Source organism: Schistocerca serialis, chromosome 3 (assembly GCF_023864345.2).
Source record: "Schistocerca serialis cubense isolate TAMUIC-IGC-003099 chromosome 3, iqSchSeri2.2, whole genome shotgun sequence".
In the NCBI taxonomy this organism is placed as follows: domain Eukaryota; kingdom Metazoa; phylum Arthropoda; class Insecta; order Orthoptera; family Acrididae; genus Schistocerca; species Schistocerca serialis.
In genome coordinates, this window is record NC_064640.1 from 75,587,071 (window position 1) to 75,731,249 (window position 144,179).

The following is a 144,179-nucleotide window of genomic DNA, read 5'->3' on the forward strand; positions in this document are numbered from 1 at the left end:
TCAGCGACAACTTTATTTTGAAATCTTATATGGAAAATGTTGACTCTCTCACATGTGGAAGACCATTACCAAATGACACTGTTCATCGTTCGATGAGCTGAGATGTATCTTATGAACAAAGAGTTCAGTGTTACATGTACATAACTTTTAGTTTCAACAAGACGATGAGCTGATTCTGTGTGTGTATATGGAAACAAAGCTGATCGAAGTGCAGTGAGTCAGATGGGTCATTTAATATATGACATCTGCAATGGACTACAGAAATAATTATTCTATATATTTTCCTAGGTTAAACTGACTGGGCCACAGTGGGTGCACATTTCCAACTGCTTGCCATTTGTACTACATTTTACAGAAATTCATTTGGTACATTATGAAAATATGCCCCACTGTCAATCATCAACAACATATGACAGTGAAGTTGATATAATCACATATTTCTTCAGCATTTGCAATTATTGCATAATGGTCACAGAAATTTATGTTATCTCACTGCAGCAAATAAGTTTCTGTGAGAGCACATTTCATCTTAAATGGGAGAGCAGTCAGTGGCTAACATCCCATTCACCTCATATTAACATCATTTGAGACGGATGATTATCTCAGATGACAAGGTCAGGGAGGGAAATTTGCTGAAGATTTTCTGCCTGGTCTAAAGCGTTTACGCTACTGCTTAACAAACAACAGTAAAAGGTCCACAACATCCGATCAAAGTGTGCTCAACATTAGTGCACAGAAGGAATGAATAAAATTGGAACACAGCATCAAATTCAGTATGCAATAACAATTTCAATTTGTTTATTAATGCATTTTAACTTTCAATTATATCCACAACTGATGTAATACAAAATCTGCTAGTTCCAAATAATAATGGCATATCAAGCTTTTTAGGAAAAACTTGACAGAACTAAACATACTCTTAATTAATATTCTTTAAGCTCTAAACTGCCAGGCAAACAATTAAGTACGATGTTTTTAACTGAACTGAAAATTGACAGTAATTCACTTTTTGCAGTGAATACAATTGTGATAAACTACAAATAAGACAGGTCAAACAATTAACTCAAAATGAATGTTATTGCATAAGTTCTTGTATCACCACATTAATGTGTCTGAATTGGCATCTCTTTCTATACACGCAGTTCAGTGTAATATAGATTTAAACATCTCAAAATGCTTTTCGTTTTAAAGGCATGAAAGGAGAACTGTTGTCTCCACAAAGATCACAAAACAACACATGATTATCAATTATTGACAGTGCAGTATAAAACAAATGTTCATGAATTTTTTTTCTTCCAAATATTTGGTCCAGTTGAACATCATATATACAGTAAACTTTCTGTATTTTAAACTTAACTGAGCTATACAAAAAAATCGAACACTTCACAGAGGCAATGATGTTATTATTAACACCTACAAACTATGTGATTACATACAGTTATTAACAAATGTCAAGATTTTTAAAATTTAAATAACAAGCTTATTTTTTGCGTAAACGTAGTAATACAAAGATTAATTACATACACGAAGTTTACGAGTCATCTGCAAACGTCTGAATCAGGTACACAAGGAACCATGAATAACACACATACTTCGAAAATTGTGAATTTCACCATTTAATAATGATTGCTACATTCTATGTTGTGTAAAAAATGCAAACGGATGTATCATTCAAATAAATAACAATAAACACAATTAAAACAGATTTGCATTCAAACCCAGTCATCTACATGGTCACAAATGTGCTATACATTCCATGTATCTGAATTAAACTACTGGCAAACTGCGATTTTTCTGGAAACTCGCAATCAATTGTTTCCAGTCACTATTAAGTCTTCACCACACATGGGTTTCACGTATCTCACTAATAATGCTACTTGCATTTTGCAGAGCCTGGAAAAAAAAGAAAGTTTTATTGCAACAAGTATCATTACTGCTAGCATAAGATACTACACAGTTAATCACAGCAGTGAAGTCCCCTTCCTCAGCATCCTCTAATCACGAATTTTGAAGATAAAGTGTTGAGGGAGGAGCTGAGTGGGCAAGGCTTAAACGCACCTGTTCTGTGCGTAAACAGGTTACCTCTGGAATCCAGTGACGTTTGTACAATATGTGATGACATGAGTGGAGAGAAAGAGAATGGGATGTAACTAACCTACGTGTAAAAATCTTAATTCCTTACTGCTGGTATAATTTCCTCCACCCAATGTGTCAGCATCAAATTATTATTCTTTTCCCACTGCTTATGTAAATGCTGTTCCATTTCTCCTTATTTCCATGTGCCAATAGCAACAGTGACATACACAGTTGCTACAGTAACTACACATGTACTAAAAGAAGAAAGATCAGTGTTTAGTGGCCTGACAACAACAATGCCTTTTGAGAGTGGACATAAGCTCAGATAGAACAATGACAGGAAACAAAACTGGCCGTATCTGTTTTAAGGGAACTATGCTGGCATTCACCTTAAGCTAGATGAGAAAATAGGGATTTGAACTCTACTCTTCCCAAATGTGAGTCGAGTGCATTAAGTACTTTGCAACCTAACTCAGCACCTTTCAGTGATTATATAATATGCTAGACGTATTCCTTTTACCTATCCAGACCACTTGCAGGTAGTAAATGGCAAAAACAAATAAGCTCCATGTTCTTTAACTCTGTCGTCGTCATCATTACATGAGATGTACACTGGATAAATTGTGATTTCTTCAATTTGTTTTGAACTGAAAGCTGTCACAAAATTAATGGTAAAGTCTACAATGCACAATGCCTTTCTCGTATCACACTCAGGTGTCTTTAATGTTTCTGTGATACTCTCACAGCCCCCTCCCCCCCCCCCCCCCCAAATTAATAGAATACCCTACACATACAACCTTATGTATGGTAATGGAACAATTTCTTAAACCCCCTCCAACTGATAGCATCAACAAAAAAAATTGTTTACATATTGAACTTTCAAACACTCAATACCCACAAACTAGCTGTTAGTATGAGCACTGGGTCTGTACAATGATTTGTAGCTAATCTTATACTGCCACATCAATAATGTGTAATAACAGCTATGTAGCAATTCACAATGAATCACTGCAAAATCCTTTAGCACATTGTGACAGAAATAGCCCATTAGTAAGAAATTATTGTTCGAGCTGGGCAACTGAACAACAGGATACACTGAGGTTTGATAAAGGACACTGATTGCTATATTACAACCACTTGAAAACGTGTACTCATCATCATACCATGTGAAATTTATAATTAATCATAACACAAGGTAACAGCAATCATCACCCTGTAGGTAGTAAAACAAAGTGACGAGAACGTGAAAAAACAATATTTTATGAAACTGGATAGTTCATACAATGCCTCCATAAACTGCTGAACTTCAATGACACTATAAATGAAAAGAAGTTTTACTCAATTTAACTGACATGTTTGCGTATATTTGGCATTGACTATATCATACCATGAATTTCACGTACACGATCCAAATTGTTACACAGTTGTAGAGGTTTATTTTTTGTGGGGTTTTAGGGCGCTCAATTACTGAGGTCATTAGCGCCCAGTCACAAATGTAAGTGCACATATAATCTGGTAAAACTCAAGGGGGGGGGGGGGGGGGGGGACACCAGAAAGTTCTGACAAAGATGCAGATAAAATACTTAAAAGAGTTAGGTGTCTTTTGACAAGTCCGTCAAAGCTTATTAAGAAAACAAAGAACACGAGTAGCTGCTCGAGCATCATCAGCTAAAATTTCCAGTAAAGTAGGTGGCAGAGACAGGACAACACGAGATTAATTAAAACGGGGACACGACAATAAAACATGGCGCACTGTCAATGCATGACCACAAGGGCACTGCGGGGCGGGGTCACCGGATAGCAGGTAGCAGTGGCTAAACCGGCAATGCCCAATCCGCAACCTGGGCAAAAGGACCTCCTCTCACCGAGATGGTCAGGAGGAGGTTGTCCAAGCTGTTGGGAACGGTTTTATGGCCCAGAGCTTATTGTCTTGAAGTGACGACCAAGTATCCCAGGATAATGACACAAGCCTCTTACGAACAACCCCACTAATGTCAGACGATGGGACACAAAGGGAGGCTGGCCGAGGCAGGAGGACTGCAGCCTTGGCTGCAGCATCAGCAGCCTCATTCTCAGGCACTCCTACATGGCCTGGCACCCACATAAAGCTAACATGAGAGCCAGCATCTGCAAAGGAATGGAGGGATTGCTGGATCCGTTGCACCAAGGGATGGGCCGGATATGGAGCTCCAAGGCTCTGAAGAGCACTGAGTGAATCAGAGCAGAGAACATACGGAGAATGGCGGTGGCGGCGGACATACTGAACGGCCTGATTGAGAGTAAAAAGCTCGGCTGTAAAGCTGGAACACTGGTCGAGGAGCCGGCATTTAAAGGTGGCGTCCCCGACGACAAAGGCACAGCCGACACCATAGTCAGTTTTGGAGCCATCAGTGTAAATAAAGGTGTTACTGGCAAGTTGCACACGAAGTTCAACAAACCGTGAGCAATACACTGCATCACACAGTTGTAGAGGTTATATGCTGCAAATCCTTTTTATATATTAAAAACTTTCTGCCTTTGGTGTTATTAGTGAAAAGTACAAGTTGTCTCATGTATCACAACCTCTGCCACATCAAACCATGTTGCACTTTCTCCTTAGACGGTGATTTATCTATTGAGATGAAAATGCATCTTTACATTACATACAACCTGTACAGAAATATTTCATTTAAGAACCAGTGGATTTTCACTCTATATTGATCCCATACCTCAACTACATTTAACACATTACTTAATGATACTTCTGGTAACCCAGTATCCTTCAGCATCACACAGATTCAGTCATTTATTCAAACAATGAGTCGTTCATCCCATCATGAAGGATCAGGGGTGTGTAACGGGTCACGTTTTACATTAATGTGCAGAAGCATCCAATTACAGTTAACAATAATCTACTCACATTAACAATTACACTCTGAAGTAAATCACTGCTTTTCCTCTACACTACTGAACTGCTGTTTTTACCTACTACAATCAAAACCTTTTCCACACTTTTCACGTAACTTTAAAAAATTACAAAACCCCAACTAGCAATGTAATTGCTGCCTACTGACCAATTCCAGACCTTTGCTCTTATGTAAGTTTTATTTTTCTGGAACACATTGCTAGGTCTCTTTTTTATTATAGTTTCTTTCAATATCTTTTGGTGAATTTATCCCTCTAATTCGTAAACAGCTTTTACACTTTTGCTGTGTACATAAAAAATTTAACAGAAGTTCGAAGGTGGTTACAAGACACGGACATATGTTACATACGTATACATGACACCAAAGTGTAGACAAGACATAAATCTAATGACAGATCATGAAATTAGTTACATTGTGCACTACACTTCTGTACGACATAATACATAGTTGCATGTGTAGTTAAATTTAAGATGTACTGTCAGGTCCTAACCTAGCCACCACTCCGAAATCACTACATATTCAAGAAGAGGCAGGGGGAGGGTGGGCAATGGAGAGGGAAGGAGAGGGGGAGGGGGAGATGGAGGCAGAGGCGTGAGGGGGAAGGGGAGAGGGAGGCAGGGGCGTGAGGGGGAAGGGGAGAGGGAGGCAGGGGCGTGAGGGGGAAGGGGAGAGGGAGGCAGGGGTGTGAGGGGGAGGGGGAGATGGAGTCAGAGGCCTGATGGGAGGGGGATATGGAGGGCAGCTGGAGGCGCGAGGGCGAGCCGGAGGTGCGAGGGCGAGCCGCGAGGGGGAGGGGGAGGCGGAGCCGCGAGGGGGAGGGGGAGGCGGAGCCGCGAGGGGGAGGGGGAGGCAGAGCCGCGAGGGGGAGGGGGAGGCAGAGGCGCGAGGGGGAGGGGCGAGGGGGAGGGGCGAGGGGGAGGCGCGAGGGGGAGGGGGAGGCGCGAGGGGGAGGCGCGAGGGGGAGGGAGAGGCGCGAGGGGGAGGGGGAGGCGCGAGGGGGAGGGGGAGGCGCGAGGGGGAGGGGGAGGCGCGAGGGGGAGGGGGAGGCGCGAGGGGGAGGGGGAGGCGCGAGGGGGAGGGGGAGGCGCGAGGGGGAGGGGGTGGCGCGAGGGGGAGGGGGTGGCGCGAGGGGGAGGGGGTGGCGCGAGGGGGAGGGGGTGGCGCGAGGGGGAGGGGGAGGGGGAGGGGGAGGCGCGAGGGGGAGGCGCGAGGGGGAGGCGCGAGGGGGAGGCGCGAGGGGGAGGCGCGAGGGGGAGGCGCGAGGGGGAGGGGGAGGCGCGAGGGGGAGGCGTGAGGGGGAGGGGGAGGCCCGAGGGGGAGGGGGAGGCGCGAGGGGGAGGGGGAGGCGCGAGGGGGAGGGGGAGGCGCGAGGGCGAGGGGCGAGGGGGAGGGGCGAGGGGGAGGGGCGAGGGCGAGGGGGAGGCAGAGGCGCGAGGGGGAGGGGCGAGGGGGAGGCAGAGGCGCGAGGGGGAGGGGGGGCAGAGGCGCGAGGGGGAGGGGGAGGCAGAGGCGCGAGAGGGTGGGGGAGGCAGAGGCGCGAGAGGGTGGGGGAGGCAGAGGCGCGAGAGGGTGGGGGAGGCAGAGGCGCGGCGGGGTGGGGGAGGCAGAGGCGCGGCGGGGAGGGGGAGGCAGAGGCGCGGCGGGGAGGGGGAGGCAGAGGCGCGGCGGGGAGGGGGAGGCAGAGGCGCGGCGGGGAGGGGGAGGAAGAGGCGCGGCGGGGAGGGGGAGGAAGAGGCGCGGCGGGGAGGGGGAGGCAGAGGCGCGGCGGGGAGGGGGAGGCAGAGGCGCGGCGGGGAGGGGGAGGCAGAGGCGCGGCGGGGAGGGGGAGGCAGAGGCGCGGCGGGGAGGGGGAGGCAGAGGCGCGGCGGGGAGGGGGAGGCAGAGGCGCGGCGGGGAGGGGGAGGCAGAGGCGCGGCGGGGAGGGGGAGGCAGAGGCGCGGCGGGGAGGGGGAGGCAGAGGCGCGGCGGGGAGGGGGAGGCAGAGGCGCGGCGGGGAGGGGGAGGCAGAGGCGCGGCGGGGAGGGGGAGGCAGAGGCGCGGCGGGGAGGGGGAGGCAGAGGCGCGGCGGGGAGGGGGAGGCAGAGGCGCGGCGGGGAGGGGGAGGCAGAGGCGCGGCGGGGAGGGGGAGGCAGAGGCGCGGCGGGGAGGGGGAGGCAGAGGCGCGGCGGGGAGGGGGAGGCAGAGGCGCGGCGGGGAGGGGGAGGCAGAGGCGCGGCGGGGAGGGGGAGGCAGAGGCGCGGCGGGGAGGGGGAGGCAGAGGGGCGGCGGGGAGGGGGAGGCAGAGGGGCGGCGGGGAGGGGGAGGCAGAGGCGCGGCGGGGAGGGTGAGGCAGAGGCGCGGCGGGGAGGGGGAGGCAGAGGCGCGGCGGGGAGGGGGAGGCAGAGGCGCGGCGGGGAGGGGGAGGCAGAGGCGCGGCGGGGAGGGGGAGGCAGAGGCGCGGCGGGGAGGGGGAGGCAGAGGCGCGGCGGGGAGGGGGAGGCAGAGGCGCGGCGGGGAGGGGGAGGCAGAGGCGCGGCGGGGAGGGGGAGGCAGAGGCGCGGCGGGGAGGGGGAGGCAGAGGCGCGGCGGGGAGGGGGAGGCAGAGGCGCGGCGGGGAGGGGGTGGCAGAGGCGCGGCGGGGAGGGGGAGGCAGAGGCGCGGCGGGGAGGGGGAGGCAGAGGCGCGGCGGGGAGGGGGAGGCAGAGGCGTGGTGGGGGGGCAGAGGCGTGGCGGGGAGGCAGAGGCGTGGCGGGGAGGCAGAGGCGTGGCGGGGGGGCAGAGGCGTGATTGGGAGATACTGCAATAGACCACTTGAGGATGTTTCCCTGCAAATCAAAATTTATGTATTTTTTTATGAAATAATGTGCCAATAATTCCCATGCAGTTCCTACATTTTTCACAAGAGTTGCCACATCTGTGACAGTTTGGGACAATATTTTGTATAATTCAGAAGAGACACTGCCATTGTTCATCTTTATTGCTGCCAACTTCCCACCACTCTGACTAATACTGAAGTTTGGCTCAATCTGACATTTTGTTCAATATTGTAACTAAGGACAATGCTACACACAATATAGCAGTCGTTAGGAGACCAAGCACTGGAGGTACTTCCAACTTTTAATGAACTTAATCACTTCATAACTATGGTGTCCAAGGCTCAAAGGAAGTTAACTGTGTAATGTTTGTAAACACTACTAGAAATCCAATGTCTTGCCAGTGACATTTTAGTAATTACACCATTTTTTGTTTATCTCCATGAACATCATTTCATTAAGTGTAAATAGCAATAAATTTATAATCATAATGCCACAAAAGTGGGTGAAAATTAATGACTAGAACATTGAAAATTTTAAGGGACTGAACAAAAAATGTTGTAAAAGTTGGGAAAAATGTCAGTTTTGGGATAGTGAAAGTGGGGTTACACTGTACTGCATATAAAGCATTTAAGTGACTTCAATCATTTCAGAGAACACTTTCAAGTCTCTATATAAAGACTGGTTATAATGAAACTTATGCTACTTGAGAGCACCCTCAAGACAAATGAGTGATCATACGAGAATGAAACTTTGTGGCAAAATTTGTAAGGACATGCGGAAGAGAAATAATGAATAAACCATTGAAAGAAACCTATTTTAATTTCTACATGTGAAATTAACACTTGTCAACTATGTAAAATGTTTATGTCTCATGTTACAAATGTTGCTCAACGTGATGACCATCTGTATTCACAACAGCCTGGAACTACAATAGAGACTGCTCTATCTGTGCCCAAAACAATGGTAGACTATGCAACGTTCAACCGTCAAGACACAGCTTGTGCACTGCTCAAAGACTGGAAATTACATATAGCATTCTCGGCCAAGGCAACAGTAACTTCTTCAATAATTTGTGATACGATTGGCTGTCAGCCTAAAGGAGAAATTCCCTAATCGCTAGTTAATTCGAACTTCCAAATTAAGTTCCACAACCCCACTGCTGAAAAAGGACCTCTCCATGTTTCTTTAATGATCAATATTCGCTACCAGCAGTAGCACTATTATTATTGTTCTGAGATTTACGAGTAAAGTCCTGCTCACTCTTTCCAGACCCCATGTTGACTGTCTGCAACTGTAATGCAGACTGATTTTTGTGTTTTAACCCTATGTTGCCATACCAGTATTGGCACCTAACAACAAGTCATGACACACACTACTAACAACACAAATTCTGCAGTGGACAGTCTGAACATCATTCCTATAAAGTTGAGTACACAGTTTTCCTTCTACACTGGCTCAAGAAGCGAAAGTTTAATTATAAGGACTCTGTCAATTTCAGAGTTAATCGTAAGGTCACTCTTTCTTGTTTTATACAACTGAGGTTTAAACTGTTGGCTGTGAACCAATTATCAGTGTGTTCCATTAAGCTCTAGGCTATGCCTGATGTGAATGTGTGAATCCTTTCAGAAGTCTCCTCATGTGTCAATACACATTCCAGTTTTTGAAGAGTCCTCCATGTCCCTAGTAGATCATTTACACAGGTCAAAAACAGGAGTGGGCCAGCACTGAATCTTGTAGGACTCCATATTTAATGTTTCTCCACTGTGAGTTTTGATTTATACCTGTGGCATAATTTGTTAACATGACCGTTTTCTGACAAGATTTGACTACCCATGCAACACTGGTGCCATTAATGCAATTACATATTCATTTCCAAAACAGAATCTTATGATCCACGCAACTGAAGCCCTTAGCAAGTTCACAGAAAGTACCAACACTGTAATTTTTCTTGTTTAGTACTATCGAACTAGGTTGGTGAGTTCATATATTGCTTTCTTTGTAGAGAATCCTTTATAAAAGCAAACCGTGCAGTTGCTAAAATTTTACTCTTGGGTAGGAGGTTCAATATTCTGTTGTAAGACATGTTTTCAAACATTTTTATGAATACACAGAGGAGGAAGCAGAATCCATAACTAAAGGTCATTTGCTTATCTCTACTTTTATAAATGGGAATTACTACTGCACATATCAGTCTTTCAAGAGATACCACTTGACTTATATTGACTGAATGAAAGAGGTAAATCTAGCAGGGCCATTATCAAATTCGACAGATGGTTTCAACACTTTGGTGAAATACCATCCCCTAGCAACAAGAGTTGCTGCTTTTCAGTAACCTAAGGAATTTTGAGATCTATTTAATAGTTGACTTGGCAAAACTTTGATTTGCTGGTGGAGTATACAATGCTTGTCTAAGTACATCTAAAACCTCCACTTCCAATGGCCCATTTTTTCTCCGATTTACGAAGTACTGATCGAATCTAGTGGCCAATGAACTAAATTTATCATCTGTTCACTGCTACTGCCATCAATGATTGGATATAGTTTTCCTTACTGAGTTAATTAGTATCATGCCTACAAATGTTCCCAACTGCCTTCTCTTTGTTCTTGGGTTTTATTTTTATGCATAATGCATGGTTTATGTCTTCTGATGACACGGTGAGGAATTTGACAAGACTGCTTGTAGTGCAGTGTGCCCATTCCTCGAACAGTATATTTTGGTTTCCAATTTTCTGTGGTTCACCTAGTCATTCTCTGAACAATTGGACTTATTTTTCTATCCATCCGAAAAAATTAGACTAATATATCAAACAATGTAAAGTTCAGGATAGAACAACAACAGTACTATGAAAGGACAGATTGCTACTCACTGTATAGAGGACACACTGAGTCACAGACAGGCCCAATGGAAAAGACTGCTACACATTTTAGCTTTCAACAAATGGCCTTCTTCCAGAGTCTGACCACAGCTGCCAGAGACAGAGGTCATGTGTGTAGCAGTCTTTTCATTGTGCCTGTCTGTCACTCTTTGTCTGCTCTACAGGGATTGTAGTAATCTGAAGAATAATATATCACTTAAATTTTGTTTTTACTAGAAGAAACCTATGGCATCTCTTGTACAGTGTCAAGAGGCACAAGCTATAAAGGTAACCATTATACAGATAGACAGAAATTTAGACAATCACCATCGCAAAGTACATAACCACCACAAAGTACATACTTTTAACATATCGGCTGCATCTTTTCTACGCTGTGCGACATGTTCCGCTTCACTCAACAGCTCCTCAGCCTGTGCCGATTTGTAAAGATGTGCAACCAGCTCAGACTGGAGGTTATCTTTCACATAATTTACAAGAAAATGCATTACAGCCTTTGGTACAGTATCCTGAATTGATTTACGTACTATATAGAAATATACTTTTATGAGGCGTTCTGAAACAAAACAAGAAGTCAGACATCGGAAAACGCATAATTAAGAATAAGAATGACTTAAAAGCCTGAATTATACACCAACCTATTACATCACAATCCCTTTTCTCTTTTTCTGAAAGTTTCCTGTTCGTCTGTACAGGAACTTCAGGTAGCAAATTTACTGGCTTTTGAGGCGAAAGCACACCTTTTGCTTCAAAAACATGGTTTGGTACAGCAGAAGAATTAAGTTCTATAGATTTATCTCTAATACTTTGGTTTTCTTTATTGTCCATTCGACCAGCAGGAAACAAGTTTGATAGCCACCCGCTGGCATCAGCATTTGACTTGGCACCAAAGGAGTTCTGCAAAACACACGAATCTTTAGCTGTACCACAATATACACGTATCTATTTACAACTAAATTAATGAAAGTACTATATTACCTTGGCCCCTTCCAGTTCTACTGGTGTGTAAGGAAAATTATTTTCAGGATATTTTAGATTTGTAGGCTTTGGTGTTGGTGTATCTTCTTCAGCTGGTGGCGTTGAGAACAAGCATGACGCAAGTGCTGCATCTTTATTAAAATCTGGGTGCCTCGTATTAATATACGCAAGTTCAATTGCTACCAGGTTTTCTACCTGAAAAAAGACAAGTCGCATCTAAATAAAAAAATTAAACTAAGAAAACTGTATACTGAGTTGGTTATCATATACAAAGAGCACTGGGTCTGTCACATGAGCTAGCTGACAAATTCACTTCACAAAATGTTAGAAATTTGCAGGCATCACATGAAATACTACATTCACAGAATTCATCCTGTTTGTAAAAGGATGAAATAAAGTGTCTGACTTGCAAGTGTAACATATTTCTCTTTTCATTAAGATGGGATTTTCAGGTGGCTAGCAATGTGTAAGACCTTTTTTTCCCATTTGTCACAAAAGTTTATTTAATTTTCTCTCTTACATTTTGGGATACTATTCATTATTCTGCCTTGCTCATCATCACAATGCCCTACCACCAGTTTGGTTATGTCTTACAGCTTTGAGGGTCATTCCATATCAAATCACCCAATAAAAAATAAATTTTACACCCACCTCCTTAGATTTTCATGAAATTTGGCTCAAATGGTTCTAATACCATCCTGACAACACCTGCAATTTTTTTTTGCTGTATCTTTTATATTTTTTTTTTAATAAATTTTTAAAGTTTTTATGTTTTGCGTTTTCCGAACCTTCGGAAATGGTAAATTTAATTTGTATTCAAAACTTTAAAATTGCTAATCTTAGAAACTCTTTTAGATATATATATATTTTAAACAGATGTTTTGTTTTATAAGAATTGCAATATCTAGAGTCTCAGACCTGATAGAATGCTCAAATTTGTTTTAATTTACTCTTAAACATATAGGCTACATGATAAAAGAAAAATAATGATGGATTTTTTACATGTTTATTAATTATAGTAGATTACATTAGAATTATGTACAAAGATAGTGTACTTACGACACTTATGTATAACCCAACTGACTGCTTGAAACATTGAATTTTTTGAGTAATTTTGTCTTTTTAATAAACATTAATGCTGATTCAAACTGTTTTTCCACTTCATCCAAGAGCTTTCAGTTCTTTTGATACAGTCTTTTTTGAAGTAATACGTTCTTCCAGTGCCGCTTGACTGAGGTGCGTCTACTACACAGACACTGTGCTCCAAAGGCATTATGCGATAATTTTCTCTTTCAGGCCAATAAAATGATGCAGCTGGTCCTGAAGGATGTAGAAATAGAATTTCTGCATCTTCTTCATCATTGAATATTGTTTTTACCAGTCCAAAATACCAGTTACCATCATAATTTGCAGCCACATAGCTATTTATGGATGGTCCAGCACGAACCCAATCAGAAGAAGAATCCCAATCAGAAGAAGAATGGAAAGAAAAGACTAAGGAGGGTTTTACACTATTTGTAGTCCTTCTAATTTCAAGGTTGATTGTTGGAAGTGGTTTGAAGTTATGAAAACTTCTTGTTCCAGGAATGGTTCGAGTTGCTGAAAAACGTTTTTCTAGTTTTAACCGTAGCAAATCAGCTTCTTTGTCAATAAAGTAAAAATGGATGTTTTCAATATTTTTTTCACAAAACTTGTACACATCGATTGCTGTCATCATCTGTTCTTCGTCTGAAAGCTGTAGACTGGCTTTCCTTAAAATTCTTTTAATAGTTCCTCCTAGGCCATCACAAATTGACTTCCCATGACTTGTTGCAAAAAAAGAGTGTTGGGCCTTCAAATTAAAGTCTCTCAAGTGTTCAGTCATATTTTTAAAACTGTTTCTATTTTTGTACTGCCCAGCACAACTATCTGTAAAGTACTGAACTGAGTCAATTGCAGTATGATGTAATGACAGCCACATTGTAATTTCTTTTTGTACAAAGTTAACAAAACCAGTGTCATGTTCTTGATCATCACTAATAAAACAGTGGTTGGAAACAAAAACATTGTTTTCCTCATTTCTTAGAAAAACTCCAACTGGGTGTAGAGTACAACCACCTCTATTCCAGTGGTAACTTTGGATCTCATATTGTATAGCAAAGGAATAATTTTCACTGAAATCCATCACAATAATTGCTGTTTTGGGTGGTGGGTCTTCTTTAAATCTTGAAAAGGCTGCTGACTGGGATTTTGCTATAAACGAGTGTGGCGTGAACTTTTCCAATGACCTAACCAATAAAGAAATGTAGTCTTCAACACTGATAGACTGTTTGATCATTTCTGCTCTGTCTGTGTTAACCCACTGACTGATTACAATTTCTTCTTCTAAATCATAATCGTCACTTAGTTTTTCAGTTAAGTACTCAGTTAGTGCAGTATTTGCAGGACAGCTTTCGCAATGATGTAGCATGCAGTTTTGGTTTTCCGTGTTGCACACAAGCATCTTAATTAGATCTTTATAAGATTCTTCAATTTTCACAGCATCCAGTAATAGTTTAACATTCTGGCGGATACTGCATACACATACAGTGTGTGTGCCTGCAGCACCAGCAAGGATACACCATTTAGGTCTCAAGAAACAAAATTTTGAAAATCCTACTTCTACCTCAGGATTCTCCCGTTTGAAAGAATAATAGAGTTCTCTCAAGTTACACAAAATGAGTCTTTTTTGCATGTAAACATTTTTTTGTTTTTTGAACACTTACTTTGTCTTTTATTCCAGGTAGCACTCTGGAACTTTCATCCTCTTCATAAAAATCTGTTACAAGTCTTACTGTCTTTTCAGAAAGAGTTTTACCTTTTTTTGGACCAGGAGTTTCCAAAATACCCTTTGCAGATTTTAGCTTTCTAGCTTGTCGCACCATGTACTCACTTACATTAAATTCTTTTATCACTTTATTTCGACTCCAAGAATCTGGGGCCAAGGTCAGAATCTGGATTTTTCTGGACCTCCCAACAGATGAAACTTCTCTTTCATAAGAGACATCATTACATCAAAATCCTTTGCTTTCTCAACCACACTTTTATCTTCTTCGTCATCATCAGAACTTGGTACATCACATTTTAATGCTTTTGAAACCGCCTTTTTTGCAGTCTTTTCAATACTGCTAACCTTCCTTTTAAAATAAGACCCTTTACTTTGTTCTGACAAGCCATGAAGCTTTATCAGTGTTAAACCTAAATTATCAAGAGCAATGTTTGTTTGTACAAGGGATTCATTTCTGAATTCCAATGATTCTAATTCAACCATGACTTCATCATCTGTTTCACTTTCATTGACTTCAACTCTTAATTTTTCCTCACAAAAGTTACTGCATGTTGAGCAAAGCCTTTGTCCAGGTTTTATGCTAATATTTTTTGTCAGAAATTGTTTAGAAAGATCCAAGCCTACACTTCTCAATGATTTTTTGATGGGCTTTTTGTGTCTTTTTAGTGGGTCTGCACATGTTGTTTGATACTTTTCACAAACAATTAAAAAGTAGTAGCTGTGGTGTGAACATATATTCTTAAATTCACACAGATTAATTCCAGATCGTAAGTGGATCAAATCTTTTTCTTCCTCACTCAATTCAGATACCAGCTGTAACTTTTTTGAAGGTGTGTAGGTTGTTTGGAAACAGTCAGATTTTTTAAACAACCCTACGCTACAAGTTTGAATATCTGACATACTGATTTCACTTTTGGTCTGATTACTGTTCTGGTTACTTTTATAGGATATTGGAAAAGAATCTCTGTAAACTAAGTAACAGTACTTACTGAAAGTTCGAATAAACTTAATAAAATACTATGCAAGCACTATTTAACACTGTAATAATTTTTTACTTCAAAACACAGGAGTAACAAAACAAAATCCAAGCATACATTCTTACTCCAAGAAGACAAAAACTTATTTTCGGTGTCTAAGTCACTTGGTACTTCTTATTTTTAAAATATAATTAATATTATTTTAAAAATTAGGTAACTATTAAACAGGTTAAAAAGCCAACATAATCTTTCTTTTATCTAATAGCCTATACAATTAAGAGTATTTTAAAACATATTTGAGCTTTCTATCAGGTCTGAGACTCTAGATATTGCAGTTTTTGTAAAACTGAACATCCATTAGCTAAAAAAAAAAAAATAAAAAAAAATAAATAAATAAATAAAAAATAAAATAAAATAAAAAAAACTAGTAAATTTTTTTCATTTGAAAGATTTTAATATATCTTTATGGTAATTTTTTTTAACATTTAGATATAATACACAAACTTATTCCAAAATTTCATACTGATATCTTTAGTATTCTTTAATATACAAATTTTTTTAGTTGTGAGGACATGTTTAAGTTACGATTTCCGACTGCTGAAACAACGCCAAATCTAAAAACTTTAAAAATTTATAAAAAAAAACTATAAGAGATAGAGCAAAAAAATTTTACAAGTGCTTTCATGATGATAAAAGAAGTAATTGTACCAAGTTTCATCAAAATCTGACATGGTTGGTGTCAAGGCCTGGGTGACTTGACATGGAATGACCCTCGAAAGTTTCATACAAACATAACATTCTCATATCTCACTGAGCCGCACTGCAATCTAGAGTAAATTACAGGGTGAAAATCATATAAGTATATGAAATAAAATCATCGTAACTTATGAACAGTTTGCATTAGGACGTTCAAACTGCACAGTTGGCCACGAGGTATGATGGGAATTCATATGTGCATGTATGGTTTAGTTTAGCGAGAAAGCCCACTTTCATCTGGATAGGTTCGTCAGTAAGCAAAATTGGCATGTTTGGGGGACTGAGAGTCTGCATTTCGTGATTGAGAAGTCTCTTCATCTTCAACTGGTGACTGTGGGGCGTACAACGTCCAGTCACCGAATAATCGGTGTGATATCCCTTGATGGCACAATAACTACTGAACGGTACATGAAGGTTTCGGAAGATGATTTCATCCCCATTATCCAAAGTGAAACTGATTTCAAGAAGATGTGGTTCATCCATGACAGAGCTAGACCACATCAAAGCAGGAGAGTATTTGATATCACTGAGGAGCACTTCGGGGATCGCATTCTGGTCTGGGGTACCCAGAGGCCACTGGCACGGGCCTCAATTGGCCATCATATTCTCCAAATCTGAATACATGCGACTCCTTTTTGTTGGGCTACATTAAAGACAAGGTATACCATTGCTGAGCTGAAAACAGCCATTCGGGAGGTCATCGACAGCATCGATGTTCCAACACTTCAGCAGGTCATGCAGAATTTCGATATTTGCCTGCGCCAAATCATCGCCAATGATGGCAGGCATATCTAACATGTCATAACCTAAATCCGAATACCTGTAGTGATGTTTACATGTTGAATGAAGTGTGCGCATGCTGTAGCTTGTAACTAACTTACGTTTCTTTTCATATAGTTCAGTAATTGTCACCCTTCACTTCTGTCACATGGAATAGCCCTTTAGTTGTACAAAACGTCTGAACATGCTGACTGAAAAAATATTGTAATTCAACATGTTTCTCTTTTTCTATATACATTTTGCAGACTTTAAGAGATTCAGTTAAAAATTCTACACTTTCATGATTTAAATGCATATTAAAAGTACTGTCGGTGTATCTTATCCTCTGTAAGGATTTGTGTATGTTATAGTTTATGAGAATTTTCAGTTTTAGGAATATTATGCACTGGTTCATCCTTACAAAATCAACAATTGTGACCTATACCTGTGTATTCTACAAACATTTCAGAGATTAATTCTGTATGTTCCTTACCACAGGAACTCAAGATATGGAAACTTTCAGACATATCCTCAATCACTTCACTCGCCATTAGCATAGCACCCCCCACCCCCTATTCCTCTTCTTTGGTGTTTTTATATTTTTTTAATCGTTTACTCATTTCACTTTCGTTCTCTCAGCATTCTTTCTGTTAGTTATTTTATTCTTTCACACAATCCAGGATGGAACAACAACAATATTCTGAAAAGCACAGATTGCTACTCAGCATACAGAAGAGACACTGAGTTGCAGACAGGCACAATGAAAAGTTTGCTATACATTTTGCTTTCGGCCAAAAGGTCCTCTTCTATATAGCAATTGCCTGCAGGGGAAGTGGCTGTTAAAACTAAGTTCTTGAAAGCAGCACTTTGTATTTTTTATCTACCGGTTTTGATCTTCAAATGAGCAAGATCATTATCAGAATATACACCGTAAAAAGATACAAATCAAGATAATACAGAAAACTTGCACTGGTGTTATGTAAAATACGAGGGCAGTTCAATAAGTAATGCAACACATTTTTTTTCTGAAACAGGGGTTGTTTTATTCAGCATTGAAATACACCAGGTTATTCCCCAATCTTCTAGCTACACAACACTATTTTTCAACGTAATCTCCATTCAATGCTACGGCCTTACGCAACCTTGAAATGAGGGCCTGTATGCCTGCACGGTACCATTCCACTGGTCGATGTCGGAGCCAACGTCGTACTGCATCAATAACTTCTTCATCATCCGCGTAGTGCCTCCCACGGATTGCGTCCTTCATTGGGCCAAACATATGGAAATCCGACGGTGCGAGATCGGAGCTATAGGGTGCATGAGGAAGAACAGTCCACTGAAGTTTTGTGAGCTCCTCTCGGGTGCGAAGACTTGTGTGAGGTCTTGCTTTGTCATGAAGAAGGAGAAGTTCGTTCAGATTTTTGTGCCTACGAACACACTGAAGTCGTTTCTTCAATTTCTGAAGAGTAGCACAATACACTTCAGAGTTGATCGTTTGACCATGGGGAAGGACATCGAACAGAATAACCCCTTCAGCGTCCCAGAAGACTGTAACCATGACTTTACCGGCTGAGGGTAGGGCTTTAAACATTTTCTTTGTAGGGGAGTGGGTGTGATGCCACTCCATTGATTGCCGTTTTGTTTCAGGTTCGAAGTGATGAACCCATGTTTCATCGCCTGTAACAATCTTTGACAACAAATTGTCACCCTCAGCCACATGACGAGCAAGCAATTCCGCACAGATGGTTCTCCTTTGCTCTTTATGGTGTTCGGTTAGACAACGAGGGACCCAGCGGGAACAAACCGTTGAATATCCCAACTGGTGAACAATTGTGACAGCACTACCAACAGAGATGTCAAGTTGAGCACTGAGTTGTTTGATGGTGATCCGTCGATCATCTCGAACGAGTATGTTCACACGCTCCGCCATTGCAGGAGTCACAGCTGTGCACGGCCGGCCCGCACGCGGGAGATCAGACAGTCTTGCTTGACCTTGCGGCGATGATGACACACGCTTTACCCAATGACTCACCGTGCTTTTGTCCACTGCCAGATCACCGTAGACATTCTGCAAGCGCCTATGAATATCTGAGATGCACTGGTTTTCCGCCAAAAGAAACTCGATCACTGCCCGTTGTGTGCAATGCACATCCATTACAGACGCCATTTTAACAGCTCCGTACAGCGCTGCCACCTGTCGGAAGTCAATGAAACTATACGAGACGAAGCGGGAATGTTTGAAAATATTCCACAAGAAATTTCCGGTTTTTTCAACCAAAATTGGCCGAGAAAAAAAATGTGTTGCATTACTTATTGAACTGCCCTCGTACATTTTTCCAGCTGGTTACTTATGTTGAAACTTGGCTGACAGCATTAATGATTGCATTTAAAGTACGCTGATAGCTATAAATATTTAACTGGCTTTACTGTAGTTTTAAGCTTATGTTTAAAGTACACTTACGGTATACTTACAGATGTCAGACGTCTATATGCAAGCCCATAAAAAGAGGAGACTAAAAAGTAAATTTCGTTTTCTGTAGTTGTAAATTATCTTTGGATACACTATACCATGGACGTTACAAGTACTGTTGTACAGTCAATTTCATCTTTGGCTCTGTCATTTTTTTTTTTTTTTTTTTTTTTTGTGGTTTTAGGGCGCACAACTACAATGGTCATTAGCGCCCAGACTAAGTTAGGAATGCACCGCGAGGCACAAGGTTAAAACAGCAACTAAAAGGGACAATACTATAAAAGACATAGACAGGCAGAGGATTTAAAAAAAAAAAAAAAAAAAAAAAGCATGATCAAATGTCCTTAGACAGGTTTGTCAAGTTGATAAAACGAAGAATGCGAGCAGCTGCTCCTGGGTCATCCGCTAAAATGGCATCCAAGAGTACATGGCAGGCCAAGATCAAGACGCAGTGTATTAAAATCCGGACAGGACGTAAAAATGTGGCGAACCGTCAGCAATTGCCCACATGGGCAGAACGGCGCCGGCGCAGCCGTCAGCAGATGGCGATGGCTGAACCGGCAGTGTCCAATTCATAACCGGGCCAAAACGACCTCCTCCCGCCGCGAAGGGCGTGAGGACGACGTCCAAGCCGCGGGAAGAGGTTTCAAGGCCCGAAGCTTGTTGTACGTAAACGCAGCCCAATCGGCATGCCACAGCGATAAAATGTGCCAACAAATGACCCTGCTACAATCTGATGATGGGACACAACAAGAAGCTGTCCGAGGCTGGAGGACCGCAGCCGTGGCCGCGGCACCTGCAGCTTCGTTCCCAGGGATACCGACATGGCCAGGAACCCACATAAAGCTAACCAGAGAACCGTCGTCCACCAGCTGCTGAAGAGAGCGTTGGATCCGGTGCACGAAAGGATGAACCGGATACAGATCACTGAGGCTCTAGATGGTGCTCAGGGAATCGGAGCAGATGACATAAGCAGAATGTCGGTGGCGGCAGATGTAAAGAACAGCCTGGTAGAGGGCAAAGAGCTCAGCTGTGAAAACCGAACAATGGCCACAGAGCCGGTATTTGAAACTTTGTGCCCCGACAATAAAAGAACACCCGACCCCGTCATTGGTCTTAGAGCCATCTGTATAAATGAAGGTCATATTAATGAACTTCGAACGAAGTTCGACAAAACGGGAGTGGTATACCGAACCGGGGGTAAACTCCTTTGGGAGCGAGCTGAGGTCAAGGTGAACGCGAACCTGAGCCTGGAGCCAAGGTGGCATGTGGCTCTCGCCCATTCTAAAGGTTGCAGGGAGTGAAAAATCAAGGTGTTGAAGGAGGCGACGAAAGCGAACTCCAGGGGGTAGCAGGGCAGAGACATACAACCCGTATTGCCGGTCGAGAGAGTCGTCAAAAAAGGAACGATACGACGGGTGGTCGGGCATTGACAGTAGCCGACAGGCATACCGACAAAGCAGTATATCGTGCCGGTAGGTGAGTGGCAATTCACCGGCTTCAGCATGAAGACTCTCGACGGGACTAGTATAAAACGCTCCTATCGCAAGACGTAAACCCCGATGTTGTATGGAGTTGAGGCGGCGTAAGATGGACGGACGTGCAGAGGAGTATACGAAGCTCCCATAATCCAGCTTGGAGCGGACGATCGACCGATATAGGCGAAGTAGGATGGTTCAATCCGCTCCCCACGACATACCACTGAGAACACTGAGGACATTTAGAGAACGGGTACAACGGGCAGCCAAATATGACACATGTGGAGACCAGCTAAGTATCCTGTCAAATGTAAGACCCAAAACTATTGTTGTCTCCACGAATGGGAGAGCAACGGGACCGAGTCATAAGGATGGTGGGAGAAACTCTTTGTAGCGCCAGAAGTTAATACAGACTGTCTTCTCGGCAGAAAAATGGAAGCCATTGGAGACACTCCAGGAGAAAAGACGGTCAAGAGAACACTGAAGACAGCGCTCCAGGAAACATGTACGCTGCGCACTGCAATAGATGGTAAAATCGTCCACGAAAAGGGAGCCTGATACATCAGCTGGGAGGCAATCCATTATTGGATTGATCGCTATGGCGAAGAGAGCGACGCTCAAAACTGAGCCCTGTGGCACCCCATTCTCCTGGCGAAAGGTGTCTGACAGGACAGAACCCACACGTACCCTGAACTGTCAATCCATTAAAAAGGAACGAATAAGAAGAGGGAGGCGACCGCGAAGGCCCCATGTATGCATGGTGCGGAGAATGCCCGCCCTCCAACAGGTGTCGTAAGCCTTCTCCAAACCAAAGAACACAGCCGCGGTCGGGTGCTTCTGCAAGAAGTTATTCATTATGAAGGTCAACAAGGTAACCAGATGGTCAACAGCAGAGCGGCGCCTACGAAATCCACATTGTACATTGGTAAGTAGGTGTCGAGATTCGAGCAGCCAAACCAAACGAGAGGTAACCATTCGCTCCATCACCTTACAGGCAGCTGGTAAGCGAGATGGATCAATAACTGGAAGGCAAGTGCTTGTCCTTCCCCGGCTTAGGAATCGGTACAACAATAGACTCGCGCCAGCATGCGGCAACATGTCCCTCAATCCAGATGCGATTATAAGTACGAAAAAGGAAACCTTTACCCGCAGGAGAAAGGTTCTTCAGCATCTGAATATGAATAGAATCAGGCCCTGGAGCGGAGGACCATGACTGGGCAAGTGCATTTTCGAGGTCCCGCATGGTGAATGGGGCGGAAGTTAGGTGGCCTAGCCTCCTCTGCCTGTTTTCGGGGGAGGAAGGCAGGGTGGTAATGAGCGGAGCTCGAAACCTCTGCGAAAAAGCGGCCGAAGGCATTGGAGACATCCTCAGGGGCCACAAGGACGTCATTCGCGACTGTCAAGCCAGAAACTGGTGAGTGGACCTTAGTGCCAGATAGCCAGTGCAGGCTACCCATGACAACAGAAGAAGGAGTAAAACTGTTGAAGGTGCTTGTGAAAGCAGCCCAGCTGGCTTTCTTGCTTTCTTTAATAATACGACGACACTGCGCACGTAATCGTTTATAATTGATACAATTCGCCACTGTAGGGTGGCATTTAAAGGTGCATAAAGCACGTCGACGAGCATGTAAAGCGTCTCTACATGCTGCGGTCTACCAGGGGACCGGTACGCGACGTGGAGGAGAAGTAGTGTGAGAGATGGAATATTCAACAGCAGTGAGAATGACTTCCATGAGGTGTGCGACCTGACTATCGCAGCTTGTGAAGGTTTGATCCTGAAAGGTCGCCCTGGAAGAGAAGAGCCCCCAGTCTGCTTTGGAGATGTTCCAACTAGTTGAGCACAGAGAGGGGGTATGATGCAGGAGATGGATAACACACGGGAAGTGGTTGCTCGAATATGTATCAGAAAGTGCATACCACTCAAACCGGCGTGCAAGTTGGGTAGTACATATAGAGAGGTCTAAATGGGAATGGGTGTGAGATGTGTCCGAAAGAAAAGTAGGGGCCCCAGTATTGAGGCAGACAAGACTGAGCTGGTTGAAAAGGTCTGCTAACAGGGAGCCCCTTGGGCAGGCTGCTGGTGAGCCCCAAAGGGGACGGTGGGCATTGAAGTCTCCAGTTAACATAAATGGTGCAGGTAGCTGAGCAATAATTTGCATCATGTCTGCCCTGGTAACGGCATACGACGATGGAGTGTAAACGGTACAAATGGAAAATGTAAAAGTGGGGAGAGTAATTCGGACGGCAACTGCCTGCAGGCCGGTGTGCAATGTGATGGGATCGTAGTAAATATCAACCCGGACCAGCAACATAACCCCTCCACGAGCCGGAATACCTGCCACAGGGTGTAGGTCAAAATGCACAGAGGTGTAGTGGGCCAAGGCAATTTGATCGCATGGGCGTAGCTTCGTTTCCTGGAGGGCTACGACGAGCGGACAGTGCAAGTGGAGCAGCAACTTTAAGTCCTCTCGGTTGGAGCGAATGCTGCGAATATTCCAGTGAATAAGTGCCATCGTGAGAAGAAAAAGAAAATGCAAGAAGGGGCCACCTCGAAGGCCGCTGAGGGCCTGGCTTCGAGCGAGTACTGCCGCCGCTATCAGTAGGCGGACAGTCATCGTCCATTGGTTCTATAGGTTCATCGGCCATCTTGTTAAGATGGCCAGGAGGGGGAGCTTCCTCCGCTGGTGAACAGCCAGATGTTCGGCTACCAGCGGTGCGGTCAGGCGAAACGGATGATGGCCAGGGCAGCAACTGCTGGGTGGCGCAGGAGAAGAAACGCACCGTGGCGGAGAAGGAGAACTGTGCTTCCTATGAGCCTTCTTGGAAGGTCGTTTAGTGGAAGTACTGGTCGATGGCTGGGAGTTCAAGGTACGTAGGAAGTCTGCACGGGACGGTTCCTTCTTGAAGGCCTGTGCATCTGACTTCTGGGTCTTCGTCTTGGCAGAAGCTGATGAAGGTGCTTGTGTCTGAGGGGTGACGGGAGGAAGAGGAGACGTCGACCAAGCGATCTTAGCACTGGCCGAACATACGACCGTAGTGCTGAAGGTCAGATCGCATGTCTGCGTCGCCACCTCCCTGGTAGTCCGAGGAGAGGCAAGGACAGTACTGTATTTCCCCGCTGGGAGCAGCGTGGGCTTCCTACTAGCAAATAGCTTGCGAGCAGCCGAAGTGGACACTTTCTCTTTGACCCGAATTTCCTGTATACAGCGTTCTTCCTTGTAGATGGGACAGTCGTGGGAGGACGCTGCATGGTCACTCTGACAGTTCACACAACGAGGAGACGGAGGTGGACAGTCACCCTCATGGGCATCCCTGCCACAAGTGACACATTTAGCCACATTGTAACAAGGCTGGCGAGTGTGATTAAAACGCTGACACTGGTAGCAGCGCGTAGGTGTCGGGACATAGGGGCGAACAGAAATAACCTCGTAGCCCGCTTTGATGCGTGACAGCAGCTGAACCCTATCAAAGGTCAAGAAAAGTGTCCGGGTCGGTACAAGGTCATTGTTGACCTTTTTCATGACCCTATGGACAGCCGTCACGCCCTGCTCAGTGAGGAAAGACTGAATCTCCTCGTCAGTCAATCCGTCGAGTGATCTAGTATATTCCACACCACGAGACGAATTCAAAGTGCGGTGAGCCTCCACCCGGGCAGGGAACGTGTACAGGAGTGTGGCCCGAAGCAGTTTTTGTGCCTGAAAGGCGCTCTCAGTCTCTAGTAACAAGGTACCGTTACGCAACCTGGTACAAGACTTGACAGATCCGGCTATGGCATCTACGCCGTTCTGGATAACGAAAAGGTTGACAGAGGAAAAATCCTTTCCGTCCTCAGATCGAGAAACTACGAGAAACTGTGGGGCAGACGGTAGTACTTTTGTCACTTTTGGCTGGTCAAGTTTCCGTTTTTGGGCAGAAGTGAAGAGAGAAGAAGAAGAGAAATCCATTGCGGAGGAATCCCCCATGATTGCCAGCGTCTCTGATGGCACGCTCCTTCCTTGTGGGGACCCTCTCAGAGGGCACTCCCACCTTAGGTGAATGTTTACACCTCTGGTCACACCTCCCGAGAAACGGATGGAGGGACCACAATCGGCATGGACAGAAGGTGTCAGCTCAGGCAATCACTCCTCCCTGGGCCTGGCCTTTACCAGGGGGTACGTGCGTGCCTTACTTGTCTACCCAGGACGGGGAATTACGCGTTACCCCGTCACCGGCTACGCGTGCGAACGCGTGGGTCGGCCTTCAGGCACACACAGGGAGGAAGGAAGAAGAGGAAAAAGAAGGGAGAGAGGAAGAGAAAGGACAGACTGTCTCAAACGCCGAGGCGGAGACCAGAGAAGGCAAGGAGGAGGCAAGGAGGAGGAGGCAAGGAGAAGGAGGCAAGGGAAAGGGTAAGTAAGACAGTGAGATGGAGAAGAACAAAGAAAGGAACCAACCAAAGGAAGGAAGAAACCAGAAGAAGTGAAAAACCAAAATGACCGCAAATATAGGTCGTGGAACCGTCGGTCTCCGGACGCAGGTGCTAACTACCCCCTTGAGGGGGAGGGACTCCTTTTAGTCGCCTCTTATGACAGGCAGGAATACCTCGGGCCTATTCTAACCCCCGGACCCGCAGGGGGGGTCTCTGTCAATATCATTTACTACTGTACTTTAAACATAAGTTTACGTACTACAGTACAGCCAGTTTAACCTTTAGAGCTGTTAGCCAACTTATCAACGAAAGTCACCATGCTTGAAATAGAATATGTATTTTACATAACAGCAATCTAAGTTTTCCGTATTATCTCAAGTTGTATCTTTTACAGTGTATATTTTGATGATGCTCTTGTTCATTTGAAGAATGAAACTGGTCAATAAAAAATAAGAAGTGCGACTTCTCAAGAACTTAGGCCTTCTACTGACAGAGAAAACATACATATGACCACTGTCTCTAGCCTCTGTGGCCAGACTGAGTGGTAACTGTGCCTTACAGGAGCAGCAATCCTGTGGTGGGGGGTGAGAGGTGCAATTCAGACTCAGGCTGTGAAGCATACATGTAAGTGATGCACGATGTGGTGCACTGTATTTTCAGTAACTGGATGCTCCAGCTGTCTCTTGGTCAGTTTGCCATTGGCCATTCATGCAGACCGACAGTTTGTTAGTTGTCATGCCCACATAGATAACAGCACAATGGCTGCAGCTTAGTTTGCAGATCACATGACAGCTTTCAAAGGTAGTCCTGACTTTGGCAGGGCAGGAGATGCCTGTGACTGTACCAGTGTAGGTGGTGGAGGGATGATGTAAGGGACAGTTCTTGCATCTATGTCTGACCAGGGATATGAGCCATGAGGCAAGGATTTGGGAGCTGGGTTGGAATAGGGATGGACAAGGATCTCGTGCAGATTTGGTGGGTGGCAAAATACCACTGTGGGAGAGGGTGGGAAGTATAGTGGGTAGGATATTCCTCATTTCAAGGTTTGAAGAGAGGCAATTGAAACCCTGACAGAGAATATGATTCAGTTGCTTCAGTCCTGGGTGGCACTGAGTCACAGGGAGAAGGTGTTCAGGTTTTGGAGGGATATGGATAGGGTGTCCTTACCCTCAGTGCAGGTCACAAAGACGTCATCCGTGAATCAGAACCAGGTTAGGGATTTGGGATCCTGGGTGATTAGGAAGAATGCCTCTAGATGATCCATGAACAGATTGGCACAGCCTGGTGCAATGCTGGTACGCACTGCTGTAACATGGATTTGCTTCAAAAGGGAAGTAATTGTGGGCGAGGATATGAAGGAGGTTGTAGGTTTGGAGTCAGAAGGACGTTGGGAATGATAGTGTTCACTAGTGGCAAGGCCACTGGCGTTGGGGATGTTAGTGAACAGAGGAATGGCATCAACAATGACAAGCAGGGTGCTGTGTGGTATGTACAGGATCAGGAACTGTGGAGAGTCAGAACAGGAAATGGTTAGTGTTGTTTATATAGGAGCACAGGTTACTGATAACAGGCAGTAGGTGTTGGTCCACAAGAGCAGATATTCTCTTGGTGGGGCACAGTAATTGGCCACAATGGGCTGTCTTGCGCAGTTTACTCTAACTGTCAAACATTATCAAGAATGATCACTGCCTAAAACTTGACAGCAGTAACATATATGAGAAACTGTGTACTATATTATAGAACACATTTCAAATCATGTAATATTAACTGACGAGCATGCAATTGCTCTAGAAACATATAATATGGTTCTGATGGGTTATAAACCCACAAAACAATTTTCATTTCTAGTGCAGCTCACCGTGTATAGAAGATGTAAGCTGCAGAACACCAAGCATTCGAGATTTTTCTACTGGCAGCAATTAACAATGTTATTTATCTTGCGCAGCATGGATTTTGTTTTATTGCCCAAAGTACAATTATGGGAAGAAGTTTTGTAAAAACAAAAATATTACCATTGAGTCAAGATTAGCATGCGTAAGGTGTATCCTTTAGATTATCTGCCCCACCCCAGGTTTATTTGGATGACAGACTTGCAGGGCTCTTGTATGTACTGAAAAACATCTGCTTACCATGTAGAGGCACCAAAATGGCAAGTACTAGTCCTCTTCAAAGCACTCCTCTGTTTTCCACGTCAATTCCACCACAAAAAATTCTCCCCTAGAGTCTCAGATTTGATTAAACTTGGCTTATTTATTCTCCAAACGAAGGAAGGAAGACGAGGACTTAACATCCCGTTGACATCGATGTCATTAGAGATGGAGTACAAGGTTGACATGTTTCAAAGATGGGAAAGGAAATTGATCATGCCCTTCAAGGAAACCATCCCAGCATTTGCCTGGAGCGATTTAGGGAAATCACAGAAAACCTAAAAGGGCCTGATACAGATTTGAACGGTCATCCTCCAGAGTATGAGTCCAGTGTGCTAACCACCATGCCACCTTACACATTCAGTTCTCTCTAGAAAAATAAATGACAATATCAAATGTTAGTACTTTATATCTGTCTTCTTTTTATGGAACTTCAGATTTTTGTAGTTTTATGGTTTTTAACACTGTGATGACACAAATGACACTTGTTAACATTTTAAAAATAAATTACCATTATTTTTGTGTGTGTGTGTGTGTGTGTGTGTGTGTGTGTGTGTGTGTGAGAGTGAGAGAGAGAGAGAGAGAGAGAGAGAGAGAGAGAGAGAGAGAGAGAGGGGGTGGGGGTGTTAAGTTGCATTCTAACACACTAGTCTGTAGCATAACCATCATTCTTACACTTCTGTAACTGAGAATTACCATTTAACCTATGGCAACCCACCTGCAAACCAACGTAACCTGCTTTTTATGAATGCATGCACGCTGTCTAATGATGAATTCCATCATTTCAAAACCAGTAAAAGTAACTTTTCATAAAGTACCCTAAAACCAGTTTTGGGGCTAGTTGCAACGATTTACAGAAAGGAGAATTTCTCTCTTTTCCTTTAAGTGAGAGTCAATATAATGGTGAACTAAGTTTTTTATAAAATAAAATACGAAGCTATAAGTCTAAATTTCTTTTTCTTGATGATTTTACATAAAAATGTGAGTTATTTATCTTCACATTCCTATACTACAGTAGACCACAACACGTTGAGTGCCAGCATTAAGGCATTCAGGCAGACAAGGCACAGGTGTATAGGAAAGGGCATACAGCTGCTACGTGGGCAGTCAAGCAGCCAGGCCATAGCATACACAATCATACTGTACTGGTAGAGTGCACACGGCAGAGATGCTCAATCAGCTTGCGCATGGACAAAACTTGTGCAATCTGACCATATGGTGACCTGAACTACCCGCACCTGCCAGCAAATGTGACAAGGGGCACCTGAGAATGGGAATGCTCGTACCACATGGGGCAGCATTGCACCAATCTTTACCACAGAAATTATTAATCACCAAATTTCACAGTTTGGATGATAAATTTAAAATAGTAGTTTATTTTCAAAATGTTCAGAAGTGTCATTTTGTGCAATCACAGTGTTAAAAATGGCAAAATTTCCTAACTTTAAGGTGGCATAACACAGTAACAGACAGTTATAAATGCTAATATTTGGTGTGGTTGCTTATCTTCATAGGAAGAACACATAAGCCAAGTTTCATCCAAATCCAAGATGGTGCGCAGGGTAATGCTCTTTTCTGGTTGGCATGACATGCAATGATCCAGGAACGTTTCAAAGAGGATTAGTACTTGCCATTTTGGTTTACTGAGATAAACAGGTGGTGATCAGCACAGACAGTTGTGGGTAGGTGAATAAACCTATGATTGGGAATGGTAATTAATGGAAAATGCATCAGAATTTTCCTTAAGCAATTTACGGTAACCACAGAAAATCCATATCTGGAGGTCTGGAGGCTCTGACAGGGAATAGAACCACAGACCTCTTGATGATGATGATGATGATGATGATGATGATGATGGATGATGATGATGATTGGTTTGTGGTGCGCCAATCTGCGTGGTCATCAGCACCCGTACAAAGTATCAGTTTTTTTTCACAGTCCAATTTTTTGCACTCTCTCTCTCAATTTAACAACCTATCAGCTGATACCACCAGAAATCACTTACATGATAGCTTCACTTCTCAGCCAATCCATGTAGACAGGGGAAAGTTAGATTTTCTGATAGGGAATTAAAAAACAAAGGTCACTACATAAAATTCTAACACAAGATGCAGGTTATGATAGTACCCAGTTCCTTCATTTATCTACACTGTATAGCCCTGACTCTACTGACAACATTACACAATATTTTTAAACTTTTTACAACTCTTGTGAACCAGCAAAAGCTTTTACATAAAATTAACACATATAAAAGAAAAACCAAGATTAGTCTAACATTTTTGCTGTATCATAGCACTACATACATAACATAATATATATTCAGCTTGTTTTCATACCATCTGATTCGTGACTGGTAGTCTTCGTCTCAGCAAATGAGTTACTACATCCACGATTTTTTCATGAAGCCTAGGGAAGCGCATTAGTTCCTGCTGGACTTCAGAACCACAGTGTTGGATAATTCTCTGCATTTCTTCATGGACTAATTCAACACAACGAAGAGCAGGCTCTTCAAGGCGTCGAATTTGGCGTTTCACAAGAAGTTCAAATGATATCTGGAACACCATTATACACTAAATTTCACCTGACATGACCTGTCAGCAGTACTGGCCACGTTCATTAACATAAAAAAGTGATTTTTCCCTAAAAATTTGGCTCCACAGTACAATTTTCTGCTAATAAGCATAAACAACGGAAGTGAAAGGAAACTTAAAAAGAGTGCACGGAACTGGTATGTTCGAACAGTAACACAGAATGTTGGTCTAATTTGTAAATGATATTAAAAAAGAAATATAATGCTTTAACACAGAAAAAAAGCAATACTGATGAAATTCAATGAGTGAACACCAAAGCTCGTATGAAAGAAGGGTGGCGGGGCATTGAGGTTGCTAAAAGAAAAAAACTCACAGATAAAAACTGCAATGTTAAAAGAAACGTAAACAACTAAAGCAAATAGACAAAGAAAACCACTGAAGTTCCAAAAATCAGATACTATAAAGAAAAGATGAGACTGACTTCACATAGGGTGTAGTCTAATATTTTATGCTAGTCATACATACACAAATGGAAAATGCATTTTTATATGTAGCAAATTTAAATGAATATCATGTCTGCCAACTAATGAGGACCATCCAGTACTCTTGTTATCAGCATTCATTTGCATGAAATATTACTTCCAACCGCATATACAACCTTCTATCTCACAACTAAATCAAGTCTCAATCAAAATATAATTTTCCACTAATCAGGGTGCTAATTTTATCCAACCAGAAGATTTCTCTCAGATAACCAACTCGAAATTCTTAATTTCTCCATGTTCTCATGGTCACAAACTGAAGTTTTTGATTTGCCACATCAGTTATAAGTGGGGATTCTGAGTTAACCTATGACTCAAAACACACACACACACACACACACACATCAAAAAAAGTTTTGCATCAACATCATTTCCACCCTTTTTATTCCTCATGAAAACCACATATTGCATGTTGTACCACCATACAGCGAGACCTTCTGAGGTGTTGGTCCAGAGTGTGGTACACCAGTACCTCGCAATACCCAGTAGCACCTCCTCTTGCATTGATGCATGACTGTATTCATCGTAGCACACTATCCACAAGTTCATCAAGTCACAGTTGGTCCAAATCGGCCCACTTCTCAACGGCGATTCAGAGTAGATCCCTCAGAGTGGTTGGTGGGTCACATCGTCCATAAACAGCCCTTTTCAATCTACCCCAGGCAAGTTCGATAGGGTTCATGTCTGGAGAACATGCTGGCCACTCTAGTCGAGTGATGTCGTTATCCTGAAGGAAATCATTCACAAGATGTGCACGATGGGGGCACGAATTGTCATCCATGAAGACGAATGCTTTGCCAATATACTGCCGATATGGTGGTTGCCTCCAAACATGTCTCCGACGTTTATCTGGTTGAAGGCATATACAATACCCATCGATGAAGAGAACGTGATGCCAATCCTGAGTGGTCCATTTGGCACATTGTTGGGCCCATCTGCACCACACTGCACGGTGTCGTGGTTGCAAAGATGGACCTCATCATGGACGTCGGGAGTGAATTGTGCATCATGCAGCCCATTGCGCACAGTTTGAGTCATAACACGATGTCCTGTGACTGCACGAAAAGCATTATTCAACATGGTGGCGTTGCTGTCAGGGTTCCTCCGAGCCATAATCAGTAGGTAGCGATCATCCACTGCAGTAATAACCCTTGGGCGGCCTGAGTGAGGCATGTTATTGACAGTTCCTGTCTCTCTGTTTCTCCTCGATGCCCGAACAACATTGCTTTGGTTCACTCCAAGACTCCTTGATACTTCCCTTGTTGAAAGCCCTTCCTGGAAGAAAGTAACAACGTGTACGCGATCAAACTGCAGTATTGGCTGTCTAGGCATGGTTGAACTACACACAACACGAGCCGCGTATCTTCTTCCTGGTGGAATGAATGGGGCTGTTGGACCCCCTCTGTCTAATAGGCACTGCTCATGCAAGGTTGTTTACATCTTTGGGCAGGTTTAGTGACATCTGTGAACAGTCAAAGGGACTGAGTCTGTGATACAATATCTACATGCAACGTCTATCTTCAGGAGTTCTGGGAACCGGGGTGATGCAAAACTTTTTTTGATGTGTGTACATCGATTGCTCTTATTTCTCCAAAAGCAATAACGTATTGTATTCACTTAGAAGCCGCACTATCTTCTAACAACATTGCCTGCAATTTATTTATTTATGTCAAGAAGAGCTATCCAGAAATGTTTTTATGCAACTGAAGGTTTTGAATGTGTCAATTATGTTAACTGTTTTGCTAATTTGGAAATGTATAAACATCCTTTTACACCATTCCCCAGGTTCTATGGACATGCATACATGCAGCTCTTGGGTTTTCCTGCAGTGCTACGGACAAACTACTTTGATATCTCAGGGAATTAAAAAGTTTCAAGTATTTATCATACAACATATGTGCCTCATCGCATACTATGATTTGCAGAATATCTCATTTTAATATTTTGAATTGTTTATGAGATATGATGGTTCTTATGAACACAATTTGCAATGTGCAATGACATGAATGGATGCATCACATGCGACTGTCCTTCAGAAACCCAAAAACTTCAGAACCAAATGGAATACTTTTCTGCACGAAGTTTTAAATAAAATTTTGGTATTTTAATCTGCATTTCATTCACTGAAATGTATCAGCTAAAATCAACCATAAGTAAAGTTTACGCAGTGTGTTTTTGCCCCTGTGAACTCTTTAAAATTTCGTGCAATGTTTTACTTAAGTTGATGTGGCGCAAAAAGTATGGTGGATAACGAAAAGAAATTCAATTCTTAGGCAAGTGAAGAAATCGTACTGCAAAGTGCGCAAAAATCAATTTTTTTTTCACCCAACAGTTTTTGACAAATCATATGTTAAGTATTTCATATGGCCAGAATGCAGTCTCTCAACACAGGCACCGGCATTTGGCGAGCAGTATAGGCATAACAAAAGACAACCTCAGCACGGAATGCAGAGAGGATATCTGCTAGCAGCAAAAGGTTAATTGACTTGACTGTCAGTTTTTCATGAAACAATGGAATTAATACACAGGAACACACATCCTTTTGATTTTATTTAACTTGATTTTTACTCCACAAGACAAAGGACATAGGTTGCTGGTTCCAAGCCACACTAGGGTATCGACTAGGAACCAGAAACCTATGTTTCTTACCGAGCGAGGTGGCGCAGTGGTTAGCACACCGGACTCGCATTCGGGAGGACGACGGTTCAATCCCACCTCTGGCCATCCTGATTTAGGTTTTCCGTGATTCCCTAAATCGTTTCAGGCAAATGCCGGGATGGTTCCTTTGAAAGGGCACGGCCGATTTCCTTCCCACTCCTTCCCTAACCCGAGCTTGAGCTCCGTCTCTAATGACCTCGTTGTCGACAGGACGTTAAACACTAACCACCACCACCACCTATGTTTCTTGCAAAAAAGTGAAACACATGCAAACAAAGTGTTGTTTCTTGCAATGTAAAAGATATCACAGATTCTTTGGTGTAAAGCAGATCTTAAAAGAGTCATAATCACTTTTTATTTGTAGTTGGTGGCCCATTTTGGTCAAATAAGGATCTTCAGATCAACTATTAAAAAGAAAATTATTGTGGGTTATCATGGACCCTCTCTACTACAATGCAAAGTTATTTCCATAAAAACACAGTTACGGTGTGGCTAATGGATGTAAAGTAATTTGCAGAGATGATCATGATGTCACTTATCTTGATGCTGCTGAATACCCATTGTACATGTGCCTTCGTTGGCTATGCGATGATTGATTCCTTTGCTGCTCTGAATGACTATGGAAATCATGAAGCAGGATTTCACGATTTTTTGTTTAGAAAAAACACGTATTTATTGTCAGCACTTTGAACACTAAAGTAATTTAGTAAATTTCACAATCTCGAATCACAAAATTTAATTACCACACACATTGTGGATAGCACATGTTTATCGAGAAACACACAAAAAATAACAATTCTCGAGCACGGCCATAACACAAGTGGCCAAAATCACGTTGCTGATCAAAGATCACAGTCTATTGACTTACGATTTCTGTATCGATAATTGATACCGCATTTTTAAGTTACATGAAATATCAAATAGCATAAAGAATAATTCAGCGACAATAATAATATGAGTGATAAAATCATACATATAAATAACGCAAGTCAAACTAATAAAAATCTTAATTTAAATATACTGATTGCAACATCTACCCTATCATCATACTAAGCAAATGCTTTTTGAAAACAACTTTAATTAGTGTATAATATCTCATAACAAAATGGGCTCTATTGGTCAGTTCCACAGTTCCATTACTGGGTCAAAGAAAGTGCAAATGCAGCATTACAATGAAATGAAGAAAGACAGTTCATAGATAAATATATTATATCAGTGGCAATTAGGCAGCAGTGATGGAATAACATCAAAACCAGCCACTAAGTAAAAATAAAAAGTGACTTACTGACTGACTGAGGATTGAATTTATGATTACAAAGGCCAACAGTGAAAGGAACTTCCTTAATGACAGTGGCTTATCATGGTGGTTTGTAGTGTGCTGAAATCTAATATAACAAAAAATGTACTTTTATACTAACAACCGTAAAGAATATATATTAATTTGCAGGCAGACACAATTAAAAGACGCTTACATAAAGCTTTCGGCCACAGCCTTCATCAGTAAAAGAGAGATACATACCATTTATACACACAGGCAAGCACACCACATGCACACACCGACCGCCAACTCCAGCATCTCCAGCTGGAATGCCCAGATGCCGCAGTTGGCGACCATGTTTGCATGTGGTGTGCTTGCTCTCATGGGTAGGAATGGTGTGTGTGTGTGTGTGTGTGTGTGTGTGTGTGTGTGTGTGTGTGTGTTTCACTGATGAAGGCTGTGGCAGAAAGCTTTATGTGTCTTAATTGTGCCTGTCTGCAACTTCTTTACTGTAAGTAACAATCTGTTTTTCCTACGATTCTGAGCTTTCTACCTGGAGTTTTCTTGGTTTTATTTTTATAGTAGCAACTCTCAAATGTACAAACATGCATTTTCTGTGATTTTCATTATACGTACTTTTTATGTTTCATGGGAATTTGTGACTAATAAACATCAGGAACATTACAATTTTTGTAAGGAAAGTAGGCTTATCAAACTTTGCAAGGATACAGCATAAGGTATGCTATGCAACTGTTGTGGAGAGGAGGGGGGGGGGGGGGGACGATATTCAGATTTTGCTGTTCCAGTGACATAGGGAGTATTTCAAGTGTCTCTGTGGGATGTTTCCTCATCCATCTGGTGCAAAATTGGAAGAGAGACACATCACTGGACCTGAAATTCGAAAAATGACATTTGACTCATACTTTGAATACAAACAGTCTGTGAGAGGGAGAGGGAGGGAGGGAGTGAGTGAGGGAGGGAGGTAGAGGTAGAGGTAGAGGTAGAGGTAGAGGTAGAGAGAGAGAGAGAGAGAGAGAGAGAGAGAGAGAGAGAGGGAGAGGGTGCGTTAATGAAGGTGGTTTCAGCTAAGGAGCTTCTTGCTGGAACTTCTTATGCAACAATAAGGGCCCACATCATCTTTGTGCTGCAGCCAATATTCTCGATAAGCCCAAAAGATTGGGTGATTTGATTAACCTCAAGACTCACCCAAGGCACAGTCACCTAAAAGAAAAAAACTGAGTGCTGCTAATAAGAAATAAGAGGAACATTTACAGGACACTGAAGTGATGGGAAGATAGTATCAGGGCTGGTGGAATGACAGTATCATGGGAGACTACTTTTGGTCACTTCAGAAAGATGTGGAACAGGTAATTCATCAGAGAAAAAGCTACATTAGATGCTTTAAGGAGAGAACAGTAGGGAAATGTAAGCCAATGGACACATACTCCTATGTAAGAAAGAGGGTTTTCTACAGTTGTACTTTGAAACTACCTTTGTGTATATTGAAAAATTAAATTATTTGTAATTACAGTTGTGTGTGTGTTTTGTTCATTTTATAGTTTATAACGAAGTCACACTGTGGCAATATCATAAGTGACAGAAACAAAACTAATGTCAGATAAGGATTCAGAATATAATAAACCATGAGATTAAGCTACTATCCAAAAGTATATTTTTTGTTGGCCTGTGTTATGGACACTATGTCTAAAATTCTTCTTGGTGTGTTAAAAGTTATTGGAACTCTTGCACTACAGCAACCGTTACAGAACTTCCAAGTCAATTCTTTCCTTAAGTACTGCAGTAACTTTATCCAACTGTTTTCTCTCAAATCAGTACATGTTCCAATCAGATTGGGATCAAGACTACTTGCAGCTTTTGCCAACAATTAAGCTGAATGGTACTGAAGGAATGTTTGCCACACAAATTTTTTGACAAACGCTTTACATGCTCCTTACTATGGAAGCACCTTTGAATAGACTATGGAGAATTCAAGTACGAGATATCACTTGGAAACATGAAGATATAATGGCAAATAATGTCGGTGGTGAACATTTCTAAAAATAAAAGTGACCTTGGTTAACACACTGAGCTGGTTACTATCAAATAAAACACTCTTATGAAAACTCAATGCACGGTTCCCCTTCCTTTACACAGCAACTCTACAACTCCTTGTTCTCCAAACTGTAATTTCTCGATCATTTAGAACATGAAACTTCTTGGCAGATTAAAACTGTGTGCCGGACCAGGACTCAAACCTATGACCTACCTTTTGCAGGCAGGTGCTCTTACCCACTGAGCCATCCAAGCACAACTCATGACTGGCCCTAACAGTTTTACTCCCAAAACAGTATGTCATCTCCTACCTTCCAAACTTCACAAAAGTTCTCCTGCATACCTTGTGGGAATAGCACTCCTGTAAAAAAGAATACTGCACAGACATGTCTTGGTCACAATCTGGGGGATTGTTTCCATAATGAATTTTCACTCTGCAGCACAGTTTCAAATCAGCGCACATTCCCCTACAGAGCAAAAATACATTCTGGAATTTGTAACACATTATTCAAAGCACCCTTCAATCAGTATTCAACAAACAGCTCAAAATTCGAAAGATTCCACCAGTCTCTTAGAATAACTCCATATTCTCAGAGCTTTTCTCGGTAAAAATCAATTTTTCCAAAAATTCAAATTAATCCGGGCAAATCACCACTCAAGTATTATAAAATGTGGAATAGTTTTAACATCAGAATCACTAAATATGTATGTGAAATAATATTTACTTTACAAACCTCTGGAACAAACAATGCTGGTCGAGGCCCTGTTGCATTACGAATTGCTGTTAATATATCCATTTTACTAAGGCCTGTTAATGGGTGAATTGTATCCAAAGTTCTCCCAAAAGTTTCGTGGAAAATGAAACACATCCGAGCACCACCACATCTGCAAGAAAATTATCACAAAAACCATTCACAAAACTATTTTTTAAACCTCCTTTTATGGAACTACTTTGCCCTTCAAACACTTCAAATCAACGTTAAAATATAACTTTAACAAAGAATGCTATGCACATGGAGCTGAAACTTTCACTTCTGCAAGAATGGTACACTGTAACTGAATGAACTACCGTATTCATTTCAGATATCTAGTTTGGCATTTACAAGTCAAGCAACATAATTTTTACACTACGGTTTTTATCACTAACATCTATTCCTCTTCTCAGTAATGATATATTTTAGTATCAGACAATTCTGCATTTTGCACAGTGTGGCTGAGCCATTATATTCACACTTGCTTGTTCCCATCTATCCTACAGCATATCTTCGACAGTACATTCATTTGGTTCTACAAGGCTGGTTGTACTGCAACTGAAATTTTATCAGAGATCCAATGTCATTTGTGAATTCCAACAAGTAACATGGATACTGGATGTTATCTTGTAATTTATTACCACAAATTCTGCACATGAACCCACAAAAAACACAAAATCCTATCCATAAAAATGTTGGTACACATTCATGGTTGTGTGAACAACCTGCATAAATCAGCTACCAATTTTTATGCATACATTATGATTTGCTTTGATTCACACGCGTGTGTTTTCACATTGTGATTCAGCAGTTCTTTTCTTACCTTTTGTGTGATGAGTATAATATGTTTTCTGTCCCCACTATGACACTGCTGCGACCTCTTCAGGTTTGTCTTTCACTATGACTGTGTATAAAACATCTATTTTTTCCCCTCATTCCACCTACAAATGATAGACTGTAGCAATTTATGTTTATTGTTGAACTATTAAGAAATTCTATCCGTTGACACAAGAAAACCAAACTAAATTTGACACTGCATGATGGGAAGTCACAGCAAACTATTAGAAACATGATTTTAGAATGAAAATTGCCCCCATATGACTGAAATATCAACCAAAAATCAAAGAAAGTATTAGTCATCCTCAAATATTTCAAGTTAAGAACATAGGATCTGATAGATCCTGCCCTCTGGTATTCTGTAACAATATTGTAAACCATCAAAAATAAGTCCATGTCCACAGATTTTTATGGATCACGCGTTCACTTGTAGTTTTCCTCAGTGCATAAGTGCTTATAATTTTTCAGACTTTCCTCGCAGATCTGTTGGTAATACAGTTTTCAGGTATGCCACTGGATAACCTTATGGACATCCAACAGTATTTCACCAAAACAACTGTTTAATATCTTCAGGTTGTAAATATTGTGGTATTTACTGCTGCCAGATGTGACTGATGATACTTGCACAGCAGCATCAAAATTTGTCAAGGCCTGGGGCTGGAATATGGCACACACAGAGAGGCACTCACAACTGGACAGAAGTACTGCTCATTGTGTCCCCTGCTGAGTGCTGAAGAAAGGCTTTCTGCAAGCGTGCAGTGGATAATGACTGTGTTGCCAGATGTTGCTGTGGTTGAAAGTTAAATTAACTGTCAGCAATGTGCTGTGTCAGGTCAAAAATCTGAAGTCCCTGATTCTCCCCATTTTGATTTACTGGCAGCCAGTGCTGGATTTCAAGCAGTGCTTCGATAAAATTCACATCCTTGTTGATAAAATTGTCTGCTGTACAGATAAGTATGGCCTCCTCAAAAATACAATTGCAGAATGATGATGCTGAGCATAAAACTTGCTGGGCATAAAACTTGCTGGGCATAAAACTTGCTGGGCATAAAACTTGCTGGGCATAAAACTTCAGTCTTTTCATAGACCATACAATGCTCCATATTCAGGCAGTGTTCCACCACAGCTGATTTGTCAAGCTGGCCCACGCGTGTATGTCATACCAGTGTTCAGCACAACATTCTTGCACAGTGTGACATGTCTGGCTTCCTATACCGGCAAGTGATCTTAAGTAGACCCCGTTTTCTAAAATTGTAAGAAGTTCTACTGTTTTGCTGGCGGACAAAAAACACACTAAGTGTCTTTATTTCTTGAGGACCCCTTCAATTCTCGAAAACATGCCATCAAAGGCAATTGCAGTGGATGCCTCCGCATGTTCATTCACACCCCAACAATGAATTCACTTTGGTCAGAATACATTACATATCAAACAATGGAATATCCAGGATGGAATAGTGACAATATTATGAAAAGGACAGATTGATATTCAACACACAATTGAGATGCAGAGTAACAGACAGACACAACAAAAAGACTGCTAAACAAGCAAGCTTTCAGCCAAAAAAAGCCTTCTTTCAGAGTAACACCCCCCCCCCCCCCCCAAACACACACACACACACACACACACACACACAAAAACCACTGTCTCTGCCATAGACATTGGGCATGTGTGTGCGAGTTGTGTTTGCCTTTCATAATACGTTGTATAACTGTTTATCAAAATAACTATTCTGTTGGAACACTTATCTTAGGTGTCGCAGCTCACTTAGCAGGCTGTTGGGATCTGAGACCACATGTGCTCTATGCAAATAGGAACGTAGACACTACTGCACTGTGGAGGGTAATGACAGCTTTTGGCCTGCAAATAACGTCCTGTGAGAGGGAGTTTGCAATACCTGTGTCTTGAGCTCCATCGACCTTTCTTCTAACCGTAGCACCCAGAAGTGGTAGGGTGTCACCTCTCTCCACTTCCATGGATAACTGAATATTCAAATGGAGTGATTTCTAATGTTGAAGAAACACACACAGTTTGTCTATTTCATGGGGCCACATCACCTACAAAGCGCCAGAAGCAGGAAGGTTGGGGGAATTGCCACCTGAAGTGCATGTCCGTCAAAGTCTTCCGTAAAATAGTTGGGCACATTGGGAACTACAGATTCCCATGGCCACAACTTACACTTGTTCAAATTACTTGGAATTACATAAGAAATACCTTGAGGTAGGAATATGTTTAGATAATGTCACAATGTATTTCTAAAATCTGTTGTGAATAAGCTCTAATGAGTCCCATAGAGGCACTTTTGTAAATAAGGATACAACATCGAAGTTCACTGAAAGATCCAACTGTTTTAGTTTAAGCATATTCAAGCATCCTAAGAAATCGTCTAAATACGATTGTCACTTTCATCTATGAGAAATTGCAACGCCGAAGTAAGATGTTTACCCACAAAATAGGTAGGTGCTCCAATGTTGCTTAGGCCGGTATTACACTATCAAATTTCTTTGTCCAATATCTTTGTCAAAGATATTTGATAGTGTAATAGGGACTTTGTCAAATGTCGTCCAATATTTGATTAAATCTAGGGCCTCGCTGTATATTTGATCAAAGAAACCGCTTGTCTTCTGTTCACTGCAATGTGACATGTTACCACATGGAGTGCTAGCATCGCTGCAGCGTACTGTCGTCTGTAGTGTTTTTATAACCATTGCCGGTAAATACAATGGGTGTGTGCCGACAACTACAAAATTAATAGAGATGTCTGAAGCTGATGAGGCGCTTTACAACGTGAGGCACCCTGAATAAAAAAATAGATTAAAAATGGTTCAAATGGCTCTGAGCACTATGGGACTCAACTACTAAGGTCATTAGTCCCCTAGAACTTAGAACTAGTTAAACCTAACTAACCTAAGGACATCACAAACATCCATGCCCGAGGCAGGATTCGAACCTGCGACCGTAGCGGTCTTGCGGTTCCAGACTGCAGCGCCTTTAACCGCACGGCCACTTCGGCCGGCCCAAAAATAGATTAAGAAGATTGGAGACCTAACCTGACCTGACCTAACCTAACCTAACCTAACCTAACCTAACATAACCCTCTCCTGTAGCAAGGAATGGGAGTGTTATAGTGAGCCTGTCTTCAGAAGATGTAGCAGTTCTTAAGTGAATTTTGTGCTTTCTGATATGAGGATACACTTCATTGAGCACATACAGAAATGTATGCTCATCCATTCTTAAGTAATTGATGTACAACTTGACGTCTTCCACTGTAAGCTCACGTAAGAAGTTTTGTTGAATGCTTTTATCGTGTCGTCGTAAAACCCACGGCTTCACCCAGATTAGATTAGTTTTTCGTTCCATAGATCCGTGCTGAGGAGAGCCTCGTGGATGTGGAACATGTCGATGTTTTTTTAAGCTGAAATAACAATACTAATAGTATGAATAAATACAATACATCATTTGTTTCTATTAAAAATTTCGCCAATGGAGTAGAAGGAGTTGGCCAGTAGTAAGTCTTTCAGGCTCCTTTTAAACTGATCTTTATTTCTAACTAAATTTTTTATGTTTCCTGGCAAATTATTGAAGATGAGTGTTCCTGAGTAGTGGACCCCTTTTTGAACTAAAGTAAGTTGGTTGGTTTGTGGGATTAAAGGGACCAGACTGCGATGGTCATCGGTCCCTTTTTCCAAATACTAAAAACACCCACAGAGAATAAAAACGAGTAACAGAATAGATCACAGACGCTTTTAAGTCCTTGTGCAGATCATTTTTGTTCCTGGTATTGTATGTATGAACTGAGTTGTTTGTTGGAAAAAGAGATATATTATTTACGACAAATTTCATTAAGAAGTAAATATACTGAGAGGCAGTAGTTAGTATACCCAGTTCTTTGAAGAGGTTTCTGCAGGAGGTCCGTGAATTTACTCCACAAATAATACGTATTACACGCTTTTGGACCTTGAAAACTTGTTTGACTTCAAGATTTACCCCAAAATATTATCCCATATGACATTAAGGAATGAAAGTACGCAAGCTTTTTCATTTTTATGTTTCCTATGTCTGCTAACACTCGAATTGCAAATATAGATTTGTTAAGGCCTTTCCGCAGTTCTGTGGTGTGCTCCTCCCAACTGAATTTATTATCAAGTTGTAATCCCAGGACTTTTAAGACTGTCAACCTCGTATGTATGGTTCCATTTTTTCCCCCACTTCTTTCCCACATGTGAACACAATGCAATTGGAGTATGTAGAGCTGCTGCGGTTGTAGCAAGTTGTTGTCAGCCATCTTGAACTTTGACGAAAAGTTTGATGACAGTGTAATACCCCCTCTAGCGCTACGTCAAAGATCTTTGTCAAATATATTGGACGGAATATTGGATCACATCTTTGATCAAATCTTTGACAAAGAAATTTGATAGTGTAATACCGGCCTTACAGTGTGGCAAAGAGTGGAACCATCCTTTTGAATCCTCCGTATGCTGTACAATCTTGGGGGACTACAGCCTGCTGACTCAGGCCCTGGACGAAATTTGTGGGAATAGAACTCTTCCTGAGGAGGTCTACAGTTTTTCTTTGAATCTTGCCAGTCAGATCCTATCTTAGCTTGTGATACACAGGGCTTGTCAAGCAGTACATCTATCTTCAGGTCGTATTCAGTTCACAACAGAAAGATGGTGGCATTCCCTTCGCAGGAGATGAAATAACAAGGGGAACACCACATTATATTGCTTTCAGTTATCAGTATTTTTCATTCTCCACAAAATGTACTAACATACTGTCCTGTTATTCAATCTTCTCAATTCTTTTGTTCTCCACTGACACACCTAATACTGGAGTATGAACTACTAATTCTATACTCATGAACCTTATTCAAAGAATTTGATTTGGGTGGAGGAGGAGGAGGAGGAGGATGATAATGACCATGGTGATACCCAATAAAATTTTTCAGCCATGGAGTACTATGTTGTGCGGTAATCTCTCTTGCATCAGCCACCACCTGGACCATGAGCAGGATGACAGCAAGTGTTTGAATATATGGAGGTATGGAGGAAATGAATGGGGGATCATTCAAGGAACTAATTCATAGCTCAGCTGAGGTAAATAAAGTGAACTGTACTAAAACATGACTCAAGATGGCCACACCATGATAAGCTCAATTATATCTTCATTATTTCTGTGACACCACAGCACTATCCAATAATGTGCCAATTACATCATAATATAAAGCATGATTATACAGCAAGTACTTACAATTCATTAGTTTCTATGTGCCTCGCAGTTCCTTCAATAGTAGCACAATAGGCTGAAGCAAACTTTGTAATAATCTGAAGTAGTGTCTGGCTCTTGTCTGACACATCATCACCAAATGATGTAAGTAATGTTTGAAACTGTGATATCATAAGATTCACTCTTGTCTGTATGAATAGAAAGAAAGAAAGAGAGAAATCAATCAATCAACTCAATTTTTTTCTTCTTCGCATGAAATTTATAGTTATGGATGACTAAAAATGATGAGGAAAAAAGTCAATGCAAGTTCCAAGAAACAACGAAATGAGAGCTAATAGTAACAAGTTTATAAGGAAAAAAAAATCACCTTTAACAAATATGTACATTCTAACATTTAAAATGAGAGAACTACCTTCAGATCAGGTAAACAGTCACGTATGTGATGCATCAGCATTCTGTTAAGTGTCTTGGCAAGGTAAGGTGTTCCATTTCTATTTGCTAAAGTTGGGTACCTCCTCTGAAGAAATGTTGCTTCATCTTTAAGCGATTCTGCTATTGACTGAAAATGTAAAAAAACAAATTTAACCATAATTTGAATATGTGATATCTGTTTTACACTTACTGCAGAGATATACTGCAAATTGATATATATCATTTCGGCAGTTTAATGTCAGAGACTAAGATGAAGGTCAGTCTGGGCACACAGTAACAACTGCAACTGAAAACATTGCGTCTTATACACCCAAAAAAGATACCTCCTACATCTACTATCACATTAACTAAATTGTAGGTACTACATCATCAACTGCCTGTAAAATTTTAGCAGTAGAGTCATATTGGGAAAGTTTCCAGTATGTCTAACACAGTGACACAACACTCAGCATTTGGGGTTCTGCCAACATATGCTAGGAATGACAGGCTGCTCAAAATCTAAATGCAACAAATGACACAAAGAAGTGATAGTTGTGCACTTATTATTTCCTAATGATGTCATCCATCAAATGTAAAAAGAGAATGAATGTAGGTATAAAGTACACTTATTCTTCAGCAACAGGATACATCATTACAATCAAAATTGAAAAAATGAGGGCATTAATAGCGAATTGGTATGCTAATTGTCCCAAATTAAAACAGTTTGTCACTTTACAGCCCAGCTCTAGTGCTTATGTGAATCTCTTTTGAAAAGCTAAACAAAATATCCATGAAAGTTTGGATCCCCGAGCTGCTGCGACTGCTGCGTGTTTCTGAAGGACCTTCTCTAGTTCACACTAAATAATTTGAGAGGAGGCACTGGTGAGCAGACTTGAAGACAAGTTATAGAAAGGCCGCATTCGAGATGTCCAAAAAATTTTACAAAATGCATTACACTGAGCTGTCTGTGATATTGATATTTGTTCTGCTACCAGTTTTGGTCTTAAACCATCTTCAACAGCAGCTTTGCACGTCGATTAGCCAAGATTGTCTGTTTTGCTGTGTTTGGCAGTAAACTGAAGATATTATTTAGGCGCTGGTCAACAGCATGTACGAATTTTACAAAATGCATTACACTGTGCTAGTGATATTTATTCTGCTACCGGTTTTGGTCCAGGCAATCTTGGCTTATCAACGTGCAAAGCTGCCACTGAAGATGATTTAAGACCAAAACTGGTAGCAGAATAAATATCATTTATCACTGACAGCACAGTGTAATACATTTTGTTAAATTCATACATGCTGTTGACCAACACCTAAACAAGTTGTATCTTAACAAATTAAAAAAAAACGCAAATGCAGATTTTGGCTGTAGACCTATGTGCTCTCCATCATTCACCATAAAATTCCTCAGATAACATAATTCTGTCACAAATATACAAAGATCTAGCTTTTGCAAATGACTGAACTAAACTTCCCCAAATAGCTCTAACATCAGATTTCTTCTCTAGCAATATTTTTTTCTGTGTTTAGAATGCACAGCAGCTATGAAAGCCATGACTCTGATGCAGAGTTCCTAAATGTTGTCGCACTTTAACCCTCTCCCCTTCTCTGAGTAAGGAATGTGTAGTTACAAAAATTAAAAATAATATGTTTTTTAGCATTAGCAGTAATGGGAGTTGCATCTCCTGAAGGTAAGCGATTGTCAGCTTTTCAGACTTTCATAATTTTAGCTACTGTCAGCTTTGTCATACGTAATGTCAAGTCAAAAAGATGATCAGTCATTAATTGTTCATTATTTCGTATACTCACAACTTTATAGCTATATCTTTGATTTGCAATCTATCAGGGGATGTACCTACTCAGCAGAGACTATTAGCACAGTACAATACACTAAAGTCTATTACAGTGTGAACCAATCAGAAAAGTATGCACAGAATTCAGTATCTTGTCTGCAACTGAAGTGCAAAAGCTTTCCTAGAACAGATGCAAGATAAAAGGTAGAGTTTATCTGCCATCTCTTATTAGTTCAATTCACTGAACAATATAGATTGTAAAAGAAAATAAAACCTCTGTCTTATAATATGTAGAAGAGTGGTTACCAGGAAGATACACATGTAAAACTTGCAATGAAGTCAGCACTACCATCTGAAGATGGGCTCAGGTCTGAAACCAGTAATGGTACAATAAAATCATTTCAAAAAACTTATGACCGATTGCAGTATTTCCTGCAGTGTAATTTACGAAAAGAGCTGCGGTGTTCTCTAACCAAAATGGATAAAATAAGGTAAAATCTTGGATTAACATTATTCTAGTACACTGTGTTAAGTGTGCAGCAAAACTTACTAACATTTTACTGTTTTTCATGTTACGTGGTGTAAAATGTCAGTGTGTAGTGATAAGATATCTGTTTTTCATGTTACGTGGTGTAAAATGTCAGTGTGTAGTTATAAGATATCTGTGAAGTAATAGCTAGAAGAATGTGAAAGTTTAATTTGAAAGTATAGTTGCCAAGCACTTAAGCTGAAAATGGTGCAAGTTTAAACAGTTTGTACTAATAAAAACTGGAACTGTACAGACAGTATCTGTGAAATTAAGTAGCAAGAATAGTAAGGGCAGTGACTAAAATTTCAGATTACATAAAGGAAATATTACACTTAAATTACACAAGCAGCTCTGTTACCTTATTGTCCATTATATCCTGCTGGGATCTGTTAACAACACCAATGATCCCCAATTTTACAGGGATTACTCTGCCACAGAGTATGTCAATTGCATCTGTGCCTAAAAATGACATTTTTAATATAAAAATGAAGCAAAATCAACACAGCAACAGCAATTTTATAAACGCAAATTTAGTTAATATTACATGTTCAGACAAGCAACAATTACACGATAGGGCCTTTCACCTTCAACTAAAGCACTGTGCACTGACCCACTGCAAATCCTGTGGTTTTAAATATGTTGGTTAAAGTATGAGTAGTAAGATATTTGGAAGACCCATTCACATCTAGGTTTTAAAAAGGACATCAAGGTCTCCAGTGTCCCTATTTAATCTTAGGAGACAAGAGTCAGCAAAAGTGATAAAAGTTTACATTTTCCACTATATATCACACACTTTATTTGTAAGTTTTATAAACTTATGATACAAATGATAAATTGAACAAAGGTTAAATAAATTTAACAGATAAGAATATAAAGAATACAATAGAAAAATGTTGGTGCCCCGGCAAAGGACTATCAATTTCTGACCCAGTCCCTGTGGAGCGACTACTACGAGACATGCTGCAGGCAGACAGTTAACTTCACAAGCAGCAGTTCCTAAGAGAGTGCCACGGCTCTCCCAACTCTACAGCAAAATGGTAGCCTTCAGAGGAAAGACACATTATTTCACACTGTCACCTCCCCAAACATAAAATTGTGGAGTTACATACAGGGACTGCTGTAACAGATGTGAAATGTTAAATGTTTATCTATATTGTGTGATGAAGCATCAAGTTTCGCATTAAAGACTGATGAAATCATGCAGTATAGTGTGTTTTTTTGTCATTACAGATAGATAGGAAATGAAAGGGAGGGACAGGATAAAACTAGCTTATGGCATACAGCATATGTCTCTTGAGTAGTACCACAGGAGCAGGAGAGGCCTCACTCTAAAGTACTGCATGGAGTAGTCAGAATTTAAGTGTCACATTTGAGGTATGTTACTTAGAAATGGTACACACCAACATTCAATTACATGGAGGTACAGGAATTAAAAGCTTCACACCGCCAATAGTTCTCCCCTCAATCATCTTGGTAAATACTAGTGATAAAAATTCATTTCGCCACCAGGATTCGAAAAAGCTTCCTCCGAATGAAGTGCCAGCATATTAAGCGTAAACTAGTAACTTTTGTACTAAACACCATAACTGATACAAATTCCAAAGAGGCAGGGAATGCAGCTTAACAGCCATTGTATTCTCCTTACTCAGAACTGGCAGTATAAATTTTATTACTATCATGATGATAGTCATCTCCCCTCCTGTTCCACTCGCAAAAAGAGCAAGGGAAAGACATCTGCTTGTACACCTCTGTATGAGCCCTAATTTCTCATATCTTATCCTCTTAGTCCATACATGTATGATGGTGGCAGTAGAATCGTTAGGCAGTCAGCTTCAAATGCCGGTTCCCTGAATTTTCTCAATAGTGGTTCTCAAAAAGAATGGCGCCTTCCCTCCAGGGGTTCCCATTTGAGTTCCCAAAGCATCTCCGTAGCTCGTATGTGATGTTCAAACCTACTGGTTACAAACCTAGCAGCCTGTCTCTGAACCACTTTGAAGTCTTCCATCAATCCAACCTGGTATGGATTCCACACACTTCAGCAGTACTCAAGAATAGGTCGCCCCAGTGTCCTATACGTGGTCTCCTTCACAGGTGAACCACTCTTTCCTAAAATTCTCCCAATAAACTGAAGTCGACCATTTGGCTTCCCTACCACAGTTCTCATATGCTTGTTCCATCTCATATCACTTTGCAACGTTACACTCATATATTTAAACAACACTAGTAATACTGTATCCAATCATTACAGGTTTGTTCTTCCTACTCATCTGCATTAACTTACATTTTTCCAGATTTAGACTAGCTGCCATTCATCACACCAACTGGAAATTTTGTCTAAGTCGTCTAGTCACTCAACTTCCAACATCTTACCGTATATCACGGCATCATCAGCAAACAACCGCAGATTACTGCCCACCCTATCTGCCAAATCATTAATTTATATATATAGACAACAACAGGGGTCCTATCACACTTCCCTGGGGCACTCCTGATGATATCCTTGTCTCTGATAAATATTCACTGTCGAGGACAACACACTGGGTTCTATTATTTATGATGTCTTAGAGCCACTCACATAACTGTGAACTTATTCCATATGTTCGTACCTTCGTTAACAGCCTGCAATGAGGTACAGTGTTCAAATGCCTTCCAGAAATCTAGAAATACGGCATCTGCCTGCTGCCCTCATCCATAGTTTGCAGTATATCATGCGAGGCAAGGGCAACCCAAGTTTTGCATGGATGTTGCTTTTTCAAACCATGCTGATTCATGGACATAAGCTTCTTAACCTCAAGAAAGTATATTTGAACTGAGAATATTTTCAAGGATTCTGAAGCAAACAGAAGTTAGGGATATTGGTCTTTAATTTTGAGGATCCATTCTTTTACCTTTCTTATATGCTGGAGTCACCTGCGCTTTTTCTAGTCACTTGGGACTTGGTGCTGGGCACGAGATTCACAATATATGCAACTTCAGTAAGGGGCCAATGCCGTCGAGTACACTCTGTAAAATCAAACTGGGATTCCATCTGGATGTGGTGGTTTGTTTGTTTTCAAATCTTGAAGTTGCCTCTCTACGCCAGGTACCCTTATTTCTATGTCGTCCATACAGCAGTCTGTCTGATGGTCAAATGATGGTATGTTTGTACAGTTCTCCTGTGTGAACAATATCTTGAATGTGAAATTTAAAGCTTCAGCTTTTGTTTCGCTATCTTCAACTTCCACAATCCTGTTACTAAGGTGTGATGGAGGCAGTAGTTGTATGCTTCAAGCAGACATCTTTTCACAGATGCATCAATCTCTACTAACATTTGCTTTTCGCCATTTGTGCGTCCCCTTTTGAACCTAGAGTGCAACAGCCTCTGCTTCCTCAGGATTTTCGGAATTTCGTTATTAAATCACAATAGGTCTTTTCCACCCTTTATCCACCTCCTAGGCACGTGAATCTTTAGACCATGATTTACAATCTATTTAAACTTTGCCTGTAATTCTTCTACATCCATCTTACTGGAACTATGTGATGCCAGTTCACTAAGTGGGATGTCAGTAACTGCTTATCTACTCTATCTAGCAGGAACACTCTTCTAGCCATCTTGACTGGTTTATTAACTTTCATAATCACAGTTGCTATAATGACATCGTAATCACTAAATCCCATTTCTATACTGACATTGTCGGTAAGATCTAGCCTACTTGTAGCTACATTGTCCAAGATATTTCCATTGTGTGTGGGCTGCCAAGCTAGCTGCTCAAGACAATTTTCAGAAAACGTGTTCAAAATTATTTCGCATGACTATGTCTGTACCCCCCACAATGAACCCGTAGACATCCCAGACTATACTCGGCAGATTAAAGTCACCTCCAACTAAAACCGCTTGATCTGGGTATTTACATGCAACTGACCGTAGACTTTCTTTGAATGACTCTCCACAGCGGAATCGGGTGGCCAGTAAAAACATCCTACAATTAACTTAATTTCATCTACACCTGTTACATGCAACCTGATGACTTCACTGTCACACTCAACTTTGACCTGAACAGAGATAATATTTTTCTCAACTGCAATGAACACTCCCCCTCCTATGGCCTCTAATCTGACTGCTGCATCTAGTGTGGTGTTAGGCGGCACTTTGGTGCTAAGAGTGTTAAAGTTATCAGTGCACAGATTCCTCCAGATGCCCTCCTTAAGTTTACTCTGTTTTTGCAAATGACATGGTAATTTCTGATGTTTAGAAGGTGATCTCATCATAACACTGATTCCTGTATTGCAATACACACAGGAAATGGGGGGAGAGGGCTAATGGTCATCAGCTGATGGAACTCTGCTAGACGGCAGGTGGCATTCATGACCATTGCACTTCCATTGAAGTAGTGTTGAAAAATGGAAACCAAAGGCTTCAAAGGCATGAAGGGTAGGTTTCATTTTACTGGCTCTTCTTGTACCTCCTATAACGATGGAGTAATTTATGCATGTGTAACAGGTAGTCATGAAGTTTCAACTCTCATCTTGAAAAAATTAAGTTACGTAATTTATTTTTGTTTGTTTGCAGATACATGTCTGTAGTTCTATTACACCCTGAAATCTCCATGCCAAAGTCTCATAGCACACTGCTAGAGGAGTCTAAACAATATGGCTCAACCCACTGAGAAGAGGAGTATTGTGTGGTAATACATTTTTGGCCACAGCGGATGTCTTGCAGCTGTGTCGGGCCTATCCAGATGGCTAAAGAAATCATAGGTACATTCCTCAGTAAGCATAATACAATTAGTGCATACATTACGTGCACAGTAATGATGGTTATACTTAGTACCAGTGCCTAGACCTATGCCAAAAAGGTCACAGAGTACACCTGATTCGCACTTCGTAACATGGAATGAACAACCCAGAATGGATGATGCTTGACACAAACATCACATGTAATTTATACGAGGGCCGTTCAGAAAGTAACCTCCGGTTGATTTAAAAAAATACACCAAGTTAAATAAAAATATTTTAATATATACATCTTACAACTACATCTTTGCACTATTTTTCTACATAGTCTCCATAGCGATTGAGGCACTTATCGTATCTCTTCACAAGCTTTGAAATTCCTTCTGCATAAAAATCACCCGCTTGTGCCTGGAGCCAGCCTGTGACCGCATCTTTGAGCTCTTCGTCGTCATCAAACCGCTGTGACCCGAGCCATTTCTTCAAATGCATGAAGAGGTGATAATCACTTGGCGCCAGGTCTGGGCTGTAAGGTGGATGGTTGATAACGTCCCACTTGAAGGACTCAAGAAGGGCCGTTGTTCTGCGAGCAGAGTGAGGACAGGCGTTATTGTGCAAAAAAACGATACCGGAAGTCAGCATACCACGGCGTTTGTTCTGTATAGCCCGTCGTAACTTTTTTATTGTTTCACAGTACACGTCTTGATTAATGGTCGTACCACGTTCCATGAATTCAACCAACAACACCCCTTTGGCATCCCAAAACACCATTGCCATCAGTTATCTGGCAGAAAAATCTTGTGAGGCTTTTCTTGGTTTGGTAGGCGAATTTGAATGTGCCCACATCTTTGATTGTTCTTTTGTCTCAGGGTTCACGTACTTAATCCAGGTTTCGTCACCGGTCACGATTCTGTTTAACAATGGTTCTCCTTCGTTCTCATAACGTGACAGAAAGTCTAATGCAGAGGCCATTCTTTGAGTTTTGTGGTGGTCGGTAAGAATTTTGGGCACCCATCGTGCACAGAACTTATGGTAACCCAATCTTGCTGTCACTATCTCGTACAAGAGAGTCTTAGAAATCTGTGGAAAACCAGTAGACAACTCCGACATTGAGAAATGTCGATTTTCACGAACTTTTGCATCAACTGTCTGAACGAGTTCGTCAGTCACCAATGATGGTCTACCACTCCTCTCTTCATCATGAACGTTTTCTCGTCCACTTTTAAATAAACGTACCCATTCACGGACAACTCCTTCACTCATAACTCTTGGTCCGTACACGGCACAAAGCTCACGATGAATAGCTGCTGCAGAATATCCTTTGGCTGTAAAAAACCTTATGACAGCACGCACTTCACATTTGGCGGGGTTTTCTATTGCAGCACACATTTCAAACTGCCACAAAAACTAAACTAGCGCAGGTACGACGTTCACTCGACCACGGCTTGATGCCGACTGACCTGTTGAGTGCGTGAACGCACAGATGGTGTTGCTACTCCCCCCACAACCCGCACTGTGACCAATCGGAGGTTACTTTCTGAACCGCCCTCGTAGAATGCAACAGATAAAGCAAGCTTAATCTCCCACACTGAAATACCCCAAGTATCACCTAACACATCAGATCCAAAATTTGCATCGAGCAGATAGATGGATGGATGGAATCTGGAAACCTTTCACAGTTTAAGAATTAACTATGCCTACTTCATATCAGAAGAGAAAATTCCCAGTGCAATACGTAAGAAAAGACCAGATGCTGTACACTAGAGCAGTTTTAACACTAGAAAACCAGCTCAATATCAATATCAGAGTAATACTTACAGGGCTTAATTGAAAGTAAGTAAATTTACAGAATTTACTCATCAGAAACGATGTATGTAACTGCTGGTGGTTGATGGGAATGTTGTGACTGAATGCTATAATTAATTCAGCTGAAACATCCATGGTAGCAGATAAGTGGCTTACTGCTACTGTTCTGCAATGGTAGCAGATTAAATGCTTACTAATCAGCGACATAAACACAAGCTTGACATGGCAGCACTAGAACAGAAAAATGGCAACACTTCAAGAAATAACTAATAACATTTTTTTAGGAGTCTGTAGAACAATGCCACTTAACTTTCGTACAGTGTGTTGCAGGGCACTTTACGTCCTGAACCTAATACAATGTAATCTAAATAATATTTTCTGTCTCTCAGCAGTCTACGAGATTGTCTGTATAACTGATAGTAATGAAGCAACCACACTTGGCTGTTCTATTACTCCATAAATAGCAAATGCTAAGTCACAATCTACTCTTCAGATAACTGTCCTGAGCTGGCTGCAGGCACTGAACTGAACAGTCTAGACGGCTGGTTTGGCTTATTGTGTTTTGTGCATGTCAGCAGAAAAATTTCTACATCCGCCATTACAAGCTGGAAGCAATGTCATCCATGGCTGAGAGCATACACTTTGGCAACTGTCCACACTATCAGTAGATGTATACGGACATGCTCAAGGATGTGGCATGGAAGCAGAAAGATGTCCGGATTATAAGTGCATCTGGAGCCTGCTGCTCACAACAGAGGTGCCAAGGTGAGTTTCCATGCCTGTATGGTGGCGGTGGCCTCTCACAATATTTCTTGGGTATCCTTGAGCCTGGCACACAAAAGTTACATAACCAAAATATTCACAAACACACCTTGACATGTTGACCAAAGCTGTATCATCAGACGTTTCACCAGCACAATTAGCTGGCATTCTTGAAGAACTATCTTACATCACTTCTGGTGAACCAATGTCAAGTTCATGAGTGGAAGATATATGCCACTGTGGCGGCACCATTCAAGGGCCTCTCTGGGATCATTTTCAATGAGCCTTTACACTTGCTACATGTGGTCACCATTCTCTCTAAGACAGGATATCATGTTCATAGATCTCACTGTCTCCTCAATCGAGTACAATAATTCCCTTGCTGATATAACTAGAGTTTCAGCTAATTTTGTACAACAACTTGCATCATTACATGAATGCTCAGTCACAGATGATTTTTTTCCATCTGTCACAGACTGCAATTTCATTTATGTTCTGTGATCTTGGTGTTAATGAATCATCTTGTTATACTGATCTACACTTTTGTCACATCTACACATTATGAAGTAAGCCCCTGATACTGTGAGTGGGTCCAGTAGATCTCTGGCTGATCCGAGGCACTCGTCAACTTTGTCTGCCCATATATTGTCTCTGTGGTGAATTTTCAGAGTATACAGCTCATACTGTCCATCACTCTGGCTGAGTAGAAAAAACACTGAGCCTGAAATATCTTCTTTAAAGGTATTTCTCCAGTGTCAGGCTTTATCACATATTAGATTTCTTCCACTGCCTACAAAACCCATTCCAAGTTTTGTACCTCATTTCCAATGTGTCACAACTCATATACTCTTCGCACATTTGTTGCAAGGGCATTATTATGCTACTGCACTATCACACTGATGGTCTGAGTGTGGGGAACTGATGAAACGTCACACAGACATATAACAGATAGACAAATCTATGACTGGAGAGTATCGCCTTTTTACTGGTCATCCAATGGAGTGTAACAACACAGATAATCTGATGTGCACTTCGAGTTATTGGGATAGTGTCTTAACAGATAGTGTCTCAGAATTAAGCTAGAATGTAACCTTATAAATAGATACTAATGTTTCCACTTCTACTTTGATTCCTACTCCCTCTCTGGTCAAACAACACAAGGACAGAGTTAACGGTACTTGCTCACCTGTTGTTCATTGACATTTCACCATCACTAATATCTGATGTTGGTTATCTTTGTGTCGTCGTACTAGTTGTGTGTTGAGTTTATGCATACACCAAGATGACTGTTCGAATAGCCACGCACAGTGATCTCTAATTTCAAAGGTGTCTTGGCAATAACAGAGAGTTAACCTGTCAAAATAGTGACAATTCTCGAGAATGTTACCCAGCTGCAGTCCTACCAGTTATTTAAATGTCCAATATGCTGGGAGACCAGAATCCACACTATGAAGGTGTCATCCTTTTAGTTATTCACTGTAAGCTGCTATGGTGCCAAGTCCCGTGCCTGCAATTTGAACTGTTCTATAATCAACTGGATACCACTGGACTTAGTGGAATTCACACAGTAGCCTCTTCCAACTGTTCACAGAAATCACCATCACACATGAGGTAACTAAATGTGAGGTAAGTATGGAACAGTTGTTATATAATCCGTGAAGAAGGACCCGATGTGCTTCACCAAGTCCTTTAGCAGCAACTTTGAACACAACAAAACTACATCGAAACTGAGCATAATGTCACTCGATCTGTGTTATAACTTCCTGAACCTTTCAATGAAGTATATCAAGTCCCTAATATGAAAGTCATAAGAGAGCACAAAAGTTAACTTTTAGTACCCCTTGGTCCCTGCCAAGTCCATTTTCTATTTGTTTTCTTTTGAGAGAATGTGTTAAGGGCACAGTAAAACCTACTAACATACAACCTGTCTCCCATCTTTTCTGGTGTCTTATCCACAGTTCATTAGTTTTTGTCCTACTTCTGCATAGAATCATTCTGTAGGGCATTTGCCACTTATCAGCCCCCCCTACCTCTCATAAAGTAGTTCTTTCTCCTCACCAGAATGTGACAATATTGGTACACAGACTAATTACCTCTACAGAATATCTTTTGTGTATTTTTGAAACAAGTTATATCGTTCTACTCAAGATTTGTTCAAAATCTGTAATATCACCTTCAATTTTCTTGTTTATCGAGACTCCTACATTTGAATTTAATTCCTGTTCTGTTCCTATGTAGTAAACCACATTGTCTGATCTTAATTCTATTTGGTGTTCATTCTCTTTGTTACTCATCTGATAACCCTACTACATCCCATTTGATCTTATAAAGAATGTTTCACAATTTCTGTTAAAAGCTTGGAACACGTATTATGTTTGAGTATAATGACTTTTCTGGAGACTAGAAATCTACTCTGTAGGAATCAGCATGGGTATCAAAAAAGATGGTCGTGTGAAATCCAGCTCACGCTATTCGTCCACGAGACTCAGAGAGCCATAGACATGGGTTCACATGTATATGCTGTGTTTCTTGACTTCCGCAAGGCGTTCGATACAGATCCTCACAGTTGTTTAATGAACAAAGTAAGAGCATATGGACTATCAGATCAATTGTGTGATTGGATTGAAGAGTTCCTAGATAACAGAACACAGCATGTCATTCTCAATGGAGAGAAGTCTTCCGAAGTAAGAGTGATTTCAGGTATGCTGCAGGGGAGAGTCATAGGACCATTGCTATTCACAATATACATAAATGACCTTGTGGATGACATCGGAAGTTCACCGAGGCTTTTTGCAGATGATGCTGTGGTGTATCGAGAGGTTGTAACAATGGAAAATTGTACTGAAATGCAGGAGGGTCTGCGGCGAATTGACGCATGGTGCAGGGAATGGCAATTGAATCTCAATGTAGACAAGTGTAACGTGCTGCGAATACATATAAAGATAGTTCCCTTATCATTTAACTACAAAATAGCAGGTCAGCAACTGGAAGCAGTTAATTCAATAAATTATCTGGGAGTACGCATTAGGAGTGATTTAAAATGGAATGATCATATAAAGTTGATCGTCGGTAAAACAGATGCCAGACTGAGATTCATTGGAAGAATCCTAAGGAAATGCAATCCGAAAACAAAGGAATTAAGTTACAGTACGCTTGTTCGCCCACTGCTTGACTACTGCTCAACAGTGTGGGACCCGTACCAGATAGGGTTGATAGAAGAGATAGAGAAGATCCAACGGAGAGCAGCGGACTTCGTTACAGGATCATTTAGTAATCGCGAAAGCGTTACGGAGATGATAGATAAACTCCAGTGGAAGACTCTGCAGGAGAGACGCTCAGTAGCTTGGTATGGGCTTTTGTTAAAGTTTCGAGAACATACCTTCACCGAAGAGTCAAACAGTATATTGCTCCCTCCTACGTATATCTCGCGAAGAGACCATGAGGATAAAATCAGAGAGATTAGAGCCCACACAGAAGTACCGACAATCCTTCTTTCCACGAACAATACGAGACTGGAATAGAAGAGAGAACCGATAGAGGTACTCACAGGGTACCCTCCGCCACACACCGTCAGGTGGCTTGCGGAGTACGGATGTAGATGTAGATTGTAGAGGGGACTTACTAGATAAAGTTTTCACAAAAAACTCACATCTAGAAATGTACCATTCAGACATAAAATAACTTTGAATATCGCATCACTTTCAAATCTCTCGGTTCATGGTATACAAACAGTGGAGATAATGAGCTCTGATCTGTGTGCTCTACAGGAGATCATTGCACAGGTAGTGTTTCGAGTACTCGTCATCAGGTTCTCTTCTATGAGATGAAAGTTGTCCTCTTCGGCTACAGTGCAGTACCACAGTCAACCCTCCTAGTTGCAAATGCGCCAGTTTCCCACAACCATTCTTGTAGTCTGATGAAAATGGTATGTAATGTCATAATTACAACAGAGGCTGACATTGGCACTCTTCTCAGCTTGTGGATGTACTGTGAAAAACATTTGAAAGTGATCAGACATTTCCACTTATTTTATATCCAAATAGTACATTTCCAGACTTACTTTATCTGGTAAGTCCCCTCGACAATCCCTAGAAGCCTGTAATTGAAACTGTGAAACTCCAAGGGTAACATCCCACTCCACTAACCTGTCTTTAGATCATGGAGAGTTTGTAATTGATTACAAAAAAAAGAGAGAGGAAGTCTTAGTTTATCTAGCTGTGATAGTGTAAAGAAAACAAAAGACAATGTGCACTGAGCCAAAAACATTCTAGACATCTAAAGGATGCAGTGTGGGGACTCAATACTCATTTGCCTGGTATTATCATAGTTTAAACAATAGCCAGGGCAAAAAAATCACATTAATTTAGAAGGTGCTAGTTGTTATACACAGCTGTTCCAGCTTAAGTATGCCATCTGAGAACCAAACTTGAAAAAAGTGTTAGGTCAAGCGTTAGGACATGATCAGGGTAAACAACCTACGGAGTCCCCCCCTGTTTTGACCCATCTGTAAAGACAGCTGTAAAGGTGTGTTGGTCAGTTAAACATCCCTAAATAATGTATTAAAAACATATGCAAGAGCGCACTAAATCTGAAAGTATTCTGCATCTCTGCGACAACCAGGGTGGCAGACAGTTAAAACCCTGGATCTGGGATTGTACTTGGTCCAAACCAAGTGACTCCAGCACATGCCGTACATGGATCCCAAATGGCCTCGTTGCTCATAGACGATTGGAGAAAAGGTGTTACAGAGGTACACAAGCAACAGTTTGGTATGCAGGTGAATTCAGAGCTGCAAGAAACTTACATGTCTGACATACCATGAGGAGTTGCCCTCATATTGTAAGTGGCAGCTCACCAGCCTCAGCACAGAGACTGGGTATGGGGCTAGTCCTGTAAGCACCTGTGGCCAGCCTAATCCACTCATGGTGGATACTGTCAATGATCTTCAGATAAGAAGGCCCTGCGAATCCCTACACTGTGCACCCATAGTCCAGTAGTGAACACACAAAAGCCTTATAAAACTGGATCAGATACATCCTGTCTGCTCCCCATGGCCTGTGGCTGAGACACTTTATGATATTCAGTGCATTCTGGGTTCTGGCTTTCAGGTCTCACAGGTGTGGTAACCACAACAGTCTGGAGTAAAAAAATGAGGCCCTGAAACCTCACAGAGCCTTGAAATGGAGAATGGCATACCATACATGCGAATGTGGTAAATTTAAAATACAAAGAACGATTAAATGAAAACCCGTCTTTTCATACCACTCCTCTAACCTCTGCACTGTAAGTGGCAACAGATGAGTCACTGTTGCAATACTGGAGGAGGACCAGTCCAAAAATATTGAGTATTGTACAGGACTCCGTTACTGTAGATATGATACTGATTATGGCTATAGCAAAGAGGGTAACACTTAAAACACTGCCCTGAGGGACACCATTCTCCTGCTCAAAACGACCTGACAGCATGTCACCAATGCAGGACCTAAAATACCACTTTAGACAGGAAAGGCTATATGATGAAGGGAACAGATGACAAAGGAAATACCGAGCTTGTGATGTTGACGTTGGAGAGCCTGCTGAATAGTTGCCTCTAGCAGGGGGCAGGTTGTCAACAGTGGAACGAAATCTCCAGAACCCACACTGAGAATGGCTAATAAGTTGCCTGGTCTCTAACAACCATCCCCAACAATGGTTAACCATTCATTCCAGGGTCTTCGTGACATAGTTCATTAAGGCAATACTCTGGTAACTACTGGGACATGTGTGGTCCTTCCCTGGTTTGAGGAGAAGTATCAAAATTGCTCTGTCCACAAGCTGGGGAATTGACCTGACTGCCAAATCAATTCAAAATATTCGATGAGGATTTCCTTTGACATTGCTGGCAAATATTAAAGCATGTTGTAGTGGATTTGGTCGTTACTGGGTGCAGCAGCATCACTAGTCTCGGACAGTGCCAATTAGAGCTCCCACATGGAAAAAGGGAATTGTAAGACTCAGATATGTTGTATCTGTAATCTAATGTGCCCCCTTCTCTGTAGTCACATGGTACTGACAAAATGCTGGATCCTGGCTGGCATTGTCAGTAGTCTCTGCAAAATGCTCTGTTATCATCTGAGCAATGACACCCCTCTTTCAGCACTGCTGCTGCTGCTGGTGGTGGTGGTAAATGACTGTTCACTGTAAATCCTCCTGGTGGCTTCCCATAGTTTGGTAGAATAAGTGGAATGGTTGACAGAGCCAAGGAATGTTTGCGATAACCTTTTCTTGCTCTCCTTAATTATGTGTCGAGCCTCCTAGGCTCTCACGACTCAATATGCTGTGATGTCATCTGCTGTTGGGTGGCATTTAAACCATCAAAGCCTGTCCCGGATTGTTGAGTGGCACTTATAAGTCCACCAAGGTACAGGCTCCACCCATTCCTGGACAACGTTGCAGTGTTCAAACACACAGCCAGCTGGCTGAACTGTGTCAAGTTAGCCCTATGGACCATCCATTTTGGTGGCTTCTGTTCAAGCAATCCTCCATCCAGTAGGTTGATCCACAGTGTGAAGTGGCCACTGGAATAAGATCATCAGTTGCTTCCCACTGAGCTGAGTCTGCAAGAGTGGGAGAGCAGAAAGACAGGTCGATGGCCGAGGATGATCCAGTAGCAGCCGAGAAATGAGTGTGACTGCACGTATTGAGGATGCAAAGCTCCTCAGACATCATGAGGTTCTCCAAGACTCAACCTCTAGAGCAAGTATAGCTCGAGCCCCATAACACATTATTGGCATTGAAATCACCCAGCAGGAGAAATGGGCATCAGGATTGTTCAATAATGCCCATGAGAGCTTTAGAGTATCACATCATTTGGAAGTTAGTACAGTGAGCATAGTGATGATCTGATCCACATGAACTGCAACAGGTACTGCTTGTAGGTCAGTAACCAAGGAGAACAAGGAGAAAGCAGAGGAGTGGTGCATCTTACTGACAAACACAGCAAACCCTCCCTTGGCTCTCCCCAGTCAGGTCATCCCTTTGGTACAGGATACAGGGGTGTCAGTGGCAAGTGTGTTTCTTGCAAACACAGGCACAGGGGCATTCCTGTTCTAGCAGTTTCAGTCCCTCTACATGTGTCCTGAACCCATCAATGTTCCACTGTAATACAGGAGCCATCTATCACAGGGGTTGCACTTTCACTCTGTCTTTCTGCCAGGGAGGGGAGCCCATACTGGTTAGAGGCCCAGGCTTGGAGAGGGGGCGGGGGGGCAGAGATGATTGCCCCAATCTGACATCAGTCCATTAGCTCTACAGAAGAATCCTGAGAAATTTCAGAGAGGATTATGCTGACACTGTGTGACTGTTTACTTCCCGAATCCATCAGTGGTAGATGCTTGACGTTTTGATTTTTTGTCGTGGGTAGGCTTCGGAGCCACAACCACAGCAGGGGTACAGGCAGCACTGGGTGGTGGACCACACTGAACCTTTGGAGGAGCAGGGAGCTCCACAACTTTGGCTACCACAGCCTTGTCTGATGTTTTGGGAGGTAGTGCAGGCTTTCAAGTAACTGCAGCAGCACAAGTGCACTGATAAATGCAGGTACTAGTGCTGACACTAATAGCTTCTGTTTGTATAGCAGCAACAGATTTCTGAACCGACTGTTTAACAAGTAACGCAAAGGAGGTAGCGAATGTGGGGGGCTGCAGGGCCTTGTAAATCTTTTTGGCTTCACTATAGGGGATCCGTCTCTTAGTTTTGATCTCCTGTATCTTCTGTTCTTCAAGGAAGACACAGCAATCACTACTCCAGACAGGGTGAGCCCCAGAGGAATTCACACACTTTGGAAGAGAAGAACATCCAACCTCTTTGTGGGCAGCCTTACCACATTTATCGCAAGTGGCTTTCGCCTTACATCCAAGAGTGGAGTACCCAAAGCACTAGCACTTAAAATGGCACATTGGGTTGGGGAGACAGAGCCACATGGTTAAGCGAAGTTTTGTGTCATTAAAAGTGAGGATAAATGAGTCAGATTTAATCAGATCGCCTTACACCCTTTTCATGATATTCTGCATGTCCACAATGCCTTCTTGGGTCCACTCAACATTGAGGTCATATTTGGGGATGTCCACCACATCCCTGCATGTCACAACACCTTAACCGTAGTTTAATGTAGAATGGAGCACAGCCTCAGTGGGATACTCCCCATGGTGTTTGGTTTTCTGCAGGTCTGTCACAAGCAAGGAAGTTGAGGTCACCATCAACAGCGTACCATTTTGCAACTGCTTAACAGATTTTAACGTACCTGCAATCTCCTCTAAACCCAATTGAATATAAAATGTGAGGCTTTGGCAAAGCTTCTCCCCTCCCTTTTAACTAATAATAATACATTATGACTAACAGCATGTATTCTGTTACAGTACAGAATAGAGTTCTGAAACAGTTCCGAGTAGGGAGGTCTAGCTACATGAGGTCTCTTGTTAGATTGGGTGTTGGTACCTTCCAGGAGCTCACGCTTTCTGCTGGGAGGAGGAAGGATAATGTTGAAGAATCCATCTCAGTCCCATGAGCAACTATGGAAATAAAAGTCCACCTACACAGTGCCCCACACACCTAGGTAAGCCCTGTACAACTGACATTTGGTAGTTACCTCAGAGATTGCCCACTAACAACTGTTCGACGTCAACAGCCACACATCTCATTGGTGCGCTGCACACCTTGAGGTTTAGTGGTTCTTTTTATAGAGGTTTCTACCATCCTTGCAATCCGAGCAGTCAAGCCAAGATCCCCAGTCCCCGTGACACACAATGTTCCACTGCTGCATCATACTGTGGTTGCTGAAGTGTGCAGCGAACATAGGAATGGTGGCGCTTGCCAGTCCCCAGCTATGGAACTCCGGGCCACCAAGCCTGTTCCCAGCAACTGAATGCTGGGCCCCTAAGGGCAGTTTTATCAGTTGGTAACCTGGAAAATCATTCAGTTTCTCGACTAATAAATGCAATATTCAATCAGTGAAGCAAAATATTCACTTCCTATAAATGTGTTGCTTCCAAGAGGCACTTTATTCCACTTCATGCATCCAGATGCAGGGCAAAAAAGTTTCAAAAGTTTAGTCGGGAAATTTAATTATTTTCTACAATTTACAAGCTAAAAGCTCCCAAACATTCTCAGAGAGCTTCGGACCATGACTTCTACTGCATTTCAAGTAATGCAAATAAACAGGTAATGAAAATATTTATACTTCATCTAATGAGAAGGTACAAAGTGAAGAAACCAGTAACTGTTTTTGGGCCACCTACAAAATAGCTAGGCACTGTGAAATGAAGTTTTTATTCCACAAGAGAATTTTCAAACAGTGCTACGACAGAACTGAGGGAAGGCAACCAAAAGCTCAAGACTTTCCAGATGTGTTTATTCTTGCTTTAGTTCCCTGAATTGGGAAGGACTTTTCTGTGAAATATTTCTGCAGCATAGACAAACATTACATTTGTAACTTAAGATACACTGAAGTAATTCAAATAAACAAAATACCTGCATCCATTAGATCCAGTTTAGTTACTACAGCCAAAGTTCTCCGTCCATCAGGGTCACATTCCTTTGCCAGTTTCAGACTCTCATTAGTTGCCATATCAGTATTAGCAGTAACAACTGCTAATATTATTGAGTTCGGATTACTTATATATTTTAAGACCAACTCCCGTACCTGAACTTCAATGTCTTCCGGTTGGTCACCAACAGGTACCTGTAACAAAAGAGTTGATTTTACCAGACCTAGAATTCAAAAAAACTACATTATTTACTTTTTCCCTACTTATTGTTAAAGGCTTTCAATGGATGGAACAAAAATGATTAAAAAGCAATGCAAGCAACTTGACAAGAAAAAAATGACACTGTCGCACCTAATAGAAAATTCTTGTGAAGTTGCCAGATTCTGAGAAAACAAACAAGAAAGATAAGAAATGTTATGGAGAAAACAGACTTTTCAGTTATTTGCAGATTAGTGATTGTAGCTGAAGTACACCTTCATTACACTTTGGAACTTGTTGCTACAACACTCAGCTTCACATTATTGTTATTTATATTCACACAGAAGTAGGAGCCCATACTAAATCACAATGACCTAGCGAGTGGAAAAAGTGGTCACATTAAAAATGTTTAATATCAGAAATCGTAAAAAGCAGAGCAACAAGACACCTAACAATTTAGTCAATTTGGTACAGGCACAACAGGTAGTATAATGTTTAAAATAATTCTGCTTCTTCTCTTGCACATATGTTCCACTAACATATCTAGACAACAACATATCTGAACAACTCACAGCCATTTTACCCTTACCTTTGTAAGGCCAGGTAGGTCAACAAGAGTCAAATTCACAACATGTGGTGAATGAATTTTTAAAGTGATAGGATTTGCATTGATGCCCTTATTTGATCCCGCTACTTTTTCAGTTTCTCTGTCAATCTCTTTGCGTATTTCATTGAAATCAGTAAATATTTCATTCTTTTTATGAAGGAACTTCCCAAACTCTTCAATGTTGAGTGTGCCTAGAATAAAAGATGAAACTTACATGAAATCTGTAATGATTAATTCATTAAAGGAAAGGAATACAACAGTAGGATATATTCAAGTACTTTGGCATAAATGCTCACGCACAACCTGTAGTGTAATTTTGCTATAATGTTTCTGCATGTGAACACGGCACATTTCAGTGTCCACATGAACTGTGCTCAGAAGAAGCATAATTAGAGAAATCTACCCCAATTATGGCAGAAGTGTGAAGTGAGATGAACTCTACGAGATGTTCAAAGTGTGGCAGATCAAAGTCAAACTGCCACTGCTCAGCCACTGCCCCCAAGTCATTGAGACCCATCAGAGTTGACACAGAGATGCGTGCATCTCTCCCGATGACATGACAGACATGCTCAGCATAATGAAATCTAGTAACCTGGGGGTTTCACAAGCAACTTGTAATACCCTACAGAATACTGTAAGCAACAAATGAATGCACGCAAATGGACAGTACATTCCCATGTCATTTGTGAGGGGTCCAATTTATGTCGTATAACCAGGCTAGCTCCTTCATCTACTTGGAGAGAGAGCTATTGGTGAAACACACTACTACCTTGCCACTAACACATCACGCCTTGCCACTCCAGGGAACCTTCCTTTACATACTGAGTGTCGCATGGTGCTGTTCCTCTGAACGTTCCAATCTCTACGACATGTGACATGCAAGGAACACGTGAACAACAGTCGCTAAAGCACCTTGTACCAAGGCAGTTGTTCCCGACATTGCAGCCGCTGACTTATCTTTCCGCATTTAATATGCAAACGATTTGTAGTACTATCATCCAAGTATCCACTGTCATAAACTGTGATTCTTGTTATCAACATTCTTGCCTGCATTAGTCAATTCAGGTGGAGTACTTGCATACACCTTCAACATGGTGGCACATGATAAGTTCAGTGACCACACTGATCACCTGCTACCATGCCCATCCTGCATTAGATTATGGTGAAGACTGCCCGTACAACATCTGTTGTTGTCCCCATGATGCATCTCACTAAACTGTACTATTTGTTACAATGACTGGAGTTTTATCTTGTCGACATAGTCGCTACCTCAAATTTGATTGCTGTCGCGTGTACAGTGTTTACAATTTCTCTTTTTTTTATATTCTAATACACTGAGTCTAGTTCTGCCAACTCACAAAATATCTCCTATTGTCTTGGGAATAATTGTTCAAACCATCATACACAAACTATTCTAGCAGTATTGTTGCAGTATTCAAGACTAAAAAAATTCACAAAGTAGCCACCTATACTCTTCTTGTGCTAGCAGTACGATGTGATTTTGAGCAGTAAAATAATGGATATTTCATATTCACTTAAGAGTTGTGGCAAACTGCTAACGTTCTGAACAGTTTCAGCCCTTTTGCTTTGGGTTCAAACTTTCAGAACAAGCAAACTGAATGCCAAGCCACTGGATACACTTTAATGGAAGTAGTGACTAGACTATTAAGAAAATCTCTACATTGTTTAGCCTACAGGTGTTTTGCTAGTACGTAATTTCTGGTTTTGGTTTAATGAAAATTTTACTCCTAGACCTAAAATCCCATGCACAGAAAAAAAGTTGAAAGGGAAATGATGAAAGTGACTGTGCTATGCAATGGGCATTTTCTCAAGTTATGCTAAAAAATGTTACCTCTAATGGTACAATACTCTCATGAAGTGATACTTTTACACACTGAGAATGAATAAATAAATAAATAAACGAGGGCAAAGAGAGACTTTCTTGGCCAGGTACTGAAAGACTGGGCTTTTTAGATCAATATGCATTTTTTTTTCTACACCATTATGCCCAATTATGCCCAGCTAAGGAGCACACTTGAACTTACACTGATGTATTTGCTTTCGTCTTCATCTTCTCACTATGATTTTTCTTATAATCTTCTGTCCATGTTCTCTCACATGTAACACTTGTTTTGGCTTCAAACTGATGCCTTGTCAAAGTTTTGAATGCAGCTGTGTCCTGTAGAATTTTGTTTGTAATGCCTGTTACCTGTATTTCAAGTACCTAATTGTTTTCAAATTTCATTGAAAAGGCATAGGTAAGAATCCTTTTGGCCAATCTATTGCCATTGATTTTTGCCATAAAACTTCAACCTCCTTTCCCTGAAAGTGTCAGATTTTCTCCCAATTTTGATATAACTCATTAGATGACTGTCTTCACCCAGACTTCATCATCAATACAAACCAGAAAAAAAAATCCTTAGTATTTTCCTTTCTTCTTTTTCTATGTCTCTAGTTAAAGATCTACCTCCAATGATGACAGTATCCAATGCATATAATGCTTCCAGTTGCCTACTGTAATGTAATGTTTTAATTCTGCATTATGAGATATTTACTTTCCATTACATCTATCCCACGTAATTCTATAAGCATTTAGTAATTTCATGGTCCCCTCTTTGTTTGCTTCAAGAGTTGACCCTGAGCACTGGATGATTTCTCATAGGTATTTAAATCTGGATACTTGAGATATTTTGCCAAATTGTGAAAACATGATTTGTCCACAGAGGAGAACCTTCCAGGTATTGGATTTTTTCTTGAGAAATTTTCAGTCCACTTTTAGCTGTTATTTCATGCTGTTATCCAAGGGAATTAATCTACTCTATTATTTGAAAGGATTACTAGATTGTCTGCATCAGCCAATCATCATAAAAGAATTGTAGTTTCACGTAGTCTGCCAATGATTATTTCTTTTACTTCTACTTCTACATCTATACTCTGCAAGCCAGAGGTCAGTGTGTGGCAAAGAGTACCTTTGGTAACATTAACTGATGCCCCACCTCTATTCCATTCGCAAATGGCAGGTCGGAAGAATGATAGTCGTTAAGCCTCCATATCAGATCTAATTCCTCAAATTTTCTCATAGTCATTTTGCAAAATGTGTGTGGCAGGAAGATATACGTGGGGCTAACTCTTCCTGGATAGTACTCTCCCAAAATTGAATTAGTAAACCCCTTCATGATACAGAACACCTCTCTTGTAGCATCTGCCACAAGTTTGTCCAGCAGCTCTGTAACGCTTCCATGCTGACTGAACAATAACATGCGGAAATGTGCTTCTCTCTCTCTCTCCCCCCCCCCTCTTCTCCCCCTCCCCCCCCCCCCCCTCTTCTCCCCCTCCCCCCAACCCCCATCAGTCCTAACTGATAAGATTAGATTCAGTTTACGTTCCTTAAACCCAAAAAATGAGATGATTTTTGTGGGTGTGTACCATGTCAGAAAGTATAACATAAAACACTTTAATATAATACTTACAACCCTGATCATTTGTCAGGAGATTGTCAAAATAGGTGAATACAATTCAGTAAACTGTAGCAGCTAATATTTATAGAATTAATATGCCGTCAGAATGAAACACTGCTATACACTATTAATAAATTTATCATACACAAAATACCTAATCTTGACTGTTGTGACCAAGTCCTGTCAAAACTGAAATCTAACAGTTATTTTTACTTAAGCTCACTTAACAGTCTCTGTTAAGATACTCATCTATGGAGTAGGAGGAGTTGCCTATCAAAATTCTTTCAAATTCTGTTCAAACCGTGCTTTATCTGAAACCAAGTTTTTAAAGGTTGCTGGCAATTTATTGAAAATGTGTGTTCCTGAATATTGGACCCCTTTTTGGACCAAGGAAAGTGATTTTAGGTCTTTATGTAGACTGTTCTTATTCTTAGTATTGATACTATGTATCGAGCTATTGGTTGGAAATAGAGATGTATTACTTGCAACAAATTTCATTAAGGAATAAAAATACTGAGAAGCAGTGAGTATAATACAAAGTTCCTTGAACAGGTTTCTACATGATGTTCTTCAATTTACACCACAAATGATTCTTACCACAAGCTTTTGCACCCTAAAAACTTTTGCTCGGTTTGATGAGTTACTCCAGAATATGATCCCATATGACATAATAGAATGAAAGTAAGCAAAGTATGCAATTTTTTTATATATTTATATCTCCCACACCTGACATCATTCTCACAGCAAATACAGACTCGTTTAGGTGCTTAAGCAATTCTGTGGTATGCCCTTCCCAACTGAATTTATTATCGAGTTGTAACCACAGAAATTTAACACTCTCAACCTCTTCGATCTGCATGTCTCCATATGTTATACACATACTGGAAGGAAATCTCTTACAGGTTGTGAGCTGCATATAGTGGGTCTTCTCAAAGTTTAATGACAGTGAATTAGCTTTAAACCACTTATTAAGGTCAGTGAAAATTTGATTAGCAGCTATTTCTAAATCTGTACTTGACTTGCTACTTATTGCATTGTTTGTATCATCTGCAAACAAAATAAACTTAGGATTTGGCAATGTAACACACGATTGATAATAGTCAAGAATTCGTTGAACAAGTGTCTTGTAAGGCACTTGTTCAGTAAATTAATTACATTTCCTCAATATTCTTTCTACGAACCTAATTCTGAGATCTGCCTTTCCAACTATTTGTTTTATTTGGGTATTCCACTTAAGGTTGCTCTCAACAGATACTCCTAGATATCTTATGGTGGTTACTGTGTCCAGAAATTTGTACAGTAGTGGAGTTCTTTTCCTATGTATGTACAATATTTCACATTTATTTATGTTCAGAGTCTACGGCAAGTCCCTGCACTGTTCAACAGTCCTCTGTACATCCTTCTGCAAGTTGTTACCGTCTTCTGGCGTTGAAACCTTCTTGTTGACAACTGCATCATCTGCAAAAAGCCTTAAAGAGCTTGTGACACTTTCTGCTGGATCATTTATATACGTCATGAACAGCAACTGTCCTATCACACTTGCTTGGGGTGGTCTGGAAATTACCTATACATCTGTCTATTTTGTTCTATTAAGAGCAACATGTTGAGTTCTACATGTGAGGAAGTCTTGAATCCAGTCACAAATCTACAGTGAGGGACAATGTCAAATGTCTTCACGAGTCCAAGGAACACAGCATCACCCTGTGTGCCGAGGTCAACAGTTCCGTGGATCTCTTAGAGGAACAGAGCAAGCCGAGTTTCTCACGATCTCTGTTTGCAGGATCCATGTTGACTTAAATAGAGGAGATTTTCGTTCTCCACAAATGTCATAATACATGATAATAATTCTAAAACAGATTGACGTCCATGATATAGGCCTATAATCATGTTCATCTGTTCTATGGCCCTTCTTGAAAACGTGAATGACCTCTGTTTCTTTCCAGTCACAAGATACCCTTCATTGCTCCAGTAACCTACAATGAACTACTGCTAGAAAGGGAGTAAGTTATTTCACATAATCTCTGTAGAATCTTACAGGTGTTTCATCTGGTCCTGATACCTTTCTACAACAACACAATTTTAATTTTTTTTCTATTCTGTGATCAGTTATCTCGTATCTGCCATTTCAAAGATTTATATGATGATTGGAAGGGGACACCACATTACAGTCTCCCGCCATGAAACAATTTCAGAAGAGCGAATTCAGTACTTCAGCCTTCCCTCGTCATTTTTCGTTTCAGTGTCATTAGGGTCAACGAGTGACTAAACAGATTATTTTGAACCATTTACTGATTTTATATCAGACCAAAACCTCTTAGGGTTGTTGCTCAGATCAGTTGACAAAATTTTACTTTAGAAGTGATTGAAAGCTTCCTTCACTGCTCTCCTTGTGTTCATTTTCACTTCATTCAGCTTTTCGTTTGTCATACAAGTTTTGAAAGCTCTTGAATCTGTCATAAAGCTCTCTTTGTTTACATTGTTGATTCCAAAAACAGCTATTAAACTACAATGGGTCTTTCCCATCCCTTAAGACCCTTCTCCGGACATACTTCTTTTTCTGTTATAAGACTGGACAGTGAGGGGGATACCAATCTCCCTGTCAGACCAGTTTTTATATCAAAAGTGTTTAATCAACTGTGTGGTCTTTCTATCAACTTTAAACTCTTTCTGTATATTAAACAGTGTACCCTATCTATTGAATCATATGCTGTTTTGAAGTCTACAAAGATGATCACAGTTCGTCTGTCTTGCAGATTTTTAAGACTTAAATTGAGAATTTGTTCCACAAAGGATATACTTTTCCTAAAACCTGCTTGATATTTGCCAATGAAAGAAGTACCAAAAAAATCGTGTGAGGCAACCACTAAGGATAAATATGTTAGCTGTAATAAAGATATCAAAAAAATATCAGCCTCCACATTAACTTATTAGCATGATAGAATCATCTGCAAAGATCAAAGTGCATTTATTTTTTGTCAGTTTCTTTTAGTTAAAAGCACTGTGCCCCAGGTTTTTCCAGTGATTACAGTCTTTTCCTTAAGTGTAGTTCTGGAAGGTTTGCAAAATACTCATCTACGCCTGTGCTAACCCCCAGCCAAGCCTCTTCCCCCATGTCTTTTCATCTATTCATCAACTTTTGCTTTACTGTTTACTGGTTGTTTTAATCTGTCAAATATATGTAGCTGAATTTCCTTTAGATTTAAATTTACTTTGCAAATGGTCTGATACTTTTCTATTGGGTAAATGATCAAAGATTTTCGTAATTGCATACTGCACAGCTCTGAGCCAGCAACTGCTATAATAATAAATAATGAAGGTAATTTTTAATTTTTGTGTTGTCATTTTGTACAACATTGTTGTTAAATTAGTTCGCTTATTGTGTCAAATTTTATTACCAGACATACATCTGTGAAGCAGTAATTACAATCCCTAACTCCTTGAAGAAGCACATACAAGGCCATTTTGGATGAGCATCAGCTTTCATTTTTACTGTTTCCTTTCATGCAATCATTAATGAGTAGAAACTGGCAAACTATCTTGTGACATTGTTTCCTTTGTTATTGAGGCTATTAATCACGAGAATAACAAGATTTATTGGCTTGCGTGTGTCAAAAGTTCCATGACAAATTTCTTCTAGTTTAAATTTTCATCTATATATACAATCATTTCGTCTCACAAAAATAGAATACTTCAAAAATGAAAGAAGAACTATACAATCTCTCAACTCCCTATCTGCTAGAAGGTCTATTCATTACAAAGAATAATTACGGGTACCATTCACAGCTAAAAATGTGACAATAAGTGACGAATATAGTGATGGACGCACAGAAGACAGAAGGCTATACCAGTATGTATGCTGATCCACTATTTCAACCACTTTGCTCTCCGCAGAGACAGATATGAGAACAACTGTAGCGTGAAACATCCTACTAAGTATGAATTATCACATGTACAGAAGAAATAATAATATTTACTATACCAGTAAATGAAGAGAGGAAGATGTACGAAACTTATTTATATTTTCATGTCAAAACCATAATCAAGTCCAAATCCAAAGGCAGGGTCACAATGAAGTACAATTCTTAGCACTGAAAGCATGTTTATTACTAACACCACCACATGGACAGAACAGAAATGAGCTCGTGAACGGGAGTGCAGCTATTCATACAAACACTGAATGTTACAGAATGCTGATATTTATACAAACACAGAATATTCCAGAGTATACAAACTTAAGATATTTCAAGAACTTTCCATAAATCATAAATACGAGGGTCACTCGTGTCAAAGCTTCACAATAGTCAAGAGGATTTTCAGTTTCTTTGAACCTCCCAGTGTTCATCTGCACTTCTGGACTGTAATAGGGCATCATACGGAGGATGTGGAATACGTCTATGTGCTTTTGTCTTCTTGGTGGAGGTCAGAATCCTCAACTTCGTATCAACACCAGGCAATGAAAACCTCATAATTCCATCTGTCTCTGACAACTTAATTCCAGTAACCAGTAACTCCACAGCCAAAAAGTGATTTGAAAGTACATGGATTTCTCTAATCTTTCAATAGCTAGGCTTTACTATACAGTTACAAATGTAGCAACTTTCTCTGTCAATTTTATTATTATTATTATTATTATTATTATTATTATTTTAAGAAAGAGTTTTTTTCCTTCACATGCAAAATTTAACCAAATAGTGTTACAAGGTTTTCATTGGCTACCTTTGAGATGCAATGTTCAACAAGCGACGAAGGAAACTGTGCAATACAAAGTAGCACTTTAGTAAAATTTCCAATAGTGTTCCTTTCCACACACCAAGCCTCACGCGCTGTACCTCACTGGCCAATACATGGCATTACAGTACTCTCCATGTTTCTCTTTGGTGTCCAGGGTCCATACACAAGCCAATTGCCCTGCTTCATTGGCCCTGGTTTCACATAATCATCCCGAGTATCACCCATTGGAAACGTGACAGTGTATCCATTGTCTTTTTGTTCTCACAACTGTGGAACAGGAAGACTGCTGTTCTACCTGCAGCGTCACTTTGCTGTACTATATGCAAATGTCACTTTGGGCTGTATTGTATACAAATTTCTCTGTTCGACATCAACGTAAATCAAGAGCATACCTGCCAACATCTTACAAACATGTTGTTTGAGGACACCCTTCTGTGGGTGGTAGGTAGTTGCCACCCTGTAGTCGATGTCGCAATATTAAATTACTTCTGACACTAGTCTTAACTGGAAAACTTTTCCACAACCAGAGATCATCCCACTGAGTGCTCCTTGCTTCAAAATGATGCTTTCTACACAGACATTTGCCATTTCTGGAGCTTCAGTAGTCAGTATAGCTTTAGTGAGAGTATAGTGGGTGGCAATCACTGCAGACTATTTACCTTGTGGCACATACGTCCATTGTTGGCATTCCTTACAGTGGCTCACACAGTATCTAGCAGATCCGTAGAGACCACGCCAGTGATACTTGCATCTGATTCTGTCTTGAGTCTTCATGAATCTCAGGTGACTAGATTTTGGAGTGTTGTGGAAAACTTCAGGATAGCTGGCAGTAGATGAGCTGGAATGACATGCAACCATTTCTGCCCCACTGGATCATTGTTACTCTTATATAATGTCACATTTATTCATTGGAATTCTCCTCTGATAGTTCTTCAACCTTCACGGCATATGGTTTTGAGCATTGCTGGATCTTCCCTCTGTTCAACAGCAATTTTATTTAATACAGCAATAACAGATTTCATACCCACTGCTGTTTTCTGACACACAATTCCTTGCAAGACAGTCAGTGTCCTTGAGATTCCTAAAGCCTCAGTCATTAGTCATTATGACAGATTCTTCAGGCTAGTCAGACAGCATAGAGAATGGTGGTCCATCACTATGGCTAATGGTTTGCCAAACAAATACAACTGGAACTTTTGATGGCCCTAACGACTGCAAGGCACTCTTTCTCAGTTGCAGAGAGTAATTGACCTCACACTTTGACAGTAATCTGGGAGCACAAGTTGGCACCTTTCTGAATTTGAACTAGAACTGCCCCAATCCCAAACCCTAGTGCCACTGTGATGTTCTGTCTCGACATTCTCGTCATACAATGCTGGAACTGGAGAAGATGTTAGTGCTTCCGTAAGGGCAAGAAAAGAGCTTTCTTGCACTTTGTTCCTGTAAATCTTGGCACCTCCCTGTAGTAGTTGTTGCAAGGGACATGCCTTGGTACAGAAGACCTTTTATGAATTGCCTGTAGTTGAGTGCATTCTGATAAAACTTCTCACATCACATATGTGCCAAGGAGTCAGAAAATCTGTCAGCTCTTATTTTCTCCGTATTAGAATGGACTCCATTGCCATTCACTAGGTGCTCTAGATTTCTATTTCTTGGGCAACAATAAGGAACTTTTTAAAATTCAGGTGAAGACCTGCAGTCTGAGCACACTTCCACACCTTTGTCAGATGTCTTCAAAAAAAATTGCATTGTCATCTACATAGCAAATACACGTCATCCATTTAAGGTGTCAAAGCAGACTATCCACCATACATCTGAAGATCACTGGAGTGTTACATAGTCCCAATGGTGTAACTCTGAACTCGTACATGGCATCAAAAATTATGATGGCAGGCTATCCTAGTCAGCTTCATCAACCTTGATTTGTTAGCAACCTGTCTGCATGTCCATATTTGGCAAATACTTGGACCCTTTCAAGCAATGGGAGGATTCCCTACCCCCCCCCCCCCTCCGCCCTTGATCAGTCAACGGCAATGAAAGCAAAAATGCCATGTGCCATCCTCCTCCTTTAGAAGGACAATAGGAGACACCCAAGGACTCTCTGAATAATGCCAGCCTTCAGCACCTTCAAGACTTCCTCCTGGATTCAGCCAGCAGCTCCCCATATGAGTGCTGGCGTACTGGTAGATGATAACCAGTACTGATAAGGTAGTAGTTTACCATGGGTCATTTGGTCCGTCTCTTCTTCACTCCAGATTTTAAAGCATCTGAAAATTGGCACAGAATCGGTAACACTTGCCCACATCATTCCTTGGTCAGGCCAGATCCTACTGACAGTTTGATAGTTGCTTCCTCCAATATGTTGTCTGCAGTAATAATGAAGTATGATTCCTCATCAACGGCACTAAGCTACCCTGGTTCAGCTCCCCTATGCACATACCTGCTCAGGACAATTAGTGATTCAAAGCTTTCTTGAGCACCTACAATGAATATGATCATCACTAGCATACATGCCTTTTGTGAGCCCGAGTAATTTTTTGATCACTGGAACTCATCTCGATGATGGCGGGATAACGTCATCTTCAATGGCAAACAACCACCCACAGCAATCTTTATTGTGTGCACTTGTTGGAATAGCTTCATCTATCTTGAACAGTCTCACTACATGTGATGTCTGCACAAAGGCCCATCTGAGAACAACATGACTACATTCAGCTAAAATGACAAATTCAAAGGTCTGCATTTTGTCACTGATCATTATTCTTGCAATACATGTTCCTGTCAGCTGGATGTATTTCCTGTTTGTGACCTTCAGCATAATCACTTTGGTATCACAAGTAGTAGTCTTCTTTAGCTGCTGATGATAAGCATTTGACATTGCAGAAAAGGAAGCTCCTGAGTCAACTAGTGCACAGAAAGGTTGGGCAATGACGACATTAACGAGAATTCCCAATATCTTTGTGACTGTCATCCATGGAGGGTTTTCATCTGTGGTGGCCTCTCCTCCATAGATAGTCACCTCACCACCTCATTTAGTTTTCCTGAATTTGGCAGCTAGAGAAGCTGGTATGTCCATATGGCAACAGGGAACAGCTATCCGCAAGTTGTGGCTTATGTCAGCACCACTGATGCCTGTCACTTGGGTTCTGCGGTAATTCTCAGTTCATGTGGACAGCTGGTAGAAGTTCTGAAGGCCTCACATTGGGGGTGGAAGTAAAGCTCGCAGTCTGCAGCATTGTTCCCAGAGTTGATTGGGATCCTTTGGTTCGGAGCCAAGTGGAGGGTCTCAACCAAAGGCTTCGTTGACTGTGACGGTCTTGGCTGCAGATCTCTGGATCTGCATTATTGGATGGAGAGTAGTAGGATTTCCCACGATAGGTCAAGGGTGCACAACACAAAGTAATTGTGGAGTGGAGAAGGGTTTTTTTAAGCTACGTGGCAGTTTGAGGTACTTTGATGAACACTCACCCGTTGACACACAGAGTGCGAAACCAGGTCGCGTTCAGAGTAAAGACACTTTGAAGGTCAAAACTTTGTCAATAAATTGTCAAAATAATCGTAACAAAGTTCCTAACTTTACTGCCCTCCTGGAAATTTGTTGCACTTATATTATTGTGGCTGAAACAGGAAACAGAAAGCTCTGAGTATTTACCAAGTCATAGAATGTACATTGAAACGACATTATATGCCAGAGGCAGGAGAGTGTTCATTGTAGTTAACAAAAATAATGGTTCAAATGAGATTCACTCTAAGTGTCATTGTGAAGTTATCTGGATGCCTGTAACAGATCTGTTTACAAGAAAGAACATTTTCTGCACAGGACAGGCATGGAATGAGCTATTTATGTTCGTGTAGGTTCCAGGTAGCAGCTGGCACAATGTAAAGAGTACATAATGCTAATACAAGAGAACTAGGTCAAATTTCAAAGTGGAACTTTTTTTATTTTCCATTTTTGTGTTAGTTCCACTGCAAATAAACAGAAATAATGCTAAATATATTGCATTTATTATTATTTTTATAAAAAACATGAAAAGGAAAATTTTCAATGTAAGACTCAAATAAAGGTGGATGAGTATGTGGCAAAATAAATTAAAAAAAAAACAAAAAAACAAAAAAAAAAACATTGTCATTACTTCATAAAAACCTGGGAAACTTAAAACACATTTATACCATAGTGTTTGACTGAAGTGATGAAAGAGAACAACTTTATTCTAGAAATTCCCCCCCCCCCCCCCCCAAATGCACCAACTACCGCAAACCAGCAATGTCTATTTCTATCACCTGGGAAAGAATTTGATAAAGCTTGAAAACTGCTAACACCTCATAAAGAGAGAGATAAAGATATTACATCCCAAGGGTACTGCACCAAAATACAGTACATTTCATTGTACATCACCGGCTATCCTTGCCAATATTTGGCAAAATGATGCATAACGTACAGTTTACTGCTAAACTGTGCCATGAGAGAGAATCTTTCATAAATGTAAACAAAGTCTGTTTTTCTACAGAAACTTTTAAAAAAGAAACAAGTAACTGTAAATTACTGCTTCCCTGTTTTTACAATGATTATCACCGCAGCAGATGTAAATCGTCAACTGTAAAATAATAAAAGTATCTAATTTGATGTACAAAGTTCTCACATATGCCTTACAATCCCTTCCTGCAAATTTATTTGCAACCTCAAATTTTTGTAGGGCTTTCCTTTCATGTGTTTCATGATAACATTAATAAATACAATATTTTGAGCATTACTTTGGTTTATCTGCAGAACAACCTTCGCATTATCAATCTGCAATATTTCCATTGTGCCAGCTGCTGCCTGGAACCAATGCTAACATAAATGGCTCATGCACCAGCCAAACTGCACCAAAAATGCTATTTTTTTTCTAAACATTAGGCCATCTGTGGATCTCCCACTTCTCTCACTTTCATTTATGGCCAAGTTCTGCAAATACCACAAATTTGGAGGAAATCAGTGATGGCGGGTGGGTATGCTTCCTTGTCAGAACAGTGGTGGCAAACTTTAAAGGTTATCAGTAAATGCTGAAGACTTTTTCAGCAAAACAAGTTTGTGTATGTGTGACAAATTTAGAAAAACACCACTACTAAAAACTGTAAGTTCACACCACAGGCTTAGCTGGATATGAAATAGTTTCCATCAGAATGCAATTTACTCCAGAACAACCTGCAATTATTTTACTTCAATTTAAAATCCATTTAACCACAATGAAAGAACTATTCAGATTATCGTCAATTGATAGCCCTCAAAATATTAGTAGAAAATACTTTATGTCACCTTCAGTTTCTATTCCATAGTAGGTACTGGTAAAATTTGCATTATGTGATAAATGCAAAACAGATGTGAATTCAGCCTCAAAATGCAATATCACTTAATTGACGCTATTTCATTGCGAATTGTATACAGATGAAGTTTATCAGAGATAGTTTGGAATAGCTTTATTTTCTGCATATAAATAATTAAAATTCAACCAATTTTCAGTTACTGGTATTGCACATCATCTGGCTAAGCCCAATTTGGAAAGATAATGTGCATAAGAAACTGTGTGCAAAATAAAAAGTGTACGAACACAACAACATATCAGTGTGCTCAATGATCTGGTGCCATGCCAATTGTGCATGTTAAATAGTCCATTTACACTGAAGAGCCAAAGAAACTGTTACACATGCCTAATATCACGTAGAGGCCCTGCAAGCACGTGAAAGTGTCGCAACACGATGTGGCATGGACTCGAGCAATGTTTGAAGCAGTGCTTGAGGGAACTGACAAAATGAATCCTACTGGGCTGTTCTTAAACCCAGTAAGAGTAAGAGAGGGTGGAGATCTCTTCTAAACAGCATGTTGCAAGGCATCCCAGATATGCTCTATAATGTTCATGTTTGGGGAGTTTGGTGGCCGGCGGAAGTGTTTAAACTCAGAAGAGCGTTCCTGGGGCCACTCTGTAGTAGTTCTGGATATGTGGGATTTTACAATGTCCTGCTGGAAATGCCCAAGTCCATCAGAATGCACAAATGATATGAATGGATGCAGGTGATCTGACAGTGTGCTTGCTTATGTGTCACCTGTTAAGAGTCATATCTAGAAGTATCAGGGATTCCATATCACTCCAACTGCTTGTGCCCCACACCATTACAGAACCTCCACCAGTTTGAACAGTCCCCTGCTGACATGCAGGGTCCTTGGATTCATGAGGTTGTCTCCATACCCATATACATCCATCAGCTGGACACAATTTGAAATGAGACTTGTCTGACCATGCAACACGTTTCCAGTCATCAATAGTCCAATGTCTGTGTCGATGGGCCCAGAGGAGGTGTAAAGCTTTGTGTCATGCAGTCACCAAGGGTACAGGAGTGGGCCTTTGACTCCGAAAGCCCATATCGGTGATGTTTCATTGAATGGTTAACACGCCGAAATTTTTTGATGGCCCAGCATTGAAATCTGCAGGAATTTGCAGAAGCATTGCACTTCTGTCATGTTGAATGGTGCTCTTAAGTCATCGGTGATCCCGTTCTTGCAGGATCTTTTTCCGGCCACAGCGAGGTTTGAGATTTGATTTTTTACTGGATTCCTGATATTCACTGTACACTCATGAAATGTTCGTACGGGAAAATTCCCACTTCATCGTTACTTCTGAGGTGCTGCGTCCCATCGCTCGTGCGCCAACTCTAACACCACATTCAGACTCACTAAAGTCTTCACAACCTTCCATTGTAATAGCAGTAAACAACCTAACAACTGCACCATACACTTGTTGTCTTATAAAGACGTTGGGAACTGCAGTGCCATATTCTGCCTGTTTATACATCTCTGTATTTGAATAAGCATGCCTATACCAGTTTCTTTGGTGCTCCAGTGAAGATACACACCACATAATGCAATGTAGTACGCAGCCATGAGACATATCATGTTATACACACTTTTAACATGCCAAATTAGTTGGTGGATTTTTGAATTGTGGTTGCACTGAATTCCGCTAGAGGTTGGGCCTCAACTACGTTGTTAATTGCTCACCTCAAGAAGCAACTGCATGGTGGCCACCTCAGATTGCTGTGTCTTGTGCGTTGCTCATCATTTTCTTTTCTTATTTTGAAATATGTGAACCGACTAATCCTGGTCCATCACAGATTTCGATTATGATATTTACAACACCAGAAGAAAGCAGCGATCCCTGTGACAATGTGTTAGGTCTGTTGTAGGCTGCACCTCTCACCTCTGGCAGTCAAAATTCTCATCTGTTTACCACTGCCACTATAGCCTATCGTGCCTGCAATCTGTGCTACAGCATTTAGAAAACAAAATCTGTTAAGTTTTTCAACTGCACTGAAATTCTCCCCCTAAAGTTAAAACGGAGTTAAGATACGTTCGGTTCTACTTGTATGCTAACTGACTTGTCAGTTCTACCTGTGGCGTTGTAAAGCATGGGTTGCACAGCTATAAATACCCATGAAAGATCGAATTAATAGTCTGCCGATTTTGTAATCATTGAATTGGGTGGGGAAAAGTCAGATAATGCGCAGAAACACTGTCCGTCAGAGGCGCATTCTGTCCCCTGGCGGGGAAAATGATGCTGCTGCTTTTCAACAAAGCAATCTTCCTTAAACATTAAATACACCCAAATGAAGAAAAATCCATTTTGGAAGAAAAGGGTGTTAAAGTTTTTGCAAAAGCAAACATTTCAGTCCAAAAGTTCCCCATCAGCACTTGTTCTAGCAGTCAATTTCAAAGAACTAAGGCTTTGTCTGTCTTCACTCATGTAGCATGACAACCTTTTAATTGTGTCTCCAATGAATTACAAACAAAAAAAAATTTGATGCAAATTTTGACAAAAATTCACTAGAATTTTGCAAAAAATATATGTGAAATAAATGTGAATTCTACAAAAAAATAGATGCTACATTTTCTGGTCCCTCCGTAACAGTCAAAATCTGAACTGATCCAACAAATGACATCAACAAATAAAAAAAAAAAACAATCCAACATGTTTCTGTCTTTTAATATCAATCTTCCCTTCCACATTAGGCAATGTGTGTACTGAACATTATAGAACTTGTCCATACCTGCTCTTTCTCTAAAATTTCTGTAATATATTGCTACCAATAAGAGTTATAAAACATTTTGTGAATAAAGCTTTCAGGCTGCAGACAGAAAGAGGGAATGTCTACCATGTAGATAAATATACCAGAGGATATACAGTAAAACCCCATTTTTTACATACCCACGTTTTACATTTTCCTGCTTTTTATGTTCATTTCAGTCAGCCTCAACGTAAGTCTTATTCTTTCAATACAATGCTTTCCCACCATTACCAATTCCTTGCTACAACATTTCCACATTTTAAGTTTGCTTTCACATTATCACAACCTTTAACATTTATTTTCACACAGATTTCTGCAAAAAGTGTGTTGTATTCCTACTCAAAGTCAGATATGGAACAAAGCACAAATGCTGACAAAGTTATTATCACATAATGTAAAGTTAGCACAATAAGCAATATTTTTGCTGTCAGCACATTGGGATCATGACCACCTGTATTATAGGTTCACAATTTTTGGAAGAGTGAGAAAGTATACCATGATATTGTCTTAACGATAATCACGATCTGATGATCGTGACTCTAGTAACAACCTACCTTGTGCTCATTGCGATGTATTACAACATTTTAATTTAATTTCACAGTCATATACACAAATATACACTGCTTTTGAAGACAGCCTTCTATATAATGGGGTTTCACGAATTGTCATTACATTTGCATGAAATATGCTAATTTATACCAGGTGCGCAGTCTTTCAGCTGGTACAAGCTGATGTCGGATATAAACATTCCTCTTCAAGATGCTCAGTAACATGACAATGTCCACCCTCTTTCTCACCCAGGACATCCCTGAACCTAGTGATCTTGTCGGCAACAAACTATAGATAACTAAAAGGGAAACTCGTGTGCGCATTTATTTGTGTCAACCCTCAGCCACTGCCTTTGTGATTATCACAAAGGTAGTGGCTGTGTGTATCCCACACAGGCGCGCACACGCACCCACAAACAAACAAACAAACAAACAAACACAAACACAGACACACACAAATAACATGCACGCACACGTATGCTTGTTCTATACACAACTGTGAAAATAAATTAAAGCTGTTGTAACTCAATGCAATGAACAGAATGAAGGTTGCAACTTGAGTTATTACTGTCCAATTGTTTCCAGTTGCCACAATTGAAAACCTAAAATAGTCAATAGGAGATGTTCCAAATTGTGCCAACATGTCACAAAAAGAACTGAGGAGCGCCAGAACAAGACCCGATATATCCACTTTTGCTGTATTCGCGTGTTTGAGCTGTAGGGGGGAGATACGGGATTAATATACGCTGCCACAAAATAATTTTCAGCACAATGCGACATCAAGTGTTTTATGATGTGTTTCTTCTTTTTATAGCTTGTGGAGCCATTTAGAGATCACTATTTGTTACTTTCTGTATTAACGGGAAATGCGGATTTATCGGTTTTTGTTCTGGCGCTCCTCAGCTATGCAAGAAGACTTCTTGTTGCCAAAAACTAAAAATGATTACGGCATATTTAATTAATAATTATGAAACAAAATGCACCATTAGATTAAACTTCACTACCAGTAGTTGGTAAAAGTTATATTCTACCTTTTACTAACAGTGACTGCTTCTTTGAACGTGACTATGGAGCTGTAATTCTAACAATGATACCAAAAAAATAGTACTGTACCAGTAATAATAAGATAATCACTAGTGTAAAAGTCATGCTCTGTAACAATTTCAATCAGTGCCTATGAATGAAATGATCAGAAAGATAGGAAATGTATTTCTGTGAACGAAATAAATGATGGTTCTACAACATGTAGATCCGAGTTTTGGATCACAAATTCAATTAGCGATGGACCTAAGAATTTTCGCTTCCACTCTGAATACGACAGTGAGAAAACATTGAAGCCAATGTGCAACAGTCTGATTCCATGGCAAAAAAGCATAACTACATTCAACCATCAGCATATGATCGTTTGGATAAACTCACTGCAGAATGGTTTGTTAGCACAGGAGCACCAGGAATTCCATTTGATAGCAAGATACTGAGAGAAAAGGTGCTGTTTGCTGCAAAAATGGGAATCACTGATCAAATGGTTGGATCGACTGATTCAAAACTCATCATAACATTGTTTGCAACCAACTGTGTGGTGAAAGTCTCAGTGTTGACAGTTGAACTGTGGACCAAAGGAAAACAGAACTGCAAAAATCTTTAAAGAGTATAAATATTTTTAATGTTGACAAAAATGGTCTTTCTTTGTAACATATTATCTAGTAAATAAGACCTTATGTTTTGAAGGTGAGAAATGCAACCGTGCAGAACTGAGTAAGCAGAGAATGGCCAAAGCATGAATGGATTTGACTACTTTAACTATTTCTAACTGTTTCACGAAAGCAGGATTTAAGTTCACAGAAAACACACAGGAACCACTGAAGAAGATTTTTCTGAGTCTACAGATTTTTCTGCAGTAGTTATATCATCTGCACATCATCTACATTTCATTTCAAGAGTACCTGTGTTGATGCTTCAGTCATCACTTCAGAGGTACCAACAGTAGGTAGCATCATTACCAAACATTTTGAAGAGAAGAGAGAGGTGATTGGTGAAGAAGATGATGAACACAATGACCAAGAACTAGTTGTGACAAGCAGTAGGGAAGCTATCAACACTTTGAGGCGGTACATCTGTAGCACATCTTGTGGTGATAATGCATTTGATGCTTTGTACACTATGGGGAGAGAAGTAGAGTTAATTGTTATTAGAAAGAAACAAAAACAATTAAGGATTTCAGATTTTTTAAATACTTATTTTGTTTTCAGTTCATATTTTAACAATATAAAGAGAATGACAGTAACAGTAATTTATTCGTTTTTATTGTGTTTCCCATGCTTTCCTGTATTTCACACTTTCTTAGGTCAAATCACTGAAAAGTGTAAAAATGGGAGTTTTACTGTACAATAATCTGTGCCTGTAGTTGTGGCACAGCATACCTCCACTATTTAGGGTCTATATGGCCCTGACTGGAAACATATGTCCCTGCTTTAGCTTTAAAAATAACCTGAACTCAAAATACACCATTTCTAATTCTGCCTAAAATCTGACTAAAATTACTACAGTGGTTTTCTCTCTCTCCCTCTCCCCTTCTCTAACCCCCCCCCCCTTCCCCCCTCCTCCATCAAGTCCATCTATGGTTTGTAAATCCACAGCTCTCATTTCCACCACAGCCACATCAGACATACAGCAGCTTGTTATAGTTAATTGCAACCAGTCCAATTCTTTTTTTATGCTGCTTACAAAATTCTTACTTTGGAAGTCAGCCATGGTATTGCAAAATCACCATAGGATTTACATTTGGGTGTGATGTTGCAGCTCCTATTCCATAAAGGTCATTTTGGATGCCATAATCTAAGTTTTTAGTCAGGATACTTGACTTGTGTGCTGAAAGTAATGCCTCTGAATTTTTTATGTGAAAACTCTTAAAGCTTTTTTAAAAAAACAAATGTTATTAATACTTAAATCTATATTCTTCATGTCTACATATAGGGGATAGGCAAAATAATGTGAACACCTGTACATACTTCGGAATGGTTTATTAATAAGGGGTTGGACCCTTGCCCACAATACAGCTGCGATTCTTCTTCGAATAGTGGCACATAATGATTGTCCAGTCTCCAGTAGAATGTTATGCCACTCTTCGATCAAAACCCCTTCTAAATCCTGTAGTGATGAGGGAGGCAGAAATCTGCTCCGGAGTCTGCACTCCAATGACACCCACAAGAGTCCGATAATGTTCAAGTCTGCAGACTGTGCTGGCCAGGGAAGACACTGTAGATCAGTTGCATGCTCCAGCCTATCCTGGCTGTGTAAATGGGTGCATTATCATCCTGAAATATGGCGTCACTGTTAGGTAACAACATGTGAATCATGGGGTGCACCTGATCACCTAAACTGTTCACATAATCATCGGCTGTAATACGGTCTTTGAGAGTAATGATGGGACCAGCAGAATACCACGATATGGCTGCCCACACCATCACACTTTCGCATCCATGCTTAACCATTGGAATCATGCAATCAGGACAGTAGGCTTCTTTTGGCCTTCTCCAGACATAAACCCAGCCTCATGTTGGGAATAATGAAAACGTTGACTCATCAGACCATGTGACGTGTTTCCACTGATCACCTGTCTAGGTTTTAAGCTCCTAACACCACGTTTTAAACTTCATTGCATTAGTTGTCGTCACTAATGGTTTCGGTATAGCAGCTCGTTCATGAATATTTACTTTATGGAGTTCTCAGCAGACAGTGTCAACAGATATGGGGTCTCTAAGTTGGCTATTGAGCTCTGCAGTCACATTAGCCCTCGGAGTTTTGTGTTGTTTTGACAATTTGCGTTAGCGTACGACGATCTCTGTCATTTAGTTTTGAATTGTGCCCACTATTATGTTTACACAATGTCTTCCCATGTTTTGTGTAGGCTGCCATGACTGTTGAAACAGTTGCTGTTTAAACATACATTAAGTTGGCTGTCTTGGTTACTGATGCTCCACCTAACTGAGCCCCCACAATCTACCCTGTTTGGAACCCTTTTAGGTCATTCACTGCACGTTGACCTCGGTCTCTGAATGCAAATACGAAGTGTGCACTACTTGTAAACAATCTGCACTGTTGCCTAATCCATACTCAACATGCACAGTCCAGCACGACACCTGCGTTATCTGCATTGTTGACCATCAAACACAACCATCCCATTACTACCACTGTTCAGATTATTTTGAATGTCCACTGTATTTGCAGCCCTCTGCCACTATAGGACCCCGAATTGCAGTGTGTAACATGGCAGTGTAATGTAACTATGTCAGAGCATGAGAAACAGCAGGTTATAATTGAGCTTTGAACACAAAGAGTTCGTCCATAAACAGAGCACCCTTTCCTTTAGTATGACAGTGTCATGTTTCCAACACTTAAATAACAACTTCAAGGACTTCACTTTGATAGTGACAAAGTGGTGCAAGCAGAGGTGAGGCTGCAGTTCCGTCAACAAAGTCAAACATTCTATGGTGAGAGCATCAACACACTGCTCTCTTGTTGGGAGAAATGCGTTCATTGCCAAGGTTACTATGTTGAGAAATATGTATGTAGACACGAAGAATAAAGATGAAGAATGTTAATAATGTTTGTTTTATTTAAAAAGCTAGAAGAGTTTTCAGATAAAAAAATTCACAGGCATTACTTTGCAGAATGCCCTTGTAGTTTTGAAGGCTCCTATGTTGCTTTAACCAAATTTAGTTTAGCAATTACTGATAATCTGATATCCCAACTCTTCTTGTATCATCTGTTCTACACCTCTCCTATTACACAATCAGTTCCAAATACACATTTTTAACTCTGCCACTGGGACATTAAAATAATGCCCTTGTTCTCATACTCTTCGATCAGAACCCCTTCTAAATCCTGTAGTGATGAGGGAGGCAGAAATCTGCTCCGGAGTCTGCACTCCAATGACACCCACAAGAGTCCGATAATGTTCAAGTCTGCAGACTGTGCTGGCCAGGGAAGACACTGTAGATCAGTTGCATGCTCCAGCCTATCCTGGCTGTGTAAATGGGTGCATTATCATCCTGAAATATGGCGTCACTGTTAGGAAACAACATGTGAATCATGGGGTGCACCTGATCACCTAAACTGTTCACATAATTGTCGGCTGTAATATGGTCTTTGAGAGTGTTTTCTACAGATACACGAGAGAGCATAATCAAATACTCTTATCTACATCTGTACTCCACAAGCCACTTCTCATTCAATTCATGTATGGAGTGTGGGAATAATAATTGAGTTAGTGCCTCTTTGTGTGCTGTAAATAATCTAATCTCCTACTCTTGATCCCTGCGCGAGCAGTATGTAGGAGGCTGCTGAATATTCCTAGAGCCATCATTTAAAGTGGTTCTTTAAATACTGTACATAGGCTTTCTCAGCATAATTTACATCTATCTTCCAGAGTCTGCCAGTTCAGTTTCTTCAGTATCTCTGTGCACACTCTCCCACAGGTCAAACAAAACTGTGATTATTCATGCTGCCCTTCTCCATAGATGTTCACCATCCCTTGTTAGTCCTACTTGGTACAGGTCCCACAAACTGTAGCAATAGTCTAGAATGGGTCACGTGAGTGATTTGAAAGCATCTCCTTTGCTGACTGACTGCATTTCCCCAGTATTCTACCAATAAACCAAAGTCTACCTTCTACTTTACTGACAAGTGAGCCTACGTGACCATTCCATTTCATATCTGTAGGAAATGCTACAGCCAAGTATTTTTATGAGTTGGCAGATTCCAACTGTGACACACTGACTATATAGTCATAGGGTACCAAATTCTTTCATTTCGTGAAATGCACAATTTTACATTTCTGAACATTTACAGCTAGCTGCAAATCTTCACACCTGACAGAATACTTGTGCAGCTTCTTTCAGAAAATACGTTATTATAGAGTACTGCACCATCTCAGAAAAAAAGGTCTGAATTTACTATTAATATTGTCTACGAGGTCATTAATACACTACATGAACAGCAAGGGTCCGAACACACTTTCCTGGGAACTTACTTCTATACCCGACGACGACTCTCCATCCAAGATAACATGTTGCACCTCCCTACCTGAATCCAGTCACAAATTTCACTTTATTTCTGATATTTCAATAATGCTTGTGAAACAGCAAACAGCAATGCTCACATCCTAGGATGACTAGCTGATGACAAAAGCAACATTTATTAAACATGATCTTAATATTACAACAGAAAAAAAACAACGTACTTCAGACTACTTTATTTTTAACCTAAACTCCTTGATCAAGCTCAGAAGACCACACAATGCAAATCAGTTGTCATAAGGCATCATTTGGATGTGGTACAGATGGGGACGGAGTCAACACACCACCCTGCAAGGCCACTGTTGGCTTCCCAGACGTCGATGCCGCTACTTCTTATTCAAGTATCTCCTCAATTGGCATAACAAGACTAAGTGGCTAAGTGGAGCCTGTTCCACGCCTTCCATCAAGGAAACATCCCTGGCAGTAAGAGTAATTTAACTCTGATCCTCTGCAGGGCAGTCAAAAAAGATGTGCTGACCACGCAGCTATGGAAGTAGGCCTCTTAATCTACCCAAGTTTTGGCAATTCAGAGTTTATCCCAAAATTTATTTACTTTCAGCCACAAAAGAATTCTGTCTTAGGCTAGTGGAAGGAAGGAAGACATGAGTGTAATCTCTCACACACAAGGTCATTAGAGAAGAATCTCAAGATCACAATGCACTACATGGGAGAAGCAAGTCAGCCATGTCCTTTTCCAAATAAGCATCCTGCAACTCAAGGGAAATCACAAATTACTTTAATCGAAATGGCTACATGGGACTTTTAATCCCACACTTCCCAAATGCAACTCAAATGTCATCTTGCTAGGCAACTACATTAGTATACAAAATTTATATAATAATTTAACTTCAGTTGTAGGAAAGTTGTGCAATGTGAAGCACCACAAGGGTAATTCAGAGAGTAACAGATGCACCTGCAGCCTCACTCCTTACTTCAGTCACTGAAGAGATAATTGCTGTATCGTGACAACTAATGGTGATACTTACTCATACTTACACAATGTTCCAGAACACCACTAAGTTTGTAGCTCTCCAGAAATTTCACAAGCACAATGATTTTGTTAAAAGATGATTAGCTCTTATGTGTAGGGCCATGAATGCTGATGGTATTCGGAAAAAAAAAGAAGAACAGTTTGATGACTGGTTCTTAAAGGAATAAACGATGGACAGAGTATAATGCAAATGGATTTGGGGTGCAAAATAAAATTGTATCAATGCTTATTGAATACACACTATATTTATGGTGAAAATATGTTGGGATCATCATGTACATAAACAGGGCCAACAATAGTAAATTTGTTACAGCAGTTATATACTTCATTAAGTTTTCAATATTTTGATGACTGATTCAATCCTATATTTCAGTGTGTAGAAATAATTAAAAGAACTGGTGATTTTTTCCCTTGTAATCCATCCATACAATTAAAACCTTAATTTGTATTGTATCTTTATTATTCTCTCACAAAGAAAATAATTCCAGTTCTACTTTATTGCCTTTGCTCCTAAAACCACAAATTAATGACATTTACTTGCCTTCTCAACTATGTGTACTTCACTGTTACTTTGACCACTCTCAGAAGTCACAAAATTTGAAGACTAATAAAAGGTCAAAGCATATGAAACGGTTTTTCATACACATGAGCCTAGCTGATCATTAACATAAAAAACTTTGTCTGACCATCCCAGCCAGTGCATTAGAAATTAAAACCTTCATACTATCCATTTAGGGGGGAGTCCTAACATCACATAAAATTTTAAAATTAATGTTGTGTTCATGCATTCTAACTAAAAATAGAGGAGGAACTCACACATCAACAGGCAGTGTCTATTGAGACCAACTTTATCATATCTGCTTGGCCAATCCATAACATACTTCTACTCACCTCCAGCCAGTAACAAACCCACTGACCCAAGAAGTGTCTTCTACATCTCATTATCACTATGTGTAGTAGGACAACATAGTTACCTACACAATTTGAACTCCACACCTTCATGGCTGCAATAACTACCTACCCATAATTCCCATATGGGCCAATATCCAGCCAAACGGCACTCTCTTCCTTTCCCTTTGTGAAGAAAGGAGCATCTAGGAAGTTTTGGACCAATTTATTAGCTCCTACACACTCTAAAGAGTGTTAAGTTTGGCAACCAACGTAATATACTCATCAAGTTGCTAAATCCAGAATATACTGTGAAGGAAAGTGGTGTAGCAGCTGACTGTGTCCCCTTGTTCAAATTTGTCACAAAACAAAAACTTAAAACTGCAATACTTACATAAAATATTGTAAAATTGTTTTAAAAATTAAAAGTGGAATGCAATACTTTCTACACTCAAACATATATAAAATCAACTTGGGCCTTAATAAGTAACACTGAAATGGTTTCCAATGTTGTACAAGGGCATTCATATATGCAAAACTCAGTTAGGTCACATTCTGCTCCATACACACTCCAAATGGGGCAATGGCACTAATACACATGTTTCTACGAGTGCATGAACAACAGCAACAGAAACAGCTGACTGTGGCTGTGCTCATAATACACGTTTTGTACCATTACTAACTTCCATAAGATTGCTACTGGCAGTTATCCAATATCTACAGATGGACTGGTTATTGCCCTAGTCCTATAACACTCCAGTGGCTCATCAGATTTTCTCACAGTGCACTAAGTACAGCATTTGAAGGTATGAAGGTCACACTGATTCATATACAATGCAGCCATTATTAACTCAGCACTCATAAAAATATACCTCTATGTCTGCAATAGGCATTAGCTGTACCATATTTTATCCCTGCTCATCAGAAGCAGTTATGATTAAATTAACACTCTGGCCAGCATAGAATGTACAGCAATGTTGACTTGTGCAGCTTGCGGTTGACACTGGAGTTGCAGTAGCCACTGTGATTGCAAGCCATGAGTGAAATGGGAGGATCCAATGGCTATTTAAACACAGTACTTGTCACAGTGAAATCAGATCATTACCATACACAAGGGTGGGTCATAATGTTTAAATTATCATCTGGAAAAAAATCAAGCTGTGAGAAACTTAGTTATGGTCTTAGTCCATCTGTACATATTACACTTCCAGTGTGACATTTTCACACACTGGTGAACGACTTGGTGAAGACCTTGGTTACAGAAGTCTGTAATTTGGCTTTTCACAAGAGGTCACACCTCAAAAATCACCATCAATCATCACTCTGAAAATGACTGCCACAGAATAGTTTCTTGATCTGAGGAAAGAGAAACAAGTCATTAACTGCCATATCAGAACAACACAGGGGTAAAGCAAAATTTGACAGCCCAAAGAAGCAGCACATGCAACTGTGTCCTGCTCTGAATGATGTGTCACAATGCACTACAACTTGAGCTGAAGTGATTGATTTTGGTCGAGCATGGCATTTGAATTAGGCACGCTGTGGTGCAGAGGCCAGGCTGGTGTGGCTCTGACAGCTGACTGGAGGGTGTGGTGTACCGTGGAGTGGCATGGCTGAAATTACATGGAACTGTCAGATCTGTGCACTAACCAGATGTGACACATCTGCCCAACTGACATCACACAGGGATGAATAGCATTCATAATTACAATAAAGCACGATACACCATTTTGAAGAGGAGAAAAAGAATGAATCAAAAGATACATTGATTTGCTATTCAGATGATGTGTAAAGGAAGTTACAGTGCTGAGAAGGTTAATTTAACAGAAATTTAGTAAATAATTAACAAGCACTTTCATTTTAGTTGCACAAAAAAGATTGACATATAAGTTAGCACTGCTCATCAATACGCATTGACTGAGCTAGTTATGTGTTCTATTACTTAAAGAATTAACCTATGAGCCATGGTTTAATGATAAATTTGGTTAAAATCAGCATAATTTGTAGGCCAAAACAGTTACACTACCAGCAAGTCAGTACGTGTTGGCAGACACATATATATCACCAACACTTTGTTGATAAGATTTGCGTGTTTGTTATTTTAATTAATTGTTTATTATTTTGTACAGTTTTAACTTTAATTTAAAAATGGTTTGAGTTACATTAAACCTGACTGCAGCAGTGGAAAGAATATATCAATTCAAATGAAAGAGAGATGCATATGTGCCTTACAATAAGCACTCAAGGCAAAGAAAGCATAAACTGCATTTAATTACTGCAATTAAAATATGCATTTTTTTACCTTCAATTTGTGAGCAGTGTGCATTTTCTAGAATTAAATGTAATATGTCATTTTATTCAGATTTTTAGTGCACATCTAAAGGCACACCCTGTTAGGACTGCATTATTGTATAAAGATCTAACTAACTTGTTCTAAGTCATGTGACATAGAAGCTTGGAATTTCTGGAGAAAAGGATGCCAAATTTATTACAGGTGGTGGCCATCTGGCCTCAAGAGCACTGTTCTGGATGGAGTTGCAGAGCTAAGACCTATGTAGGTTCGGGTGGCAGTCCAGCTGCACACTTTTGAACTCAGAAGTTTTCTGTGACAATGGGCATGATACTCAGAAATATTCTGCATTAGTTCAGTAGGAAGTCAGAAAAATCCACAGTATTCTAGACTCCAATTTATTCTGCCAGTAGTCCAGATGAACTTGAATTTTTTGCGTGTCAATCTAGATTGAACTTTGAATTACATGCATCAAGTCTAACTCTGTCTGTTAGTGGCGACTCTGTTCAATTCCACACTGGCCGACGCTTAGGATCATCACATCGTGTCTCTTCAGACTTGCATTTTACTGTGTTAGTGTTCATTTGACTTCAAACAATCAACACTTGTTGTATTGTCCAGTTATATTAATTTTATGGTGTGTTTGTTAACCACTATACTGAGGGCTTGAACTATTTTCGATTCACTTAACTTCAACGTTGAGTCTGATGATGATGATGATGATGATGATGATTTGAGGTGAGGGGCACGCAACATCATTGTCATCAGCACCCTGATGAAAAGTCGGCATGCCAATCTCACGGGTGGGGACGAAAGCTGTCCCCAGATGCAGAGCATGTTTATAATGCATTAAAGTCTGCCTCCCTTCCCCACTAATTTAGGGATGAGGCCTGACAGTTCACAAAATTTCACCATTCTTGCAACACTGGAATCAGTATCTGTGAGGATGGTGGGCAGATTTCCATCGAGACTGAGGGCTGTCCTAATATCAGTATATAGGCCACACATTGCCAAAATATGCTGAACTGAAAGTGGCACACCACGAACTTCACAGAGTGATGGATCCTCCCACTGGCAGAGAAAGTCATGTGTTAAAGGGCTATGTCCAATGCACAGTCTGGTAAGAAGAACCTCCTTCCAGCGGTGAGGCTGACGTGAAGTCCACCATGCTTGTGTGGTCAATTTGAGAGAACACAGTTTGTCTTCTGTTACCTGCAACCATTCAATCTCCCACTGATGCATGCTCCATCTGTCAGAAAAATGAGATGATAGCATGTAACAGGATGGGACACCGATGGACAGCATCATCCCAATATGCTTCCTAGGTGGCTTTGTCGGCCATGTTGTTTCCCTATATCTCAATGTGGCCAAGTATGTGAATCCTCTTCAGTGGCATTAGAATGCCATATAATTCCGCATCATAACTTGTAAACTGTTCCGAAAGACGCACTTTAAAAACCCTATCAGAGAAAACTGCAGAACAACCAAGGACAAAGTCTTGTTGGACTCCACCTGTATAAACAATGATAAAACTGTGGTACATACTTAAAATGGACAAAAACACAGTTGCAAAAACATAATCTGGAGTACAAGTTTTCTTGTACTGTGTCAAGCTTAAAATCACTTTGGGCCTCTGAAGACACCAAGGCGGCAATGCATTCCCTCCCTGGCTGTGTATTTTGACGTCCAGTAGATCCAGATCCTTGAGACAGTCTGTAGCATGCATCCCAAATGGCTTGGTCCCATAAGAATGATTCCTGAACAGCCATTCAAAGGTGTGTTGGACCACTGCACTATATGTCAATGACTGTGGCGACAGAGATTAGATTAGATTAATACTAGCTCCATGGATCATGAATACGATATTTCGTAATGATGTGGAACGAGTCGAATTTTCCAATACATGACATAATTAGGTTAATTTAACAACATACTTAAGTTAATATAACAACTTTATTTTTTGTGTTTTTTTGTTTTTCGTTATTTTTTTTTATTTTTTTTAATATTTTTGTTTTTTTTTCTTGTTTTTTTTTTCTTAATTTATATCTAAAAATTCCTCTATGGAGTAGAAGGAGTTGTCATTCAGAAATTCTTTTGATTTCTTCTTAAATACTTGTTGGTTATCTGTCAGACTTTTGATACTATTTGGTAAGTGACCAAATACTTTAGTGCCAGTATAATTCACCCCTTTCTGTGCCAAAGTTAAGATTTAATCTTGAATAGTGAAGGTCGTCCTTTCTCCTAGTATTGTAGTTATGCACACTGCTATTACTTTTGAATTGGGTTTGGTTGTTAATAACAAATTTCATAAGAGAGTATATATACTGAGAAGCTACTGTGAATATCCCTAGATCCTTAAATAAATGTCTGCAGGATGATCTTGGGTGGACTCCAGCTATTATTCTGATTACACGCTTTTGTGCAATAAATACTTTATTCCTCAGTGATGAATTACCCCAAAATATGATGCCATATGAAAGCAATGAGTGAAAATAGGCGTAGTAAGCTAATTTACTAAGATGTTTATCACCAAAATTTGCAATGACTCTTATTGCATAAGTAGCTGAACTCAAACGTTTCAGCAGATCATCAATGTGTTTCTTCCAATTTAATCTCTCATCAATGGACATACCCAAAAATTTGGAATATTCTACCTTAGCTATATGCTTCTGATTAAGGTCTATATTTATTAATGGCGTCATACCATTCACTGTACGGAACTGTATGTACTGTGTCTTATCAAAATTCAGTGAGAGTCCGTTTACAAGGAACCACTTAGTAATTTTCTGAAAGACAGTATTGACAATTTCATCAGTTAATTCTTGTTTCTCAGGTGTGATTACTATACTTGTATCATCAGCGAAGAGAACTAACTTTGCCTCTTCATGAATATAGAATGGCAAGTCATTAATATATAATAAGAACAACAAAGGACCCAAGACTGACCCTTGTGGAACCCCATTCTTGATAGTTCCCCAGTTTGAGGAATGTGCTGATCTTTGCATGTTACGAGAACTACTTATTTCAACTTTCTGCACTCTTCCAGTTAGGTACGAATTAAACCATTTGTGCACTGTCCCACTCATGCCACAATACTTGAGCTTGTCTAGCAGAATTTCATGATTTACACAATCAAAAGCCTTTGAGAGATCACAAAAAATCCCAATGGGTGGTGTTCGGTTATTCAGATCATTCAAAATTTGACTGGTGAAAGCATATATGGCATTTTCTGTTGAAAAACCCTTCTGGAAACCAAACTGACATTTTGTTAGTACTTCATTTTTACAGATATGTGAAGCTACTCTTGAATACATTACTTTCTCAAAAATTTTGGATAAAGCTGTTAGAAGGGAGATTGGACGGTAATTGTTGACATCAGATCTATCCCCCTTTTTATGCAAAGGTATAACAATAGCATATTTCAGTCTATCAGGGAAAATGCCCTGTTCCAGAGAGCTATTACACAGGTGGCTGAGAATCTTACTTATCTGTTGAGAACAAGCTTTTAGTATTTTGCTGGAAATGCCATCAATTCCATGTGAGTTTTTGCTTTTAAGCAAGTTTATTATTTTCCTAATTTCAGAGGGAGAAGTGGGTGAGATTTCAATTGTATCAAATTGCATAGGTATGGCCTCTTCCATTAACAGCCTAGCATCTTCTAATGAACACCTGGATCCTACTATATCCACAACATTTAGAAAATGATTATTAAAAATATTTTCAACTTCTGACTTTTTGTTCGTAAAGTTTTCATTCAATTTGATGGTAATACTGTCTTCCTCTGCTCTTGGTTGACCTGTTTCTCTTTTAATAATATTCAAAATTGTTTTAATTTTATTATCAGAGTTGCTGATTTCAGACATGATACACATACTCCTGGATTTTTTAATAACTTTTCTTAATATAACACAGTAGTTTTTATAATTTTTGATAGTTTCTGGGTCACTACTCTTTCTTGCTGTCAGATACATTTCCCTTTTCCGGTTACAAGATATTTTTATACCCTTAGTAAGCCATGGTTTGTTACAAGGTTTCTTACGAGTATATTTAACTATTTTCTTGGGGAAGCAGTTTTCAAATGCATTTACAAAAATGTCATGAAATAAATTATATTTTAAATTGGCATCAGGTTCACGGTACACCTCATCCCAGTCTAACTGCTGTAGGCTTTCCCTGAAATTTGCAATTGTTAAATTGTTGACTGAACGTACTACTTTGAAGGACTGTTTAGTATTGCTGAATGGAGCTATGTCATATATTGTAACTAGCTGTGCACCATGATCAGAAAGACCATTCTCAACAGGCTGAGCATTTATCTGGTTAAACTTACCTTGGTCTATAAAGAAGTTATCTATCAGTGAGTTGCTATCCTTTACCACCCGAGTAGGAAAATCAATAACGGGTGTCAAATTGAAAGAACCGAGTAATACTTCAAGGTCATTTTTCCTATTACCCTCTTTCAGAGAATCTACATTGAAGTCCCCACAAATAATAATTTGCTTCCCCCTGTCTGACAGATAGCACAACAAGGAGTCCAAATTTTTCTGAAATAGATGAAAATTTCCTGATGGGGACCTATATACAGTTACAATTATAAATGTGCCTTTATTTAATTTAAGCTCACAGGCACACGCTTCTATATGTTTCTCTACACAAAACTTTTTTGTTTCTATACTGAGAGATTTTCAGTGCCTGTCAAGCTACAAGGATATGTCGCCAAATCCATAGTGGTGGTTCACCAGCCTCTGCACACACACTCTGAACTGAGCTGATCTGAAATACTCCAGTCAATATCCGAATGCCCCCACAGTGGACAGCGTCTAGCATCTTGAGTTAGGAAGTACGGGCTGATCTGTAGACCACACTACCATAATCTAAACATGACTGAACAAATGTCCTACAAAACTGCAGGAGGGGGGACCTGTCACTTCCCCATGTTTTTCCACTAAGGCATTTCAAAATAGTCAATGACTAAGTCCTTTGATGATGGGTTTTTCAGGTGTGGGAGCCAAGTTAATTTTGAGTCAAAGAATAAACCGAAAACCGCAGTTTCTTGAAAACATAAAATATTGTCCCCCATTATGAGCACTGGTTGGTTGAAACTTTGATGAGCATGGGTAAAATTGACACATGTAATCTTCTCTGGTGAGCACTGAAAACCTGTTGTCCTGGCCCAGATTTCCACAAACAAAGAGCATTTGACAGGGCTCCTGACTGTGGAGGAGATCCCATTGATAGTGATGGCAAACAATTTTGACACTGAGGACACTGCCTTGGGGGACCCCATTCTCTTGAACAAAGCAGTCAGACAAGGCACCTCCAACACAGTATCTAAAACGCCAGTCGCCGAGAAAGGATTGCATAAGAAGTACCAGGCATCCACGTAGTCCCCATTCATGAAGTTGGCAAAGAATGTTGTACCTCCAAGTACTGTCACATTATTTTTTTGAGGTCAAAAACACACAAACCAAACAGTTTCAGCATAAGGAGGACTACTGTATCGCTGTCTACAGTAGAATTAAGTTGTCAAGGGTAGAACAGTAGCACCTGAAACCACACTGGGAGCAGCTCAGGTAACCTCGGGACTCTAGCGGCCATATGAGGTGGTGGTTAACCATGGATTCAAGAGTCTTACTCATACCACTGGTAAGAGAATGGAATTAATACTGCCCCCTTCCAAGTCACGGGGTACTGTCCATCAAACCAGATCTCATTGAAACAAGAAAGAAGCTGTCCTCTTGCTTCAGGGCACAGGTGATGAAGCATGGCATAATGGATCTCATCAGGGCCTGGAGCAGTGTGTCTGGCTGCAGACAAAGCTGATTCCAGTTCCAATGTGGAGAATGGAAGGTTGTAAACTTTCTCATTATGCAAGAATAAATTGAGCTTCCTCATCTTTGCAGTACTACGGAACACCTCAAAACCAGAAACTTGTCTAGATGATGTAATGACAGTAAAAAAGTGTTCAGCTAAAACATGAGCCATGTGCTCTGGCGTGTCCACCAAGGTCCACTACTTGACAAGGCCATAAGGGGATGGGTACTACCCATAACTGAAATCTGTCTTATTGAGCCCCAAACTTCTGCAGTGGAAGTGGAACTTCTAATGGAAGTCTTGAATTCCTTCCAGGAAGTCCTCTTCAGTTCTTTCATCACTCACCTCGCATATCTTAAGGCGTGAAGGTTTTCTTTAGTTGGATGTTGTTTGAAGTCCCACACAGCTGTTCGTCTGGCTATGACTGCCAATCAACAGTTGTCATTCCACCAAGGTATAGGCCATCGTCTGAGGTGGTTACTACACCGGGTGATGGACGCTGTGGCAGCCCATTGGATCTCACAAGTGATATGGGCCACTATCTCCTGTGCACAATCCTTTTGTACAAAAACAGCGTGTCGACTGTGCTGCAACCAATTTGTCCTTTGTATCATCCATCTTCATCTTCATGGTCTTCTGTCAGCCACCGTTCTAGTCGGCAGATGGATCCACACTGGGAAGTGGTCACCAGAATGTAAATCCGTAGCCACTTCCCATTAAATTGAGTCTGTAATAGCTGGGGAACAAAAACAAAGGTCAATGGCTGTAAAAGACCTTGTAGCTGTGGAAAAGTGTGTCATCTGACCCGCAGTCAGAAGGCAGATATTCTCAGAATGGAAGAGTCGCTCGATCATCTGATCCCTGGAGCCCCACAGTTTACTGTGTGCACTGAAGTCCCTCACAACTAGGAACGGGCGTGGGAGTGCATGTAGGAGTTCTGGCAGTGCATCTGCATCCAAAGCATCATTAGGTGGAAGACACAAAGAACACACTGTGACGTTAAAGCATGATAGAACGTGCACAGCAATTGCTTGTATGATCGTGGTAAGAGGGACAGGAGAGAAGTGGCATCTGTCCTCAATGAAAACAGCCACTCCACCTTTAGCCCTGCCTCCAGTAATACCGTCCTTCCCATAGAAGTGGTAACTGCATAATGCAGCTGTCAGTGACTAAGATGCGTTTCTTGTAAGCAGATGCAGAACTGTTTCTCCTACACCAGGAGCTGAATTCTTCCAAATGTGATTGATAGCCATTTAAATTCCACTGCAACAGAGAAGTCCCTGTGGAAGCCACTATTTAGCGAAGGTTGTTCTTTTCTTTCTCCCTTGGAGGCAGGGATTTACTGGGGAGGTTGGGCGGGGAGGGGGGGCAGTCCCAATCAGAGAAAAAGAGAGCTTGCCAATCCAAAGGTTTACCTACCATTTCCTTTGACTTTGAACTATTTGAAGGGCGTTTTTCTTTACTTATGGGAGGAGTTGGTTGCCTGGATTGAGGGGACAGCTTAGTAGGCATCTGACGGTGGGAAGTGGTATCTGGCTTGTGTGGTAAGCCCATTGCCAATGGCTTCTGAATGACTTCTGTTCCAAATGTAGCGTTTCCCCCACAGGTACACCAACAACATCTGTGGTCCGAGTTTGTGCAGAGGTATTGCACTTGGCAATTGGCATCTTAAGGGCTGATGCAACAGAAGTAGCAAAAACAGGAGGTCACTTATCTTTGAAAGCTTTTTAGCTTCAGCACATGGTAAGAATCTCTTGACTTTTGACTCCTGAATTTTCCTTTCCTCATTGTAAACATCACACTTTCTGCTCTGCACTTGGTGATCTCTGGAGCAGTGTACAAGAGTTGTCCAATTCGTGAGCTGAGCCTTCACAGTTGCCACACGTAACACTCCCATTACATCCCATAGTGGTATGGCCAAATCTCTGACATCTGAAGCACTGCATTGGGTTAGGAACAAATGGGCGAACCTTAAGGCGAATATAGCCTGCAAGGATATGTCAGGTAATTCTGGATTACCAAACGCTCAAGTAAATGTTGCAGATTTTTCCAATTTGCCCTTCACTCTCCTCATATAGTTCTGTATTTCCGTGATGCCTTTATTTTTCCATTCTTCACATTAACTCCACAGGGTCCACCCCCATTATATCAGAGCAGGTAACCACGCCCTTACTAAAGTTAAGGGTGTTATGCAACTCAGTCTCGACTGGGTAGTCAGCTAAGGCCTTACATCCCAGAAGCTTAGATACTTGGTTTGAATTAGCAGTTTCAACTAGAAGTGTTCCACTGCTAAGTCGTTTGACACTTTTTAGAGACCCAGCAATACCTTCCAACGCCTTGTGAATATAGAAAGGGGAGACCTTCTCCAAGGTTCCTCCTGTTCACTTGATTACAATGAAAGTGTTATGGCACACTAATGCCCTGTTACTATGACTCTGACACTTCTTTTCAGGAGGACTGACCAACAGAACTCTCTTTGATGAGTGGGTGTAGGTACACCTGACAGTACACCCGTCCCCCCCCAGGAGCAGCAGTTTGATGAGGCCGTTCCATAGGGATCCCATGAGATACTAGGGAAACAACCGTTGACCCAGGCAAAACTCTGCATGCCTGAGCAAGCCTTATAGAACTGGGGGGCAACATGAGCCCCAGAGGTTGCCCACTAGAGACTGTTTTACCTCAACAGCCACTCACCTAATCAGCACGTAGCACACCCTGAGGTTAAGGTGTTTTTTTTTAATAGAGGTATGTACCTTCCTCGCGACCCAGGCAATAAAGCTGAGGTCCCCGATATCCGAAATCACCGCATGGTGGTTACTGAAGCATGCCCAGAGCTTACAGTAACAGAGGACTGATGGTGCTTACCAGTCCCCAGCTCAGGAACCTGGGGTCACCAAGCCTGTACCCAGCAACCAAATGCTGAGCCCCTGGGGGCTGAATTTTGTCAGCAGTTTATGCTTAGTAAGTATGAAATAGGAGAGTGAACTTTATTACTGAATAACTATTTGATATTTGTGGTGGGGAGGCTTATTTAGACTGCTGCGGCGACGTCCAACCTAACATTGTTCCAATCTGACCAATACATCAGAAACAATTTTATTATTCTTATTAAAGTGACAGTAAATGTTTTTAGCTTTCATCCCATAGACAATTAGGTCAACATTACTGACGCAGTTATCTACGTTCATGGAACATTAAGCTAAAGAGTTGTGGTCGATAAGAAACACCTCCTTCGATATTTTCCCACAATACTTCACCTCGACAGACTCCCGTAACCTCATCAGGAGATTTTTCGTAGCATTTTACCCCTTACGATCATAAATCTGATAGCTACGCACTATGGCAGTTTCATAAAACACTCTGCATTACCTTGCCCGATGATGGTCATGCCTTCATCTTTTTCGCCAGCGAAAACTCCACTTTCTCATTGTCTGCTTTGCTCCTTTGTCGTGGGACCACAGTGAAACACCCAGCATAGCGACTACCAACTAAAGACATCACCTGGATTGTGCTGACACCAATGCAATCTCTTCTGTCAATGCCTTGGTTCAGTGGGCTCTACGAATGAGGATGAGTACTCATAGATACCAGTGCGTGGTGATCATCATGTTCAAAATGTCATGCGTGACACTGAAAACTCATCCATTACTATTTTTTTCACTTTTTCCACTTCTGTCTCAAATGTGACACACTGGTCTTTCAGCACCAGGGCTTCCACTTCTCTTGCAATTCCCAATTCTTCACAAAGCGAGGGTCTACCACATTGCTGTACACCGTTCAGACTTGTTTGCCACATTGGCAGTGGTGAAGTGTAACCACTGTGTCACGAAGATATACTGTTGCTGTACATTTCCACTAACTTAGCAAGGATTTTTACATAACTGTTCCCCACAAAAAGCAGAAAATGAATTACCACACAAACTCCGCATTATTAATGGGTTGTGCAACTTTGTTTTGATTCCTGTACCAGCAAGCTACGATACTTTGGCCCCGGGTTTACAATGTGTATCAAAACTGCAGAGATGTATCTGTAATGTTGGATATCTTCTTATAAATTCAATCAGTGCCTGGGGGCTTCACATGAGACAAGTCCATCAGTCTACAGTAAGTGAAACATTCATTACATTAATTCAGAGTTACAGATAGTAGAGGATGTTCTCAACCTTGCTTTCATACAATCACTGGTGCTGTCGTGAAGTGAGTGTGTGCCCCCCCCCCCCCCCCACCTCACACACACACACACACAGCATCTGAATGTAGATGAAAGTCAATGTCAAATAAGAGCCTATGTCAATAGGAGAATCGTTTTCGTTTCTATGCAGATCCACAACATTTTCATTCCTCAGCAAGGGATATACTGTAACTCTGTATTACTGATGGATCAGAAGGAGAGAAGAAAGTTCGATTGGAGTTCATCTCTATCGACGGAGGTCATTAGAAATATAACATGTTCTGTTAGCCAATACGAGGAAGGAAATATGCTGTAGCGTTATTGAAGGAACCAATGTGTACATTTTCTACTACATTCTTCAAAAATATAAAAAAATAAATGCAACTTCATTTTACAATTACCTGCTGGATCTTTAAGCAAAATTTTATTCACATTGGATGTTGGCAGAACTATGCAACTGTTTATACAGAGAAAACAGTGGCCAGCGAGTCACATACATTAAATGTCCTACTTTGTCGTACACAAACAAACCACGGTTCATATTAGTGTTGTATGGGCATATTTAATTTTAGGGTACTGAGCATCAAGGTCCCCAGCATATTCTGAAATAATGGGATGAAAGTAATTAAAAATTTTAAGCTAGGTAAAAATAGACTGTCCTCCATATAGTATTTAAAATATTGCATACAAATTCACCACTCTCTTAAAACATATTTTAGTCCATAAAAACAAACATCTGAACTTCTGATCAAACATTTCAGCATGTAGATATGGTCAATAGATCACACACTTCATAAAGTAAATCAGCCACTCTAAAACACATTTAATTATCTGCCCCTTTAAACTACAGCTATTCTGATGTTATATAAAATTATAACATCTATATTACAGTCATCTCATTATCATCTGCCCTATTATCACCTATCCTACCTCCATAAAAACATCCTTATGTACTACATGCAAGTCTACATTTCAGCCATTTACTTTCACTGTATTATGACGACAAATCCTGCACAGTTCTGAGATTATCCTTAGATGAATGAATGAACAAATCACAAATAAAAATTAAAGGTAATCTCAAAAGTTTTCATATCCTTAGCATAGTACACAGGAAGCTAAAATATTGTACACAGTGAGAACTATGCAAGTAATGCATTCCTTGCAGCCTTCTTATCAGAGGAAGTAGAAACATTTACAAGGACAATGCCCAACAGAAAGACAACTAAGAATTACCTTTGTCTTTCCTATAATATTAGAAAGAGGTGTTAAGTGGGTAGATTGTGACCTCACTGACATCAGTTCGTCGTGCACTAATTCTCCTCTGTAGGAGGACATTAAGTGAACAGCAGGGATTTAGAGGCTTGCTGCTTTTGGTGTTTTATCCACTACCTCATTTCATTTCCTTCCCATGTGTATTCAGATTATTATTTCCTCCAGCATTTGTAGAAGAAGCATTATATACTGCATCTTCTGGACTAAATCTATTTGACTGCTTTTAAAGCATTAAAGATGTCGTAACAACTATGGAGTTTTCCTCCATCTCCATATCTCATCTGCTCCAGTGCCTTCACAACAATGGATTTAGCTGGTGGGAATCAGGGAAATCACAGGAAACCTAAATCTGGATGGTGGGACAGGTATTTGAACCATCATCATCCTGAATGTGAGTCCAGTGCAACCTTAGCATTTATCTTGAAAGTGGTGTATCTGTACATGCACACCTACAGATATTTGGCAATATCTCCCACAACCAGATGTAATCAGAGTTGTTATGGTTTGGCTCAATGTACCCTTTTTCAATAAATTATAATACTATTATTCAGCTTAAAGCATGGTCGGCATAGATGCTACAAGGGAGTGTTACACACACTATAATATCTTTGTACAGTTTGACCATTTCACTAAACATTTAAGTTTTCTATGTGAGCAACTGCAGCTTTGTCTATAGATAGATAAGAAATCATTTATAAAAAATGTTTGTTGTAAAGTCTTCTAAAAAATTGTACAGGCTGCTGGTAGCTGCTAATTCTCATTTATTGAGGAATCAATGTACAACCGGCTTCACAATAATGAACTGATCTCTTCAGGTTAATTTGGCTTGTTTACATTAAGCCATTAAATCAATACAGTTTCCCAACTTTCTATAAGGCACACATCCAGTTATCATCAAATGGAAATGGAGGTTGAAAGATTCATCAATAATTTTAGACGATTATGGGTAATAAATGAGGGACATACTAATTTGAACCAGTGTTGCAGTCCTGATAGTACATTTAAGAACAGCTAACTCAGCTGTGCAGATGCAACTACTAGTAAATCCTATCTCAATGTATTCCAGCAAGATTTAACCTGAACATATGATTCATTTTTGTGAAACTGGCTGCAGCCTGATTCCACAATAAACGAGGATTAGCAGCTACAACTTTTCAGTAGATTTTACCACAAACTATATTAAAAATATTTTTAACCTTTCATTGGGCCTTGTAATGTTTTGGGATTTTTATTCTATACTAAATATTACTAGTCCTTGCTTCCAGTCAGTCTCTCACTGACATAAAGCCTCATATCTAATAGTGTGAAAATGGCAGCCAAAGAGACACAACACTGCCACAGTGTATTCCTAACAATCCTTATGGCTGCAAAAGAATCAGCCAATTCTTTCCAAGCTTCCCACATCGGAAAAATTCTCCTTTTCGTCATTACAGGGCGACATGAAAAAAATTGTAATGGAAGTATAACTGACAGCATTATTTTAAATGTAATGATACAAAAATTTATATTCTAGGAATGGGCTTGTTTATTACAAATATGAAAGAAGTACATGTGTAGTCAACTACAATAATAATTAATTACCTTCTTCAGCTGACCTATGACGTGTACTTCCTTTAGGACTATATATGAGCTGCAGTACCAGAGGGCGTCTGGTGACTATGCCCACACCACGTGGTAAAAAAGAACGACCAACTATACCCTCAATAACTGAACTCTTGCCCGAGCTCTGTAACAACAGACTGGGTTCAGTCACAATCATCTCATCAAGAATTTTTTTTAAATAAATAGGAGCTTACAGTGCAGGACACAAAACCAAACAACTCTAATGTGGATCATATTATATATTAAAAACAATGAAAAATCACATCTCATTGGTGAGAAAAGAGATTTTAAACACAAACTATTTCTAACATATATATTTAAAAAGAAAACTACATTATATACGTGGAATGTTTCCCTCTATTATAACGAAAACTACATTATGTTATATTTGGTGGTATAATGAAAAACAGAGTGAACAGACAACAGAATGCTTCAAGGTAGCCTTGCAGGAAGCTTGGTAGAGTGGGCTATAATGTGACAGATGCCAGTTCTGAGTTTAATGTATTTCTAGATGGCTGCTTGCAAACGTTTAATAACTGCCTTGCAAACTTTTAATAACTGCTTTCCCATGGCATAAGCAAGCCTAAAAGCTTCGGAATCAGGAGTTCAAATATCAGGTGGAAGGAAAAGGAAACTGTAATTTTGAGGATGACATAAGTAGATGTCACATATCAAGAAATGGTGTGCTACCTTAAGGAAAGTGATTAAAAATCAAACGATCTGCGTAACGTCTGAAATGAAGAATGCAAATAATAAAATTAAATATTTGTGGCCAATAGTTGAAATAGAAACCAGGAAATCAGTTAAAGAATATGAGAACCTTGTTATTAAAGAAAAACAGCCAAATAATAAGTTACAAATATCGATGGCTTTTTCCCAGCTTCCTGGAAGTAGCTCACAAGATTGGAATGGAAAGTTAAGGGGAAAAATGGAATAATATACATGCAAAAAACAATGTCATATCCACATAGACAAATCATCATTACTCCAAGCTCTGACAACACTCTCTCTCTCTCTCTCTCACACACACACACACACACACACACACACACACACACGTTTTAGTCACATAGCCAATACACCACCATTGAAATGTATATTTCTAGCTGGGCTGAAATGTGCTATTCTCAGACCCCTCTACAAGAAATATAGTATGCTAAGATTGATAATAATAATTACCAACCAGTCTCGCTACTTACCTCCTTCCCTATTGTACTGGGAAATAACATGCTTTCACTGAGTAAAAAATTTCACTTTTATAAGATTTCTGTACCTAACACCGTATGTAGTGTGGGTGTTTGCTTTCCCTTTAACATAATGCTTCACTTTATACAAAAGTGTATCAGCGTCCACATAATCAAATACATTACTTAAATAAAATAAGGTATTTACTATCGCCCTAAAAGTGCCTTACTGAGAAAAGAATAAACTGCATTCAATGTTTATTTCTGCTTCCTGAACACTAACTGCAAGCCCAAAAATGAATTAATAGTGCAGAGATTAGTCTTTCTAGGGTACTACTCAAACTTGGAAAAAAATTCCCTACGAATTCCAGGTGTGAGGAGGAAGATGGGGTAAGAAGCTCCAAATAAATTAATAGTTTACGAGGAGGGGGTGAGGTGGGGTGAGAGTGAGGTATATGTCACCACAATAATAACTTTTCTTTTCTTTCCTTTCCTATGAGCTATATGTCAGCCATAAGCAGTAGCCTAACAATAGTTTTAAAACATTAATTATTAACATGGAATAACATGCATTCAATTAACACACTTTGAAATATTAAATATTTTAAAATTTGTGATTTATAAAACTCAGTAAAATTTAATTTCAGTGCTATGTTAAATACACAGAATTCCCAAATAATGTATGAAATTCCTCAAATTCTCAGACATTTCCCCAAGTTTTCCAGATAAATTATAATTCCCTGGGAATTCCAGGTTTTCCTGAAGAATCGCCACCCTGCTTTCACATAAACTGTCTTCTGAAGAATCTCTGGAAACCTGCAGCAGGGAAACAGGCCTATAACTTTCCTTGTTATCCCTTTATCCTTTTTAATAGAGAGACGTGAAGAAGCATTTTAATCTATCAATGAATTGATTACACTTGAAAAACACAGGTGACAGAATGACACTAATGTACTGTACTCTGGTCTGCACATAAACACCCTAGTTTCAACTCTCCAGCAATTCAATAATTAATTAAGGTTCCCCCTTCCTTATAGCTACAAGTGATTTAACTGTCTCTAGACACCAGCTTTGAAAACTCCTGCATATCTGGCTGTACCAATAAAACTTTCATTCAACTTCCCAATTATAGAAAAGAAGCTGATAGTGAATATTTCACAGAACTCTGGTGAAGCATCACTTTCATCTTCCCATGGAGAAGACATAATATGTTGAGCTCCTTTTTGCCCTGGTGTTTCTCTTTTTATTCATGACTCACCATAAACTTCAATATTATTCCTTGAACTTCCTATTCTTTTAGTGTAACTCAATGGTAGAACCTGTCTGGTAACATGTTGTAGAACTTAGCAGCATTATCTGCTATTAAATTCAGTAACTCTACTACAACTGCCAGTTGTGATATAGGTCCTATTTCTTATATTACACAGAAATATAATGTCAGTATTTATACAAACAAGCCACTTATTAAAGCTCTTTTCCTCCTTGCAACTGTGTTGTGAACTTCCTGCCAAGTGTGCCTTTTGAAAGTTCATAAAATTAGTACATTGCAAGTGAGTCCACACAATACCTCCAAATATTTCGTTTAACATCTTGGGCTATGACTGCACTGACCCCTCTGCTATTAAGATTTATCCATCAGGCTTCACTAAATGATGATGAGAGTACGGCACTGTTGGCCAGGAGGCCCCATCTGGTGAAGTACGACCGCCAAGTGCAAGTCTGATTGCAGTCGACACCAAACTGAGCGACTTGTGAGCCAGTGGTGAGGATGAAATGATCATGAGGACACACAACACCCAGTTCACGAGCGGAGAAAATCTCCAACCTGGGCAGGAATCAAACCCAGGCCCGCTTGCATGAGAGGCAAGCACATTACCACCCAGCTAAGCATCTGTTTTCTTACAGTGTGTCCCTATGTTCTTTAATGTTAGTGGAAGTGAAGCGTACCTCCTCTCAGCAATTAATCGACACTGATGATCATCCAAAGATGGAACAACAGTGGGCAACAGGTAGGGGGAAGAGGGGGTTGGGAGGGGGGGGGGGGGGGGGACAGAGACCACCACCAACAACACCGAAACACTATACAAATGTGGAACTTTACCTTCCCCCAGCATACAAACTGTTAAAATAGCTTACGGGAATGCAACCAGGCGATGTCTACGACAACTGCCCAAAGACATCACCCAGCTGTACAAGCATTGTTGCCTAATGGAACTAGATCAATTACTGAGACCCTAAGACTCTGGCCATATTCTCTTCTTGCTCTTTTATTAGAATTCAGGGCGCCTTTTCACTGTTACACTAAAAGAGGATCTCCAAGTATCTTATATGGCATACTATCACGGTTACACTATCTTCCAAATCAAATATGTATCATATGCACTGCAGATGATACTACTGATGTAGTCTATAAATCCTGGTTGATGTCAGTACAGAAAAACCAGTTTTCTCTGCTGCACCAAATTAATCTCAATAGGTTTCCATTACACTGACTGACTTTTATAGACAGTTCCACCAGAATTGCTAGCGCAGTAACGACTGTTCTCATTTTTAAACATCATGCCTAGTTTTTTAAGACAAATGTGACAGTGCAAACGCAAGCTGATTTAGCAATGCTACTGCATGTTCCATATTGTTTTCAGTGTTCATAGTTCTCTTTAACTGTATGGCATCCAATCATCACACATTCAGTGGTGGCCAATGTATAGCATCACAGTACATAGTACTGGCATGATTCAGTAGGAAGAAAAAAAAATATTGGGAGAATAGAGACATTAAACTTTTAGGTTGTTGCAGTAGATTAACTGGACTAGCCAAGTGTGTGCACAGAATAAACAGCTTGCAAGTTGATTCCCATGGCAATCAGTTCAAATCACATAGTGTTGCATTGCTGACATTGTTTTATATTGTCCAGCAACCACCTGTCCAGGGATTTCAGGATCATCAGTCAGTAGGCCTATTACCATTTTTCTTTTCATATAATCACTACTATAACTAATTAAAGCAGATTTGTGCATTAACTATTGGACACTTTTTGAAGCAAACACACTATATTTCATCATAACTGAGGCAAAGTGCTGTGTCTCTAGTGATCGCTATAACACCACGATCACAAATATCAGAGCACAAGCCCTCAAAAACCTTCGAAGTTTCATAATGTAAGAAAGATGCCAAAACAATGGATAAAGTCATATAGCACAGGCATAACATAAAATGGAAATATTTTGAAATGATTATGCAGAACTCCTTAGTTGTTGTTTTTTTTCCCCAAAGGTAATCTTATTATAATGCCAAGAAGCATTTTTTTTTAAATTGAAAATGAATTGATCATTCTAAATCACTGATAGCTGTTCTTCATAAGGAAGATTTTTGCAGATATACTTTTTAAATTTATTTACAAAAATAAATTCTTCACTTGATAAGGTTGTTGATCATGATCATTCGGAGTGGTTCCCACTGCACCCTAATGAAAATAATACCAACATTCTTCAAATGTCACATGCAGATTTGAAAGGCATCAGGGCCCAACTGTGGTATCTCTGATGCATTATCAATCAATATGTGAACATTATAATGCTGATGCCAGATCATAAACAAAAAATTCTGTTCGCTATTTGATGTTTTGGAGCATCCACATAAACACATTAAAATTTTTAATGAAAATTAATATTAACAATGTCACAATAAAACCGTTATCAATACCACATATTCCCTGTCACTGAAAAAACTATACAATCGCTGCCATAAAAGTAGAAAGGCCTTGCACCATGCCACCTTCCATGGACGTTTACAAGAAACGATATAAAGTCACAAAAATAGTTTCTGCTACAATAATGTAGCTCCTTAAAAGAAATTATGCACTTGTCACAGAGCTCTTCTTCGAACTAAGTATCATTTTCTACAGAACAGTTTCACAAAATAAATCCGGTCTTGTGATTACATTCGCTTGCGCTATCATCCGACATATACCGTACTTAAACCGGAGTACAACAGAATTAATCTCGATGTTCACTAAGAACTTGTAACATATAACACTTACTTATTTATGTCATCAGATGTAAACACCGTTCTGCAGTTATTGTACATACCTGCGTGCCGACTACTATAATTTGAGGTAACTGTATAGAGTCGGCGCCAATAGTACTGAACACATCCTGCAGTTTGTTGATCACCGGTATTAACGCCTCCATCCTGTAATACACCCAATTTCTATATACAACTATTAATCATTCATAAAATGACAAAAACCTCCAATATCTATGTTTCAAACATATCTCACTGGAAGTACGTACATTCACTCTAAGAATAACTTAAGTTTTTTTCCTCTCTCTCTCTCTCTCGGCAATTCAACCCATCTGAACAAACATTCTAAGGTTGTAAATACACTGATAAACAACTAAACTTTCACACACAATTCGCAATACAAACACAACTTCCCTCTTACCTCTTGAACTTACGTAGCCTGAGAACTTCGTCAAAAACAAAAGGCAACACACCCAACACAAAGAACTTCAAAATATATCATCAATTTCCCCATATGAAGTTTGAGTGTAGCAACATCAAATAGGCATTACAGTATGAAATAATGAATTATTACTGAATATTTTGATCTAATTCAAACACTGTAAATGCCATCAATGAATTTATTGGAAAATATATTCCACATGTAAGAAGGTCACAGAAATATTCTGTGATCTGACCCATGCAGTCGATTCAGTGAATAGCTCCTTGCTTGTCCACGAATGACAGGTTTATAGAATCAGGCACACTGCTTTCCAATGGCTCATCTCGTACTTAACAGATGGGAAAATTGTAACTTCAAATTCGAGCAATTATTCCTCAAACTGGAAAACTATTTCCCGAGGCGTAACTTCAAATACAAGTAATTACTCCTCACATTGGAAAACAATTTCCCAAGGAGGATCAGGAGGTTCGATATTGGGTTCCTATCCATCCTTTTTCTTCGTAAAGGACCTACCACATGCACTTCACTCAGTTTTATTTGCTAAAGACATGTTAGTTGTAATACAAAGGGAGGTGACTGAAAGAATTCCAGAAAGTGTCAAAAAATAGATTAGAAAAACTTGAATGTTGGTTCCATTGCAACGGCTTACAACCAGAAGTAACTAAAACTAAACTGATGCAGTGTGAAACTAAATGATGAGAACAGATTGACATAAAAGTAACTTGCAGTGATAAGGATATCACAGAAGCAAAGTCTGCAAAGTACTTACGCCTCAATCTCGACAAAAATTTATGTTGCAAATTATCCAGTAAATTTAAAAACGTAGCGACAGCGATGTGTATTTGGTCAAGTGCCACAAACATAGACACCAGAAAGATTGTCGGTCTCTGCTACTTTGAGTCAGTTAACTGCTATGGCATATTCTGGTGAAATTCAGCACATGTCACGAGGCTCCTAGCGTTACAGAAGAAAATAATTAGGAACACGTATGTTGCCAAACGATTAATAGCCTGTCGACTACTGTCAAAAAATTTTAAAATTCCATATATTTCCTCTCTTTACACATATGAGGTTTTGTTGCTTTTATACAAAATAAACATATTGAAATGTCTATGTTTTGTGTCATGTTGGAGCTTGGCTGTGGTGTGTGCTGTCTATGTACCGATTATCTTTATTATTGAAAGGTAACCTCATCAAGATCTGTTGTAGGACAATTAGGTTTGGAAATGCAAATCAAGTCTGCGTTTTACAATATTGATTGTTTGACATTAAAGTTCGATATGAAGCATAATGAAAATTATTGACAATGAATTATTAGTAGAAAGAATGTTAATTGTCGTAAAATTTATAGCAAACGGTGGCTCACTAGAAGCTCAAATGCATAATGAATGTAGCGCTAACAAATAGGGGTGTACCTCAGAATTGTCTGGAAGACTGCTTGGGAAATGCGGTACACTTTCCTAATCTATGTAGCTTGTAACTCAAGGGTAAACGGATTCGAGATCCATGAAACAATACAATCAATGAAACAACATAAGTTGTGTAGCAGGCCACACAAATTGTGAACTGCTCAGAAAGCGGATAGCACAAACGCAAAGTGTAAAACTTAGTCTAAAACTAAGCAAGCGCGCCTGGTCGAAGCTGGACCAAACGCCTCTCTTTCCATGACCAGACAACCAAGTATCAAGTCCTCCTTACATTAAATGCACTCGCCCCTCTCCTTTTTTTAAAAAAAAAAAAAGAGGTGATAGTAGTGTCCCATAGTTGTTTGGTAACGCTCACTGTCATGCCATTCTCGCTACGGGGCAGAGGCCAACCGATTTATTTGGTTGGATGACAATACACCTAATTCTCTCACGGTGCACAACATAGCTGCAACAGCATGGTCTTACATTTGCCTTGAGTAAGCTTCCTTAGTCACACTCATTGACTCTCTAGGAACCCTCAATGACTTACCACAGGCTGTGAAGGACAACGCTACCTGTGTTGACAAAAGTCCTCGCATCGCCGACTTCTGTAAATCACAGTTCCCTGGGAAGTTATTCCTCATACATATAGAGACCTTCAAGTGGCCACAGAGAGCAGAAACGCAACCCTGGATTAGCTCATCTTTGTCAAGATAATTTGAAACCTTATTCCTGTGCAAAGGAGCCATGTACTTTCCTCCAGCATTGTTAAGAAAAATAAAGAAATGAAAAATAATCAAACATCGCAAAGCGATATTTGTCTGCGATGTCATATCAACCCATCACGTCTCTTTTTGAAAAGAATAAAACTCCCACGATTACAATCCTCGATAGTCAGTGAATTGTAATATTTCTTTATATTCTACTAATTATCCCTGCACAATTCTATGAGTGAATTACGTTTCCTACTTGACCATCTATATACTCGCAGAATCGATGCGCAAAGTAATACAGAACCATTACTATTCCATGAGCGCATAATTACTCTTTGTAATATTCTCTCTGGTGTGTTGAGGGGACTTCTAGGATCTTCTCCGTGCCGAATAGCCGCATTGAATATGTGGTGTCACCGCCAGACACGACGCTTTCTAGGTGGTAGCTTTTAAATCGGCCGCTGTCCGTTAGTTACGTCTGACCCGCGTGTCGCCACTGTCAGTGATTGCAGACCGAGCGCCGCCACACGGCAGGTCTAGTCTAGAGAGACTCCCTAGCACTCGCCGCAGTTGTACAGCTGACTTTGCTAGCGATGGTTCACTGTCTACATACGCCCTCATTTGCAGAGACGACAGTTTAGCACAGCCTTCAGCTACATCATTTGCAACGACCTAGCAAGGCGCCATATTCAGTTACTATAATTACTATTTCAAGAATGTATTCTGAATAGATAATATTGTGAATCATGTACCGTCAAGAGCGACTTTCATCATTAATGGATTAAAGTTAAGTATCAAACTAATTACGTCCGCTTTCTGAATTCTCATTCCTTGTCATGTTCCAGACCTCACGTCAGTATAGTTGTTCCCTCCTCACGCCAGCCTGCGTGAGATAAAACGCGTGCATTTCGGCCTCCACTCGTAACACGGTGTTGGCTCTTCTGCTAACACAAAAGAATAATTGTAATTTTGCTATCGAGATTACTGGAAGAAAGAGATTGAAAATATATACTGAGCATTTACATCAAAGGTGTGTAAGGAATTTTATTATATATGTATTCTCTAATTGGAAATTTGCACGGAGGTGTCGTTTCGTTGGTAATCAGAAGGGAACTTCCGATGAATTGGAGACGAACCTGCAATTATTAGATCCAAGAGCTCCATTATTTCATCGGATAATTAAACTCTATCAAAGCAAACTTTCCGCTTGATCTGAGGTTTCCCGACTGACTACGCAATGGAAGAAAACCAAGACATTTTATTTACACAGGATTGCAGATCGTTTCGAATCACCGAGACTGCGGACAAGGAGAGTCATCGTCCGATTCTGATTAAACAAGTAAAGTTTAATTATAACTCTCTTGAGCGACTGTGATATGGCTGCTTATGAATGAGATCATTAATAAAATACTAATAACTAACTTTCCTCCTCACCAGCAACCAGTATAAAGACAATGTTACTTAAAATTATTGAATATTGACACATCACGAAAAATGTAGATGAAACAAGCACTGGAACTCAAACAACGAACCTCCTAACAGTCTCCCATCCAATAATAATAAAAATAGCAATGTGTTGTAGCTTGTTTGATTCAAATGATAACAGAATTTAAAGATAACTAAGGTACTACCTGATTATTATATACTCTTACAAAAAATTTGTTTGCAAACATTAAACTGTAAAACAGGTAATCTCTGTCCCATTTGATTCGAATAAAACTATTACAGCATCATTTTATAGTGCATGTTAATATGGTAGCCTTGCTTCTATGAGCATGATTGTAATTTTACTCAACACAGAAATATTGTGCAGTATTTTAGCAGAATCGTAAATGTGAAATGAAGATAAATTTTTGAGTTATAAACTAGTATTAGTTCACAAAAATTGAATATTGCAATTATTGTCGCTCACTGGAGATTACATATGATGAACCACTTATAATACTGTATAGAATGGCCACAAGGACAATAGTCCATATTATTTATCTGTAAAATATTGATTAATATTAAAGAGTGTCAGTGAAATCTGATAGTGGGCAAGAAATGAAACTAAGTAATTTTACAGAATAAATTGTATAAAATGCTGCCTCATTTGGCCAGACACATGTGTTAAAATATGGGTTCAATGAAAGTGGTGGCATGTGCCTTGAATTTATCTGTGAATAATGTTTGAATATATAGTGTATTGTGTAAGCCAAGAGGTAAAAATAAAATAAAAAAATGTGTGACGAGGCCTCCCATCAGGTAGACCGTTCGCCAGGTGCAAGCCTTTCGATTTGACGCCACTTTGGTGACTTGCACATTGATATCAAAACAATTAGTTTTGTTCAACGTGCATGAGTGCATGTGCAGGTGAATTAAAATAAAGTTCTGATGCACAGCTAAGACTGAAGAAATTGTTGCACAACAACTTATTTACCACAGGAGAAAGTGCTGCAGCAGCACTTAGTTTGGTGCTGTGCCGTGCTACAAAGGGCACACCCCAAACTGTGACTCAGGGGATTACAGCAGATAATGGAGGGTGTCAGTGAATCACTCATCCCTCAGTGACTCATTCACCTCAACCACCTGTCAGAAGCTCTTGTCCGCCTGCACTCAGACAGACCAATTCTGAAATGGTCGTGCACTTCAATGAGCAAATTATAGCATCTATACACTTCATCACAACCCCAATACCGCACAATAAGCCTGAAAGAGTAGTTCAGTGTGGGGCGGCAGAGGGGTGAAGTGGACTGCGGTAGTCGTCGTTGGGTTGTGGACCATTGCAGATGCGGCGGGGATGGAGCCTCTCTGTCGTTTCTAGGCCCCCGATTAACATACAATACAATACTTGTTGTTTCTTATTGTGTTGCAAAATGTCTGTCATAGGGCTACCCTGTCACACAAGTGCCTAATTAGCAAGTGTGCCTTCAGCTACCTTTAAGGGACCACAGTAGGGAAGCACTCTTTTTACCACGGACATTTGGGCTGAATTTAGAGTAGAATACAGTTATACATTCACAATAGTGATCAACCACTTCTACTGATAATAAATTACACTGTAACAATATTATTTAAGTTACCTTTAGCACTCATTGCATATCTTGCAATCATGAAGCCACATTATGCATCTGAATTTCATTCAGGTGAAGTCTCCCCCAGATACAGTTTGGTTTGGGAGAGGTGTACCATAAGGATTTGTGTTTCTGTGGGTCCCTTAATAAGAATATGACTGACGTGATCAGTTGGACGATATGGACAGGACCTATGAAACATCGCTAAAGCTTACATGTCCCTTTACTTATACCATCTGTTTATTCTATTTTTTAATACCTGTCATTATTCATAAAGGCACCTGATGGGAATGCCATGGCATTATCTGATATTAAGAGTCTACACATTCTAAAGTTATCAAAAATTCCTTGTAAACACTTAACTGTCAGTAGTGCAGTGATATTTCTATTAGGGATTAACCAACGAAAACGTGAACATGCATGCAGGCAAACTAGCGCAACTTGGTTCCCATCCCTAGACCATAGAAATGGACCAATGTAATCTACACACATTTTCTGCCACTGTGCTTGTGTGGCTTTCGAGACAACAGAAAGATTACTTAGACAACACCGTTTCTATGACTGGAGGAAATTCCTAATTTCTTTGTCCATGACTTTACAAACAAAGTTTTCCCAGATCTTCCTCCTTGTTTTGTAAGTAATCAAGTGATCAACTATAGATTTCTCATGATACTATTTGAGTAGACATGGAACCAGTTCAGAGAGTAATATAATCTTATCTCCTCAACGTCCCCAATCTGGGCAACATAAGATATTTCCCCTTAGAATATATCGTCTTATCATCACATCCTTTTCTTACTGCTCCACAACCAGACAACTCCATCTCTGCATCTTGTATTTCCTCTACATCCTTAAAAAGGATGGAAAGCCCCATTAAAACAGAACACGCTGCCTCACTTGGTTCTGTGGTAATCAATTGAACTTCTTCACCTTCCTGAAATTCTCTCTCATTCTACTCGCCAAACATGTAGCTAAGACCTTCAGATAAAACATTTTCCGTTACAAGGATATGTTCAACCCTAAAATGAAAGGCTGATATCCTAACTGTTCACCTGGCAATAATCCCCATTCTCCTTGGCCTAGAGAGCATTGAACTAAGTGCTTGGTTTTCAGTTTCAACCTGGAATGTGTAGTGCTCTAAATACATCTTGAACTTTTCCTGAGCCAACAATACCACCAATATCTCGAGTTCATTAATGGCGTACTTTACTTCCAGAGAGGATCCATAAACCACAGAGTGGCTCTCACTAGGATGTTCTTGAACAAGGACAGCAGCAACCACAGACATAGACGCATCTGCTTGGACAATAAATCCCATGTTAAAATTGGGCATCGCCAGAACTGGAGGTCTAGCCAGTGCAGCCTTTATGGCTTCCAAAAGATGTTTGCTGTGAAGGATCTCTCTAAAATTTTCTCCCTTTCTTCTTTAGTTCAGCAAGGGGTGCTGCTAACTAGGTGAAAGTCAGGACGAATTTCCGAAAAAAAATTCTCCATGTCTATGAAACGAGTCATTGCCTTCAAGCTGTAAGGTGGTGCGCAAATGTGAATTGTTTCCATTTGGATTTGGTGGATACTAATTCCCGCTGATAAAACTGTGTGTCCTAGAATGGCGATCTCAGTCTGGGCAAATTTTAATTTAGATGGCTTTACAGTACACTCCGTTTCTCGGAATCATTTAAGAATCTCTCTAATATGGCTCAGATGTTTCCGAAAATGTTGACTAAAAATTACAAGATCATCTGAATAGTAATATACACAGCTAAATTTTAAACCCAAAAAGACGTTGTCCAAAACATGAGATGACATTGCTGCTCTGGTTGACAAGTCGAAGTAGACCCAGTTGTATCCGAAAAGATCCCAATCAGTCGCAAAAGCCCTTACTCTTTTTGACCTCTCAGTAAAGGGCAGTTGGTAATAGGCCTGATTAAGGTCAAAGGTAGTAAACACTTTTGCTTTCTCAAACGATGAGTGTAAATCAGGTAATGGAATGGACTGTACAATGATCTTTTTAATAATGGTGTAGCAATCCACAACCATTCACACCTCACCTTGAGGTTTCGGGACAAGAAAAATAGGTGAAAACACAGGGACTCAGAAAGCCTTATAACTCCTTCTTGCAGATTCTCATCTACAACGAGCTTTAATTTTAACGCGAGCAGCAGTATTGTGAAACAATTAAGTACAGTCTCAATAGGCCATTGTACAAGTATTGTCGAATTCTGTAACATGCTGGTGGAGGTTTCTTCTTCATGATTTTTTTCACAGACAACTAACATTCAAACGCCATTTCTGAATAGCAGACAAACTGTATAGCACCGCTGATCTTGTAGTATTTAACTTTGAGATACCACTGACATCAAGAGCAAGTGTCAGTGTGGGTTGTCTCCATGCTAGGACCAAATGCTTGATGTCATCATGATGGTGGTGGGGGAAATTGAAAAAAATCAAAGATGGTTATCGTGGGAAGTTTAAAACTGCAAGATTAATGTGGCGGGAAATTCAAAAACACAAAACGGCGCAGGTGGGAAGTTTCAAAAAATTCTTTAGCATGCATTAAAATCTAACAGCCAATTACATTGCAGTACTTTTTACCAAAAATAAAACAAGCCAGTCAGTATGTACAGTCTGTCATATTCAAAAGTAGTTTTTTGGCCCATCTTGAATAAAGAACTAAAAGATGGACACGCACACACACACGCACACACACACACACACACCACACCATGCCATACCTGTATGTGACTGACGGAAGCTAATGGTTACAGGTGGAGATAAAGAGAGAACAGTGGCACCAGTCAGAGGAGGGAAGGGAGGCCAGGCTTCCCCACTTTTCTGTGGTAGAAGTGGTGTTAGTAGTAGTAGTGGTAGTAGTAGTAGTAGTAGTACTATTTTTTACAGTAAACCTTTATGCTCCTAGGTCAGTGAGTGTAAAACACATTAGCTTCTGTCATTTCTCCAAAACCACCAGCACTAAAGACCAAGTCAAAGTGCGGAAGCTTAACGCCAATCTTAGGCAGACAGAAGTGCGAAGCAAATTGCAAAGTGGCCAGATACAGGCCAAGCCACATTAAAATGCTTGGTTGCTGTCGTAACCAGGACGTCACTACTAGGAACAGAAGAGGAGGTACAGGTGCTGCAGCCATGTTACCATGCATTTCTATGACAGGGGAGGCCAGTAGCTGTGGTGCTGCCACTCCAGGTTTCTGTCACGTTAGTTGTCCCATCTGCAGTGAATATGGATGAAGCCCAGCCTTACACAAATACTGGTGTAACACTATCGAGTGAGGATACTATTATTTCCTTGCAAGAACTTTCGTTTCAAAGAGATGTGAAACTGAATGACATTAAATTTTGAAGGAAGGACATCCAACACCGGCGCTACAAGTTCTTCAGGAATATAATTTCATAACACGTGCATTTCAGAGTTCATGATATGAGAAGCACAAGTGGTTATGTGCGAGGCATTCAAAAGGAGAGTTATTCTGCTGGTCATATTTTATCTTAAGAAGAATAAAAACTGCATGGTTCTATAAGGTTTTCAACGGTCTGAAGAATCTGTTTAACGGTTTAGCACTGCATGCTTCTTCTAAAGATCATAAAAGTAATTTAATTTTACTTGAATAACTATCCAAACAACTGTTTAGTATTTCAGAGTTACTTAACGAACATCAAAAACTGATAAAAATCACGTCCAACAATGAAGTGAAAGCTAACAGAGAGGTCATGAAAATTCTAATTGACATCTTAGGTCTTTCGTGTAAGCAGAAGCTAGCTTTCAGAGGTAATGATGAGACAAAAGATTCTCTGAACCCCGGAAATTCCAGAGCCATTTTTAAACTTGTGTTAAACAGACAGAAGGATTTGAAAGCACACTAGAAGGTAAATGGCTCTGAGCACTATGGGACTTAACATCTCAAGTAATCAGTTCCCTAGAACTTAAAACTACTTAAACCTGACTAACCTAAGTACATCACATACATCCATGCCTGAGGCAGGATTCGAACCTGCGACCGTAGCGGTGGCACAGTGCCAGACTGAAGCACCTAGAACTGCTCGGCCACATCGGCCAGCCACTAGAAGGTAACTGGATATTTCTACGGAGTTTCAAAAACTACACACAACGAATTGATTGAATGTATAAATGAGGAGATTTGTGAATATATACACTCAGTTTGGATAGAACCTGATTTTATGCCTGCATTGTGCATGAAGCAATAAATGTTTCAAACAAGTCACAATGTTCTATTGTTTTGAGACTAGTAGACTCCACAGGCGATATTCAAGAACATAATTTTAGTTTTCATGATGTTAGCGAAGCTAGAACTGCTGCTGTTTTATTCTCTGTGCTGAGTGGCATGCGTTAAAATAATAATACGAAGAACAAACTCGTAGCCCAGACCTATGATGGTGCTTCCATTCTGGTGTGAGATCTAAATGGTCTGCAATCTATGATCTGAGAAATTTGCCCCCCCTCCCCACCCCCAGCCAAGCGCTTTTTACTCACTGTTTTGGATATTATTTACATTTAGTTCTCCAACAGAACTGCTCTGGTATAAATCCAGAAAGGTTACTTTTCCCCACACTTCAAGATATTCCAGCTTTCTTCCACTGGTCTTCCAAACCCGCAGTAATTCTCGACAGTGCTGTTGGTAAATGCATTCCAAGATGAAACAAGATGGAACTGTAACGTCAGAGCAGTGTGTGCTTTTCATGAAAACCGTTCAGAGCTAAATGAAGTTTTAAATGAAATAATTGACAGTCCCAACCCTCACGCAATGACTGCAAGAGAAGCCTGTAGTTCCAAAAACAACGTCATGAGCTTTGACATTGTTCTTCTTCTCTCTTTTTTTCAAAAGATATTCGGCTCATGATCCGCCAGTGGGAGAGAAGAATGATGTTTTTGTCACCACCCTTGTCAAGTTTGGTGTGTCTGACAGCAGAAACCTGCTACACATACATGAAGGAACAAATTGTAATTTCATTCATACAGATCATTAAATTGGCGCCATAGTCAAAAGTATTCGAACAATCTGAATTTTGTAGCACGATGTTCAAAAGAATTTAACAGTCTGAATTGTTCATGAATTAGTATCATTTTCAAAAGTATCTAAATAATCTAAATTTTTTTGTAAATTACTGCCATGTTCAAAGGTATTTGAATGGTCTGAATTTTGTATAAATTGATACCATATTCAAAAGGATCTGAACGATCTACAGTTGGCATAAATTAGCATTGTCATATTCAAAATTATCTGAAAAAAATTGGATTCAGCATAAGTTAGGATTATGTTCGAAAGTATTTGAATCATCTGAATTTTCTGTAAATTGGTATCACTTTCAAAATTACCCAAATAATCTGAATTTCGCTGCATGTTCAAATGAATATGAACAATCAAAATTTTGTGTGCATTAGCATCATGTTCAAAATTATGCAAATGACCAGAAATTTCTGTTAATTGGCGCTATATTCAAAAACATCCAAACTATCTAAATTTTTAGTAATAGGAGCCAGTATAATGCTAACCTACATTGTTGAAGATTTAAATGGAGAAGAATTTTGAAACTGTAAGTCTCACATTTATACTTTAAACAACACAGAAAAATCGTGGGAAATTCAAAATTGAAATAAGCTTCAATTGATCAATAACATTATTTTATTTGAAAGATATCAGAGCGAAATTTAAAAAAAGGAGAGGAGGTAGTTGATGTGGTTATGAGAGGGGTGTGGTGACAGAAGGGATCTTGAGTGATGTGGAGTTGGCATTGCTGCACAGGTTTGGGTGGGAATATATTAGGTGAGTGTGTCTTCTCGGGAAAAGAGTAAATGACAATGGTTTTGTGAATATGTGGCAGTTGCACTTAAATGAAATGCAGAAGGGGCTATGGTGGGCTTAGTTGGATACTCAAATGGGTGGATGTTTTGAAGGAGAGTGGTGATGATGCATGTGATGTCTTTTGCAGTAGGAGTAGAATGCAGGCAGTTGTTTGGGTGAAGTGGTGTATCAACAAGGCAGATTTGGATGGTCAGTTCAGGTTTCGTTGGGGGGATGGGATGTTGGCTGTACACTTACAGGAGAAAGTAGGATGGGCCTGGTTGCAAGTGGCCGAGGACTGGAGGTGGGCACAGTGTTGGTACAGGTGGTTGGCTTCATGGTGGGGGCAGGCAGGAAAGTTTATGCAGCTGGAGTTAAATGATCATTGTAAGTGAGGCATTTGTGGCATTGATAGGCTTGGGCTTGGTACTGACAAGGCTCAACTATGTGTTTAAGGTTGAGGGATCTTCGAAAAATATATGACTGAGGAATGTTGGACCAGAATGGTAGTGAATTCAAAGGGCTTTCCAGATTTGGGAGTCGGAATTGGAATTTATTTCCTGCTAAGCTTTCCCCCCTGCAATCTCAGAGTCAACACCTTTGGCCACAGCAGTAATAATGGGTGGACAGTGGGGAGGTTTGGGTTGCCTGGGTTGTAGGGGGCTGAGTGGGAACTGTGAAGCATGTGGTCCAAAGGAGATGGAAGCTAGCCATTGCAGTACATGGGTTTAAAAATCATGATCAGAGGACTTTATAGTTATGGAAAATATGTGAGGTATGGGTTGTGACATGTTGAGGTTTGGAAGGTACTTTTTTATTTCGAGGAAAGTGTTTTAGGACTGAAGAATTTGACATTAGGATGAAGGAATGTGCTAGAGGTGGGTGGGATGGAAGTGGACACCATAGGTTCTAGTGTGTAGGCCTGGGAAGGGGGCAGTTGGGTTTCAAAAAAAGATGGGTTATCTGTACTAGGTGAGTTGCAAGGATCTATGAAGTTTGGGATGTAAGAGGATTTTGGCGGTTGAGTGGGATGGAAATTTGCATGACTGTTCTTCTTCCTTTTATTGGGAGATGGTGGAATTGAAGTTGATGCAGTCACAGATACAGCATATGTTGTTCATATATGTTTGGTTGTTGTTGTTGTAGGTGTGACTGTTGCTTGTGTTCAAAATGGTTGAAAATGGCTCTGAGCACTATGCGACTTAACTTCTGAGGTCATCAATCGCCTAGAACTTAGAACTAATTAAACCTAACTAACCTAAGCACATCACACACATCCATGCCCGAGGCAGGATTCGAACCTGCGACCGTAGTGGTCGCTCAGCTCCAGACTGTAGCGCCTAGAACCGTACGGCCACTCCGGCCAGCGTTGCTTCTGTTTCTGGACCCAGATGGAGTGATGATGGAGGTGGCAATGGACCAGCAGTAAGGGCCAATGGCACTGCTGGTTAGTGCAGTTCTGACATTGGTGGCAGGAACAGTATTGGTGGTAGAGTAGCAGTGATGGCAATGAAGCTGCAGCACATGCTGAAGTGACGTCATTCACAAATGAGGACTCAGTTAAGTCTGGTGAGGAAGTACGTGTGAGTGGTAAGACAGATATATTGATCCAAGTGGTGGGGAAAGAGGGTAAAGAGGGAAGAACAGGTGGGGACAGTGAGTAGGGGGTAAATGAGTAAGTGGAGGTGGGAGTAGAGTACATGTGCAAGTAGTTGATTCAAGAAGTATTAATTGTGGGTTGATACATCACATGATGAGGGCAGCAACAGTGATGACAAGTAGGCATTGAAACAGCAGTGACTGACTGATGGAGGCGAAGACTGGAAGCAAAAATGTAGCCTACCTATGACTGCCAATGACTAGCGGCAAGGGCGAGTTGTGGCTGCGAAGGTGATGACTAGTAACGAAGGTGATGACTGGCAGGAAAGATGATGACAGGCAGTGAGGAGTGGTAGCAAGGCCTGTCAGCAGTGGTGATGACATAGACCAGGAATGGTGGTGACATAGACAGCGACAGCTGTAAACTTCTTCCTATCAAGTGTCCAACCCTGAGAGCAGTCCAGGCAGTTGTTATTCCCAAGAAGAATAGGCCTTCCAACCGTCAGAAGAAATCGGCCTATTGCAATCAACTCATCTATCTTACATGCATCCAACATGAATTACGAACATTTCAGAATGAAACACGATTTATATAAATAAAAGTCTAATCGTAACCCTCAAAGACATCGCAAATATCTGTCATAAAAAAGAAGTACATTTCACAATAGTAACGATTCGTATGCACTGTATTTCAAAAAGAAAAAACAGTGGGCCGTGTCAGACCCAGGACTCTGCCCTTCTGGTGGACTGGAGATGAAAAAAATGCCGCCCATTCGTAAATAGATTCCTGAGACGCGAGTCATGGATGCTCCCCTGTCGAGCGCTGGACCAGCTTCAAGTAGTCCACTAGACCCTGACCACTAGCGCTCACGCCAAGAAAAACCACTCGCTCCACTCTGCACTGCTGACTGGATGTTCCACAGGCCAGCGGCCGTTTCTATAATGAAAGCTCTCGGAAAATGACAGATTATTACGACCAATTCTAAAATACTCTTCCACTGGTTTGATGTTGTTATCAAGTAATTGTTATAGCATTTATTGAACGAATTTAGAAACAGGTTATTAGCCATGTAAATATAATGTGATGGAGTTTCTAACGAAACAGGTGAGTGAATGGAAGTCGTCAAAGAAATTAAGAGGCATGTAGACGTTCTTTCCGAGAAACATTAATGCGAAAGTTTACAGAACATTATCAGAGAGCAGAATGGTTTATAACCACAAACGTATATCTCACGTAAGGACTGCCAAGACAGGAGAAATCACAGCTCATTCGGCACCACATTGTCGTTCTCCTATTGCTCCATTTGAGAGTGAAATAGGAAAAGGAAAGACTTCACAAATTCTTCTCGGTCTACAAGCTGCATCACTTTGAATAAACAGTCGTGCTTTTGCCAGCTGTTTCCGCCATCGTCATCAGGATTTAAAATCACTGACTGTGATGGCAGAGGCAGCTATCGAAAACTCGAGTGTTTTTGTTCCAAGTGACATGGCGTGTAAACCGAGATTATTTTATTGAAGCATATGTCCCCAAAAGACTCCAAGGACAAAAGAAATGATTATCACTATGCACCGTGTCTATATCTACATCTACAGCTACATGGATACTCTGCAAATCATCTTTAAGTGCCTGGCAGAGGGTTCATCGAATCACCTTCACAAATTTCTATTACTCCAATCTCGTATAGTGCGCGGAAAGAACGAACACCTATATCTTTCGGTACAAGTTCTGATTACCCTTATTTTACGATGGTGGTCGCTTCACCCTATGTAGGTCGGAGTCAACAAAATATTTTCGCATTCAGAGGAGAAAGTTGGTGATTGAAATTCCGTGAGAAGATTCCTCCACAACGAAAAACGCCTTTGTTTTAATGATGTCCATCCCAAATCCTGTATCATTTCAGTGACATTCTCTCCCCTATTTTGCGATAATACAAAACGTGCTGCCCTTCTTTGAACTTTTTCGATGTGCTCCATCAATCCTATTTGGTAAGGATCCCACACCATGCAGCAGTATTGTAAAAGAGAATGGACATGCATACTGTAGGCAGTCTCCTTAGAATATCTGTTACATTTTCTAAGTGTCCTGCCAATAAAATGCAGCCTTTGGTTAGCCTTCCCCACAACATTTTCTATGTGTTCCTTCCAAAGTAAGTTGTTCATAATTGTAATTCCTAAGTATTTAGTTGAACTTATGGCCTTTAGATTTGACTGATTTATCGTGCAACCAAAGTTTAACGGATTCCTTTTAGCACTCATCTGGATGACCTCACACTTTTCGTTATTTATTGTAGTGGCACCACCGTTTAGGATAGGGAAAGTTAGTTTTGTGCAATATGCTGAGCACAAGTCACAGTCAGGTGCGGGCTGGATTGCAGTGAGTTACGCATACCAGCAGTTGCGAAGGCAAATAGAGACCACAGGGGCATAGAACTGACGGAGAAAGCACACACAGCTGTTTGCATGGCGCAAGTCACAGCCAGAAGGGAGCCACTGGCCAACCTAAGTGTTGTGCGTACATGACACGAATCGGCGTACTTGACAAAACAGAGGCGCACAGCTAAGTATAAATAGGTGCCTTTTTCTAACGAGATCCATTCAAGTGTGGCAGCTCTGCTGGATGGCGGGGCGTGTCACACCACCAGCTTCACATAGCAGCAGATGGAGCGCCAGCATTCCAGTCCATGGTGGGTCATTGGTTCGACCCCCTGACTCCAACACAGGGTCCGTAGCCTGCCAGCCAGCGGCGCTCCACTCCACGGCTCACTACCGCAGGCAGTCATCCTGGCGTCCAACACACACCAGAGGCATTATGTGGATAGGGCCGCAGATTCGGATGCCGGATCACAGGCGCTTGTCGTTGCCGTGATCTCAGCCATGCCAGCAAGAAGAAATAGCAGCTGCATGCCCGCGGCTCACACCGAGCAGCGCTGAGTCGGTAGGGACGCAGACCACTGAGCCAACTGCTGGCTCATCCTGACGCCGCAACTCCACTTGTGTACTAGGCCGTATCGACACAGCATTGCATTATACGGGCCGCTGGGGTGCTTCCTCAGCATTGCGGGGCCCTGTGACACAGACCAAGAGGAACGAGGGCACTGTATCTAAAAAACAATAAATCACTTGGAAAGTTCTCGCTGAGCTTTAATATGGCACCTCCTGGCACCCACCCTTTACATTATGGTCAACTGCCAATTTTCGCACCATACCAGCAGAATACATAGATGTGATCTGAAATGAGATGAAATGATTAAATGGATACTTGCAGTGAAAGTAAGCTGAACACACCTAAGATCACATTGGTGCTTATGACATACATACAGTGTGTGGTGTCACCGCCAGACACCACACTTGCTAGGTGGTAGCTTAAATCGGCCGCGGTCCATTTAGTACATGTCGGACCCGCGTGTCGCCACTGTGTGATCGCAGACCGAGCGCCACCACAAGGCAGGTCTCGAGATACGATATAGCACTCGCCCAGTTGTACGACGACTTTGCTAGCGACTACACTGACGAAGCTTTTCTCTCATTTGCCGAGAGACAGTTAGAATAGCCTTCAGCTAAGTCCATGGCTACGACCTAGCAAGGCGCCATTAACCGTATCTGAAGATAGTCTTATTTGTATTATCAAGAGCGATGTACCACAAGGATAGAATAAAGTTAAGTATTCGAGGAGCTGCATACTTTTCTTATTAGAATTCAGTACTTATCCTGTTCCAGAATTCACGCCCGTCTGCGTTAGATAGCGTGCATTTAGGCCGCCTCTATCTACAAGGTGTTGGCACATTTGTCAACACATCACAGTGTTCAGAAAATGCATGCTTAACACAACGAAAGCGAGGTCGAAAGATTCGGGATAAAGGTATGAAAACATATGGATAGTAGTGGGATAAAGCTGGTTCAAAAATGGTTCAAATGGCTCTGAGCACTATGGGACTTATCATATGAGGTCATCAGAACTTATCAGAACTTATAACTACTTAAACCTAACTAACCTAAGGACATCACACACATCCATGCTCAAGGCAGGATTCAAACCTGCGACCGTAGCGGTCATGCGGTTCCAGACTGAAGCGCCTAGAACCACTCGGCCACACCAGCCGGCGATAAAACTGGTTCTGGTGCCTTTTGTTGTGCAGGTTGCATACATTCAGGGTAAGCATACATTCAGGACCAATTTTTCGCCATACCCCTCCCCTTGAACTATTGTTACGCTAATTGTTTTATGACCCTCTGGACATTGATCTGATGACCCCCTTCTGAGAAACTCTCACCCCTTCCCTTCCTTCTCCTTCTCCCTCACCCCTCTGGGAGAAGAGACACATTTTTGTCACACCTCCAAAGTTCAGTTCAGATCCACTTTTCCCCCTTCTGGGAAATCCCCCAGCTATTCCCTACCCTGCCTGACTTCCCATCCCCTCCTCATCTGGAAATTGGCGGGAAAAGGATTCAGTCTGAATTCAAATCATTGTCAATAATAATATACTGTTCAATTGAATTTGCACATGATTTATTTAATCAGTTTGCAGGAGACAGGGTTCCCCCACTTTGGTAGAGCTCATATCTGCACTACCTCATTCCCACCTCCCATGAAATGATACCTGTAAGCACCAAGAAATTGAATGAAGGGCAGTATATTAGCCATTGTTTTCAGTCCCCCACACGTATGTCTGTCAGTTGGGCACCAAGCTAGCTGTCTTCCACATCTGCTGATTGGGTGCTGCTGGAGAGATGCTGGGTGGAGCGTCGAGCACTGACAGCTCCATTAACTTTGGACGTCTGCAGGCTAAGGCATGCATTCACCAGCTCACGCTTCAATCGTTGCCACACAGAATTACTGTAAGATTGCTCGTGTGTGGCGGCCCGTCCTTCATGCTTCATGGAGGAAGTGAAATGATTGTAAGAGGGCTCCAGCCAACCACTGCATGTGCCTGTACTGGTCTAAGTGGATGCACATGCTTACCTGCTCGAAAGACTGCCCATTGTGTTCATGGTCCCAAACAAAGCATCAGGTGACAGCATTCCTTTGATTGGGAAATTCCAGACCCGCTTCTGGTCTCTGTCTTACTTTCTATTCCTGTGAAGGCAATCGTGAACCAACATGTCCAAACCCACAGATGAAGGTTTTCGTCACTACTCCGAATACAGCATTCCTATTGGCCAATGCTGATTGAGTAAAGGTATATAAAGCCTACCCCCATCCTCAATGGTCCTCATTCTAAAAAAATGGCTCTGAGCACTATGGGACTTAACATCTATGGTCATCAGTCCCCTAGAACTTAGAACTACTTAAACCTAACTAACCTAAGGACAGCACACAACACCCAGCCATCACGAGGCAGAGAAAATCCCTGACCCCACCGGGAATCGAACCCGGGAACCCGGGTGTGGGAAGCGAGAACGCTACCGCACGACCACGAGATGCGGGCGGTCCTCATTCTGCTCTAGTCTCTGACTACATTCAGTTCTCCTCGTTAGTGCGTCGAGTATTCAATGGTGCATTTATGTGAAGTGGTCAGCAGCAGTAAACAGCAGCAACACCTGTGGCAAACGCCCTAGGCAAGGAGAATTACTAGGTAAGTACATATTCCAGTCGATAACTATAATTTTTTCTCATAGTTCTTTCACTAAGAATTTCTTAATACTGAATACATGTCATCTTCGTATTGTTTCAGCATATATCCATGAAATAAGGGATCAGCTGGATCCTATGAGGCAGCAGCAGCACAGCAGAAACAGCATCAGCATTGTAAGTACATATTTTATTGTTTGTAGTGCTGTCTGCATATGTAATATGTTGCTGAGGCATAATACTTTCGTTAAACGTATTTCATCATAGTGCTGTGTGCATATATAATATATTGTTGTGGGACTTCTGCCACCAAATGTATGAGGATGACCAGACATAGCAGGAAGAGGTAGAAGGCACCATATTAAGACTCGTCCGAGCTTTCCAAATGATTTATTGTTTCCAACCACAGTGCCCTCGTACACCCCATCTACATCACAGGGCCCCACAATGCTGAGGAAGCACCCCAGCAGCCTGTGCAATGCAAAGCTGTGTCGAGTCGACCTTGGCCAGCCCCGGAGTTCCAATGGCAACAGCGTGTGCCGGCTCCTGACTCAGCTGTCCCCATTCTCATTGCCTCCGTGCCACTCCGAGGAACCGCCAAGTGGCCCGCTGACAACTGCAAGATGTTCCGCGTTGTGTTCCCTCCCTGGCATGGCTTAGGACGTGGCGACAACAAGCGCCCATGAACCGGCATCTGAATCTGCAGCCCTCCCCTTGGGATGCCTCCGGAATGTGTTGCAACCAGGACGACTACCCGCAGTAGCGAGCCATGGAGTGGCTCGCCATTGGATGGCTACGGATCCCGCGTCGACCTCAGAGGGCCAAACCAGCGACCCGCTGTGAACTGGAACGCTGGTGCCCCATCTGCTGCTGCATGTAGCTGGTGGTGTGACACGACACGCCATCCAGTAAAGCTGCCACACTTGGATGAATCTCGTTAGAAACCCGCACCTATTTACACGCAGCTGTGTGCCTCTGTTTTGCCGCATGCACCGTTTCACATACTCATAACAGGCTAGGTTGGCCAGTGGGCCCCTTCTGCCTGTGACTTGCAACATGCAAACCACTATGTATACTCTTTCAGCAATTTGATGGCCCTGTGGCCTCTACTCTACTTCGCCACTGTTGGTATGTGTAACTCACTGCAATCTGGCCCACACCTGCCTTAACTTGTGCTCAGGATATTGCACAAAATTAATATTCCCTATCCTAAACGGCGGTGCCACTACATTATTCCCCTCTTTGGAAAGACCCGGTCCCCGGGTCAACCCCTAAATAGCTCTTAACTTGCTTGGGTCGGCACCTACGACATATTTCCTTACTACTAGAAAACTTAAATGTGGTCTAGTGCCCCTTAAAACCATGGCATGAAACAAAACGTAAAAATTCGTTACTCGACGACCACTGCTCGATGAAACCCTTACCTACTCGTCTCACGCCCTCGGTGTCCAATCCACTGGGACTTGGACTACCCTTGGTGCCCTCATTGAATTAGCTCTCTGCATGATCAGAAAGCAAATAACACATAACAAAGTTAAGGCTGCGATTAAACTTGACACAGAGGTGCTCAAAATGATCGTTATTCGCCGTTGCCTTTCCCTATACTGGGTGACATGTTGCACAAGCTTTTCGGTTGATATGCGCTCCTCTTGCTCTAAAATGAACTGGTTTACGGATCTCAACAGACCTGGCTCCAGAGTTTGATTTAACAAGGTCAGATTCTGCCTTGGCAAAAACTCTAAAGTGGCTTTTGGCCAGTACAGCTGTGGCTGCGTAACATACAATTGCGTGGCTCCTGAAATTGACGCTGGCTGGTGGAAGGTTGGTCCTATTATGTTACACTTAGTTACATTCATTAAAATTCCGCTCCCCTCGAGCTCTATACGTTTTACTTCTGCAAATACTCCCCGCTCAAAACAACTTGCTACTATCACCAAATTCTCGTAGGTAGAGAAGATCCAATGCATCCTGACCCCTTGCAAGCTCAATTTTGGTTCCATGATGTCCCTTTGACAGTCTATTCCTTTACCCCTGGCTAAAAACAACTGCAACTTGCACGTGTCCCATATTTGTAGCTTCACAGATTTTCCTCCAACATTTACTATTTTTGATCCAAACTCAACACAAACTGTGAGACTACTTTCATCATTAAATTTACATTTTATAAACTGGTGCAATAAACACGTCTTTCCTGACCCAGCACTGTCGATAACTAAAAGTTTAAACAGGAAATCATACGACTCTGACATTGACTCTGACATCGCTCAACACATATTTATTACGGCTTTGCGGCAAAATTTACTCCAACGCATTTATTTCTCTAGAATTGCGTTTGCTTTCTCCTCCAACAACACTCCACATACGTCAGACGCTACACTTCCCTTTTCAGTGACCTGAGGACAGGGATCACCATCATCCTTCCTCCCTCTTCAAAAGGACTGCTGTCCGCAGCAGGCTATATTCGAAAATACATGCAAAATATGAAAATATATTGCCTAATTACTCTACACAAACCCAATGATACATGACACGAAAACAAAAAGAAAAACTATAAATACTCTACTACTTTCTGGATCGCAAAGCATATGATACTTCATACTGTACTCTATCTTCCTGGTTTTCTCTGTGCTTAGCACCTCTCTTCACTCTCTCTTCCTTCCTCTTTCCTTCCTGTGACACGTCTGGAATCACATCAGGGCAATCTTTAAATCGCCGTGACCGCCAAATGTGTACTATCATTGTTCTAGTTAGCAGCTGAAGCTTAACATTAACAGGGGATGTGGTTTCAACAACTTGGTATGGCCCTTGATACCTCATGAGGAACTTCTTCGTTTTTCCTTTTTGCGTATAGGGGCTGGACAGCATTACCCATTGCCCCACTCTATACTGCGGTAATCTTTCTTTCCACTTTACTGCGTCTTCCTGCCTTTCCAGACCCTTTGTATTCGCCTTTTGTACCCGTTTCCAAACATCCCGAATTGCCCTTGTGAATTGACGTACAGATTGACAGGTCCTTCCTATTTGTAGCCTCACCAAATCAAACGATGATGGCATATTTAGCCCTTACACTATCTCATATGGAGACAAACCGGTATTTGTATGGACTTTTGGATTGTATGCACATACAACATGCTTCAGATACTCGTCCCACTGATGGTGACGGGAATCCACATAAAAACTCATCATCTTCCCGATTGTTCTGTGTACCTGTTCCGTCCTTCTGTTGGCCTGCGGATGCAATGCGCTCTTCCTCAACTTCTTTACGTTCAACTGTTTACACAGTTCCTTCATTAAATCCGACATGAAGTTGGTTCCTTGGTCAGTAATTATTGTCTCCGGTACACCAAACTTCAAAATCCAGTTGTTTACAAACGCTTGCACGACCATTTCTGCCTGTTGATTTAGCATAGCCACCAGCTCCACACACCTCGAAAAATGGTCTATTATTATCAGAACGAATCTGTTCCTCGATGGTGTTCAGCTGAAAGGTCCTAAGACATCGATCCCCAACAAAGAAAATGGACATGTCGCTTCTGGTAATCGTTGTAGGTGTATCTGTTTCCTACTCAAATCTGTTCTCTGAGCACATGGTATACAATTTTTGACATACTGATTCACATCTACTTTTCTACCTCTCCACCAATACCTCTCCGCCAGTCTCCTATTCGTGACCCTACATCGTCCATGACCAGATAACACGTGATCATATGCTTCCTTTAAAACCTCGGCCCTCAACTTCACGGGCACTACTACCCTTGGCCCTAACTTCGTTACCCTGCACAGAAGACCGTCGTACATATAAAATTGTGGCTGTGTCCGATACAATTTACAATCGTAGTCAGCGTCCTGTAATTTTTGCCATACTGCTAGGTTATAACCTATGACTTCTACTTACGCCACTTTCCTACTTAGTGCAGCCGCATTACTGTGCTTCTTCCCAGGCTTGTGCACCACCTCGTAGTCGAATTCCCTAAGCCTCACAGCCCATCTAGCGAGTCTAGTGGACGGATCCTTCAACCCCAACAACCACTTCAATGCAGCATGATCTGTCGCTACCCAAAATCTCCTCCCATATAAAAAACATTTAAATTGTTTGATTCCATAGCTTACTCTAAGCATCTCCCTCTCTGTTGTTGAGTAATTCCTCTCTGCTGCATTCAACTGCCTAGACGCATAGGCTACAGGATGTTCGTTCCCATCAATTTCCTGACTAAGAACACACCCTAATGCTTGACTCGATGCATCGCATGCTAGTATAAACTCCTTTTCAAAATCTGGAAACACAAGAACCGGACTTGATGTCAACACTTCTTTCAGTTTGTCAGACGCTTTCTGACGCTCTTCTGTCCACTCAAATTTCACGCCTCTCCGTAACAATCGCGTCAACGACTGTGCTAAAGTTGCAAAACCCTTCACGAACTTTCGATATAAATTGCAAATTCCCATGAATAACTGAACTTCCTTAACTGTTTTCGGTTCCTGAAAAATCCCTTACAGCCTGTACCAACCTCGGATCTGTTCGCACTTACGTAATTTACTTCTTCTAATGCAAAATGACACTTCTCCAGGCTCAACGTCAAACGAGCTGCTCTTAACCTCATAAAGACTTCCCTTAACCGCTGTCTATGTTGTTCCATACTACTTGAAAACACTAATGTCATCCAAATAGACCAGACACTGTCGTGGTTTCAAACCCCCTCAAGACACTGTCTAGCAACCTCTGAAACGTTGACAGAGCGTTTTCCAAACCGAGTGGCATTCTAATGTACTGGTAATGACCTCCAGGAGCAGAGAAAGCAGTTGTTGGACGATCCTCTGGAACCACCTCTGACTGATGATAACCACTTGTCAAATCCATCGTAGAAAAGTACTGACACTGTCCTAAGTGATCCAAAGTCTCCGATATGTTTGGAATGGGGAATGCGTCCGTTACTGTCTTATTATTGAGGTATCGGTAGTCACACCAGAACCTGTATTTCTTAGTTCAAAAAAATGGTACAAATGGCTCTGAGCACTATGGGACTTAACTTCTGAGGCCATCAGTCCCCTAAAACTTAGAACTACTTAAACCTAACTAACCTAAGGACATCACATACATCCATGCCCGAGGCAGGATTCGAACCTGAGACCGTAGCGGTCGCGCGGTTCCAGACTGTAGCGCCATCGGCCGGCCTTATATTTCTTAGTTCCATCCATATATTTTTAGGCACAACGACAACGCCCGCTCCCCAGCAATTATTACTATGCTCTATAATACTGTCCGCAAGCTGCAATGAAATCCTCCACAATCGGCTGCAAATACCTCGTAAATCTGTATGGTTTACGGTAAACTGGTGCTCCATTCCTTGTTGGTATCCTATGTTGAACTGATGGAGTTGCCGGTAACGGCCCGTGCGGAAAAGGCAAATCCTTAAAATCCCACAATAATTCTTCAATATGCTCTCTTTCTCCTCCTTTCAAATGGTTAACTTTGTTTCGCAATGCAGTTCTATCGGCAGTTAGTGGTGGATCGCTGCGCCTACCTCTCGAACACCAGTCTTCGTCATCTGGTAGATCCAAATTCGCTACTAAAACCCCTTTTCCCAAATTCGCGTCTACAGCGCTAAAATTCATGGGGACTATTCGTCCGTCGTTTCCCTCTTGTACGTGTACAATACTACGTTTCACAAAACGACTTAAAGGATCCAAAACTTCATTATCCTCCAATGGTTCAGTAACACATACCATACCCACAGGTAGATCTGACTCTACACTTATCCAAAGCGACTTCCTGGTGCCACTAGACACACACTCATGCGAATTAAGCCGTAATGCTAATGTAGGCAGTTCAATTGGTTTGTTCATTACGTTGAACGCTCCTTGCGACAGCTCTGCATTGACAACAGTTACCCCTAGCTGAAATAACAATCCACCCAGTTCCACAGTTCGTTGTCCAAGGTCAATTTTGGCATGATGTTGATGCAAGAAATCTACTCCTAGGATCATGTCGTAGCCCTCGCTTACCCATGGTACTGCCGCCATGCGTGCATCAAATCGGACTTTCCCTAACCGTAAGTCATCTGCCACTGACCCCAAAGGTGTGACCTCTTTATCCCCCACTCCACGCAACCTGTAACGTGGTGGGTCTAACTTCCTTCATCCCATTAAACTCTTAGTAGCCACTGAAACTTGTGCCCCTGTTTCCAACAAAATCTTAAACTTTTTAGTTCCTACGGATCCTACCACTGAACATTCCACCCCTGCACGCGTATTTGTAGCATTGAAATTAAACGGGAGCTCCCTTATGTGGGTCTTGGGCCCCCTCTCCCATTTAACTATTGTCCACCTCTACTAACTCCACTTCTCCATCCTTCACGCTGCTAATTTGCACACTTTCCACCATTCCTCTGTGACTGGGTACATTGCCTCTGCATGTGTCCTGTACGACCACACTTAAAACATTTTATACCCACTGTAAACACTGCTTGTCTATCACGTAGCCTCGTTGCCATGTCTATTTCCTCACGTTGAATTGCCAGCTGAATGCCGGAATATAAATCTTTTGGCGTCCCTTCACGCACTTGCCCCTTCACGCACTAACCCCCTCAAAAATACATCAACTGCCCTTTTCTCGGCCTCCTGCAACAGAACACCATTTGTTTCATCGCTCTGACCCAACTCGTAAGTATCCTCGTTAATTTCCTTTCAAATGCTTAATTTTGTCACGCAATGCAGTTCTGTCGGCAGTTTGTGGTTCATCGCTTCGCCTAGCTATCGAATACCACTCTTCGTCATCTGGCACATCCAAATTTGCTACTAAAACTCCATTCCTCAAATTCGCATCTACAGCGCTGAAATTATCCACGTTCATGGGAACTACTAGCCCTTCATTCCCCTCCTGTACGTGTACAGCACTACATTTCACAAAACAACCCAATGAACCCAAATCTTCATTATCCTGCAATGGTTCAATAACACATACTGTACCCACAGGTAGATTCAACTCCACACTTACCCAAAGCGACTACCTGGTGCCACTAGACACATACTCATACGAATTAAGCCTTAATGCTAATGTAAGCGGTTCAATTGGTTTGCTCATTACGTTGAACGCCCCTCGCGACAGCTCTGCATTGGCAACAGCTTCCCCTAGATGAATTAACATTCTACCAAGCTCCACAGTTCGTTGTCCAAGGTCAATTTTGGCATGATATTGGTGCAAGAAATCTACTCCTAGGATCATGTCGCAGCCCTCTCCTACCCATGGTACTACCTCCATGTATGCATTAAATCGGACTTTCTCTATTCGGAAGTCAACTGTCACCGACCCCAAAGGCTTGACATCCTTATCCTCCTTATCCTCCATGCAACCTATAACGCGTTGGGTCTAGCTTCTTCGTCCCATTATATTCCTTGTAGCCACTGACACTTGCGCCCTTGTATCCAACAAAATCTTAGACCTTTTAGTTCCTATGGATCCTACCACTGAACATTCCACCTCTGCATATGTATTCATAGCATTGAAAATAAACGGAAGCTCCCTTAGGTGGGTCTTGGGCCCCCTCTGTCGTTTAACTCTTGTCCACCTCTCCTATTTCCACTTCTCCATCCTCCCCACTGACGATTTCCACCCCTTCCTTTATTCCTCGGTGACTGGGTACATTGCTGCTGCACATGTCCCATACGACCACACTTAAAGCATTTCACACCCACTGTAAGCACTGTTTGCATCTCGCGTACCCCTATTGCTACATCTATTTCCTCACATTGAATTGCCAGCTGAATGGCCACGTACAAATCTTTCAGAGTCCCTTCACGCACTTTCCGTGACATATGCGCCGGTAATCCTCTCAAAAATACATCAAGTGCCCTTTGCTCGGCCTCCTGCAACAGAATACTATTCACCTCATCACTCTGACCCAACTCGTAATTATACTCATTAATTTCCCTTATCCTGTCCACGAATTTCTCCATCGTCTCCCGCTGTCCCTTTGTCATTTTACTTAACCTCTCTCTAAAGTACCAAGACCTATTCTGTCTAAAAGCCCATCCTTTAACTGCTTAAACTGTTCTGCCTTCCTTAAGTCCTCAGAACACCTTACATATGTTTTCGCTTCACCTATTAATCTAATCTTGGCTATGTGTAACAACTGCTCATCAGACCAACCATTCATCACCGCTGAAGTCTCCAAGTCCTCCACAAACGAACGCACATCCTCAGAGGCCTTGCCAGAAAGCGGAATAATCAAACTCACGGCAGCTGGATCAATCTCCTGCACCCTAGGCAACAACGACTCATCAGATGCGGTTTCCCGCTATCTTCTAGATGGTAATTCATTTCTCAACTACGTATTGTCTGCTGTCAATTGCGCTACTTTTTCCAACAAAAACCGTACCACTTCTGGTTCCGACATTCTCGCGTCCCTGACTCTGCCATTGCATTGCTTTCGTTCTGTTGGTCCCATTTCAACTTATAAAATCCCCGAAACCAAAACATTTAACTACAAAAATAATCTGATTCCTTACATCTCAGTACCATCATATTCAGTAACATCATATTCAAATTAACACAAATGTGATTAAACGCCACAAAACAATGTTACTCCCTAAACATACTAACACTTACTCTGACAACAAAATAATACGCCCAAGCAAAACATCTAAAAATGTGACTCCTGACATGCAATACTCAAAACACAAACAAAAAAGAAAGAAAACATCCAACACTCAAAAGAAAAATCTTGTCAGCACTCACCACATGTTGTGACTGTACTGCAGGTGGTGGGCTCGAACATCGTACTACAGACGACGTCTACTATTCTGAAACCAAATGTAGTGGGACTTCAGCTGCCGAATGTATCGGGATGACAAAATGTTGCAGAAAGAGGTAGAAGGCACCATACTAAGACTTGTCCGAGCTTTACAAATGATTTTTTGTTTCCAACCACAGTGCCTTCGTACACCTTGTCTGCATCACAGGGCCCCACAATGCTGAGGAAGCACCCCAGCAGCCTGTGCAATGCAAAGCTGTGTCGAGTCGACATTGGCCAGCCCCGGAGTTCAGATGGTGTCAGGGTGCGCCGGCTGCCAACTCAGCTGTCCCTGTCCTCATTGCCTCCGTGCAGATCCGAGAAGCTGCCGAGCGGCCCGCTGACAACTGCAAGATGGTCTGCAACGTGTTCCCTCACTGGCATGGCTTAGGATGTGGCGACAACAAGCGCCCGCGATCTGGCGTCCGAATCTGCAGCACTCACCTCAGGATACCTCCGGCGTGTGTTGGAAGCCCGGACTGCGCGTGGTAGCGAGCCGTGGAGTGGCCCACTGCTGGCTGTCTAAAGACCCCTCGTCATCCTCAGAGGGTCAAACCAGTGACCTGCTGTCAACTGGAACGCTGGCGCCCCATCTGCTGTTGTGTGTAGCTTGTGGTGAGACATGCTCCGCCATCCAGGTGAGCTGCCACACTTGAATGAATCTCGTTAGAAACCCGCACATATTTCTACATGGCTGTGCGCCTCTATTTTGCCATATGCACCGCTTCACGTCACATACTCATAATAGGCTAGGTTGGCCAGTGGGCCCCTTCTGCCTGTGACTTGCAACATGTAAACCGCTACATATACTCTTTCAGCAATTTGACGGCCCTGTGGTCTCTATTCTACTTCGTAACTGTTGGTATGCGTAACTTATTGCAATCCAGCCCACACCTGGCTGTAACTTGTGCTCAGAATATTGCACAAAACTAACTTTCCCTATCCTAAACAGTGGTGCCGCTACAATATTGTTGTCTGAGGCATGTTCTTTTTTTGTTGTTGATGATTTCAAGGCAGAGGAGCAGGGAGGGACAGAGGTTGTGATGCTGTTATTCCAGGGCCAATGAGTCTGATGCCTATTCTATGTTGTTGTAGATGATTTTGAGGATAAGGAATAGAGAGGGAAAGAGGTTGTGATACAATCCACATCACAGCTACTGCGTAAGTGTATATTCTAAAAAAAGTTTTTCTTAGCTTTGTGTGTGTATACATTTCTATTAACCCAGTGTGTTGCTGTTGTAGGCGTTGTAGGGGACCTGGATCGATGGATTTATTGTGGTTCGGGCGACGTGTTGCTTCAGTGGTTTGAGGAGGTCGAACTGTGTGACTGTGATGAGATTCTGAATGAACTGAGGGATATATCTCAGAGCCAGAGCAATATAGGTAATTTATATACATATTCACAATGCTTACATATAATCAGTGTTCTTTCTTCCTTGCAGCAGCGGCATCAAGCAATGTCTGGAATGATGCGCTTATTTCTCGTTAGTGTTCGTCTTCTTCCACAATACACCATGGCGCAGATACCAGGGGCAGTGAAGAAACTACGAACAAGGCGCGGTCCTGTGTGGCACTCTCCACCTTCCCCTACACCAACTTCACTCTGGCGTCAGTGAGCCAGTGTCCCTCCAGCAACTGGCTTATGGCTGTGGCTACAACCTTCTCCGTAGACACAACCACAACCAGGATTCTTACACTGGGCCAACACACCATTTAATCCTCCTCCACGTTCTCGCCCGAACTGCAAGATACGTGCACCTCCTTGCTCCTCGTCCGAGCCAGCAGCAGTAGCAACATCGTAGTCAACAAGTTGTAGATATTGTACCAGCAGTAATCCAGTGGCAATCAGGGTTCCCTCCCCTGATGTTTTAATGAAGGACATTGTGACGAAACAAGCGCTGTATCATTTGAGAGATACAGAGGCGAGCGAGTGTGCCGTGACTTACCCCAGTTCACTGCTAGTAGCGCCACGTCACCACAACGCGTCTGTGCATAGCACAAGACTATTGCACCATAATTTAAGAAGGGAATTACATTACTCTTGGGTGGACGAGCCCTAGTGAACACACGGTATGCCTCCCTCCTAACCCCCTCTGCAGCGTCAGGAGGTAGTTTGCAAACTGCCTGTTCAATTGAACTAATAAAATCAAGCACCAGCAAACAGCAGCAGAGAGGACTGCTTTACGCTCTCTCAGAGTTGATCCTGATATTGTTATTTTACCTGCGGACAAGGGCAATGCCACCATTGTTTTAAATAAACAGGATTATGTACAAAAGATGCAACGTTTACTATCTGATTCAGCGTATGGCAGAATCGATGCTGATCCCTCAAAAAGTGTGGAGAGAAAAACCAAAGCCGGCCGGAGTGGCCGTGCGGTTCTAGGCGCTACAGTCTGGAACCGAGCGACCGCTACGGTCGCAGGTTCGAATCCTGCCTCGGGCATGGATGTGTGTGATGTCCTTAGGTTAGTTAGGTTTAAGTAGTTCTAAGTTCTAGGCGACTGATGACCTCAGAAGTTAAGTCGCATAGTGCTCAGAGCCATTTGAACCATTTTTTAGAAAAACCAACAGCCTCCTGAAGAAAAGTGGTTTGTCGCAGGACACTATCAAGAGTCTTAACACCTATAGTGCTGTCCCCCCGAGGTTATATGGCCTTCCGAAGGTTCACAAGGAAGGGGTTCCTTTCTGTTCTATAGAGAGTAACATTGGCGCTCCGTCATATCGTGTAGCCAAGCATCTTGCTTCTCTGTTGAGTCCACAAGTAGGTCGGTGTGAACATCATGTCAGGAACTCAGCTGATTTTTTACGTCGTTTGGAGGGACTGCGGTTGAATGACTCTGATATTTCAGTGAGTTTCGATTTGGTCTCTCTCTTCACTCGTGTTCCTCTGTCTGATTCGTTGCGGTTAATTGAGGCTAGGTTTGGTGCTGAATTAACTAATCTCTTTCGACATGTGTTGACATCCACTTACTTTTTATTCAATGACAAGTATTACGAGCAGACAGATGGAGTTGCAATGGGTAGTCCGTTGTCTCCTGTGATCGCAAATTTGTTTATGGAAGACTTCGAGGAACGTGCAATGGAGTCGGCGCCTTTGAAACCCTCCTGTTTCTTTAGATATGTTGACGATACCTTTGTTGTTTGGCCTCATGATAGGGAGGATTTGAATGCCTTTCTAGGACATCTGAACTCGATCCACCCGAACATTCGCTTTACGATGGAGGTGGAAGACTATGGTTGCCTTCCCGTTCTTGAAGTGTTGGTTAGGAGAAGGGTGATGGATCATTGAGACATGCAATCTACAAGAAACGTACTCGCACCGACTTTTACTTACAGGCTAATAATTGTCACCATCCGGCTCAGCGTGAAGGGGTACTTAGTACCTTGGTACACAGGGCACATGTCGTTTCTGAAGCTGAGACTTTGGCAGCTGAGCTCTCCCATTTTGAAGTTACATTTCGTCAAAACGGTTATAGTGATAGGCAGATTGAACGTACGTTGCGCTATCGACCAACTGTACATCGGGTGACTGATGACAATTCTGAGTCGACACCTAAGTCTACTGCCTTTTTGCCTTATTTAGGAAACACTTCCAACAAAATCAGTCGTATTTTACGGAAATACGATGTGAAATGTGTTTTCCGACCTCCATCTAAAATTAGAGTGCTTTTGAATTCTGTTGAGATGAGCTTGGTCTGCGTAAGGCGGGTGTATATCGCATTCCTTCATATACTGGTCAAACTATCAGGACCGTGGAGGACCGATGTACTGAGCATAAACGGCTAACACGATTACAGCAGCCAAGTAGATCTGCTATTGCCGAACATTGCTTGGATACTGGTCACCCCATGTTATATAATAACACCGAGATATTGGCATGCACGTCCAGCTAATGAGACAGTGTTATAAAGGAGGCAGTTGAGATTAAATTAGCGAGCAACCTCGTTAACAGGGATGGAGTTTTTTTGTTTAAACCCTGTTTGCAATCCGGCTCTCTCCCTTGTCAAAAAATAGAGGGACAGAGCCAATGCTACCTCACCGGCGAGTTCGTAGTCTCACTATCGATAGCTCTGACTTTGGTCATCTTTTGTGGCACTGGTGTTCAGTGTGTGTGTTATCTTTACTGCATCAGCCCGAGAAATTTGCATGTACGTCGTCTGTCCATTGCAGTTTGCCTTGAAAATGGCAGGATGTTCTCCCGCCGAAATATCGGCGGTCGCTGAAAGAGTTACCTGGCTGATTCCCAGAAGTTATTTGAAAATGAGAGTGGGTGTAAGGTTTGCAGAATAGTAGTACAATCCATTTGTCATAGTGTAAGTAATTGTGTAAATGTGTGTGTGTGTGTATGTGTCCATGTGTGTGTCATGTAAATATTTATTTATTTATTTATTTATTTACACACAGCATGTGTGTGGGGTATGTGCACTGTGTACAATTATAAATATATACCTCATGAAAAAAATCTTCCAACCATGTTTGTCGACAAGAATTCTACTTGCAAAATACGTATCTGTGCTCGAGTCACGTCGACAAAAAAAAACAGTGTGCTATAAATATATATACTTAACTTGCTGCTAACCATCCAAACCTGATTAGCTTTTAAGTATATATATATATATATATATATATATATATATATATATATATAGTTCACAGTCTATCAAAATTGTTGTTGTATAACAACCATGTAACTGCTACTACTGGAGCTGCTGCAGTGTATGAATGAAAGTATCTCCACATTAGTTTATAGCATAGATTTATGCATTAGAAAACTGTAAATATTTCAACTACTGATTTTTTTTGTTATTGTGTAAAAAAGTATATCTGTATCGAATATTACAATCAAATTATATCTCAAGAACCAAAATGTATCTCAATAATCAAATAGTATCTGTGAGAATTGAATAAAATGAATTCATTACCATAAGTCTTTGTTGTTGTTATTTACAAAAAACCTATTTCAATTGCATATATAAACGATGTGCAAGACACAAATGACATTAGCTTTGAACATGAAGATGAAGCTTACTGTGGAAAATAACAAAATATATAGAATGGTTGCATGGGATCACACCTATCATGCTGAGCTCGAAAATCTTTCGTGGGAGGTTTATGAGCTTTACAGTGACAACATTCCCATGACCAAATCGAAGGAGAATGAAGATCTTTAGAATAACGTGACTGCCATATCTGTCGGCTGCCGTTACATAGGAAAGTGGAAACTCCTCGTAGGGATCACTGTCATCTTACAGGGAAGGTCCATGGCGAAGCCCATAATTCATGCAAGGCATATGGCGGCACGAGGCAAGTGATTGTGTCCTGTTCCAAAGGCATAACAAACACATCTAAAACTACATCAGCAGTACTTGAAGAAAATCAAAGACATGGTATCTAGGCAAAGCTATATACTATGAACTTGGGAGCAGGGTGAAAATATATCATACACAGGTTGTGAGGTAAAAATTTATTTATTTTTTTATCCAGCTTAAAAGTAATTTTACATTTTCACAAACAGGCACAACACTATTTTCACACATCTTCTTCTTGAGTCGATGGAGAGCAGGACACTTGTAGAATTCCAATGTCTCGAATAGTAGCAAACCTGAAGATTCGATGGATCCACATGATCTTCTCCTCACCTTTTCCATAGAGTATGGTATACGTGTGGTGAAATAATCAAAGGGACGTCAGTGTCTTTATAGGAAATACCAGAATCATCCCAGTGAATTCCATGGCAGAAACCTGTTAATCATGTTGTACTCCTCCATGTTTCAGCTCACTTCACATCGTTGAAAGACCTAGGTGATGCAGTGTATGCTGGAAATGTTTCTATTATGGTTCAAATTCAAATGGCTCTGAGCACTATGAGACTTAACAACTTATGTCATCAGTCCCCTAGAACTTAGAACTACTTAAACGTAACTAACCTAAGCACATCACACACATCCATGGCCGAGGCAGGATTCGAATCTGCGACCGTAGCAGTCACGTGGTTTCGGACTGAAGCGCCTAGAACCGCACGGCCACCACGGCCGGCATTTCTATTATACCAGTATCGTCTGTGTATGCTCCGAATGCAGCATCCTTAAATATGAATCGTCTACACTCATCATAATTGAAACCCTGAGCATCTACAATAATATTCACACCTCGAAATGCCATTGTGAAACGCTCTGTGTAGGCTCAGCACCTGTCCATTTACACAGCACGTTGCACAACACTGCTGAGCGGGCAATAGTTCATCACACGTCGCGTGGAAGTAGACCATTCACTGCAGTGTGCCAAAGATTCTAATGCAATTTATACATCTGTAGGTCCAGATTTAATTATCTTTATCTGTTTTGAATAGTCTATTATGGTTATTGGCGCCAGCGCCGCGAATTTCTGTTGTCTGAGTAGATATTCTTCCTCTTCATAGTATGAAGCACAGAAACTTGCATAAATGTCATATACTAAACTGTACACATTTTCACTCCACTGCAGCTGTAAATTATCATACGGGAAAAATTCAGAGTTCAGGTAGACTATGGCATTAGTTAACCTGCAACTGTCAAATCTGGTGGAATCATTTGTTATATTCCCTCTTCTATCGGTCTGAAACGCAAGTATTATGAATATGGGGGTCTACGATTGAGCAGAGGTTTCAATATACCACGTTTGTCTTCTTGCAGTCGAGAGCTCTGCGTACTACCATGAATAGAAGGATAATGGCAGAAACACACCAGCATTCAGAACTTTTGAAAGCTTCAAACGCTGCACATCGATACAGTGATGTGTGGCATTTTCCACATTATTTTATTGATGGTGATCTCGTTCTCCTCTTGAGCTTCTTGAATGCGTGAGGTGTTATCCGTTGCACTCTGTGCCAGTAGTTCCTGTTTAGCATTCAGAACAATTCACCGCATGTCCTCAAAGTATCCCATAAACAGTTTTAGAGATATACGTGCAGTAAGTCTCTAGTACTCTTCCACTGTTCTATCCACTAGCTCTTCTAAGAACAGTCCAGCATTTTCCAAATCGTTCAGATCCGGGGGAGACGTAGAGACATACATTTTAAGAGTCCATGCTATGCCTACATGGCGTGTATGGACAGTCTCGACCCCTTCAAGTTCGTATTGTTTTTTATGACACAGGAACGCTAAAGCATTAGGTGTAGGGTTTGATACCACTGTAGCAGGACCATCCATTTCTGTAAATGATCCATCAAGATACATGAAACTCTTGCATGGGAGCACTAAAGTCTCTTAGTGTTGGATGAGCTCTTCTGCATTTCCTCTGTGTAAAAGCATCCTGAAATTTCAGTGCCACTGCTATCCTTTAAGATGTAAGTTCAGGGATTTGTTCTCTGCACTCTGGAAACTGTGAATATCTCACTCAATCACTTTAGGGAGGAATCACTTCTCAAATACTGTCATGTGTTTTGAGGTACTTACCAAATCACCCACATTAAATTTCTGGTTATGTTGATCCAGTGTTTTAATATGATAGTGTACTTTATCCATGAGTCCACTGTCATGAACATCGATTGATCTCATTTTCATTGTGCTATGTTAGGCTCGTTTTTACTGTGCAAACTGTGAAGTTATTTCTGGGAGGATATCTGTCCATTTGTATGAGCCACAAAGATTAAAATGCATCCACATTCGCCCTGCTGCTACGGTCACAGGTTCGAATCCTGCCTCAGGCATGGATGTGTGTGATGTCCCTAGATTAGATAGGTTTAAGTAGTTCTGACTCTAGGGGACTGATGACCTCAGATGTTAAGTCCCATAGTGCTCAGAGCCATTTGAACCATTTGAGCATCCACATTTGGCTTTTTATTGTTCTGTTCAGACATTCCACAATACTCGCCTCCAGGTGGGTGAATGTTGAGTGGTGATGTATTCCATATCGCTGCATCATGGTATTGAAATATCTATTGTATAACTCTCCACCATGATCGATTTGTAGGTTGTCTAGGCATCAATTTGTACCACTCTGCAACAAACGTTCAAACGCCTCGGTGACATCTCTCCCAGTTTTT

The 144,179-nt window shown here is 41.1% G+C and overlaps 1 protein-coding gene across 5 annotated transcripts; it reads right to left on the bottom strand.

Annotated features, from left to right (window-relative positions):
• Positions 1-1,382: 1,382 nt before the first annotated feature.
• On the bottom strand, positions 1,383-109,217 carry LOC126469734 (dynamin-1-like protein). Of its 5 annotated transcripts, none has more exons than XM_050096938.1 (14): positions 109,194-109,217; positions 108,838-108,940; positions 103,545-103,689; positions 63,609-63,817; positions 62,805-63,015; positions 46,378-46,478; positions 43,696-43,842; positions 43,308-43,471; positions 37,196-37,355; positions 29,766-29,999; positions 11,629-11,823; positions 11,289-11,547; positions 10,995-11,206; positions 1,383-1,893 (listed from the first exon to the last, which is right to left on the bottom strand). In XM_050096938.1, exons 2-14 carry the CDS (start codon positions 108,937-108,939, stop codon positions 1,837-1,839), a joined length of 2,196 nt encoding a protein of 731 aa, XP_049952895.1. In that variant the 5' UTR covers position 108,940; positions 109,194-109,217; the 3' UTR covers positions 1,383-1,836. The 5 variants fall into 5 exon arrangements, with proteins under 5 accessions (XP_049952895.1, XP_049952896.1, XP_049952893.1 ...); XM_050096939.1 differs by having other exon boundaries at positions 29,766-29,981; positions 109,042-109,210; XM_050096936.1 differs by having other exon boundaries at positions 109,042-109,210.
• Between the last annotated feature and the right edge of the window lie 34,962 nt (positions 109,218-144,179).

Coding starts and splice junctions, on each gene's coding strand:
- LOC126469734 (XM_050096936.1), bottom strand. Junction 30,000..37,195: donor TTGTTCCAGAGGTTTGTAAA/GTAAATATTATT, acceptor GGTGAAATTTAG/TGTATAATGGTGTTCCAGAT. Junction 11,207..11,288: donor AAGGGATTGTGATGTAATAG/GTTGGTGTATAA, acceptor GTTTTGTTTCAG/AACGCCTCATAAAAGTATAT.